The following is a 121,896-nucleotide window of genomic DNA, read 5'->3' on the forward strand; positions in this document are numbered from 1 at the left end:
GGCTGTTTCCATGGAGATGTGATCAATCAGCTGTGGGCGACATCTCTCACTGGATAATTTCCATGGAGGTGTGGCCCTGCCCATTCAGCATGGGCCTTGATTAGTCTACTGGAGTACTATATAAGCTCAGGCAGAAGGGAACAAGCTTGCTACAGCCAAGAGGGACACTTTAAAGAACACACAGGAGCTGAGAGAGGGGCTTCAGCTTACAGAGACATTTTGGAGACAGCCTTTGAAAGCAGACTTTTGCTCCAGAGAAGCTAAGAGAGGAAAAACGCCCCAAAGGCAACTAAGAGTGACATTTATGAGGAGCTGCAGCCTAGAGAGGAACGTCCCGGGAGAAAGCCATTTTGAAACCAGAACTCTGGAGCAGACGCCAGCCACGTGCCTTCCCAGCCAATGGAGGTCTTCCGTACACCATTGGCCATCCTCCAAGGAAGGTACCCGATTGTTGCTGACTTACCTTGAATACTTTATGGCCTTAAGACTGTAACTGTGTAACCAAATAAACCCCCTTTTATAAAAGCCAATCCATTTTTGGTGTTTTGCATTCTGGCAGCATTAGCAAACTAGAACACCACCTTTAGGAATGGGAGGGAGCCCCTTGAAGACCAGGCACTAGAACTAGCCTTGTTCATTCAGTGGGTGTTACAGTCCAAATGTCAGCCAGCCTCAATAACAAATGACAAGGAGAGGAAGGATAACAGCCAGCATTTATTGAGCACTTGCTACATGCCAAGCGCTTCATATAAATTTCTCTTTTAATCCCTCCAGTAACCTTATGAAGACGATACTATCTATTGTTATCCCCATTTTACACACAAGAAAACCGAGGCACAGAAAGGCTGAATAACTTGTCAAAATCATTCAGCTACTCAGTGATGGATCTGGAATCTGAACCCAGAAAGGCTGATTCCAGAGGTAGTGTGTGGACAAGCTCTGACTTAGCTCTTGCTTTAGACAATGGACTACTTGAGGGGAAGTATCAGGTCTTACTCATCTATGCATTCCCAGCACTTGGCACAGTTTCAGCCTTTGTAAGGCAGGGTAGTGTAGAGGTTCAGAGACTGGACTTTGAAGTTGATTTAAGAAATGACATCTTCACTTGGGTAAGTTATTTTATCTCCTCTGAATTTCAGATTCTTTTTTAGCAAAAAAGAAAAGGACATTAGAAAGGAATCTACCTCCAAGTTTTATTGTGGAGATGAATGAAATAACACATTTAAAGGGCTTATCCTAGCATCTGTATTTGATAAATAATAAATAAGACTACAACTGCGAATTATTTTGCTATCTGTTCTGGTTTGCCAGGTTCCTATAACAATTGCCTTAAACGATGAGAATTTATTGGCTCATGGTTTCGGAGGCTAAGAAGGGTTGCTTTGTCCTGGCAATCTCTGGGGTTCCTTGGCTTGTATCCCTGCCTCCTGTCACACGGTGATGTCCTCTCTTTCTGCTTCCAAGTTACATTGACTTTGCCTTCTGGCTCCTCCCTGTGGCTTTTTCTCTCCCCATGTCTAAATTTCTTCTGCTTATAAAGGACTCTAGTAATCTGGAATAAAGTCTACCCTCATTCAGTTGGGCCACACCTTAACTAAAATAACATCTTCAAAAGATCTTCTTTACAATGGATTCATACTCACAAGAATGCAGATTAAGATAAGAACATGTCTAAACTGGGGTACATAATTAAATCAACCCCACTTTCTCTGCTTTTCAAAATTATTTTTTAAATGTTTCCAAAACCTAAATGTCTCCTAATTCCCCTTCCAAATATAATGAAAAGTTGACTTAAAGAGAAACACACACACACACACACACACACACACACACACACATTTCTTATTACTTACCGGTTAAAGTAAACATCTTTCAAAAGAAGTTTGACTCCCTTAAAGCTCAAAAGAAAAGCCAGGCTATAATTTGATAAAACTGGCAGTGGAAAAGAAGTCACAAATTACAACACCCAATTGAATGTATAAAGGAACGGATTAAGGAAGGCAATCCACAGAAATCACTCAAATGGCTGAAGATAGAAATCTCTATCCCTCAGTAGATTTTCTTTTGCCTACATCACATCTTTTCCTTGGGTACTGTCCATATGACACTAGTTTCCAGAATCTGCCTTATCCTGGCCTTTTATCTAAAAATATTATTGATCAATACTTTGTTATTGTGAAATATAACATTTATACAGAAAAGTGATAAATTTCAAAGTACAGATTAACAAGTAGTTATAGAGCTAATTTCAAAGTATGGTAGGGGTTACCGTTTCCTTCTGGCTGTTCTAATACTCTAGATACTAACAAGAAATATCAATATAATGATTCAGTAGTCACAATCATTTGTTAAATCCTATATTCTCTGTTACAACTCCTCTCTCTCATTCGATCCTTCTCCCAATCTTCAGGGATATTTGGGCAATAACCATTCTAAATTTTTCATGTTGAAAAGGGGTGTCAACATTATGGGTTGGGGTGATGCAATTAGTTGATATTCTTGGAGAAGCTGGTGGCTCTGTGTTTCTGTGCTTATCTGGCATAGGAACAATCTGGAGATTGTGAGTTTCTGAAAAATAAACTTAGTCAGTGAAACTTTTATAGAGCCTCAGATAGAGCCCTGTGTATTCTTTAGGGTTTTCAGGAATATTGTTGGTTCGGGCTTGGCATATGTGGCAATTTGCAACATCTAGCTGAAGCTTGCATAAGAGTAACTTCCAGAATAGCCTCTCAACTCTATTTGAAATCTTTCATACCTTATTTTGTTACATTTCTCTCCCCGCTTTCGGCCATGAAGGCATTGTCAATCCCATACTACTAGGGCCAGGCCCATCCCTGGGAATTATACCCCACATTGCCAGGAAGACTTAGACCCCTGGAAGTCATGTCCCACATAGTGGGGAGGGTATGAGTTTACTCGTAGAATTGGGCTTAGAGAGAAAGGCCACATCTGAGCAAAAAAGAGGTTCTCTGGAAGTGACTCTTAGGCATAATTATAGGTAGGCTTAGCTTCCCTGTTACAGAAATAAGTTTCATAAGAGCAAGCCTCAAGATCAAGGGCTTGGCCCATTAACTTAGGAGTCCCTAATGCTTGAGAGAGTATCAGGAATTTCCAAAGCAGGGAAGTTTAATAGCTCTATATTTTTTCTCCAGTCCCTCAAGGGGCTTTGCCAATATGTTTTTATTATCTTCTCAACATACTCTGGAAAGTATAAGGGTATTCTGTAAATTAGGTTATACAGAATTACAAAATTTCATTCCCTATTCTAGGCTCCATGTGTTTAGGTTGTTTAAATGAACTGGCCAGACAGGTTAATTTAGATTCTGTGCTACAGAAAATTTAAGTTTGGAACAAAATAAACATCTCTTCCTTTGGTCTCACACAGATGGTGAAGTTTTCTAATCCAGACAATATCATTCTTTACCCTGTGTTCTGATTTACCTCAGTCCCATCTAGATCAGCTTTATTCCTTTCTCCAATTGAAGTCTGATCTCTTTTTTCAGCTTCTTTAGCAGTTGCTGTATGGAGTAATACTGACTTTCAAATCTGCAGGACTCTAACTCTGAGTCTTAGGTGTCACACAGGTACCCAAAGTTCTAGGGAAATACCAGATTATACATATTGAGCACAGCATCTCTGAATTTAGAAATAACACTTAAAACTCAGGAGTAAATGTGACTGCTGTAAGAAATTAAAATGTAGGCCCTAATTTTCTTATAAGTACTTTCTAAATGAGACCATACGATATTTGTCCTCTTGTTTCTGGCTTATTTTTCTCAAAGTGATGTCCTCAAAGCTCATTCACCTTGCACGCCTCACAACTTCATTCCTTTCTATAGCTGCACAATAGTCCATTGTATGCTTACACTGCAGTTTGCCCTTCTTCTCAATGTTCCCTTTGGCCACCTCCATCCATCGGCTGTTGTGAATAATGCCACCATAAACGTCAGTGTGCAAATACTTTTGGTTCTTCCAAATACATTTCTAGTAACATGATTGCCTAATTGTATGCTGACCTTACATTTAGCCTCCTGTGGATCTGCTACATTACCCTTTGGAGGGGCTGCACCATCCTGCTACCCTACCAACATTGAATAGGTATACATCTCTTATTTGTTTATTTATTTATTTTGAATCTTCAGATTTTTGTTGAGATATATTCAAATAGCATATATGCTATCCAAAATAAACAGTCTCACAGTATTCTCACTTAGTTGTACAATCATCATCCCTCTCAATTTTAGACAATTTTCACTGCTGCAAAGAGAAAAGTAACAGATAGACACACCAGAAAGAAAACCCAAAACACCCCATAACTCGATCCCGCCCCTGAATTATTTACCCCTAGCATTGTTGTTGTACTAGTGAGGTATTTCTGTTAAATATGGTCCATAGCATGCAACAGGTAGTTTCTCCCATATAACACTCTATTATTAACTTTTTGTACAAATGTCATGCCTTTGAAGTAGTTCATGCAAGAACTTATTTATATTTGTAGTGCTAATCAGTGAGATACGTGACTTTAAACATATTCAATCATATTCATCTACAATAAGGCACTATTATAATCTCACTAATGAACTACCATTACATCTATCTATTCTCATACATTTAAGTTCACCCTCGTTAACAAGTTTGTACATATTAGGTATCTGCCTCCCTTCTTTAGCTTCTGCCTATCTCTAGGTCCCCTATATTCTACATTTTAAGAATCTGAATTTACATTTCCGAGGGGATTTATGTTAATGAAGTAATACAATATCTAACCTTTTGTGTCTGGCTTATTTCACTCAGCATTATGTCCTCAAGTTTCATCCACATTGTCATATGCTAAATGATCTCTTCCTTCTTACTGCTGCATAATATTCCATTGTATGTATATACTACATTTTGTTTATCCACTTGTCTGTTGACGGACACTTGGATTTGAGCAATAGTTTTATGCAAAGTGTGATGCTAGGTCTTGTGAACACAAAAATACACAAGACATAGTCGCGGTCCTCAAGGAGTTTATAGTCTACTTGGGGAGACAAATAATTCAAATAATAAGAAGCACCGTAGGCTAAACACCAAGTAGACAGTCCAAATGGACTCCACTGTTAATTGCTTATACTGTTATGAATGTTGATAGTTTTTTTGGATATGAACAAACAGACATCTTTCAGGAGTTGATCAGTTCAGCAGAAGCATGAAAAATGGGCAAGTTTACCCAAGTCATCTTCTCAGAATTTGGCTGATACCTCATTCTGACAGTAAATATTTATTTGCAGATCTGTCTCTCCCGCTAGCCTGGGCATTAATTACTTAAGGGAAATGCCCATGTTTTGACCCATTTGCATATCACATAGAGGGACTCAATAAACAGTGGTTGAATGAAAGTGCCCCTACAGTGTATTAGACATAACTAATTGAGGTTGGAGTTGAATTGCCTGAAGTTGGAGTTTTATCATATTTAAACTTTCATGAGTTTTTCCCTTTAGTCTGATAAATCTAACCATAGATAGACTCAACTGTTTTCCAACAGCATATTTTCCCATGTGGCCTAAACATAACTTTGTGTAGTCAAGAAGCTTGCTCAATTGGGCCTAACATGTACAGGTAAGTTCCTGTCAACACCAGGAAAAAGACAGCACTGCCCATGATCACACTGCCAATCACCTGTCCGTCTTTCCTCATGGTACATGCTTGGAAAGCTCTTTCCCACTCCTATCATGTCCATCCACCAGCACACCTCCCAGTCATCCTTGGGATTCCTGCTCATACTTCACTCACCTCAGGGAAGGCTTCCCAGACAGCCTGTAATAGCACCAGCACCAATACCTCTCCTTAATAGAATTATTATAACTCACATTTTCCCTTAATTTTGTGATTATTTCATTAAAGTCTGTCTCATGTTTCAGATCATAATATTCACATGTGAGAGTAGGTAGGTATGCATTTTGTTCACCATTATGTTCGTATCATAGAGAAAAGTGTCTTCTGTGTGTCTGCATAATGAATGTATGGTTGGTGCTCAATAAATATTTTGAATGAATGAATTCAGCAAACATTTATCTATGGATACTGAAGAAAGATATGAGAGCACCACTGGACCATGCCGAAAATGACACCATTGGCACAAAAGCACAGAATTTCTTCAACTTAACACTCGCTCTGTTGTCTCACCACCCCAAGAGACTTGTAGTGTATTTCTGGAACAATGACACCCAAACAATGATTGTAAGGGCCCTATTCCCAGTCTACAACTGTAAGGAGCAAGTAATATATTCGCTAGTTCATCAAGAGGAAAAAGCAGAGGGATGTGGTAAGAATCCACCCACATCTTTGTTGTTCTTACTTATTTTTGGTCAGGATATTAATTCACGTGGAAGCACAATGTTCTTACTTCCGCCACTAAGCACTATCACTTTCTTATTAGCACAAGCAAGCCCAACACCCCACCCGATCTCTGTCTCCATGTCTCTGTGTTTTTTCTCTTTCTCTAGCTTTCTTTCTCCTTTCTCTGTCTCTCTGGATCTCCCTCTGTTTCTTTGTATCACCCTTGGTTTCTCCCCCTCCCTCTGTCTCTCTCTTTCTCTCTCTCTCTCTCTCTCTCACACACACACACACAAACACACACTCATACAAGTTCATATCAGGGCCTGAAGAAAAAATAAGGATAAGGGACTCTTGCCTTGGTTGCTAGCACTTTTATTCTTTTAGTACCTCTGATGTTCTATAACCTTGACCCATCATATGCCCCTAACATCAACCACCTGATGAAACACTGATCCCTAATGAGGCAAACATTGTGCTAATGTTTTTAGTTATTATAACTAATATTTATTACATTTGGACTTCTAAAGTCAGCCATACCTGGGTTCAAAGCCTGGCTCCCCATTAGCTGTGTGAGTTTAGACAAGCAAATAAAATATTCTCAGCTTTTTTCCTCATCTGTAAAAAAAAGTTTATGGTACCTCACTGGATCATTGTAGGATTAAATAAGGTCATGAATGCAAAGTGCCTTGGTCACAGTTGTTACTCAATAAATAATGGTCCCCTTCTTCTATCTCTCTCCATAATGTTCAGATCTCATTGGCAAAGGGTAGGAACAAAGAAAAAATACCAAGGATAGATACAGATATAAAAATTGCTTGAGAAGCTTCCATTTCTAGAAAGACAGAGTAGATATACTTTTCCCTATTCCTCTCACTAAGTAAAACTAAAAACCCCATACATTTTACATGAAATAAACATAAGAAGATTCTGAAAGGTGGAGTGAAGAAGTCAGACCAACTAGGGACTTTGGGACCTGAGATTTGACACAGTGAGTTCCCTGGGCTTACCTTTTACCTCATATATCCCAGACTGGGTGCAGGAGAAACTGCCCAACAGGAAACACCAACAGGCATAGACATAAAAAGACCCAACAAAATCCTGCTGCCCCAAACCAAAGGTGAGGAAAGGTTCAGCCTAGCAAGACAATAAAGGCTCTGTCACAGCCAAAACTACAGAAAAGGAAAGGAAAAAAAAAAAAAAAAACCATGGCCCCACCCACACCCACTCCAGCAAAATCCAAATGGGGAGCTTAGACGTCCATCTCCACCAGCCTGTAATGAGGCACCCAATCCTTCCACTGGGTGGTCTCAGAGAAAGCTGAGTCGGGACTTTCAGCCCCACTGGAAGACAACAGGGACCCTTTCCCCACAGTATCAGTAGTGACCACATGGGGAGCAGTTACAAGGCACTCCCACCCTCTTCCAGCAGTGAGGGGAGCCTCTCCCCATCTGGGGTGTCAACAGAGGCTGTGGGGAATCTGGACTTCTACTCCACCTGGCAGTAAGGAGGTGACACCCCTCCCCTCCCCCTGCCAAAGTGGTATCAAAGGAAGCCAGAAAAAACAGAAGTTTTCCCAGGTTTCATAATATTCAAAATGCCCAGATTTCAATCATAAATCACTTGTCATACAATAACCAGGAAAATCTCATCTTGAATGAAAAAAGACAACCAACAGATGCCAACACCATAATGACAGAGGTTAGAATTACCTGTCAACTATTTTAAAGCAGTTGTGATAAAAATACTTCAATGAGCAATTACAAACACTCTTGAAACAAATGGAAAAATAGAAGTTTCAGCAAGAAATAGAAAATCTCAGCAAAGATATTGAAGATAGAAGAAACAATTGGAAAATTTTAGAATTGAAAAATATAATAACCCAAATAAAAACTTAATGAATGGATTCAATTGCAGAATGGAAAAGACAGGTGAAAGAGTCAATGAACATGAAGACAGAAATTACCTAATATGGACAACACAGAGAAGAGAGACTGAAAAACATTGAACAGAGCCTCACAGCCTTGTGGGACTGTAACAATAGATCTGACATTCCTATCATTGGAGTCTTGAAAAGAGAGGAGAAAGATGACAAGGGCTGAAAAAGCACCTGAAGAAATAATGACTGAAAACGTCCCAAATTTGGCAAAAGTTATTTAACTTCACGGTAATTGAGAAACAACAATGGAACAATAATAAGATGACATTTTATTTTTGCTTACCAATTGGCACAAATGTTTAGAATTGATAGTATTAAGCATTGGTGAAGAGACAAGAAATGGGCACTCTCACAGTTAGTGGCAGTTTAAATTGGTGACATTTTTTTCTTGAAACCTTTCTGAAATGGCATTTGTCTATTGCTATCAAAATTCTAAATGTTCACATTCCTGACCCTGAAATTCCACTTCCAAAAATTTGTCCCATACAAATAGCCAAACATGTTCAGAAATAAGCATTTGACATATGTAAAGGATGTTTTTTGCAATATCATTTGTAGTAATTAAATATTAGAAATAACATATACAATTAAAAGGAAATAGTTAATGAATTGTGGTTTATTTGTACATAGATGTAATGCAGATGTTTAAAAAGAAAGTATGAAGTAGACTTATACACAGTGACATGAAAAGAACCCCAAGATGAAAAATGCTAGTAAAGGAACACTGTATATACTATGATCCCAAATAAGCCCACACACTCTGAGAAAAGTGTATATTTGTGAATACAATTCATAGAAAGGAAATGGAGACATTCAAAATTAACAGATGTACCACCAAGTTGTGCTTATTTGGAACCTTGCATAATTTGAAAAAACAGAAAATGACGCTATCTAAGAATGGTGTGGAACAACAGACAGAGTTTATGGAGGGGGACAAAATCTCCCTAAACCAAAGGTTGACAATTGCGTTTGCAGAGGGCAATGAAGGGATGTGGAACAAGGCGAAAGTTCAAATTTTGTTCTCCCCTCTTTTGTATTCTTGACTCTTTCCCAATACAAAATGTAATGATATATTAATTACATAATAAATGGTAAAAGTTTTAAAGATACAACATTATAGTTAAAAAAGAAAAATGAATAGAGTAATAATAGCTCACATTTATTGGGTGTTTGGTAATGCCATGTACCAGGCATTGAGCCAAATGCTTTTCATGTATCTTTCTATTCACAAGAACCCTGTGAGATAGGTGGCAGGTACTATATTAAGGGCTTTAAATACATGATTTCATTTATTGCTCACTGTGAGAGCAGCACTACTACTGGTCCCCATTTCACAGATAAAATAGAGTGATTAAGCCAAGTACCCTAGTTTGTAACAGAATTGGGGACTGAATCTAGGGAATCTGACCCAGGGCCTACACCGTTAACCATGACATCACAGAGAAAAGAATATCCACACATCTGCTAGGCCCAAGCAAATCCGTTTCCTCACCCACATGTGAAGAATCCTGACTGACTGCCTTACAAGCTTTAAACCTGATTCAGGAAGAAGAACCAAGGAAAACTAGCCTATAAAATAAAATAGAGACATTTAATTTTTTGTTTCTGTGCTTCTAAAATTTAGGGCAATATGATGTCGTGTTTAGACAAATCCACTATTACGTCCTCTGATTTCATTTTATGTATAGCAATTATACTAAAAATAATGGATATTAAACTAACCCTGACAAAACAAGCCAATTAATATTAGTGCACAGTTATCTAATTTTCCCTGTATTGAGACCGGTAATTCTAAATGATAAACTATGATTAGCTAGTTAAATATTTTAACTCATTAAAAAAATACTATGCAGCTTAAAAAAGAGAGGAGGAAGCAAAAATATCTTCAAAAATCGACTATGGTCATTCAAAGACAACATATTTCATTTAGGTAGAGGCTTTCACTCTGAAGTATTAGAGAAGCTAATGAGCCAACTTCTTTCTAACACTCTCTATGGACCACTTAGGCTTGAGCCTCTGTCCTTATTTTTCTGGATTATACAGCCCAAACCATCACAGCTTCAAGGTCACAGTAAACCAAGGGAAAAAAGTTTTTGAAAATTTGAAAGAGAATAAAGAAGCAAAACCAAATTTTCCCATAGTCCATACCAGAAACCTCTCCTATATGTGGCATCTGGCTGGTCAAACGGGATTGTAGCTGCTATGTCAGCCTGGCTTTTATAGTACCTTGTTAGAACTAGGCCACAGTAAAATCTACCTAGCTTTCAAAGGAAAGAAAAGTATCGCTCCCATAATGAGACAGGAACCCCATAGGAATACACAGTCCATGAGGACATGGAACTTGTCTGGCTCTGTTCATTAAGCCCAGTGCACAGGTGCTCAATCCATACTTTAAAGCAGTTGTGGATGCAGCTCTTTGAAGTCCATAGCTTCTCAGCCTTTAAAGCTCTTCTCCTTTGGCTTCTGGGATCACACATACCTGACCCTCCTACCTCTCAAAGCTTTTCCTCTGTTATCGCTGTCTCTCCAAGAGAAACTAAACTGTTGGAGCCTCTCCACACCCCTCACTCCCTGGGGGCCTTTCCAGCCTGCTTCTATGATGACGCTGGCTACAAAGTGGTTATGGAGCAGAATGACAAGAATGGAATGACCAAAGTGGTGTTTCCCACAAGTTTATGCTCATTTCACCTACCCCCAAATCTGGAACATTCAGATGAGAAGACAGTAAGTCTAAAAAGGGGTGATAAAAATGAGATGTAGGAGTAAAGGCCCACCCAAGCCTGACCACTTAGGATCAAAGGACGAGCTCCATTAGGCCTGGTGATCTGTAAAATGGGACTATAGTTGTAGTCTGGACTATGAAAACTCATTGAGTAGCTGCTTAGTCCATCTTCTCCCACAGACTCCTCACCCACAGAAAAAGTTCTCCACAGTCATATTTAAACCATCTTACACTTCCACTATGGCCAGTCAGTTGGACCAGGAATGGACATTTGACCCACACTAGATCAATCATTCTCTTGCACAGGAATTTGGAATTTGAATTCAGAGGCTGGGAGTCTGTCTGTGACTAAAACTGTAACACATAAAACTCAGGAGTTAAAAGAGTCACCATATTCCATATGCAGATGGATAAGTAGAAAGATCCCATCTGTGGAGGAAAGAGAAGAATAAAAGAGAATCACGGATAGTAGAGGAAACAGATGGGCAGAGGAGGCAGAGAAGAAAACAGAGAGAGAATTCTGAAGTCCTTCCAGTACCCAGGTCTATCTAATCTCTCAACGGCCCACCACTGCTCTTGGGTTCCGTGGGTCATAGTGAATAAAGCTCCCCTGTTGTTGCCAACATAATCCAAATTAAACAAATAAAACAAAAATTAAAATCAACAGAATAAATGTTTAGGAATGGAAAATAAAGCTCAGGGGCAGTCAATCTTTGATTATAATCCTTGCTGAGAAGAGAGTGGTCTCTCGCTAGTCATTTCTCCCCATGACTAATCTGGTGCCTGGTGTCAAGGCCACCCCAAGGGGAAGTGCTCAATGTCTAACCTGATGGTTAAGAAAGAGTTAGGGCTCCTTTCAAAGTGGTTTACTTTATAACGGAGATAAAAAGAAGGCAAGAATAAAGCTCAATGTGAAATTAAATCCAGCTAATGTTACCCTTCCTGTGTTGGAATATAGGAATATTAAAATAAAAAAGTGAATTCTCCTGAGAAGAGGACAGTGCAAAGGAAACAGATGTTGATTCTAAGGCAGGTAGAAGACACTCCATATTGCCTTTCCCTTGCTTCTTCCTTTAACAGGAAGGATTTAAGCTCTTATGATTATTCCTCACATGTATTTCAACTGTCCTGCTTAAGCAATGCAATAGATAGACAGATAATTGCAGTATTGCCCTACAAAACAAGCAGCTGAATGTGGAACAGGACTCAGAAATGGAAACCTTGTCAGTTAGTGTTAGTGAATCATCACATGAAACAAATTGTTCACTTTTTGTTCAGTCCATTAGCTGCACGGATGAAAGGAATTGCTCTCCCAACACATAATATTGCAATTTCCTATTTTTCACTTAGCACTTCCCTTTGCTACTCTGCAAATAAAATGCATTTGTATTTTGGACTTAATTTGTTCCCACTGACCGGGACTTTATTTTCAACAGAGACAAACCTAAGCAATTGCTCTCTGAAACAGAGCCTTGGGAACACAGTACTTTTGACATAGAAAGGGTTGGGCCTGCCTTTTAGAAGATGGACTGATGACTGGAACATAATACAAATCAATCACTCTGCCTTCTATTTTAGTTTTTCTGAGTTAGATAGTTGTGGAATGGCTCAGAGACAACTTACCATAACTCAACAAACCATGCATAGTATTTTGATTTGGTTAGTGTCTTTCTTCCCAAGAATTCCAACCTTTGTATTGTTTCACTACTTTCAATAGATTTTTATATTTTTATTCCCATTTCTCAAATATAAATTTTGATGTCCAGAGAGAACTGCAAAACTTCCCTGAGGTCACTGAATCTGTTAGTATCCATTGGTTTTAAGTTTCTAGGTAGCAACTTAAGACCATCATGCAATCACCAGCCTTCAGATTCACGTATGAATGAGATTCAGTCATTTCTACTAAAATCTGATCAAGTAAAACTATGAAAACTCACAGAAGTAAAAACTGTGACCCATAACATGGGTATAATATTTTGGGGGCCATTAAGGTGCAATGATTTTGTCAACCAGAAGTGTGGGAAAAACGGAGGAAGACATTGTCTCCAATGACAATATTTAAGGGCTGATAGATTCAGATACAAGAAGAGAAGGAAATTAACATTTGTTAAGTAAGTTTTATGGTAAAGCACATAGACGTAACATCTCACTTAATTCTTATGATATTTTTGTAAGTGAGGTATTCTCATTCCCATTTTACAGAAAATGAAACTGAGGCTCAGAAAGTGTCAGTAATTTTGTACAGCTCTCCCCACTTGTAAGCAGAAAAAAGCAGAATTTATACGTCTGTTTACCTGATGCCAAAGCTCATGTTCTTTCTAGTAAACCCTGGAATAGAATTTTTGTTTAAAGGTGGCCAATCTTGATGAAAACCAGATTCCCCTAATACCAAAAATGAGAAGTTGTTCCAGACAAATTCTTATCCAGTTATCTAAGCTGCCTCTCAGCTTAAGTTTAATTCACTTTTATACTCTTTTCCATGAAACAAACCAGTGGCCCACTGATTGCATCTCAAATTGTCATCTAGAAATCAATTAAACACTTTTGAGCAATTGTGCTGGCCACGTCCCACTGAAAGAAGTCACATGGTACCCAATATCAGAGGAGAATAAATAGGTCATATTTCTTTGGCACAGGCTAAACCAAAAGAACATAAATAGTACTTCTTCAGGAAGTTGTGATTCCAGAACGAAGAGGAAAATGTGAAGAAAGTAAATCTAAAATCTGGAATCTAAAATCTCCTGCCTCTCCTCTTGTGCTTTTATCCCCCTGTGCTTTTTTTATCCCGAGTATCAGCGCTTTAGTTGGCACTCTTTTGGTGCAACAGGAAAAAATGAGAGCTTAGGAGGAGGGGCCATTTATTAATTCACAGACCTGGAAAGTCCAAAGGTGCATGTAGTTTCAGGCACAGCTGAATCTGTGGGCTTGATAATGTCATTAAGACACTGTCTCTAGTTCTGCCTCTTGGCCTGCATTTCTCGGGGTAAGCTTCATTCTTGTACAGACTTTCTCTAAATGGTGGCTCCTGGAAGTTCCAGGCTGACATCCCAACACCCTGACAATCACAGACAAAGATACACACCTCATTCCCAAAGCTTCCAGAAAAAGTCTGGGGTTTGACCTTAATTGGCCCAACTCAGAGCATGTGCCCACCTGTGGACCAATCGTTGTGAGCAGGAAGATATAACGTCTCATTGACCAAGCCTTGGTTATAAGCCCAGTTCCAGTGATGGAGTCAGCACCAGCAACTTCCCTCTCCCCAACCTCCTTAAGGTATGGACTAAGAGAAGGAGCTGGGTGCACAAAAGGAAAAACGGGATTTGGCAACCGAAGAAGGTATGGATGGTGGGCAAACAACAGTTGGTCAGTATAAGCAGAGTGATAATGACCCTAAAAGGCATATTTCCAACACAGACAATCCTCCATCCAGGCTAGGTAGGAGTAATTGAGATTTCTCGCTCAGTTCCCAGACAGAAGCTCAAGAGGCAGATTCTGTCTGGCAATTAGCTGTCAGCTGATCACCAATTCAAATGTCCTGGAGTGGGCCGTGCTGATGATCTGTACTTGCAGTAATAATTCGGCTGGGTGAATCAAATTATACTTTCCAATGCCACTTCAAATCAGGACTGCTATGTCTGCACTCATTTTCAGCAGTATTCGCCTGCAAGTTATCTTCTTTGATATTGACTACACATGGGAAAGGGAGGAATTTAGGCTTCTTTTAAGTTCTGCTCAACAGGAAAGACCAAAAAGTTTTAGAGATTTGTGAGAAGACTAATTAGGATCTATTCCAATTTAATGGCTAGGCTTTCACACTGAAATGGATAGGGGAACATTTTCTGCCCTTGCAAGGCGGAAATTTTTCTTCCAAGTAGCTATCTGATTTGGGAACCTCATTCTTTCATAATGCTATGTACAGTAATCAATCAGATGTAACGATCAAAAGGAAGTTTGCCTCAATCAATCCTGATAAGCAAATAACTGGTATAGTGGCAAACCTAATGTGTTCTTCACTTCAAATTCAGTTGCCAATAATTGGCCTCATTAACGACTGTGAAGTTAGCTGTTCACTAAAATTGGGCAAGCTGTACATTAGATGTGTTCAGTGGTTTGCAAACCTTTGGGAAAAATAGACCTATTGAATCAGCATCTTGCTGATTCCATGGAAATGAACAGCTAAAAAGTAAGAAGACTGCAAGAGATCTGGAAGGAGTAAAGGAGGGATTGGGAAATCCCTACCACGGTCCTACAATTAATATTATCTTTCTCAACCTATGAAATGAGGGCTGGCTTTGCATCTATTTTAAAGATTTGATTTTGACAGAAAATGAACTTGATTTCTTTGTGCCATCTAGCTTTCAAATTATCCTACCCACATCTGTCAGATGTTTTTGTTGTTCAGCTATAAAAACTGTATCCAGACTGGATTATGAGATTGCAGTTGTAGACACCATAACCACAGATGCCCTTGGGTTGAACATCAGGCTCACTGTGATCTTCCCAGAGAAGGAAATATGCTTCCAGCTGCTGCACCAGACCTATCTTTCTTAGGGAGAAGAAATCACGGCAAGTGAAACTTTTTCTGGGATATCTGAAATAGGAGGCAGTGAGAAGAATGGAAACAGATAACCATGTGGCCTGATCCTACGAAATGGCTAGAGTGGACCGTGAGCACAACTAATTAGTTTGCCTAAAGATGGGGAGCTTTTTGTCCTGAATTACCCCTTATGTCACCACCACCAATATGTACTAGTAATGCCCCCATTCTCTACTTCATTTTTGCTTAGGTAGTCACAGTCTGAGTCACAAGGAAAAAAGAATTGCATTTACTTGCTAGTCCGTCTCTTTGTCCTTAAGAGCTGGCCAGGGAAAATTTAACAAGATGTTGTTTCATCAAAAGAAGATATATTTGTGAAAGACACAGGAAGTCATTGTATGAATGCTTTTCCAACCAAATAAGAATCAACCCAGGTACTGATTATTCCAACACCCGAAGTCTTTCAGCTGACAGCTCTCACCCCACCCACTTGACTTTGTAACTTATTGAATTACAACTATTTTTAATAATGTCCACCGTGATCCAGGGAGATATTGACTTTGCAGATCCTCAGTATTGCAATGGTCTCCTAACCGGTTTCACTTGCTCTACTCTTGTCTCCACTTCCACTCACCAAACAAAACTCCTGCAATCTATTTGCACACTGCAGCAAAAGTCAGTTGTTCAAAATGTGAATCAGATCTCGTCATTGCCTCTTACAGCCCTGGTGACTCTCTAAGCCCTCTCTCCTATTGCTCTTTTTCACATCACCCTGATTATTGCCTTAACTTTTCCACATTCTCAATCATCTGGTTTATTGCCTGTCTCCCCCCACTGGAATGGAAGTTCCAAGGGGGCAGGAGCTTCGTCTGTCTAATTCACCACTACATTCTCAGTGTCTAGAACAGTGCCTGATACTTACTAAGCACTTAAACATTTTTGAGAGTCCTGAGGCACATTACAAAGAATCACTATTTCATGTTCCAGAACTGGTTTATTTCGAACATATGTACATCTAATATTAGAAGAAGCCATGCCTCACTGTTAATTCCCTTGGCTCTTTTCAGAATATGACAATAATCTGCCTAAGATTCATTTCCCAAACTAAGAGACTGTCTTTGGAAATTGAAAAAAAACCCAACAAACTCAGACACACTGGAAAACTCGGGTCTGCTTTCCTTTTCATTATAAGTAAGACAAGGTTCATCAGAGTAAGCATCAGTGCTTGATTCTTTAGAAGTTGAAAATTAGATCAAATGAATTGGAGGACAACTACATCTTGTGTTAATGTTTTCCTCCTCGAATGAAGAAAATGAGATGATGTGAGCCATGACTCCATTTGAAAATGAAACTTTGTATTTCCATTTGCTTCCACGTAAAAGCACATTGTTTTTCATTTTAGACTTTTCATGTTGGTAAATGCACTACTTTACATTCATTAGTCTCAGGCCCATTTACCATGTGTGAGCAAGTCAAACACTGATACATCATCACCATAAAGCATCATTTCTAAATTACACAGTAAATAAATGAGATTAAGCCAGAAACTCAAATCTCACAATCCTTACCACTAATGTTAAAAAAAAAAAAAAAAAAAAAAAAAATAGTTTTGATCACCTTAGATCAAATTTCCTTACAAAAGATGAAATTTATGAACATTTGATTATTCTCTTATTACAGCAATTAAACTGATTATCCAAGAAGGCACTGGATGCCTGACCCTAATCAACAGCAGACAAAAAAAAAAAAGGACTAATCAAATTCTGGCTTTTTACAAAGTGTAATGTGTGAGAGACCTGGTCTTGTCTAGAAGCCTTGTGTTGATTTCTAATGAGCTGATTACAGAAGTCAGCAGCAAAACCAAAGTAAAGTATAGGCTCACAGTGAGATGACAGTGACAAGTGTCTTTAAATTTATAATTACCCTTGGATCTATTTAATTTAGCTTTAAGTCATGAGGCATAATTGAGACAAATGGTTATACTCTGCAGGTATCAGATATGACAAGAATCTGACTATGATTATTTTGTTGCACTATTTCCATTTGGGGACTTTTCCTGCCAACAGTTTTCCTATGACGGCTATTAAATTTTATAGGTTTTTCCCACCATTAGTTGTAATGGCATTTGCATGTTAAATGTTCACAACAAATGAAAACCATGATTCCACTGTTTCACACAGTGAAAACCATGGTTACAGCTATTCCAAATGGAGAACAAATATAAAAAGAATCAACTAATTCTTTCTCCTTGTATAATACCTATATAAGCTCTGTGGGAAAGCCTATTTGCTTTGCAACTCTTCTAATTTAGAAACAGAATAGATTTTGCACATGTAAAAAAAAAAAAACCTTAAGTTTCCACTATAAGCCATTCAGAAGACAGCTCAAATGTTATTTTTGTTGAGGGAATTTGTTTGCAATTAAATATAATTCTTCCTTAAGTAAATTTAACCAAGAAACTCCCTTTTATGCAGGTAAGAGGGAAAATTGTAATGGCTACTTATGGGTCTTCTTAATGAAAAAAATTATAGCACTCTAGGATTTGTGTCTAAAGCAACACCAAATTTTGGAAACAACATAGAAGGTAGACATTAGGAGTTTCTTGGTCAAGTTTCTCCTCAAAGATAATTCAGCAATTTGTTCTGGAAGTTTCTGGTTTATTTTAATTGATTATTCAGGGTCATCTTGATTTAGTTAGGCAAGATACAAGAAACTATGCATAATGGATCAATGAAACTTTTGAAATATACAACTACTTCCTCCTAGATCCTTTTAATTCGGTTCAGCATGTTCATCATTCCTCTACCACCAACAATTTTTCAAAGAACTATCCCTTTCATGTAGAACAGCATTTAAATTGGTTGACTTCCACATTTCATCCACCAAATCTTTTCTCAAAGCTTACCTGTTTTGAGAATCCTTCAGAAATGAACAATCTTTAATAGTTAAGATAACCAATATCCAATATCCTAAATTTTCATTTAAATTTGCCCTCTCCCTGGTATATATTTTAACTCCTTCCCATGTTTCCCTAGAATAAATATAATTCAAAAGCTTCTGACTCAAAATGAGCCCCCATACTGGAGTAAGAATTAGTTTGAAATTATATGTAATTTCATGCTAAAAGAGAATCCTTGGAAATTGCTCAAATAAATATTCTAGAATTGTTAACTTGAAAATTATTTCCTGATCTTTTTCCTCTCTATTTTTTCTCTTCCCCAACTCCTACCACCCAGTATTTTGTACTAGCAAAGCAGAATCAGAAGAACAATTTCTGTGTTTTTGAGTAACTGGACGAAGACAAATTCATTCACTCATTAAGCAGCTTTTTATTGGTTCATTTAATCACCTGATTACACCTCTTATGGCAAGGACCCCCAGAAATTAGTGGTATATCACTAATGTTCGTCCAAAGTTTTCCAAAAATTGGGAAGCAGACAATCTCCCGGAGACCTGGCCTCACTTGAGACTTAAAGGGGAAACATCTGAAATGTTAGCAACTCTTGTTCACAAAGAAAGTTCTATTTAGTGACAAACGTTAGTTTTGATAGACCTTTGTTTAGGGAAACTAACTACACATAAACACACATATACACCAAATTGAACTTTCCAGCAGTCCAAAAGCAAGATGCAATGGAATGTGAATGTTGGTGCACAACTACATGTGCTACTTTGGGTAAATCATTTAACCTCTCTGAGATTCAATTTCTACATCTTTGAAATCAAAGATGATCTTTACAATTCTATAATTTTATTGTCCTCTGAACTGAGACATGGACTAAATGCTTGAGCATGATGATTCACTTTATTCCAGGGCAAAATTCATGGTTCTAAGATAACTTCCCCACTGTTTAGTACTGCCTAATGTCCTTTTTGGGAGTGTTACCTTCCAAGACACTTTGGGAAGCAAGCCCCAACTCAGTTTCTATGAGGTCAATGCAACCTATATACTCCATTTCTAATATGCTCTCTTTTCTTGCATTGTATAAATATTCAACAGAAAAATCATTCCCACCACTGTTACCTTAACAACTTTTGAAACAGAATACTGAACCTTTTGTTATTGTGATAGGAAGTTTCATAAGATTTCTAAGTTTATCTCAAATAATGCTGTGAAAACATTGATACTATTGAAAATAGGAAACAGGTTCACTGCTATTTTCATTTTATCTAATGAATACAGAGAAGAGGCTTAGATCTGAGGAAGAAAGGTCATAAGCTAGAATTATAAGAGAGCTATTTGTTGCAAATTTTATAGAGATGCAGTTTGGTTAAGGACACTAAGCAAGAATGTCAAATCTATATAAGACATTTACACATATTTCAATCTCTCATACAATGGTTATCTGTCATTGGGTTCCTTGCAGTATTTTGCACAACACAGTAAGTTACAAGTAGGTGGAGATATACAGAATTGCATGCTTACTGGACAAGCCATGACACAGAAAGTTATTGGTGTTACATGACATTGACTGAATTGCTGCTAAGCTAAGCCCTCCCATCCCCTCCCCCCACCCCTCATCCCCCGCCCCCCCCCCACGAAGATTGTGCTGGCAACAACACTGGTCCCAGGCATCAAATCCCCAGATATTGGTTCATTTTGTTTAAGGCATCACACACTGTGTTCAAATCACTGCGGAGGTCCTGCACCACGTTTTCAATACTTCTGGTGTCTTTCAAAATTTCAATACTCTGTGTGTAAGGATTGAAGTACACAGAGAAGGGACGGGTAATTGACTTTGCAAAATCCCTGCAGAATAAACAGAAATAGAAGGATATGCAATCAATCCCATTGGTATAAGAGATAGATAGAAGGAAAGAGCAGAGCCAGAAAAAGAAAACATTATTTTCTCTGGATAGAAGGAAAGCAAGTTTACCTCATCTTTTCTTTGGCTTCCTCAAAACTTTCTGAAACAAAGTAGGCTTCCTGGAAAGTAGTGATAAGGCATTCTTGTAAGCAAGTTGTCTTTGGGTCAAAGGCTTTCACACACGCCTTGTCGGAAAGAGCATGCTGCAAAACATACCACAAAACCCGTTAAACTCCATAATGAGACTTCCAAAGTGCCGTGACATCACATTTCTACAACACATTCAATAGCTAGGTAAATCCTACAAAGCTGCTCTGTTGCTACCCTGTCATGAAATATGGAGCTCTCCCATGTGCAAAGTAAATTGGGCGTGGAGTTTTTTTAAGAGTCTTTAAGGTGTTGAGGGAAAAAATAAGGTTATGGTATAAATTCATACTGAAGGACAGTCCAGAGCTATAGCCCAACAGAAATGGAATTTTAAACCTATGCTATGAATAGAAGCAGGGAGAGCAAACATATGCTCATAAATTCATTGCTATAAGCAATGTACTAAAATTTCACTTAAATGGCAGAAGTAATAATTACCTGTGTGGAGAGGTAATTGGGTCTCCAACTGAACTATTTGTAGACTAATTGTGAGACATTTTGAGGCCAGTCCCTGTGTATCAACAGTCTGGAGTGGGCCTGGATATTTGAAGAGTCTTGCAAAGCAATCATTTACCTTCCACCAAGTATAGCAGAGCAATATACAGCAGATAAATATTGCCAGGTGGGAAAAAAGTGCTAATATTAATAGTTATAGTTATGCCCAGAGCAGGCATTAGGAAAGTGAGAAAGCTAGGGCAATTACTCTTTGAACCATCATTAGTTCCCTTTTGCTCACTACATGACTGGCACCAAGAGCAGCAAGGAATAAGGAATGACTGCATTCTCAAGATAAATTCAGTGATGATAAATGTTTGTGACCATTTTCTGCTATGTGCCACCTGCCTATTTATAGACCCTGGAGATGAATGGTCCTCAGACTTAATGTGCATGAGAATCACTGAGGAGCTTGTAAAAAATGCAGATACCCAGATCTCAAGTTTATTTAAGTCTGAGTAAAACGCAGAAATCTGCATTTTAAAGGCATCCAAGAAGTCTCTGACATTAATGTTGACAAACTATATTTTGAGAAGTATTCCCTTAGATTCTGTGTTTTCCTTAATTTAAGTGATAAATCAGTTGAGGAAAAGAGAGAAAAGGGATAGTGAAAATTGCATTGAACTGAGAATTAGAAAGCTTGGACTCCAGTTCAGGTTTTGCTGCTATCTAACTGGTTCACTTTGGCAAATTATTTAACTTCTCTGTGCCTACATTTCCTCAAATGTAAGTGAGAGATTTGGGCTGGGTGATTTCTGAAGTCATTCTTTATTCCAGCCTCTGGATTTTACCCAAATTACTTTTCTAAATTCTCAATATCTAGCAGCTAAGGTTTCCTGGAGAAAATCTGAAAAAACCTTTCCTGTTCAATATTCTTCGTGCATTCCCCCAACAATTTCAAACTGCATGGAATGATTTGCAGCCCTCCACAAAGAAAACTGTGATTCCCTAAGTTTGAAAACGCAATTGAGAACCAAAGAACTGACACACGCAAGAAAGAGCACACAGATCCTATCCCATGTGATTTGTTTTCCTACAGAATTCTGTTGTCCGGTTCAATGCATGTAGGAATTAGGCAATGCAGAGGGCCTCTCAGAATGAACACATATTTTTGACCCACAGAACAACTTCATTATGAGTAGAAGGTCACTACACCTGCAAATGCATTTGTGCTAGATTCAATGCAGTACTGTGAACATCAGGGAATTTTGGTTCTACATGTCTAATAATTCTGTACACATTTTAAAACAACTTCAGTTTCAAGAAACAAAATTTCTTTTTATGAGGCCTATTGCTCCTCTGAAAAAAATGGCTTCCTGCTGCCTTGCTATGATTTTCAAAATTAGAAGTTGCTTTCTTTGTAGTCATACACTCTGGTTGCAATTTATCTGTAGTATGTTGCTCTAATTGTCTATTCATCCAACAGAACATAAGGAAGGAAGTGCAGTGATTGACTCAGTGTCCTTAATCTTTCTACTCTCTCAAACCTGTACTCAGTGGCAAGGGCAGAATGTCATTGCTCCCCTGAGGAAACTCAAGCTTTCATTGGATCAAGGTCAAGAGCAAGAAGGAGGTGAAACACATATGCTTGGGTCTGCAACACTTCAATATGTCATTAGCAATTTTAGCAGTCACTATGTGTAGAGGTTGACTTCAGAATGTGTGTGTGCAGTAACAATGACTGAAATCAGTATGGTTTTAGTAAAATTCGTGATGTGACAATTCCACTGGACACTCACATGAGTTCAATAAGTCTGTTTTAACCAGCAAAGGGAATTAAAATGGATCAAGAGAAGTCCAGATAGGTCCTCTGAAATCTCAATAAAATTGAGAAACCTTTAGTTAGATTGATAAAGAAAAAAAGGAGAAGACACAAATAACTAAAATCAGAAATAGAAAGGAGGACATTACTACTGAACCCACAGAAATAAAAAGGATACTATGAACAACTGTATGTCAACAAATGAGATAACCTAGAGGAAATGCACTAATTTCTAGAAACACACAAACTACCTACAGTGATTCAGGAATGAACAGAAGATATCAACAAACCAATAACTAGTAAAGAGATTGAATCAAAAACCTCCCAAAAAAGAAAAGCCCAGGACCAGATAGCTTCACAGGGGAATTTGCCAAATATTCCAAAAAGAATTAACACCAACTCTGCTCAAACGCTTCCAAAAAATTGAAGAGGAGGGGACACTCCTAATTCATTCTATGAGGCCACCCTCATACCAAAGCCAGATAAAGATACCACAAGTAAAGAAAATTGCAGACCAATATCTTCTATGAATACTGATGCAAAAATACTAGAAAACTGAGTCCAACAGCACATAAAAAGAATAATACACAATGATCAACTGGAATTTTGTGTCTAGTGGAATTGTCACATAATGAATTTTATTAAAACCACACTGATTTCAGTCTTTGTTTTTGCACACACATTCTGAAGGTAACCTCTACACAAAGGTATGCAGGTGTGGTTCAATATAAGAATGAAAGAAGAAAAACCACACAATCGTAATCTATGCATTAAGGGCATTTGACAAAATCCAACACCCCTTCTTGATAAGAAACACTTAGAAAAATTAAAATAGAAGGAAAATTCCTCAATATGATAAAGGGTATATATGAAAAACCCACAGCTAGCATCATACTTAATAGTGAAAGACTGAAATCTTTCCCTCTGAGATCAGAAACAAGACAAGGATTTTCACTGTCACCACTGTTATTTAACATTGTACTGAAGTTTTAGCCAGAGCAATTAGGCAAAAAAAAGAAATAAAAGGTAAATTTTTTGGAGCTGTATGTACCCCAGAAAAACATGTTCTTAAACTTAATCCATTTCTGTGGGTATGAACCCATTGTAGCAGGACTTTTTGATGAGGTTATTTCAGTTAAGGTATGGCCCAACTCAAACAGGATGGCTCTTAATCCTACTACTGGAGTCCTTTATAAACCAAATGAAATTCAGAGAAAAAGAGAGAAAGACACAAGGAGAAAGAAACTAAAGTAAAAAAGAACCTGGGAGACAAGTGAGAAACCAGGAGATGCCACCATGTGCCATGTGACAAGCTAAGGACCAAGGATCATTGGCAGCCAGCCCAAGAATGCCACAGTCTTCAGGGAGAAAGCATCACCTCAATGATTCCTTGATTTGAGCCTTCTCCTATGCTCAAAACAGTGAGCTACTAAATTCTCATTGTTTAAGCCAACCATTGCATGGTATTTAGTTGAGCAGCCAAGGAAACTAAAACAAAAGGCATCCAGTTTGGAAAGGATGAAGTAAAAAATTCCCTATTTGCAGATGACATGAACCTACATATAGAAAATTCTGAAAAATCCACAACAAAGCTCCTAGAATTAATAAATGAATTCAACAAAGAGGCAGGGTACAAGATCAACACCCAAAAATCAGTACTGTTTCTATACACTTGTAATGAACTGTCAGGAGAAGAAATCAAGAAAAAAAATACATTTACAATAGCAACTAAAAGAATCAAATACCTAGGAATAAATCTTACCAAAGATGTAAGGGAATGGTACACAGAAAACTACAAAACATTGTTAAAATAAATCAAAGAAAACCTAAATAAATACTAAGGATATTCTGTGTTCATGGATTGAAAGACTAAATATTGTTAAGGTGTCAATTCTACCCAAAATGATTTACAGATTCAACATAATCTCAATCAAAATTCCAGTAGCTTTCTTTGCAGAAATCGAAAAGCCAATTTTCAAATTTCTGTGGAAAGGTAAAGAGCCTTGAGTAGCCAAAGCCATCTTGAAAAAGAAGAACAAAGTTGAAAGACTCACATTTCCAATCTGAAAACTTATTACAAAGCCAGAGTAATCAAAATTGCGTGGGATTGGCACAAGGACAGACAAATAGACCAATGGAATTGAACTGAGAGTACAGAGATCAACTCTCACATTTATCACCAACTGATTTTTGACAAAGAGGCAAAGACCACTCAACTGGGAAAGACTAGTGTTGTCAACAAATGATGTATCTCCATTTGGAAAAGAATGAAGGTGGACCGCTGCATCACACCATATACAAAAATCAACTCAAAAAAGATCAAAGACCTAAATAAAAGAGCCAGAACTATCCCTAAAAGTAGGGACGCATCTTCAGGACCTTGTGTTAGGCAATGGTTTCTTAGACTTTATATCCAAAGCACAAGCCACAAAAGAAAAAATGAATAAATTGGACCTCATTAAAATCCAAAAATTTTGTGCCTCAAAGGACTGTATCATGAAAGTAAACCAACAACCTACACAATGGGAGAAAGTATTTGGAAATCACATATCCAGGAAGGGTTTACCATCCAGAATATATAAAGAAATCCTACAACTCAACAACAAAAAGACAATCTAATTTAAAAATGGACAAAAGACTTGAATAGACATTTCTCCAAAGAACATATACAAATGGCAAAATCACATGAAAAAATGTTCAACATCATTAGCCATTAAGGAAACACAAATCAAAACCACAATGAGTATCATTTCACCCTCACTAGAAAGGCTACTATTTAAAAAAAAAAATAGAAAATTACATGTATTGGAGAGGATGTGGAGACTTAAGAACATTCATTAATCATTGATGGGAATGTACAATGGTGCAGCCACTGTGGAAGACAGTTTGGCGGGTCCTCAGAAAATTAAGTATAGGATTACCATATTACCTGGTAATTCCACTTCTTGGTACATACCCAAAATAAATGAAAGCAGGGACCCAAATAGATATTTGCACATGATGTTCATAGTGGTATTATTCACAATTGACAAAAGACAGAAGAAACCCAAGTGTCTATCAACTGAAGAATGGATAAACAAAATGTGGTATATACATACAATGGAATATTATTCAGTCATGAAAAGGAAAGAAGTTTTTACACATGCAACAACACGGATGAACCTTGAAGTCATCATATTGAGTGAAATAAGCCAGACACATGATCTCACTGATAGGAAATACTTAGAACAAGAAAACTCAGAGAGTCAGAAACTAGAATACAGGTTTCCAGGGGACGCAGTGGGTGTAGGGAACAGGGAGTTAGTGCTTAAATTGTACATTGTTGGAAATCTTTGTGTAATTGATGGTGGTGATGCCAGCCCAACATTATGAGTGTAATTAACAACACTGAATTATTACATATTTGACTGCTGTTAAAAGGGGAAATTTTAGGTAGCATATATGTTACTAGAATAAAATTTGAAAAAAATCCATGGGACCGTACAACACAGTGAACCTTAAGGTAAACCATAAACTATAGTGAATAGTACAGTTACAAAAATATGCTTTCATCAGTTTTAACAATTACCCTTCACTAATGCAAGGTGTGAAAATTAGGGTGATATAGGGGAACCCCGTATTTTATGCATGATTTTTCTGTAAACCCACTTCTCAAAAAAAAAACAAAACAAAATAACAACAACAAAAAAAAAAAAAGCCCAGATGATTGTTTTGATATCTGCGGGTGACTGAGCTTGTACCTCGACTTACCAGGCCTGGGCCAGGGGACCTGATATCACCCCCTGGGGAGGGTAGTAGGTACGGGCGTTAGTGCCCTCTGCAGCCCCCCCGAGCCTGAGGAGCGAGGTCAGGGCAGCTCCCTTTTCCTCACCCAAAATGTCACGGGCAGGGGAGGCTTGCCGGAGGGAACCGCCTTTCTCCCAACCGCCCTTTCCCCACTTCCTTATCTTACCCGCACACTCCCCTGTGCCAAGGCAACTCCTGCCACCGCCAGCGCGCATGCACCGTGGCCAGAACAACTCCCGCCCGCTGCAACGGCTCCTGCGTCCTCTCAGAACCAATCCTAGCCCCTATCCCTTCAGTATTGCCATTTAAGGCTGCTTCACCTCCTTTCCAGCCCTGCCCTTCTTACCAGCCTATATAACCTGTGAGCACCCCTGAATAAAGACTCTCTCTTTGGCGCATACTCCTACTGGATGAAGAGTGTCTTGTCCTTGTCGCCGCCCTCCACACCTTGCACGCCTCCCGCCGAGGACCCGGCCAAGTCCTCTGCCTCGCCCTCGCCTCCGGGAAAGAGCCCCCGCCGCCGGTACCCTTTAAGCAGCCCCGAGAGCTGAGGGCTCAGCTACCGGCCGCCACTCCCCCCAGAAGCAGTAACCGCGACCGCAACTTAAGAGAGCGTGGGGGAAGGGAGGAGCGGCTTCGGAGCAGTGAACCTCCCACGGCTCCGGAAGCAGCGAAGGAGAGGCGGCCCTTACCTTGCAGGCGAGGAAACGGGAAGCTGGAGAGGCGTCCGGGCGAGCGGGCGACCTGCCGAACCGTTGTGTGGAGACGCTTCCTCACACGGGGCACCAGTTGCGGTCGCGGTTACTGCTTCTGGGGGGAGTGGCGGCCGGTAGCTGAGCCCTCAGCTCTCGGGGCTGCTTAAAGGGTACCGGCGGCGGGGGCTCTTTCCCGGAGGCGAGGGCGAGGCGGAGGACTTGGCCGGGTCCTCAGCGGGAGGCGTGCAAGGTGTGGAGGGCGGCGACAAGGACAAGACACTCTTCATCCAGTAGGAGTATGCGCCAAAGAGAGAGTCTTTATTCAGGGGTGCTCACAGGTTATATAGGCTGGTAAGAAGGGCAGGGCTGGAAAGGAGGTGAAGCAGCCTTAAATGGCAATACTGAAGGGATAGGGGCTAGGATTGGTTCTGAGAGGACGCAGGAGCCGTTGCAGCGGGCGGGAGTTGTTCTGGCCACGGTGCATGCGCGCTGGCGGTGGCAGGAGTTGCCTTGGCACAGGGGAGTGTGCGGGTAAGATAAGGAAGTGGGGAAAGGGCGGTTGGGAGAAAGGCGGTTCCCTCCGGCAAGCCTCCCCTGCCCGTGACATTTTGGGTGAGGAAAAGGGAGCTGCCCTGACCTCGCTCCTCAGGCTCGGGGGGGCTGCAGAGGGCACTAACGCCCGTACCTACTACCCTCCCCAGGGGGTGATATCAGGTCCCCTGGCCCAGGCCTGGTAAGTCGAGGTACAAGCTCAGTCACCCGCAGATATCTTTTGGCCCTGATAGAATAAGTGCCTGTAAACTAGATTAGGGTGCTCTCCTTCAGACTTCAAAAAAAGTCAGTGGATTCAAACATTTGCCTAATATAATATTCAAAGGAAAACTGGAAGTTGAGTGTTGTAAGCACTCATAAATGTAATGTATCCTCCAGTGGCTTCTGTGCCTGATGTGCTGGATATCTGGTGGAGAACTCTCTAGCCTTGGAGAACAGGAGCACTGCTGCTTCTTGGCTTTTCTGCAAAAGGAGATACTAATAGTGTTCAAGGATTGGCCTGGAGAATGACAAGAAAGTCATACAATACCCTGGAGTTGGGGGAGAAGCCAGTAAATGAGGCCAACAAATGAAGTGGTGCTCACTCCTGTAAATCGTTTCATTTACCTGAGGTGAGCTCTCCTGTATGACAACTGCCAGGATCATCCATGCAGCCATGAGGACCCCTGTCTCTGAATACTAAAGAGTGGTCCAGGGGGTATAAAATAGCATCTGTGTCACCCTTGACTCCAAAGACCACTGCCCAGTGGAGTGAAGACAGACTGAATTTACTTCTCACCTCCTATTCATGTCTCATGCCTCAGTTTGGGGGATCAGCTATTTATGTCCACTTTCTGTGCCCAGAGTGGATTCTCTGTAAACATTGAACCTAATTACTTGATGCCCCCAGGGAATTCTGTGGTAAATCCTTCTTGAAGTCTTAAGAGCCTGATATCCAGAAGTCTGAAAGAATTAATCCAACTTCCTGTAGAGAGGCTTTATAACACAGAGAATCTGGCTGACAGTATTTTACTCTCAAACCATTTTAAAAGTACAGGTGTGATGGTTAGGGTCATGTGTCAACTTGGCCAGGTGATAGTACCCAGCTATCTGGTCAAGCAAACACTGGCCTAACAATTGCTGTGAGGACGTTTGTGGCTGGTTAATAAACCAACAGGCTGGTTTATTAAATCATCAGTCAATTGACTGCAGCTGTGACTGATGACTCACCAAAGGGCGTGCCTTCCACAATAAGAGAATGCAATTGGCTGGATTTAATCCAATTAATCAGTTGAAGACTTATAAGCCATTGACTTGGCTGTCCAGTGAAACGTTTCCTGAGGAGTTCGTCGAAATTGCCGGTTCGTTTCCTGAGGAGTTCGTGGAAAACGTTCGTTGAAGATTCCAGTTCATTTCCTGAGGAGATCGTCGAAACTGCCAGTTCGTTTCCTGAGGAATTCATCGGACATCTTCCTTGGAGTTGACAGTTTGCTGACTGCTCTACAGAATTTGGACTCATGCATACCCACAGTTGTGTGAGTCACTTTTACAATTTGATAGTCAGAGACACCTCTCATTGATTCCGTTTCCCTAGAGAACCCTAACTAATACAACAGGAATGCTAGAGGACCACCTTCTCTCATCTAAGCACTCTCTACAAGAACTATTTTGGATTTACCCATAGTGCTAAAGGCAAGGGTACAGGACTGGGAGCCAGGAGACCTGGATTCTAAACTTAGCTCTTTCAGAGGTTAGACATGAAATCAAATAAGTGAAACTTCCCCAGGCTGGGCCTCAGTTTTCTCTTCAATAAACTGAAAAGATTGACTGACATAAATTCTAAGGCTCTTGTTGAAATACAATTTTAGCTGGGCCTGCAAATACACAGCTTTCGCACCGCCATCCCCTCCCTCTACCCCACCCTGTATAAATCAATCACAGCAGCCTTTCTGACAGAGCCTGGATGTGGCCTTTCCACCTAGGTGACCATTACCAATGAACTCCCTTTAGCACATGAGTAAACTCCTATTTGCTATTCCAACCTTCTGAATATACACAAACCCCTTGTTGAAATAAAAAATTTCCCGTAACCCAATTGTTAGTAGATAACATAATAAGGTGGCTAGGAGTATAGGTCTTTAAGACAGGTAAGTTGAGGTTCAAATTTAGCTCCATTCCTTACTAACTACCTGATTTTGGGCAAGTTGCTTCACTTCTATAAGCCTCAGATCACTCATCTGGAAAATGGGAATACTATAGCATCTACAACCCACGGTTGTGGAAAGCATTAAACCAGATAATGCATGCAAAGTGCCTGGTACATGGGAAGCACCCCGTATATTTAGTTATCATTGCTAATTCAGTCTAGAGATGATGCTTGGTGCACAGGTGCATTCAACCACACCTTCCACCATTTGTGCATCCTCTTCCCCAGGGGTCTGGAACCCAGAGAGAAGGAATCATGGGCCTATTTGCCCATGAACTGCAGCAGTTCCTGCCCTTCATTAAGTTAGAATCTTCCTTCCTCCCAGCCTTTGCAATGACTCAGAAATTATTATTTCAACAATTCTAGATGTAAACCCTGTGATCCTCACTCTCTATATTAGGACTGGTTAAGTTTGGAAAAAAAAACTCAAGTGTGAAGTCAGGTTTATGGGTAGTTTGGGCCCTAGATTCCAAATAAGAATTTGCAAACACTCCTACACTCACACCACAATAATCTTTTCCCACATCAAACAACAACAAATATATATTTACATATGACAATTTTTGAACCTCCCCCAAATGTTTGTCCTGCTAACCAAGCACAATGTGGCTTCAACAACCCTATTGCCCAATTGGGCAACGATGGCATGGATCTTCATTTTTCTTTATCAGCGATGCTGAAGGTTTCATCAGTTTGCATGAACTGCAGGAGCGAGGGAACAATCTCCCTCTTCCGTCATAAAGGCTGAAGACAGCGTTTTTAGCTCCCCGGTGCTCCTGCATTTGCTGTGCCATTGACTAACAGTGCTAGCTTCGTGCAAGGAAAGGAGAGGAGGAAGGGGGCCATGAGCCATCCGGAAGGGAAAAGGTCTGGGAGCTCAGAAACTTACAAGTCCTAACTCTAGCCACGCCACTGACCTGCTGCATGACCTGAGAACCCTCAGTCCTTTCTGGCTTCTCCTCTACAGCACAGCAGTAATTCTAACTGCCTCACGAGTGGCTGCAAGTGGCCGTAAATACAAATGATCGTAATAAATAAAAAGCTGTTTTGTGAGTGCTGATTAATAGCTATAACAAAGGCAATGCAATAAATTCACTGTGCAAGGATATCCTAAAACTAAAGCCAACAAAAAAGAATAGTTAATTAAAAAACAAACAAACAAACATGAAAATCCATCAGCTTTGTCAAAACCTGAAAGCAGAACAGATGTATTTATATGTAATATTCCAGCAACTACTATGAGACCAGTCACTAAAAAATGCAATCTATGAACTTAAGGAGATAAAGAACTAGAATTTACCCATGAAAAAGAAGTAGAAATTGCCTTTTGATTTTAAGATGGATTAACTTTTTGACATCAGACTCAGCCAATCCATTGATTAGCAATCATTTCCTTACCATTTAATGTGACTAGACTTCACTGTTGCACCTCCAGGAATTAGGTCAACTAAGACCCATATCAATCACTTTCTTAGAAATTCCCTACTAGAGACTCCAAGTTCCTTGAAATCTGGACCATCCACTTTGTATTTGTTGAATAAAATGAACAAATGAATGAATGAATGAGTGGTAAAAGAATAACTGATAGCCCTTTACATCAAGGTCAATTATGGGATAGAGAGAAAAAGTGTGAAAGGAAAGACACATGCTAGACTGTGGGTGCACGCTAGTCTATTACCCTTTTTTCAACCTTCTCTTAAAGTCATATTTCCAGGTGATTCAGCTCATTATTAACTGTTCTCCACAGTGATGGGAGGTAGGGAAAAACTCCACCTAAACACAGTTTTGGAATTCCTGAAAGAACATCACAGAACACATACTTGGAACAAAAGAGAGCACAACCACTTCTGGAAGAAAAATAGTCTTTATGGTTATCAGATTTATGTTAGCTTTTACAAGCTTTTCCATATTTATTTGGTTTCTCTCTTCAAAGATAAAAGTAAGCATTGTCAAAAGAAAAAAAAGGACAGAAAAAATGAAAGTTATCCTCTAAATTATATATACCATGTGGAAGAACTTGGCCAGCTCTGAAGTGCAACAACCAGGCCTCAGGAAAATTGAGACTCTGAAAACACAAATTTTAAAATGCATTCTGCTCAAGGAGAGAAGGTAAATTGTGGATACTTACATACAAGTCATAAAGACTACACCATGCCTCCAAAACTTAGCTGGGGCCTACATTTGGGCTGCAATTGAATCATAAAATATTTTACTGAAAAGAAAACTGCATTCAAAATTGTAAGGGTAAGGGTGTTTACACAGGAATTTTTGTAATGCTTTTAATGAAGTTATCCCTGCCTGAATCCTGGGCCATATTTGTTCATTAAATAAAAGTTAGACAGACAAAAGTAGTCAGAAGTGCTACGAGAGGGTAATGGGCTCTTACACAGAGAACAGGGAAGGGGCTGTGGGAAGAGATGCTAAGGAAAGCATCTAATGCTATGTATTCTCTGTGAACAATCAGAAGATATTTCTCACGGAAAGGATTTTTGAATTGTAAAAATGGTCCAAAACAGCAATCATAGGGAGGTTGGAGTGTTGAAAATTGAGAGTGGAAGAATGCTAATGACTGGAGGTGATGGACCAGAGCAAGAAGATGTGCAGCGGACAGTCCCCTCCGGTGTACACATTTCTGGCTGATTTCCATTTCCAGCTGGTTCTGTCTGCACCAATAGGAACAAAAGCCACAGATTCATCCCAGTGCTTCCTCTGCACGCCTCATTAACCAGACCAGAACATCCTGGCGAAAGGTGGGGAATGAGAGAGATTGTTTCTTTTGTTTCTGGTGTAATTTGTAAACCTTCTGAGGAGAACGTAAACAGATGCAGCTCAGGAGCTACATCTTTTTCTAACTCTTTCTTCAGGGAAATCAAGAGTACTCTATATATGACCTGGTTTTACAGAGATATGACGAGATGCTATTTGCTGTGGGCTTTGGCCACTACATTGAAACTGACCCCAAATGGATCTTTGCATTGAGAATTTAGCAAAATGATTTTACCACGTTACATCAGGCTTTTGTATTGTTGAACATGACCCTGTCTCTATTCCAGCCAGGTGGAGCCCCAAGCAGTCCCCAGTACTGTCCAGGGTCTGACTTCATCCCTCAAGAACCAATTTGAGACCAGAGTCTTCATCAGGCACAGCTTAGTATGTGCCAGGCATATTTGTTACTCTTTTTGTATCCACTGATTGGTTGTTGAGCTCTTGCACTAGAATGCAAACTCCTTGAGGGCAGGAATTCCAGGCAGTAGAGCCCAACAATTAAGAGCACAGAGTCTGGAGCCTTGACTGCCTGGCTTTGGGCCCAGCTGCAACACTTACTAGCTATGTGACCTTGGACAAGTTCCTTAAGTCTTTATGCCTCAGTTCTCTCATCTGTGATAATAATGTCACATATCATTGAGTTATTGTGAGAATTAAGTGAGCTAATACATTGAAAGCCCCTAGAATACTAAGACCTATTTAAATGTTGATTGAGATTATTGTTTTCCTTTTCCTTTTCCTCTTCTTCTTCTTTTTCTTCTTCCTTCTTCCTTCTTTCTTCCTTCTTCTTTATCATCGTCATCATCCTCCTCATCATCATTTCTCTTTGTATTCCCAGTGTCTGGCACAGAATCACATAGTAGGTGAGCAACAAAAGTTTGAGGAATAAGGAACAAATGACATCATAAAGTCAGCAGACCCAATAAAACTACAGTTAAATTGCATCTTTCAAAAGTACAAACAACAAAAACGTTCCAATAAGCATGTATTTCCCAGTTATATTATACAAGGATAACCAATGCTCAAAATAAAAACCCTAGGAGAGCACATAATCCCGATCATGCTCTGAATAATCAAAGAGATATTAAATTATTTTCAGTACCATTTGCAGACTGTATATCACATTGCACTCTTAATTCAGCAAAAACTTGCTACCCACTGTGGTATAGATAGCAAATCTTAAGTAACCAGAATATTTAAATTACCCAAATTCTCCAGGCCCCCTACATTTCTGAATAAATGATCATTTTACTGTATTTTAATGCAAAAAAAAAAAAAAAAAAAAGCATTCCCCTAAGCATCACCACAAGTGTTGAATAGCTCTCTGACCACATGCTTAGGGTTTTGTTGGAGATTTTTTTCCTCCACATTAATTTTAAAGAGGCTTCATATTCCTCTTTGGGAGGTAGATGTTTGGGAATCCCTAGGAGACCATGAGGGTGACAGAAACCAGAGTAACCAAGCCACCCTCTGAAGTGAATTTCAATCAGTAGGATGACTGCTAGTTTATTGCCCACTTTTCAGCACTAAATTTAGGCCAGCCATTTGTTACCCAGCATTTGAACACACATTTGTCATTCCTGTTGATTTCAGCACATGGCTGCTCATCCATTTGAGTCATACCACAAACCCAGAAAGGCATGACCCATTTTCAGAAGTGCAAAAAGTTAGGTCAGCACCCGCATCTGAAGTGGCAAATCCTCTTTGTTAAATATTTACGGGGTATCTGCTGGTAGAAATGCTCAGACAAACAAATCAATATCTTCCATGACCTTGAACCAGTTTGCTTGGGAAGGATACTTTCATTCACAGCTTCATACCTTTAATTCTCCAATGGAGGAAAGTAGTCCAGCCCCATATGCCCGCAGCTGCCCTTCTTGTTTGCAGAGGCCAAACTCAATTGTGAAGAAATAGCACTGAAAAAAAGAAAAATACATGGACACACATCCAGTGAACTGGTCAACAAGTTCTTCAATAGAATAAAATGGCACTCACAATAAACTGGTGCACTGTGCACAATTTCTTCAACACTGTCTCTTAATTTAAATCAAGAACATTTATTGAAACTTATCCTCTTGCTTTAACTCTCCCTAAGTTAAAGGTATACGGAAAAGACATTAACTTCAGAGGTCCTAACACTTCCTGGAATCCCAAACCTGATGGGTCAAAATGTATCCCCTACAATAATTTCAAATATAAAAGGACACACATTTCAGAATGAATGAATAGGCCACATAGATAATGCCATAAGGATATGCTACTATATTTAACAAGTAGTGTTTCAGTGGCATAAATTAAGTCCATGCAAATGTGGAAAAATAGTTTACAATCCAGTAATCCTAAACTGATTATTTTCAGTTTGTTTATTCATTAAACAAACATTTACTGAGTACCTAGTAGGTGCCAATGCTTGATACTGGGGACACAGTAGTAGAGAGACAAGATAAAAACCACAAATGCAAGTATATGCCTACCAAATTACTGAAACCACAATTCCAGTATGATTTTTTAGTGAAATCTTAAAAGTATATCTATGTATGAATACATGTGTGTGTATGAATGTTTGTATGTGTGTGTGTGTGTGTGTGTGTGTATATATATATACACACACATACTTTTAATAGCTACTTAATTGGCCCAAGTTTTATCAGCATCAACTGCTACAGCTTCCCCATAATACTAAAAATTTACAGTTGGTTCTGCTGGATTTAACAAATCAACTTAGACAAAGAAATCTCCACACAGTGAAAAAACTCATGGTACTTGAGAGGGACTGAAATTACACTATTTTTTCTCTAAGAGAAAAGTGAGAAGCTGACACTGAGCAATAAAACTTGCATCAAATTAACACTGTCCTGCATTAGTGATGATAGAGCGCTGAAGGTGTTGAAAAAGAAGAGAATTTAAACACTCCTGAAAAGGGGCAGAAAATAATAATTATTTCTAGCCCTTGGTGGTTTTCTCTATTTTTATTTGGAGGTTAAGATGTCCCTTAGTTCAGGACAGTTTTATGTTTTGTTTTGTTTTGTTTTTTTTAAATGTAAGGATGATCTCTAAAGATGAATAGTCTAATGCTCTGCAGCCTGGGTTGAACCCAAAGGACTGGTCATTTCCAGGTCATGGAGCTTTATCTCCAGAGGCAATATTTGCTTATTTTTCATGACTCATCTGCTAAAGAGCTAAAATTACAACTCTTCTTAACTCATCACCACCCACAGTGGCCACCAGCACTTCCCCTTACTCTGTCCTACCTTTTTGTTCTTTTCCATCACACTTTACATTTTTTATATAATCTGTAATTTCTTTATGTCTCATCTGTACTGTTCATCATCTGTGCTCTCCACCACCCCCCCTGCCCCACTATACTATAAACTGCATGAAGGCAGGCATCTCTGTCCATTCATCTAGAATAGGGTTTCTTCACCTCAGCACATTTGGCTTTAGGGGCTGGGGAATTCTTTGCTGAGGAGAGCTGTTCTGTGCATTGTAGACTTTTTAGCATCATCCCTAGATGCCAGTAGCAATCCCCGACTCAACCCCACCCCCACCCCCCGCCCTCCAAAAATGCTTAGACATTGGCAAATATTCCCTGGGGGACAACATCACTTCTGGTTGAGAATCACTGACCTAGAAAAGTGTCTGAAACATAATGAAAGCTCAATAAATATTTGTTGAATAAATGAAAAAATAGTGAATGAATGAATTATCTTTAAGTTAGGTTTGTTGTATGGCAGCGTAATCTGGAATAAGAAACACATAGGGAGGCAGAAGTCCTAGGCCTGGTCCTGTTTCTATTTAATTATGGGGCTACCACCTCCCTAGGCTGCAATTTTCTTGCCTGTGACATTCATTCATTCATTCACTCATTCTACAAACTCTTCTTGAGCAGTGTTTATATGACAGACTCGACTCTAGATCCTAAGGATATGCAATGAACAAGCCAACAAAGTCCCTGCTCCCACGGAGCATTTATGCTAGAGGGATGAGACAGGCAACACCACCACCAAAATAATAAGAAATAGACAGGATAATTTCAGGTATACAGTGCTCTATAGATAATAAATCCAGGTAATGTGTCAGATATTGAGCAGGAGATATGACTATTTAGAGTGGTCAGGGAAGGTCTCTCTAAAGAGAGTGATATTTAAGCTGCAATCCACTCAAAAATCAGCTTTTCCTTCAGAAATGAAAAAGTCAGTTACGCAAATATGTAAGGGGAAAAGTGTTCCCAGCAGAGGGACTAGCAAGTGCAAAAGCCCTGAGGCAGGAATGGATTTGTATTTCCCAGGGCAATGAGAAATCATTAGAAGGTCTTAGGCAGGAGAGACATGTTCTAGTTTAATTTTCAAAAGACTCCGCTGATGCTGTGTAAAGAATAGATGGCAGGAGGCAAGAGTGGAGGCAGAGACCAGTTGGTGGTGGCCAAGAGAAAAGGGTAGTAAGTGGCTTGATAAATGACTTGGGCTGAGGATGACAAAGGATTGGGAGAAATCGGCATGGCCTCATGATAAGAACTAAGATAAGAAATGTGAACATGTGTTGAAAAGTTAAAACCCAACCCTCAAGTCTGTCCTTCAAAAAATTTGCACCATCCTGGACACAATGATGAGAACTGACCATACACTCAAAGAGCAAAAGGCCTGGAAAATTCCTGGAAACACAGCCCTCCTTTTTTGCAAAGGAAAACTCAAGTCTAGGGCAATGGAGTGATTTACCCAGGAACAGTTTAGTTAGTGACATTTAGGAGATCTAGAGCTCAGTATTTCAAAGAGGCCAACATCTGTCACATCTTAAAGCTTCTAGGTAAAAGATTAATAGATGCATGATTTGCCTTTGCAACAAAAACTCTAAAATGGAGGAAATGAGAATCTCACGGCATCTTCTGAATGTGCCTTTAAATGATTTCCCTAATTTTTACTGCATTGGTAGCACATGACATGAAATCCTTGAATTCTTATAGAATACAGAAAAGTTCATGAAAAATGCGCCATCAAGTTAGAAAGTCACCAAAATACACATATTGATCTGCTAGAGAACCATTTAGATCACCCTATTAAGTGCATTTTTAATTTTCCTTACACTTCTTCATCAGTGCATTTATAACGCATTGTCATGGTTCTTATGCAAATCAAAGCTGGCTAAGAGAGTCTGGGAAAAAATATTGTATGCCATATACACAGTCTTATAGATTTGGCATTCCATTCTAGTTTAGGGTAGGAATTAAAAGGTCTTCATCAGTTCAACTGAAGAGCCAAAGCTAAATCTCCCACACGTCCTTGGTTGGTGTGCTTCTAAAATCAGGGCAACCTCAGCATAAAGAGTGGACTCACGTCCTCTCTGCTGTAGCTCAGTGTCTGGCCTCATACCTCCTCTGCGAGTCATTCCAACAACTCTGACCTCACACAGCTCCATCTGCTCATTCAGGATCTGCCTTTCCCTTTGGTTTCCTGCTGTCCTTGACCAAGGAAGACCCTGAGATGCTGCCTCTGGAGCCCACTGTCCTGGAAGATTAGATTCTGAGACAGTTTGCCATTTGCAGCTACATGTGTGGCTAACAGATAGAGAGAAATGGTAAATTGTACCTGAATGTTGAGTGTTGGCAACATTTGAATTAAGTGCTTGCTCAGGAAAATGTTTCTCATTCCAAAGCAGGTGGGGACCACCCATGCAAAGTACCTGTGCATGATCACCAATGGGAGTGAGTGGGCGGGCTGCCCATTTCTACTGTCTGGTTTTAAACACAAAGCTTACTTAGAATTGAACCTGATGACCCTTTAAAGTCCCTTCAGAATTCAAGGATAAATAATTGCTCCTTGAAATTTTGAGAATGTATAATTTTATGTCCTCAGAGCACTCTCTAGATGTGGATCTATAATATATTCTCTAGAGATTTACGAAATTAATATCATACCTAGTCTCAAAAACAAAACAAAACAAAACAAAACAAAACCCTGAGCCTTATACAAATACCTGCAAATGAGAATTGCAGATTCTTGACCACTAATGTCTTTTAAGCAGAAAAAAATAATAATACAAACACCTCCCAAATTGAAGGGTGCCCTCCATCAAGGCTGATGTTCTTGAATTCCAAATTTTATATGCCACTAATTATATATAATCATTTATAAATATTTTGTTTGAATATAATTATACATAATCATTAACTGAAAACCAAAACAGGAATGATAGATTGGACCTCTTCAATAGAATAAAAGCAGAGTCATTTACATACATGCCGTCATTCAGGAGAAAAAGTCTGACTGACAATCTGAAATCAAAACACTGTTGTGCAACGTGAGGCATGTGCTCAGGGAAATGAGATAGGTCGCCCAATGCTGCCATCTTCAGGCCAATTCTGGTAGAACACCATCAACACAACCATTTTGGCACAGCCAATTGAGCAGTGAGAGCTTGAGGGAACGAAATCCACAGACACCCAACCACACCAACAAAATATTTAATGGCTCTACACAGTGATTTACAAAAGAACTCCATGCAACATCCTTCTTATGTACCTGAAGCTCTTGCTAAGGCCACATATTTCAATTATAAAGATGTACAACTTTTCCAAGGAACTCTTGATGGGGAGGGAACTTTAGATTTTCCTCTTGAAGGGTCCTTTTGCCTCTTGAATGAAAAACATAACCTCTTTCTGAAATTCATTCTATATTCTTGAATTGGATTAAGATGGTACTTACAAACCTCTAGGGAACAGCCCAACATGTCCCACTTCTTTCACTTTCTCCATGGATATAGCTTATACATATCGTTCACAAATGCCTGCATTATGAGTGATATATGTTCTCTATCGCTTTCACTAAAAAAAATTGATCTTTGCATGTTGGTAACATATATTTTTAAGTAATCACCTACATCATCTAGAATCCCATTATCCACATATACAGAACATAGGCAAGAAGTAGGAAATTAGCAAAGAGAGCTTGAAAAAGTCCTAAAAGATATGTGCTAAATTTGATGTACTTTACCTATAAGAGCCCTCACACCCTTACTCAGATCCTGTTTGTCCTTATCTTGTACACACTTCTAACAAAGTTTAGACCCAACAACTCAAAAAACAGAAATATAATATTTGGTGTTTGGGTAAATAATCCTAAACACTTCCATGCTTGAAGATATCACTAAACAAGAGAAGTCAACAATGGCCCTAAAACAACAAGATAATAGGAAACTTAACTAGGAAGAGGACATCCCAGTTGAGAAAGTGTTCTTTCACATATGTCATCTTACTACAAACCTGTGATGCAGACAGAACAGTTATTACTGTTTCCATTTTACAGATGGGAAAACTGAGACTCAAAGTTCAAGTGATTTGCCACATTCCACAACTAATGGGTAGGAGAATTAAGAATCAATTTTCCCAACTTCAAATCCAGTGTTCTTCCCTCATCAGCATCTACATTTATGGATGGATGCAGGGCCATGATCAGCTGATCACACTGGTACAGCAGTTCCTGCTGCTGAAACACTAAAATACTTTCAGAACATGTGTAAACAGCCATTACCCCACACCCCCCAAGGGCCACCCAAGCTTCCCCAGCCTCCTACCGTAATCTATCCCACATCCTCCCACCACTGCCACCACTTCTTCAAATAAATGTTCATGGCCTGTAGAGCTGGGATCTCCAGGCCACTGATCCTACACATGTCTAACAAGTGTCTGTTCTCCTGGGTGCCCAGGTCATAACAAAAGGATAAATCTCATAAAAGATGAATGCCACACAAAGATATTCTAACCTCAGGACTCTGCACCTCTGGAGAAAGCACATAAAACACATAAAAGGGCTCCATGTCTCACAGCCTTACTTTCACAGTTTTTTCTCTAACATCTTTCTTAGTTGGAATGACTAATGTGTCAAAGGATACATTTGGAAAGTTGTTGAAAAGGTAGAGGCTGTATTCAAGGGGAACAAAGTCTGCCCCTTTTCCCTTCCCACCCACCTCTCTGTCACCCATCCCCAGCTCCTGGAGTTTGAATTTTAGTTACATCTGAATTTTGGTTTACAAAGCAGCAGGTGTTTTTGAGCTTTGGCCAAGATTCCCTTAAATCTTGATTAAATTGCAAATGATAAAAGGATTGGAATAGGAGTGAAGCTCGATAGCAAAGCAAGGAGTCTTGGAATAGAAGTATCAAGGCAACAAAAACCAACACTGAGAAACAAGTAAAAATGGAGGCTGTGCTGCTTACGCCACGGAGGCCTCACTACTCCTGAACTGCACAGGGCAGGAAACTTCCCTCTGGATATCCATTTTGTAGCTCTTGTTTCTTCAGCCATTTAAAATGCAGATACTCCACAGAGTCACCCACAAAGCCAAATCACATTAGGTGTCAATGACTTCCCAGTGCCTTGTTTGCAGAGCAAGGTCCCTGAGTGGAAAGTTCTCTGGGACTGGGTTCCAAGAGGTAGCAGAAAGAGGCATTTTGCATGCTTCATTATTTTGTTCTCTTCATTATTTTCCTCTGAGCTAGTCCTATGTAAAATAAGAGCGAAAGAAATACCAAAACTTAGAGCTGGAAGACATGGAGGCCAGGCCAGTGTTCTAGAACCCACCAAAACAGCTGTCTACAGTCCTGAGGCTACTCAAGGCCAGTAATCACAAAGCCATGACTTGAAGTTCCCCCCCACCCCCTTAGCAAAAGGAAGCCACTACTCAAGTGTTCACAGATTTGGAGGTCAGTCACTGTACAGATTCCAAGTACCACTGGTCCAAACGCCTTGTGGAGTGGTAGCTACACCTAGATTTCTATACTCATTTTTTTACCATATTCTCTCCTTGAACATCTAAATAAAAGCCACCATATTCTGGCCAATCACAACTCAACCAAAACACATTTTTTAAGTTTATGGTTATTAAATTCTACTGTACTGAGCTCTAGTTGAGAATACAAAAGGGGTTTAAGATATAGTGTCTATGCTTAAAAAAGGTGCAACATGGATGGGAAGACAAGACTCATAAAAAACAATAATAGTAAAGCTCTGCTGTTTTCATCCTACCACAAACTTCTCACTGTCTTGAAACTGCAATTTGCTTATCTGTCTCAGAATGCGAAGAACATGAAGTTTGTGCTGGGCTTTGAGGGATGAACGGGATCTTAGACAGACTGTGGGAAGAGGGGAAGTTACAGGAAAGAGAGACATCATTTGCGTTTAGGACACTGGGGTTGGGGGGAGATGGGTGGTTTGAGGAGAACCAAGGATGTGCATCATGGAAAGAGAGGCCAGTCCAGTGATGCAATGTACAAGATCCCAGACTCCACTCGATCCAGGGGAAACTGCCTCTTTTGCCAGTGATTGTCTCCAAACCAAGACAGACAAAAACAAGTGGAGAAAAAGAGAAATGTTGGGACTTCAGTAATGTCTTGCTTTTCAGCTAGAAAACTTGACCCTGAATTGTGAAAACAGCATACATTGTCTTAGGTTAAGAACAGTCATTGAATGAATTAAAATGTAAAAACCTAAGCTCTGAGGAAACATTATGGCAAACCTTGTGGAAAATTGAACATCAAATATAAGAGGAACATCCATAGGGGAAAAAGAGCGTCAGCAGAAAACAGCTTTTTATTGAAGAATACTCTGACCTAGGCGATTTCCAGCAGCGCTGTCTTAGTCAGAATTTTTCTGTGTGTTTCTTAACTACTGTTTCCTATATCTTTGTGGTTGCTTTCAAGAATAAGTGGATGATTTTGTTTAAGTGCCCCCCGGCCATTTCAATTTAACTACCCCTTCTTCAGCTTATCTAAGAGCATTTTCAACTTCAAAAGAGACCACCTGACTTATTACCAGTTAACATTTGTGGATTCCTACACCAGGCCCTAATGGTGTTTTAAAAAGAAAATGGGAAGAAAAAGAAAAAAGAAACCTCCCCCCATCCTCTTCCTCTTCCTCATGGACTAAGGGGAATAAGCAGGTGGGGCCACCCCTGAAATGCTGACGAGATCCACTCTGAGACACTCCCATCTCCCAGGCCCAATGTCAGGCCCAGCGGTCACGTGGTGGCCCTATTTTAAAACCTTCACTGTCCCCACTGTCCTAGAATAAAGGTCCAGACAGCTTCATGTGGCAGAAAAGGCCCTCTGTGATCTAGCCCCTGCCTTCTTTGGCCTCATCTCTCAACCTCCTTCCTCCCCCTTTCCCACCGGGCCTTTGCCATGGGGTTCCCTCTGCCTGGAATACTTGTCCCATCACCCAGCCCTTTTACTAGTTCCTGCCCATCTGACAGGTTAGGAGACCCTCTTTTCTCCCTCGTGGAGCACTTATCAATCCACACAGAAATTGCCAGTTCTTTCAATTGTCCCCTCTACCAGACTCTGAGATCTCTGAGATCAGGGACAGGGTCTGACTTGTTTGTTTTAATGTTGATCTCTAGAACCCTGCCTGACTCATAGCAAGTGCTCAGTAAACACTGACAAAAGGAAGGGAAGGAGGAAGAAAGGGAGGAAGAAAGGGAGGAAGGAAGGAAGGGAAGGAAAGGAAGGAGGGAGGGGAGGAAGAAATGGTTCAGCAAGAGGAGTTTTCCACTAGGCCATGCCATCAGGGTCACTACCCACTTTCCAGATCAGTAACTACTACCCTCAGCAACTTTTCAAATATTATAGACTTTGAAAAGATGAAAATCCCTCTCCTGTAGCCATCAAATCAGGTTTTACTTATAGGTTCAGAAATAGATCTGCTCCTTGACCTCTCTCTATGCCCCCTTCAACAACAGCCAATGGCTCTCCAATCCAGGCAGGGAGGCAGGAGCCTGCTCTCCTGGCCACAGTCAAGCCCTGGAAAAGTGCAGGCCTTAAGGAGCTTAAATGGAGGCTGATAGGCAGGGATTTCCTGCGGAAGCGCAGCAGTCTTTGGTTAAGTGGCTTCTGGTCTCCTTTATTACAAGCAGCAACCCTGAAAGCCCATTGATTCCGACATCTGGATGCTCATCTGAAAATGTCAGGGAGGAAGCTTTTCACTTTGCAGTTCCTGAAGTTCATAGCCAAGTGGAGGCTAGCCAGGGAAAACGCTAACTGTGCTTGGGGCTGGTATGGAGGAGTTTGTCTGTGACAGGTCCAAGCACAACTCACAATTAACAGGGACGAGGAATTTATATCAACATCACTGCTCAGATAATGACACACGAGATCAGACAGATGCTATTTTCTCCTGGAGATCAATTCTGTGAGATGGCCATCCATCCAACTCATGTTTTCCACAAAATTTCATGGCTCTCTATAAAGGGTATTATGAATACAAATCGGCTTCTTTTTATGCCTTCTAGACCTGCTGGTATTTTGTGTTTCACAAATCAAAAGCTGGTTTTATATTCAGCAGTGCTACTCCTTGGACCCTGGACGAGTGCATCTCCATAACACAGGGATTCACATAGTTTGGCCCTTCTTTTCCCAAATGACCTGTGGCTGAACTTATTATATAACTAGCTTCCTTGAAATGGCTGAACGTCACTCTGAGGACACAGCCCCCTCCCCATCATTTTCATTCCAGGTGCATGCATCGACATTCCATTTATATATATATGCTCAGTCTACTTTGCACAGAAGGCCTACTCAAACGAATGCTATTGGTTTGGAAGTGCCTCAGTACTGACTTTTATAACCTTAGCAATTCCCCCTTGAAGGAGAAGAAAACTGATGATCATATTCTCAGTCATTCATCCTTGGGCATGCCCTAAAATGTTCTGCACCAAATTACACATTCTCTCCAGATGTGGTGATTTTAAAGGTCAGCTCTTGAATGCTAGCATGAATAATGAGGTTTTTACTGACTCCCAGGTAGTCACGACTGCCTTTAGAGAGTCGTTTTATTTTTATCCCTGCATTACTAAAAGCAACACCCTCCTGGACATTAGGGCTAAAGAGCTTGCACCTTTCTCACCTATTTCTTTCCAGGTGAGAACTGGGAGTCCTGGAAGATGATTATGTGTCTGAAAACTGTCGAGAAAGGTATGATTAGCAGGGAGAGGCATTCTCGCCGTGCCACTGCACCAAGTGGTCTTCTATTTTAAGTCCTTATTAATGGAGTCATGTTTCTTTTCTAGTCACCAGCCATCTAGATGTGTAAATGGGGCTGAAAAGATTTACCTGTGAAGTGGGGTCCCTGTCACAATGAGGGCCTATAGGTAATTGAACCTCTAGATGGCATTTCAGCTCAGTTGAGCTACCCTATCTCTAATAATAATCACAGTTGCTGAAGCCTACATTCTACCAGACACAGTGCTAAGCCCTTTACATCATACTCACAACCACCCTGAGAGGCAGGCACTGTGAAGGCAACATCATATGGCAGTTTGAGTGCCTTGGCTTTGGAGTGAGAGACCAAGGTTCAAGATAGACTCTGCCATTTACTTGACCTTAGGAAAGTTATTTAGCATTTTTGAGTCTTAGGCTACTGATTTGTAAAATGGAGAAAATAAAAAGAATAACTACCATTTACTGAATTCCTACTATGTGCCAGTGTCAAATCCCCCATTTTATAGGTGAGGAAACTGAGACATAGGTTGAGTAACTTTTGCAAGTTTAGATGCAATACAGCTGGATTGGAATCAGTTGTGCCTGACTCCAAAGTCCTTTGCACCATACCACCCGGTCCTCCTCCTCTTCCCTGAGCAACTGGAGGCTGTAGGACCTTAGAATTGATGCTTATGCCATGTTCTTGAGAGTAGAGTTTGGTGTGTGCCAGGAAAGGTGAGGACCTATCTAGCCTGCCTGTAACAATCCTTCCATGGCTGGCCTTGAGGTTGGTGCCTTCATTTCTTTTGTGACCACTGGATCAACTAAGTAACACAGCACAGGCCTATTGGGAGCCAGTGAGGACCAAGCATTATAAAGCAATCACAAAAGGAAGCTGAGTCTGCTGACTTACCAGTTGGAAACAACGCTACAGTTAGCTCAGGAGAGCTGAGATTACAATAAATGAAGGTAGGTTGGAAATAAAATGCATTGAGTTTAGATTAAAAAGTCATATTATTACCAAGCACAAAACTAAATACAATACAGTATTGCTTTAAACTACAGCAGTCCTCTTATACTTGATTTAGATGCATTATTTGATTGGGTAAGAAATAGTGAGGCTTCACCAGACAGTAAAAAATGGTATGATTGAAATATTTCTGGTGCTTCATGCCAAGCTTTTTGACCAAACTTACTCTCTTGAGCCAACTACCAAAAGAGCTAGTACACTTGCTGCCTCAAATACTAATCTCTGTCCTCCCTCCCGCCCCCAAATTCCTTCTCAGTAGAGGAGGGACAGGCAGATGAGTGAAAATGAGGTCACAGCTGAGAATCACATGCCCCATCTAGTAGGGACAACAGCAACTCAACTTTGGCCAATTATCGCCCTGTGAAAAGGCAGTCTGTCTCCCAGAGAGGCTGGCTTTTTTAAGAGAAGCTAAGAATCTGGATGTTAGTGTGATATCCTCTGATGTGTAAATGTAGGTGTATTCATTTCCTAGGGTTGCAAAGTACCAAAAACTGGTGGCTTCACACAACAGAAATTTATTCTCTCACAGTTCAGGGAGGCTGGAAGCCCAAAATCAAGGTGTCAGTCAGGCTATGGTCCCTCTTAAGGCTCCAGGGAGAATCCTTCCAGGCCTCGTGCTAGCATCTGGTGGGTCTCCATAAGCCTTGGCATCCCCTGGCTTTTAGCCACACCACTCCTGTCTCTACCTCCATCCTTACATGGTCCTCTTCCCACTGTGTCTCCTCTGTGTCTTTGTATAAATGCAATCTCATCAGCTTTAGGGCCCATCTTAACCCTGTGTGACCTCATCTTAACTTGATTACATCTGCAAGGTCCGATTTCCAAATAAATCACATTCACAGGTACCAGGGGGTTAGGACTTGAATATATATATACACACACGAGGGGAGACAATTCAACTCATACAGTAGGCAATTAATTTTTTAAAACTTACGCAAGGTGAAGGCTAGACTACACACACACACGTGCATATATATTCCACAGGCATTAGCCAGAGGACCTGCCCCTCTAACACTGAGCATCTGCCTCTGTTTGCTTCACCTGGTCATGCCTTCCCTGACATTCTAAACTCCAGAGAAGTGGTTTGGTGTACTAGACCAGGAATCATAAAATCTAATAGCTCAGCCTGTGCCATTATTTTGGCATGTGACCTTGGGTGAGCCATTTAACTTGCCTGAGCCTCCCTTTAGTCATCTATAAAATGGGGATTCCTTTTCTCACAAATTTTTATTGAGCACAAATGTATGCATGGCACCATGTGGATACTAAAGACTGTGCACATAGCAGATGCTTAGTAAATGTTTACTGAATGAATAAATGAATGGGCCATGATTGATTCTACCAGAGCTGTGGAAAAGATATTTGGCAGAAATCCAGCAAGGTCTTGCCTTTGCTAGAACACATTTGCAAAGGAGCATATTTGCCCCTTTCCTCTCCCACTACAGCCTTGATTTTTATCTTGGAAGTACTAGGCTTCTTAATTAGATTTTGGGGATGAAAAAGCAAACAGTCCCCCAAAAAATACTTGATGAGAGCTAAAAATTCAAATGTTTCTACGTTGTGTCCCTTTGTTTTATTACAGGGACCTTCTAAGCCTTGTTAGACACCAACATAGGATACCTGTTTACAAACATGGAGCCACATCCAAATGCATCAAAACTAGAGCGAACAACAACTTTTGGAACTTTTCCAGAATGCGGCCAAATTACAGCCAAACTGCAAACACCTGGCTTGAGTTCTCAGCTGCTTGAACTCATAAGGAGGAGCAGCCAAGATTTGAAACCCCAAATTTATTGCTTTATTTAGGTATTAAGGGAGTGCTGCATGTATCAATGAACAGCATCACTCCTAATCTGCTTGAAAAATTTAGTCAGGAATTCATATTTCATGTGCTCTCACTGCCACAAACAATATTTATTCACTTGTTTTCTCAAGCTGTTTCCTGTGACTTGCCTTCTCTACGTTCGCTCATGGAAGGTGTGCTATTAACTCAGAGGAGGCCTCCTCCAACTCCAGGCAGAAGCTTGACATCTTTCTGAGGAGGCCTTACCTTTATTATTTATGTTTGAGCACTATACAGTGCAAAGAAGCATGCTCTCTCCATCTAAAAACCTTTTGTTACATAAACAGCATAGTCTGCATTTCAGAAGGGAAAACCTGAGTCATTGAAAGTTAGAGAATTACCCAAGGTCACATGGGAGAGTAGAGATCCACTTCTGCACCCTCCTGCCCACTGATGTGGCCACCCAGATATCTGAGAGTACAATCAGGTCATGTATACCAGCCAGCATTTAGGGAACATTTAGCACTGTGCTAAGCAGTTTTATAGTGCATTTTCTCATTAATTCTCACAACTGCTCCCCTGGATTAGATACTAGTATTATTCTCATTTTAAGATGAAGAAACTAGGGCAAGGAGAGGCTCAGTAACTTGTCCAAGATCACCCCGCCAGTAAGAGACAGAGCCCAGATACAACCCCAGAGCCTGTTGTCTGGGGTAAATTGACTCCAGAGCCTGTTGTCTGACTCACCCACTACACTATACTGCCTCCCGAGCTTGTCCCTAAGGTGCATAGACTCGATGAAAACGTATAGTGTTGTATAGGGTAATAGTCACTTTATTTCATGGATTCTATCTTTCTTTTTTATTTCTTACCAGTATGATTATCTGGGGTTAAATGCTATGGGGAAACTTTAGAATTTATTTGTTACTGAAGCATATCATGATCTTATTCAAAAAAAAGAACTGGAGGGGTAAATGTGATTAGACCAGAGAAAAGCAGAACTCACTAATGGGAACAAGACTAATTCAAAATTTGAAAATTGAATAAATATTTACAGAAACAAGTTTTTTAATGAAAAGGTAGTACCTCCTTATTTTTCCTCAGAAAGAAAGAAAGAAAGAGAAAGACAGAAAGGGAAAGAAAGAAAGAAAGGAAGGAAGGAAGGAAGGAAGGAAGGAAGGAAGGAAGGAAGGAAGGAAGGAAGGAAAAGAAAGAAAGAAAGAAAGAAAGAAAGAAAGAAAGAAAGAAAGAAAGAAAGAAAGAAAGAAAGAAAGACAAAGAGAAAGGAAAAGCAAACAAAACTGATTAGCTACACATGATGTTCACTAAAACACTGCAACTTACCTGAGAAGTCATAAACCCCATATTTCTAGAGGACTTCCAATTTGTTCTTTCTTCTGTAGATGTAAAAGATAAAGTCTGTTCTGACAGTACAAGTGTTTGATAAATGAATGAACACCTCATTGCTCCTTTTCCCAAAGCCAGGACTCCCTTTTACTAAGTTCCTATTTGACATGGCAAAATGACTTCTCAGAAAAAACTGGAAGGCTATACGAAAATGTTAACAGTGGTTACCACTGCTGTATTACTACGAATGGTCTTTCTTTTCTTTTCTTTACTTATCCATTTTTCTCAATTTTTTATGAGTATGTATCACTTTTGTAATAAGAAAGAGAAACAAAGGTTTTTGTAAAGACTTTTCAGTAAAGGAAACTCTAAATCAGCTTGGCATCAGCCTCCCCTTCGTTGCTGAGGGAATGATTTTTTTATGGACACTATAAAGGACAGCTTTCAGACCCTGAAAAGAAGGATGAGGCCTCCCAAGTGATTTATTCCTCTCAACCCTAACAGCATTTCTTACTTACACCTCATCTGGATTTAAGCCCTCAAATGACAGCATTTCCATTTTCTGGGAGACCTCTCCCCAGGAGAAATATTCCATAAATGACCATCCTTACAGAGGCAAGTATAGAGAACTCTAAGAAAAATGCAATATTTCTAAAAAGAGAGCAAAGAGACTTTTAATCACTGTGTGTTCAATCTCGTGTCGTGTTTCTTATTGTGCTACCATTCATTGTGGTGGCTCATAATGTGCAGTAATACATTTTCCATCTACTAAATGTATGCTGGGTTTTTATATCACAGTTCAGAAGAATAGCTTTGGAAATCCTTTTGGCTCCTTTATTTGAAAACTACATTTGTAGAATAGGGTAATTAAATTCCTATAGTTTGATATAACATTACCTCTGCTATTCCAGCTCATAAAAAAATCCCAACCATCTTCTCTCTTCTTTTGCTAGAAATGGAATTACACTAAAGATATTCCTGTTAATACAAGCCTAAGATTTTGAGAGCCTACTACCCCATTGTAGTTAAGCCAGAAAATTTCTTCTTTTGTACATCTTTATAGAAATTAAAATGACTGCCTGAAGAATGCACTGGCTTACTTTGAGAAGAAAACAGTAAGGGCTCAACATCAGGATTTTTGAATCATAGGAAGAGGAAGTTAACTCTAGATGAAGAATTAGAGAATTGGGGGACTTGAAATGCCTTTAAAATTATTTAGAGGAAAACACAGCTTCTTTGGTATTGGGCAAATGGGGGTGACCTGGCACAGTCAAGATTTCTTGTGTAATGGTGAGGTCAAGTCTTACTGGACTTGGGTATGATGTAGATAATGGCATGGACTTCAGAGAAGTATTCATTTCATTTGTTCCTCACTTTAGCACTGGGCAGTAGGACAATGGCCCCATTTTAAAGAAGACATCTGAGGCACAAAGAGGTAATGTGCTTTGTCCCTGAACACAAGTCTCAGGAAGTAACAAAGCTGGCACTCAAACCCAGCTGTGCTAACTTCAAGTTCAGGCTCTTCCTACCACATCACACCACACCACATACTGCCTAACAATCACCCTGAAGAGCATCTTCATAGAGCTCTGACTGGTGCTGAGACCCCATCTGTTGACTTACGGTGCTAATGTTTGGATAAATGAAGTGGATACAGGGCACTGTGGGTTCAGCACTCACTCAACTCACAGACAGAATGAACAGTCACCAACACAGCTCTATTTTTATGAATTTCCAAATAGGTAAAATAGTTTTACTTTTTCATCTGGAGTTACATGATACCTCTCTGAGGGCCCAAGGATATAGTTATAAAGATGAAGAAAAATTCACATGCAAAAATGTACAACCATTCCAGATTGCAAATATATTTGTTTCTAAACATGGTGGGCAATATAGAGCTCATCTTTTAAATTCCAAATAACTGCAGTTCTCATCATAATATAAATCAATGGCAAGCACCTCATAATGGCAACAACAAATACCGTAAGTGAAACATACAAAACCAGATAGAACAAAATAGCCTACAACATCAAAGTCTCAGAGAGTTGTAGTCAGAGCGGGCAGACAGTAGAAAAGGAAGAAAAAAACACAGTGGTGAAAACAAAGGTAGTGGAAAAGGACAGAAGTTAAGCTCTATGGGGTTAGTTAAAGAACTGTAGTCTTCCTCACAAGATGCTACTACTTTTCTATATGCATAGAGGACATAAAAGTGAGAGTAATGAGTTGGAATAGATATTATTAACTTTTAATTAAGTTACTCTTAGAAATAATGCACACACTCATCATCCACCCAAACATCTCAATTAAGAATCATAGTGCGTTCCTTCCAGCCCCTTGTCAGCCTTGTATCAAATGATCCAAACAGCTGAACTAGTTCAAAGACTACATGGAATAAATAAGCCTGAGGCTTATTTCAAGCTTTCTGTAGAGATACTAAAATGGTCATTTTTAATGTCATCCGTGTTCAGAAAGAACTACAGCTAGGCATAAATCTTTCAGCATCCTAAGGTTCCCTGGCCCTAGCGAGGTAGGCAAAGACATGAGAGAGTAGAAAACAAGCTAATGTCCTCAGCAAGGAGAAAAATAATAATTAGCAATTCATAAACTAAGGTTACCTTTACAATTACACTTCTAATGTGAATTATAGTCAATTATTAGTTTAAGACTCCCTGTACATTTCATTACCACTCTTAGCATAAGAAAGTACTGGTCATACCTGGAAATCCAAGTATACTTGATTCATGGCCACCAGAAGCCCCAATCAGTGCAATTCTTTTATCTGGATCAAATAAATTATTTGTTTTGATAAAAGAAAGTACAAACAGGGCCCCATATTATTAATTTCCTCACAATTCTTTCCTTCAAAAATAAATTGAGATGGTGTTCAGGTCTCTGCTCACAATGAATTCTACCCTTTCAAAAAACATTCTAGACTTGGATTTCCTAAATTGTGCTCCTTGCAATATTAATGGCTTGTGATGCTAATACACAATCCATTAAAAGAAGGCTTCTGTGACCATATAAGGTATTTTCTTAATTCTCCAGTTCAATTTGTTCTCATTTTCACATCTCCAAAATGGAACTTCATCTTACAAACAGTGTCAAAAATTTTGCTGGCTGAATCCCTTTTCCTCTAAAAAACATGCTGTTATTAAATTAATGACATGTTTTACAACCATCTTAGAATGGATGAAATATGGTAAGTTTGGAAAAATAACATTTTTTATCATTTCTGAAGGTTCACTCTGCATGGTATCTTATGAAAGGCTCTGAAAAAGTCCTACACTTTAAAAACAAAGCTGTTTACTTTATTTAACCCAATGTTCCCCAAATGTATTTGCCCACGGATACCTTCTTTTACAGAACTCATAACATACCATGAGACTAGAGTCCCGGGAACACATTCCAGGAAAGACTGCTTATTATCTTCATTACCCCTGGCCAAGCCTCTTCCCTCATCATCATTACCAAGACCCAGTGACAAGAGTCCCTTCAATCAAAAGCGAAGGTAAACATGCTTCAGGGTCGACCCAACTGAATAGATGACCTAAAACTCTCCGTAGAAGGAAAATTCCAACTGGGCCAGAGGCCAATTTATTCTGCTTTGGAAACATCTGTGGTGTATTCATACTGATTGCTTTCTCCTACAGATGATGCACAGCTTTGTCTATTGCAAATGCCTTTATGATGTGAGAAATGAATAGAGTGAATTAAAGCCATCTGCATCACAGGACGGGATGCACCGTTTGGTGAAAGATGCCCCTTACATTTGCTAACATTTGGGAAAAGGGAAATCAATATATTTCTAAGACCTGTTCCTAAATTCACCTGATCAGCAAGTTGCTATTTGTGTATTCCTGTAAAAATGGATGCTATAGGTCATATAGCTAAATAGCAGATGACAAGGAGAGTATGAGGAGAGACACCCAAGTCAGAACCAATGACATGGCATTCAAAGATCCTGAGGTTCACTTTTGGGCCCTGAAAGAGTAAGCCATAAATAAACTCCTGTCACACTGCACAGTATTTCTCTGGCAATACTCTATTGATCCAGTTTTTAGAAAAAGTATCCGAAATTTGGAAAAAAGGCTAAAAGATTTCTGGGTGACTTTTGGAAGGCATACTCAAAGACGGTCTAACAAGTCCCGCTGTGTAACAGGTCACTGGACTCACTAGGGCCTTGCTACTCCAAGCATGGCCCTAGGACCAGCAGCTTGGGCATCACCTGGGGACATGGAGATGCAGAATCCCAGGCCCCACCCCAGATCTGATGGATCAGATCTCCAGGTTAGCCTTTGCACTTTACAGATTGAAAAGCACTGATCCAGAGTATATAACTTTTGTCTGACTTCCTATTTACTATTGATTAGGGTCTAGAAGCTATAAAGTTAGATGTTACCTTGTGAAGTTTGATAAATTGCAAATTATTTTTGTCTACTAGATATGCAGATGATTTTGGCCTGGTAGAAAAGATAAGCTCAAGGCTATGGTTTTATTGCCCTGTAGGACATAAACCATTTGGCATCTTATCCCAGGATTCCTTTCTTTCAGTAATCATATACATTCTCAGTCTCTCAAATTCTTCTTGGAACTAGATTTACCATCCTGATTTTCCTTCCTTAATGAGTTAAATAAATCTTTGACACATGCTCAGTACATATGTATGAGAGTCATGTTTTTAACTGTTTAAACATTATAATTCAAAACCAGTCACATCTCAACTGCAAAAAAATGCTTATCCCTGGTGAACACTGTAGAAACCATCTTTTCTTAGGAAAAATTTTCAGTTGTCTGGCAAACAATAATTGAGAACCCATGATGTGATAGAACATAAATACAGCATAGGCTTGTCCCTCAAAGATGGTCTAGTCTAATGTATGATCTGACTTTAGATACAAGGGCTGGCAAATGAGAGCCTATAGCTCTGTTTCAGCTTGCAGACGTGTAGCCACAGAAAATTTTATTTTGTTTTAATTTTTAAATTTTAAGGCCTTTAGGCATGATATGTATTATCTAGCTCTCCACAGGCTCCCATACTCCTTATTGTCTTATTTCAGGCTATTTGCTATTACCTGGCTATTCAGGCTGTTTGCTATTACCTGGCCCCTGAAGGCATTCAAGTTTATAACCCATAAGTAGACACTAATCCATTAAATCTACTTAAACCAGCACTACAGTGGGAAAAGGCTGGTCTCAAAATTATAGCACACTCTAGACAGCCCTTACTGGGGAGATGTTTGTGTATCTATCACACAGAGACCCTGGACAGCTATGAAGAGTATGAAGAGCGCAGCTGCCAAACAAGCAGCATTATTCATTATCCACCAAAGGGAAGATTATTTACATGTATAATAGTGCATTGGAAATACATTTACCAAGCACCACCATCAATTTCTTCAGACATAAGAGTTTCATTTAAATGGTTTTCAGGGCATAGAAACCACTGCCTACACAAAACAGCATAGTTAGCTTCATTCTCAAAACTGAGTACTGCTAAAATGTCAAAATAAATATTCAGCAACACAACAAGGAAATGCAGTAGCTACAGGCAATACCCTAGTCCCTCTGAAATCAGACCAGAATTTCAAAAGTGGCTTTGGACAATACAGTCTGGTAGTGCCAATTAGTCCTAGTTTTCTTCCTCAGACGGATTTGCTGATGGTACATCACAGAAAGATATTTGGTGTCTGCTTTCACTAGACATAACTCTCTTTTTCATATGTGCTTAAATTCACTAAACAAAGGAAAACAAGCACTATATAAAGACAGTCATTAATAATATAATTCTCACCTAGAGTAAAAGAATAATGTGGCCTATCTCCATGTTCTGCATAAATAGTGAATTCCATGGTTTTCCATTTGTCCTCTGTATGGATTTTTCTCCTTTGAACATCTCAACTCTAATTTTCCTCTACTACTTCTTCAGGAGACTTAATGCAAACAACTCTTGGGAAATCAGTTAATAATACCTTCCTTTCTCACCTGGACAGCTAAGAGGTCTAGCTAACTACCTCTATCTTCCCACAAAAGGAATTTCTACCCCTCCCAGTGGGTCCTTACCTCTCAATTTCTTAGTTGCAAATGGGTTATTAAATTGGGTTTCTAGCTTCAGCATATGGCTTGAGGGTAGTTAACGGGCATGTTATTCAACAGTTATTTGTTCCTGAATTTATTTTGAAATTGCCTGTCTGGGATCTAACTAACTGTGTTTTCATTCAAGTGCATCTCCAGGCAGTCTTCCATTCCCTTTTCCTTTTTTTTTTTTTTTTTTATTAATTATTCATTTTATTGAGATATATTCACATACCACGCAGTCATACAAAACAAATCGTACATTTGATTGTTCACAGTACCATTACGTAGTTGTACATTCATTACCAAAATCAATCCCTTTTCCTTTAACTGAGGGATCCGATGTAGATCTAGAAGTCAATAGCAGTTTTCATATCATTTCCAGAACAACCTCCTTAGCCTCCTCACACTGTGTGTCTGTCCCCCAGACTCTACACCACACAGACGAAGCTTTCCAAATTTCTCTTTGGTCTGCAGAACACTTTTCAAAGTAAGTGGGCAGTCCAAGAAAATAGGAAAGAATTGGAACTGCAAGGTTGTGGGAGGCAGAAAGTCGAAGGGAGTCGGGGTGGAGGTTCATGAAACATGGTGAAAAGAAAAAGGAGTAGGTAAGGCAAAACCATGGTAAGACTTCCACTCCCACCCTACACTGTCCACTGCACTTGGAAGAGACTCAAAATCTTTTCTTTAAAAGTATTTTGCAAGTTTGCCCTGCTTTATCTTCTTTATTAGAGAAGTTGTGGGTTTACAGAACAATCATGCATTAAAAAACAAGTGTTCCTAAAGGACACTTGTTCATTTTAAAAATTCACTGGCCCTGGAAAAATGAGTTTCGACATACAAGTATTAGTTTCTTTCCTGCAATTGTAAAAATAGTAACAAAGGTGTGGTGGGCAGATAAAGGCCCCCAGAAATGTCCACACCCTGATCTCCAGAGCCTGCGAATATGTTGACTTACAAGGCAAAAGCCTTTACAGATGTCACTGAGGGTACGGACCTTGACACAGGAGATTATCTGGAATTATCCAGGTGGGCCCAATCTAATCCCTTGGGTCCTTAAAAGTAGAGAAAACTTTCCCAGCTACAGCCCAGTGAGAGAGAGATGTGATGACAGAAGAAAGTGAGAGAGAAGCAATGTTCCTGGCTTTCAAGATGGCAGAATGAGCAAAGGAATGCAGGCAGCCTCTACAAGCTGGAAAAGGCAAGACAACAGGTTCTCCCCAAGACTCTCCAGAAGGAACACAGGCAACACGTTGACATTAACTGAGTGAGACCCATGTCAGACTTCCAACCTACAGAATACAGAACTGTACGGTTGCAAATTTGTTTTGTTTCAAGCCACTAAGTTTGTGGTAATATGTTAGAGCAGTGAGAGAAAACTAACACAGAATGCTATCCTTGGCTTCCCTGCTGACCAGCCCTTCCAAACCTGAGAGATTTCTTATTCTGACTGAAACTCTCCTTCTATGCACCCCTTCCCTCTTCTCCACCTGGTTGACTTTTTCTCATCTTTCAAAGTTCAGCACAGGTAATCCTGCCCGGACCCTATGATGGAACCATGTTATAGAAGGCCAAGTAACCAATGGTCGGCGGCCGGGCTGCGGAGGTGGTCGGGATCGCAGCGCCAGAGCTCGAGGATCCCGGGGCCGCTGGCGCTTGCTGCTGCCTGCCTCTTCCGGCTCCTCCCTGTTGTACGTGGGGCGCACAAGGCTGGGCGTTCGGAGCCATCGCGGTGAGGACCATGTTGCAGCCGAACATCTTACTCACCGGTACACCAGGGGTTGGAAAAACTACACTAGGCAAAGAACTTGCATCAAGATCAGGACTGAAATACATTAATGTGGGTGATTTAGCTAAAGAAGGGCAACTATATGATGGCTATGATGAAGAGTATGATTGTCCCATTTTAGATGAAGATAGAGTAGTTGATGAGTTAGAAAACCAGATGAAAGAAGGTGGAGTTATTGTTGATTACCATGGTTGTGATTTCTTCCCTGAATGCTGGTTTCATATAGCTTTTGTGCTGAGAACAGATAATGGTGTATTGTACAAAAGACTTGAAACAAGGGGTTATAGTGAGAAGAAACTACAAGATAATATTCAGTGTGAAATTTTTCAAGTTCTTTATGAAGAAGCCATGGCATCTTACAGAGAAGAAATAGTGCATCAGTTGCCAAGTAATAATCCAGAAGAGCTAGAGAATAATATAAATCAGATATTGAAATGGATTGAACAATGGATCAAAGATAATAACTCTTGACTTAGAAGACAGGCCACATGTCAATCACTATTGTTGATATTTCTCTGCCCACCTCATAGAAATTGTCCAAGTATCAGTAAAACCTCTGTATTAAAATTGTGTTGCAAGAATCACAGGTAGATAGTATAAAGGTTTATTCCTGGACTTTTTTTCCTCCATGAGAAAGCTAAACAATCTCATATATAATGACTACAACACTGTTAAGGATTGCAAGTAAAGACTATCATCATTTAATGCTTAAACTGCTAAAGAATAAATACATCTGACCAAATAGGTGAATACTTAAGTTTATTACAGAGAAAAATGAAGATGATCTCTTAAAATAAAACTTAAGGCTAAAGATAAAACATCAGAATATTCCTTATTCTTTTTTCCTTTGAAATAGTATTTGGAGCTGGTAATACAGGTACTTTGTGCTCAATTCAAAAAGTACAAAAAAATTGTATACTATGAAGTAGGTTTCCCTTTTGTAGGCCACTTCTATTCCCTAGGTGCCCAGGTCCCCCCTAGGAAATAATGTTACTGGTTTTCTATATGTCTTTTCAGAGATGTGTATGTGTGTACTTTTTTTAAAAAGCATTTTGTAGCATATCATAAAGGTTCTGTACCTTTGTTTTTTCATTTAAGGTATTCTGGAAATTATGCCATCACAGAACATACAGAGTTCCCTATTCATTTTGTTTTGTTAATTGAGATATAATTTACATACCATAAAATTCACCACTTCAAAGTGAAAAAAAAAAAAAAAAAAAGTTCAGCACAAACTTTCCCTCCCCTGGAAATCTTAGTTTTATATACAGACAATAAATTTCCAAAAGGTGACATCCATGTCATATTCTTTGTAAATGTCAGTTTGGATAATGGAATTAATTAATCATCATTTGATGGAATGTAAAAATAAAGGCAATAAAACTGCTTTCTTGTCACTGTCTTTTAAGCTTCTCTAGATAATAATTTTATTTAGATTATAGTTACATCACATTGTTTATTCAAAACAACCATGTTATTCACCAGACGTAGGCCCAAGACTTTTTTTTTTCACTGTTTTAAACAAATATCTACTCTAAAAGGGAAAATTTGCTGTTACTTTCTCACTGACATTTAAAATATTGTAAGCCTAGTAATATCACGGGAATAAGTGGATAGACTCCCACAATAATTATGTTGAAAGAGGAAACCACCACAGAATGTGAGACTTGAATGAGATTTTGACATTCGTTTAGATGAACTCACTAATTTACAAATGTGAAACCAAGAAGGGAAGCTGGGTGGCCTGTGAGAATCAAACCATTGGTCAGAACTTGTCCTTGGGCCATGCAAGTTCAGGCTCTCAGTACAGTCTTGTCACTGTTTTTAAGTGAGGAAAAAGAGCACCCACTAGGATTCCCCTGCATGCACATCCATAAACTCTTACCTTATTCCTTCTGCTCCTCTCTTTGGACACACATACACACACTCAATCACACACTAATGCACACACACACACAGAGCCAGTTTCACACAGAGTCTGGCAGAGTTGAACCCCAGTTTGTGGCTGTGCAGAGTCAGCCAAGTCAGCAAAACATTTATCCCTGGTCAAGAATATGAACTGTAGGAAGTCAAAGACTGAAACCAGGAAAATTCAAGGGATATCTGAAAGGCATGGAAACATTTCCAATACCTGAGGTTTAAAGCCAGGGCCAAGGTTTGAGACCTAGATAACAGAACACATGGTGTAATGGTTTTAAAATATGTCTGCAAATTCTTTGACACGCCTATCTCCAAAATGTGCAGCCTAATTCTCCTCCTTTTTAATGTGGGCTGGACTTAATGAATCACTTCCATCGAATAGGACATGGTCAAGTGAAAACAGTATATGAGTAGATCACAGAAAGCATCCCAGCTTCTCCTTGCTTTTTTTGTCATTACTTGCTCTGGAGGAAGCTAATGGCCATCTCATGAGGACACTCAAATTGTCCTATGGGGAGTACCACATGGCAAGGAACTGAGGCCCCCTGCCAATAGCCACATAAACGAGTCATCTTGGAAGCAATTCTCCAAGCTTTCAAACAACTGCAGGCACAGCCAACACCTCGACTACAACCACATGAGAGGCATTGGGCCAGAACCACTCAGCTAAGTTGCTCCCAAGTTTCCGAACCACAGAAAGTATGAGATAATAAATGTTTCTTGTTTTAAGCCACTAAGTTTTGGGATGATTTGTCATGCAGCAATGGATAACCAATACATGTGAGATGCAGCCCCTATGGCAGAAGTTATAAATTGACAGTCAAGATCCAGATTTGGTCTGTAAAGATATTTTCTTCAGCTCATACGGTGGCTGTTTTTTTTGTTTGTTTGTTTGTTTTGAATGAGCAAAAATGTTAAAATCATTAATTTACTTAAAAATCTAGATTACCATCATCTTTCAAAAATCTGGACGATCTGGCAGCACAGGCCCTGTGTTTGCACCTGGCAACCATCATCTGCTGTAAAAGAGGCACATTCCCTCTGGTTCACCGAAGTGCACATTAGCCCCAGTTGATCCCCATTCTGATACCAAGGACCACTTGCCATTATTGCACTGCTGTTTCTCTTTTGATAGAGAAGTATTTCTCAGTTTCCACATCTCTGTTAAAAGTAGGAAACAAAAGTTATACTGAAAGGGCTGTTTGTTTTAAGAAATCTAGGAGAAAATTTATTTCTTGGTTACAATGAAGACTATTCCTATGTGTCTGATATGCCAACAATGTGTATCTGTGTCAAATACATACAACTTAAGATGCATTTTTCTTCCCGCTGTAGCTTTGCTCATTTAGGCTAAATTGTCCCTGTTGGTATGTGAGTTTGCCTAGCCTGTTCCTATGCCCTTTGAAATGTGGCTAAAGCAAGGCATTTGAGCTTACTAGATCTGCCTCCTCAGCATCTTAAAAGTAGCAGTCAATATTAAGCCTTTCTTCTCACATTGGTTTGAGAAGAATCTTGCTGTGAACATAGCTCCATTATTGGCTTTTTACTCATTATACCTATTTAGTCTGAGTTTCTTAATGCTGGATCAGACTAGGTCTGACCACAACCATCCTGACTAATCAAACAGATAGTCCCAGGTACAGCATGTAAGTTACATAAATTTGTACCTATTTCTATTACTTACATTTCTAGGAAATAAACGTTGGACTAAGAATCGCCAAACTACAGCCCACAGGCCAAATACAGCCTACTACCAGTTTTGTAAATAAAGTTTTTTTGAAACACAGCCACACTCATTCATTTATGTATTGTCTACAGCCTTTCACACTACAATGGATAAGCTGAGTAGTTGCAACAGAGACCTTATGACTCACAAGCCTAAAACACTTACTATCTAAATACTGTCTATCTTACTATTTAGCTAACCCCTGAACCAGAAGGATAAAATATAAATATTTTGTTGGCCAAAAAGCCAAGCACACACGAACAGACATTTGTACACTGATGTTCATAGCAGCATTGTTCACAACCCAAGCGTCTTTCAACAGACGAGTGGATAAACAAAATGTGACATATATATATATACACATATATATATATATGATGGAATACTATGCAGCATTAAGCAGCAACAAGGTCTTGAAACATATGAAACATGGATGAAACTGCAGACATAATTCTGAGTGAAATAACTCAGACACAAAAGGAGAGATATTGTATGTTACCACTTTTTATTAGCTATCTGAACAAGGTAAAATCAATGTCTTGTAACATAAGAATATTGGGGACCTAGTGATAGACAGTAGCTAGTGATGGGAATGTTAGTCTAAAATGTTCAGATATGTAAGTGATGGTGAATTCAAAGGTGTGGTAATAGATGGGGGTGACGATCGTTTGTTAATGGGATTTTAAGTATCAGATCTGTATTGAAGGTGAATAGGAATGAAAGCGGTTGTGTAAAGGCAGGTTTCCCACAGATCAGCACCACAAATACAGACAGGTGCTTGCATGATAAACTTCTAAGGTATGGCACTGGCATAGAGAGTTGGCAACAGAAGGGTACATGGGAAAAATCTACACTTTGCGTACTAGGGACTGTAATTAATAGGAATACCATACTCCATAAAAGTTTCACTCACTAAGTTTATTCTTCAGGAACTTAAATTCTTCAGAGTGCCCCTATGCCAGCTAAGCCCCAATACCCAGAAGCAATAGCCTCTTCAAGAACTAGATGTCCCCTTTGCTCATAAAGTTGACACCCCTTTTCAACATGAACAGGTTAGGGTGGTCACTGCCTAAATATCCCTGAAGATTGGAACAGTGATTAAACTAGAGGAAGGGGTAGCAATAAACAAGATGGAATTTAACAAAGGATTATGAACACTGAATTTTATATAATTTTATTTTCCTTAGTTGCTAGGGTTTTAGAACAGTTAGAAGGAAAAAATTGAAATGGTGGAACTGTAACCCATAGCATCCTTTGAAATTTGTTATATAGCTACTTGTTTAATTGTAATTTGAAAGCTATACCTTTGTGTATGTATGTTAGATTTCACAATAAGGAATGACTGAAACTGTGGAATTGTAACTTATAATATTCTTTGAAATTTGCTAAGTACTTGTTAAATTGCACTTAGAAAGTTATCACTTCTATGTATATATGTTATATTCTACAATTAAAAAAAGACAAATAAAAAAATAAATAAAAGAAAAAAAAGCCAGGAACACTGTGCTTCAAAAGAGCATAACTAGGAAGCAATAAATCATCATACCCTCTCCAGATTGTTTGCATTATGATTCATAGTCAATAACTGAAGCTTTCTTCACCTTACAAATGGATTTAAATAAAACATTCTTTTACATTTAAAGTGTCAAGGACTCACTGTGGCTAGTTTCTGAACATCTTCATCAGATGCTCCCAGAGATGCCAGGCCTATTTCTTGTGAAAATTGAGCAAACTTAGGATCTGCAAGTAGTGGAACATGTCCCAGGAGTTCATGGCATGTGTCTCTGAGAAGAACATCACAAAGAAATGTTACGTAAGAATTTTTAAACTACCACTGGTAGAACAAGACATAAAATTCTAAATGTAACCTATAATTAACCTGTTACCACATTTCATCAACTCTAAGACTCTTTTATCACATTTTAACATTCTGTAATCCAGATGCATCTTGTGATCAATGCATCTTAAATTATATGATATATAGTATTTTTAATAAAATAAAAGCATCTACAATTTTAAAGTCCTTACTATATGTCAAGCACATGATAAGTATTTAGCTATATATATTATCTCTTTTAATCCTCAAAGCAACCTTAGAGAATTAGAACTTGTTTGGGTAAGAGTTTATAGATCAGGGATGGGCAAAACACAGTTGGCAAGCCAAATCCCACCCACTGCCTATTTTTTGTAAATAAAGTGATTAAAACACAGATATGCTCATTCATTTATGTATTGTCTATGGCGGCTTTCCAAGTATAAATACAGAGTTGAGTAGAAGTAATAAACTGTATGACCCTTAAAACCTAAAATATTTACTATCTGTCCCTTTATAGAAATTTTGCCAACTCTTGCTATAGATAGTGATGAAGCCAAAATTTGAATCTAGTTTGCCATGACTTCTAAACTCTTGCTCTAATCCTTACATTGCACTGCATCCCATGTTACACTTCATCAAGCACTGGCAACAGCAGAGGATTGTACTGTCATCATCAAAGAGGCTTTTGCTACAGACAATGTATCTGTCTTAACTCAAGCCTGTGCATTGGAAGATTCTTCATCCTCTGCTTTGGTCAGCCTGAACTAGCAGGTAATAATAGCAGCTTGCAATCTCTCTTATTCACCTGAGCTTCCCTTTGGAACCGGATGCCCAGGCAATGCGTTGGTTGTGTCACAACAAAACAAAGCAGAAGCCTCTGATTCACGGCCATGAATCACAAACTGTTCCCTGATACCAAGCTATATTGGAATGGATTCCCTTATGACTCTCTGAGGTGGATCAAGATGCAGCAACGTTTCATTTTCTAGACCAAAAAAAGCTAGTAAGGCAGGTAATAATTGAAAGATGTTTTCTGATTTCACCTGTGCTCCTCTGAAGTGCATCACTTCACAAAGGTGCTATAATATAAATGCTAGGTGCTAATGCCATTATTATGAGTATGAAGCAGATTGGATTGGTCACGTGGTTGAAGCGGGTGTAGTGGTGGTCAAGGGATTGACGCCCATATAAAACACACAGCATCACCCAAATAGGAAACCTCATTCCCACAATTTCAAACCACATCCCTGACCCTAGCCAACCATTTCATAGATACGTCAAGTTGAAAGGGGAGCCAAGTGAGAAGATGTGGACAAGATACTAAAAGAAACTCCCAACTTCCCTTTTACATATAAACTGAATTTGTAGGAAAGAACATGTGGTGGCTATTTGGCAGACCACATTGCATAAGACAGAGAATCTGACACACTGGTTTTAGGGGTTAAGAGGAATTTAAATGTTATCTAAGCTTCTCATTTACAATAAAATTAAACACAAAGCAAAAAATGAAAGCAAGAAGGAAAGCTAGAATATACTGAGCTCCTATTATTTACTGTACAAAATGTTTTCATATATTATTACTAATTTAATCTTCACTTACATTTGACAAATTGGGAAATGAAAATTCAGTATATTTAAGCATCTTTTCCAAGGTCACACAGTTAATAAAAGACAGATACAAGGTTTAAAATTGGATTTCTCTGACTCCAAATCTATGCTTTTTCTGTTCTGTTGTTTAAACCTGCAGATGTGAACTAAATGAGAATGGGGCCAGGGGGCAAGGGAGGCACGGCTTAGGCTGAAGGGAGAGAATTTAACCAAGCTGGTTAGCATAAGTGCAATTATAATCAGTAGGTTCTAAGTCACTTTTTCTGCCACCATGGAGCAATTCAGTGGTTGTCAACTCCCACCCCCACCCCCCACCCAAAATCAATTGAGGAACCTTTTTTAAAAAGTGTCTGGGCCCTAACTAAGACCAATTTAATCAGAATCTCTAGGGATCGACCCGGGTGTGTGTGACTGTGTGAGTGTGTGTGTGTGCATGTTTTAAACCTCTTCACATAATAATAAAACACAGCCAGGGTTGAGAATCACTGTTATAACTGATTATGCTCAGAGCTCTACTAGCAGGCTTCAAGCTACTAGAACTTAAACAAAAATTGAATGTAATTATGTAATTCTGAGCTGCGTAAGTTTAATTCCACTAAAATTATATCATGATGCTGGAGAATAATTTAAAATGGTGGCATAAGGTAAATAAGTAATTAATAAATCTCCATGCCCATTTGATTCAGTTACAAGTCTAATACTTTTATGCCAACAGTGTACTCCATATACTTACCACGGTGATGAAATTTTAAAAAGGTCATGCAGCCTATACCCATGTAGAATTAGAGTCATGTGGCCCACCATGCAAAAATTTGAAAAGCCCCATTGTACCCCATAATATAAATGCTAAAGTGCTTCTACTGATCCAGGCAAAAGATATGACAAAAAGAATCCCAAATGAAACGAGGCATCAAACTCCAGGGAAATACTGAGGCAATGAGCATAAGCTCATGGTATGAATAAGCAAGGTTATCAGAAACTAAAGTAATAATTATAGTGGCCAACATGTACTCAATGCTTACTATAGGCCGGGCATGTGCCAAGTGCTTTAGAACGTACAAAGAGAATAGGTGATAGGTGGTGGCTTCCCTACCATTTGGTAAGTGGTCATGGATTCTTGCAATGCAGGGTTTATTTCTGAACTCATTAAATAGTTGAAGAAGGCTGACGCAGAAGGCATTTTTCTATCTACCTAAGTACTAATGAAGTCCAACATCTTACAGGCAGAAGGTAAAGTGGCAGTTGGCAGTTAAAAAGGAAGGAGAAGGAAAATACTAGAGATCCCAAGACATTAAGGAGTCAGTATTCCATAATAAATATATATATATAATCACCTGCCATCTGGATTTAAAGTTAAGGCATCATTATGAGAAGCCTAAAACTCACTAGCCAACTTAAGAACCTTTAATAGCATTAGAATGATGAGGTAATCCAATTATACGTAGAGGATAAAGAAATTATAAATTTGAAAGAGAAAATCATATAGTACAGCAGAGTAAGTTATATTGTTCAGAAAGAATGAAATCCTGAAGGAAGGTGTTGAACACAATTATGAGAGTTGAGAATTTCTGCCCTGTTATAAGTAGAAATGATCAGTTGTATTGGCCAGTTTAAGTATGCCCTCCTCTCAGCTCCCTCTCCATGTAAAGACCCTGAGAAAGAACTGCCCCTCAGATTCCTGAACAAAGTGCATGTACAGTGTGACAATAACCTTACTTCTCTGGGGCCAAGGCTTTAAGCACCTCTATTTCAAGGCCAAGAACAAGCTTATTATCTTTTATGACTGTGGTGATATCAGAAGTAAATGCCAGATTGCTCTCTATCCCAGGGTCTTTGGCTAATGGAAGCGTATAGAAAAGAAGCTATACTATACTTTAGTTTCTATGGTGTATAGAAAAGAAACTATCCCTGGAAACTCTTCAACCACAGAGCAATAAAATATTTAATGTTGTTAATAAAAGCAATTAATTAACATTGAGACTTCATATTTTCCTTCATTTTCATGAGAATACAACTATTGCCTTATCTCATCAGGTCTCTCTTAAAAGTCAATTGTTTGAGTAAAATAGCACCTATCAGCACATGTTGCCTCCAATCTCACCAGGACTTAGAAGCTGAGTTGGTCACCATTCCTAGAGGCTGAGAGAGTTTCCAGGCATAGAAAATCAGAGAAGGAAAGTTGAGCCTTGCCAAGACCGCAGAACCTTCTCTCAATCCTTTCTACCAATTGGATTCTGTTGAGCAAAATCATGTAGTTTATCCTGTTTTACAAAGTAAAATGCCACTGCTACTATGTCTTGCATATAAAGTAAATTGTGATCCCAATATTGGTTGTAACATCTACAGGTGGACCCCTAAGCATCTAATTATGAACAGGTTTCCTCTGTGAGTCTACAACTCTCGCTTTATCTTACCAGATCTCTCTTACAAGATTCAATTATTTGGCTATAATTGCACCTGTCAGTACATGTTGCCCCAATCTCTACATCAGCAAACTCTTCTCTTTTTAACTCACATCGCTTTGATGCATTTTCACCTGAATAATGCTTTTCAGAGCTCTTTTCACAAAAGCTCTGTGTTCACTGGAAATGTGGGACCTTTCGAAATGGTTAACATTGTAAAATATCATGTCTCCTTTTGGGAAAAAAAAAAAGCTAGGGCTGATATCAAACACTAAAGTTTTGCTGTTCTAAATTGGAATCTTCTCTGATAAGCCCTGTTAGGGGAATTCTAAAGCCTGTGGAAATTCACCTACAAAAGGGCCTGTGCAAAACATCTCCAGGGAATTCTTAAATAAATCTGAGAAAGTTGTGATCATTTTGCTGTGGGGAAATAAGGACCCTGGTTGTTAAGTTCAAATTCAAAATGAGTCTGCCATTTTTCTCCTCTTATCAGTTTTCAAAGCTAACTCCTCACGCTGTATGAACAACTTTTTATTTTTGCTGTAAATTAAAGCCTTTAAGAGGCAGTGAGTGAGCATTCAACATTTGCTTCCCATCCCAAATCAGCACATCTGTCTTTTAAACCTTTTTTCTACAGGTTTTGTTTGTTCTAAATGACACAGAAGCCAATACTTTAGCAAAATCATGAAGAGAAGTAAAGGAAGATGAGTGGGAGGGGTGGGGAGCTTGCATTGATGAAAAGAAGCAGGAGGATGGAGCTGGGAGCCAAAATAGGGTATTTTTTTTTTTTCAGCTTTCACACAACATTTGGTGGGTAAGTGCAAGTACTCTGGGATAACACACCAGGATGCAGAATGTGATGCAGGGGATGAGTTGGCTTGTTTGCATGGCACTAAGGAAATGATAATGGGAATTAATTCAGGATTGAAATAAGTTTGGGGTTTTGTTTTTTTGTATTTTTTTTTCCTGTGCATGCTTTGGAGTCATATAGAGAGAGTTTCTTCAGTTTATATTTAAAATGGTATACTGTAAAATCTGGCCCAGATAAGATTTCAGGCAGCCCTTATGATCTCTCCCTCTTAGATTCCTATCACAGTGCATAGATAAATACATATATGGTCCTCTTTTTACTAAGCCAAGCACCTGAATGTTGGCCTGGAGGAAATCTTCTTTACTTTTTCCCCTAGGAATCGTAAGAAAGTCCACCAGTGTTACTCTTCCTCACTAGAATTCTTTGGAGGAAGGCAATTCTTATAGTTCTCTTTTTAAAAATTTAGTTTAAGAAGCATTTATTGTGTGCCTATTCTGTACCAAGTACTATGTTAGGAACTGAAGTGTAAAAATGTATACGGTGTAATCCTAAAATAGCCCTTAGCAAAATTCACCTTACGGTTCCATAAATGAGCAAACAGCAAACACTAACTTTCCTGCTCCAGCAAAGGAAAGAGGTTCCAGCCCTTACAAGGACCACAAAAGGGCTGCAAGGGAAATTGTTGGTATGGCTCTAGTTCCCCATCATTTCTGAGATATTTCTTATTTCTTGAAGAATTAAGAGATTTTTACCCTCCTCCTCCTCCCCAAATTCCACTACCAGTTAAAGAGGCAGTAGGACATAATGGTTAAAAGCACACACTCAGGAGTCAGACCTAAGTCCATTTCCCACATTCCCGTGTAAGCATATGACTTTGAGCAGCACTGTCCGATAGGACTTTCTTGGGTGATAGTCATGCCCTGTATCTGCACTGTCCATGCAGCACAGGTGGCTACGGAACACTTGGGATGCAGCTAGTGCTCCTGAGGAACTGGATATTTACTTTGATTTAATTTTAATTAATTTAAATTTAAATAGCCACATCTCTAACCTACTGGACAGCACAAAAAGAGTTTTCTCATCTGTAAAATGGAGATTACAAGGGTACATATCTCCTGGCATTCCTAAACTCTCTAGTGAGACAATGCATTGGGAATGTAAATTCCTAACAAGTTAGCTATTATTATTCACATTACATTAGATTATGTTTATACTTAAGTCCATTGCACTTGAGTGAGTTTTGCCCTTTTAGAAGATATTTTTTCACTTAAACAAGAAGCAGTGAGCTCCTCTAGGACAGAGGTCACCTCATGTTCATCTTTGGATTACCACTGCCCAGAAATGCCTGGCATTTAATAGAAACCCAATAACTGCTTTTTGAACTCAACTGAATAGTTATGTTGACCAAATAGAAGTGAATCCAAGTGAGACCCAAGGACAATTTTCTTAATTTCCAGTGTCAGCATCAGAGATCTTGATTTGCTACTTCGTAGCCATACTGATTTCTTTGAACCTTGGAATTCCTGTCTGTAAAACAGTGACAATACTGCCCACCTCATGGAGACAACTGGAATGAGCCAGACACAGAGAACATGGGAGGGACGTGTCAGATCAATTTTTTTCTCTCTCTTGTGATGTTTTCTGTCAATAGATGTAATTCTCTACAGAGTAGTGAAGAGGTCCAAACCCTGGTTATCTCTTCTTTCCCTAAAATTCAATCATTTTGGATTTATTCTTCTGCAAATTAAAAATGCAAATATTCCTGGAAATAAAAATCTCCCAGGTCATTTCAGTGTTCCACACCTGAAAATACATAAATGAACTTCCTAAATACAGCACACTGAGGGAATACAAATTTTGATCCAGGTGTGGGTGCTTAAAAGTACTAATTTGAGATATGGGCACCACAGAAGGGAGGCCAACCTGGGTGGTGGAAAAAAAACACTCTGCTTTGAATCGCAAAAAAAAAAAAAAAAAAAAAAAAGGTAGGGCAGCTGAAAACTTTATCCCCAGTTACTGCTGATAGCCTAAAACAAAACAAAACAAAACAAAAAAACAGGGCTACAGCAAGCACTTAGGCACAAATCTGATTTCAAAATACACAGGTTTTAAATAATATATAGGATGTTTTTTTCTTTTTTCTTTTATAGACCATCTATTGTTAGAGTACTTGGAGCTCTAGAGACAAAAGGCTCTGTAAAAAGTCTTAGGGGTTATTTTCTACTTTCGGTACTTCACACAAGTTAACACAATATTACGATTGAAAACTTGGGAGCCCAGGTCTAGGATTTGGCCTTGTAACTAAGGACGTGCTGGAATTTTATGAGGCACATCAGCCTCCTCTGAATTTAGGAGGTGACAAGTAAGAGTGGACATATTTGATATTTACATACAGCTTTTTTTCTCTCCAAAGATCAAAGCAGTATTTCATCATCCCTCACACAGGGAAGTTAAATGGCTTGCCCACAGTCACGCTGGGAACTGATAGTGGGGCCTAGATTTCTTGGTATTCAGTCCATTAGGTCCTTCTGCCTGAGGACATGAACACAGCAGCCTCCTGTCTGCATTATCAGACTGTAGTGAGGCTCTGTCCCCTTCTTTTCCCTAGTGTATTTTCCTGAAATAGGAGATGTCTACTCCAATAAATGAGTAAGCTTACAGTGGCCCTGTGAAGCTCAAAGGCAAGGGTGAGCTTCCACTGGCCTGGACAGCCCAATGTTAAACTACCCAATGAGCACCTACTTAGGGTTCCGGCAAAGCAGGGTCACCAAATAAAAGTAAGAAATGCTCACCTTCAACTATCTTATGCAAAATTTCTAATTAAAAAACCAAGACAGAAGCTATTAAATGTTAGCAGATAGTCTTTAGCATAGAATAGTAGTTAAGCACACAGATGCTGGCATTACTCCCTGAGTTCAAATCCAGGCTCCTCCACCTTCTGTCTATGTGACCCTGGATAGTTACTTAACCTCTCTGTGCCTCAGTTTCCTCATCTGTAAACTCAGAATAATAATAGTAACAAGTCATAGAGTTGTTGAGACTATTAAATGAGTTAATCCACATATAACATTTTAAATAGTGTCACTAAGAGTCAATATAAAGAGAGGATCTAAGATGGAGGCATAGAGAGGTGTGGAAGCTAAGTAGTCCCCCTGGAACAACTAAAAAAAAGCAGAAACATCTAGTAAATAATCCGGAATAACTGCAGGGGGACAGATGTGACCGTCCACTCATCATACATCAAACTGAATTGGGAGGAATGCCTGAGATCACAGCATAAAATCTGTAAGTAAAATCTGCAAATCCAAATCAGGAGGCCCCTCTCCCACAGCCCGAGCTATAAAGCCTCGTGGTGCTAGAGAGAAGCTTTCTCCCAGCAAGTGAATATAGCTCAGCTGAGCTCCAACTGGGGTTTTAATTAGCAAGTGGGAACTGCTCACTACAAAGTACAAATCCCCAACAAGTAGACAGAGGCTTTGGGTGACGACTGACCTTGGAGAGCCGGAGGGTCACCTCAGACTAGCTCTGTTCCTTTTTCAACTCAGTGGAGAAAGCCTCAGCCATTTTCAGTTCCCAGCTCTGTGACCCAGACAAGGGTATATAGCACAGGCAGAGACAGACCATTGAAATGCTAATGACCTCCCCTAGGGCGTCTATCTTCTCTAAGAGAAAAGGGGTGGGGCCCAGCTCTCCTACCTGCCTTTCATTCAGAACTTACAACAGTCAAGAATTATAGGCTAACAGGCGCCACCTGCTGGGCAGAAAAGCACAGCGACTGGAGGCATCAGAGGGTGTACCAATTTTCTAAGACACACCCTCAGGGAAACCAGATACTGAATATTTCTTCATTCTGGGACCTTAGCCCATTCTGGTCTGGGGAGGCCTTATCGGGGTAACCAAGGAAACCATGCCTAGACAACAGAAAACTACAACCTATACCAAGAAAAATGAGGTTATGGCCCGGTCAGGAAAACAAACTTGCACTTCAGCTGTGATGCAGGAATTGAAACAACTAATAATAACTGAATTCAAAAAGTTTAGGGACGATATGGCAAAAGAGATGAACCGTATAATGAAAACACAGGACGTACATAAGGTAGAAATTGAAAGTTCAAAAAACCAACTGGTGGAATCTATGGAAATGAAAGGCACAACACAAGAGATGAAAGACACACTGGAAACATACAACAGCAGATCTCAAGAGGCAGAAGAAAACACTCAGGAACTGGAGAACAAGGCACCTGAAAGCCTACACACAAAAGAACAGATAGAGAAAAGAATGGAAAAATACGAGCATCGTCTCCAGGAACTTAAAAACAAAATGAAAAGCAAGAATTTACATGTCATTGGTGTCCCAGAAGGAGAAGAGAAGGGAAAAGGGGCAGAAGCAATAATAGAAGAAATAATCAATCAAAATTTCCCATCCCTTACGAAAGACATAAAATTACGGATCCAAGAAGCACAGCGTACCCCAAACAGAATAGATCTGAACAGGCCTACATCAAGACACTTAATAATCAGATTATCAAACATCAAAGATAAAAAGAGAATCCTGAAAGCAGCAAGAGAGAAACAATTTATCACATACAAAGGAAGCTTGATAAGACTATGTGTGGATTTCTCAACAGAAACCATGGAGGCAAGAAGGAAGTGGGGTGATATATTTAAGATACTAAAAGAGAAAAACCACCAACCAAGAATCCTGGATCCAGCAAAACTATCCTTCAGATATGAGGGAAAGCTTAAAATATTCTCTGACAAACAGACAATGACTGAGTTTGTGAACAAGAAACCTGTTCTACAGGAAACACTAAAAGAAGCACTGCAGACAGAAAGGAAAAGACAGGAGTGAGAGGTTTGGAAAACAATTTTGGGAGATAGTAGCACAGCAGTGTAAGTACACTGAACAAAGATGATTGTGAATATGGTTGAAAGAGGAAGGCTGGGATCATGTGGGACACCAGAACAAAAGACAAATGATAAAGACTGGGACTCGGTAACTCAGGGAAACCTAGGATGCTCAACGATTGTAATATAAGGTACAAATATATTTTTACATGAGGTAGAACAAATGAATGTCAACATTGCAAGGTGTTAAAAATAGGTGGGACTGGGGGGAAAATACAATCAATGCAAACTAGAGGCTAGAATTAACAGAAACATTGTATTATGCTTCCTTTAATGTAACAAAAGCAATATACCAAAGCTAAATGCATATGGGGGTTGGGGAATAGGGGAAGGATATGGGACTCCAGGCATTGTTGATGTTGTCTGACTCTTTATTCTACTTTAGGTTAATGCTATCTTTCCTTTTGTCACCTTCTAGCTATCAAGTTTCTTTGTTTGTTTGTTTTTCTCTCTTTCTCTTGCCTTTTTCTTCTGCCTCTCTGCCTTCTTTGACTCTTCCTCCATCTTTATGGAAGAAATGTCCTTACATAGAGAGTGGCGATGGTGCTCAACACATAAATACATGACTATATGGGGGAGCCAACGATTGTTTACTTAGGACAGAATGTATAGTGTTTGAACAAAACCATCTTAAAAGAAATGGATTGATGAAGAAAACTTGAGGGCACTATATTGAGTGAAATAAGACAGACACATAAAGGCAAATATTGCAGAGTCTCACTGATATGAACTAATTATAATATGTAAACTCATAGACATGAAATATAAGTTACCAGGATATAGAATGAGGCTAAAGAATGGGGAGTGGTTGCTTATTATGAGCAGAATGTTCAACTAGTGTGAATTTAAATGTTTGGAAATGGACAGGGGTGATGGTAGTATGTAATGAGAATAACTAACAGTACTAAAAGGTGTGTGAAGGTGGTGGAAAGGGTAAGCTCAGAGTCATGCATGTTACCAGAAGGGAAATTGGAGGTTAAAAGATGGAAATGTACAAAACAGTGAATCTTGTGGTGGACAATGTCTGTGATTAACTATACAAATATTAGAAATCTCTCTCACGAACTAGAACAAATGTATGCCACTATAACTAGAGGTTAATAATAGAGAGGCATATAGGGAAAAAATATGTACCTATTGCAAACTATATACTACAGTTAGTAGTATTTTAACATTCTTCCATCAACAGTAACAAATGTACTATACCAAAACTATGAATCAATAATGGGGGGGGGGGTAGGGGTATGGGAGGATGTGAGTTTCCTTTTTTTGTCTATGTTTCTTTTCTGGAGTAGTGAAAATGTTCTAAAAATTTAAAAAAAAATAATTGTGTTGATGGATGCACAGCTGTATGGTGGTGCTGTGGGCAATTGATTATGCACTTTGGACTTTGGATAGTTGTATGGTATCTGAACAATCTCAATAAAAAAAAAGAGTCAATATATACATATTTACCATTAATAGTGAAAAATATTATTATTGCTGTTGTTGTTGAAATTACCCATATCTATATTGGGGGATGGAAGGGATGATAATATTTTCAGGTCTTGGGGTCTCTAAATTCTTAACTGACCCTGGGTATAGCTCGACCAAGAGATTCCTAAGGGAGAAGATGGCTGCTAAGATGAGAGTAAGAGCTGTCAGTTAAAAAGCAGGAAATGGAGGCCAGTCGGGATCAGCTTTCTGAGAACATGCCATTTTCTGGAAATCGCTGGTAGTAATGCCGCTCTGCCATCCTGAGCAGCAAAAATGGTAACAGTGCTGCAGAGGAAGCCAGTTGGCTGGGCAGGAAGCTTGGCTCCAAGCTCAGGTGTCCCCTTTGGGAAAGAACAAGTTTAAGCTAAACAGAGCTCATTGGAAAGAAGTTTAACCTCTATAAATCTCTGGTTTATCTTCTCTGCTCGGCAGTTATATTCTGCCCAGACTTGACTTTAGAAAGGCCTAATATTAAGAAAACACCCACGATGTCCAGGGCTTGAGTCAGACAAGTTCACAGACCCAGAATATCTCAGATGGAAGCCAAGAAGAAAAGGTTGGGAAAGAAAAGATCATGTTTTTTCCTCTCATTATAAACCTATAAGAGGCATCTGTTCAATCAAGAGAAGATCAGCCAACCTTTCTTATAAATTTGGAAGTCTATATCTTTACCTACTGATATTATCACTTAACAAATGAGAATTAATGCCTGAGCCCCAAGAAAAGGAAATAAATGGCATCTTCTGCCAGTTTTAGAGAGGGCTCTGTCCTAATAAGCAAGGACTAAGCATAAAATTCATTTACTTAGAAACTGATGAACAATATTGTCAGAAATATTTCACTTTTATTTTTCTTGTAAAGTTGAAACACAACAGCAATTACAAGAAAAATCACCTGACTGCAAAAGCTTTTTTAAACTTTAAAACAGTTATATTTAAAAATAACATTAATTGCCACTAAAATGCTCAACTGCAACAAAAAAGATTTTTCTTAATGCAAATGCGTTTAGCTGTGTAATAGCAATAAATATTGCAATATTAGCCAGTGACATCATGAATTATTTCCTAATGGTGAAAGTCTGCTCTTTGATTTGAAAAGTGACACCACCAGGAGACAGCATAAGAAGATATGCCTATATTAGTATGTGCTGAATGATAAATCATTCCAACACAACCCTGAATCTGGGGAACTACTTGACTGAATAAGCTTACACCACACTGTGCCAAATATATTTTTGTACTACTATGGAAGCACAACATCTGAAACATAAAATAGAATGAATATTTTTAAATATTTTCATTCAGATATTTTTAAAAAAGGAATTTCCAGTGCAAAATTGCTTTATTACTTTGGTAATAGCTTTTTTGAAACAACAGATATCTTACTGGCTTGACCTCAAAGAATGATGTTGATGGATATACATTTATATTTAAAATTTCCAATTGCTTCTCCTTTAACAATGGACAGGGGATGGAGGTGGGGGTGGGGCATACTAGAGATGAGAATTTCAACATTTCTCTTGGTAATGTTTCATGTTTCAAAGGATACCTGGTACAGAAGCATGAGGCAACTGGCTACTTCTGGTCTCCATCTAGAAATCTGGACTAGGATGATTTTGGCCTATATTGAAAAAGATAAGACCAGATTGTTCTACATATATAGAAGCAAACCCTTAGAAAATTCGGTCGTCTTCCCCTAGCCTCCTTCATTTGCAAGACCCCAGTGAGTCCCTGCAGCTTTCAAAGGAAAGCATGAAGTTTGGCCATGAGAGAATATGGTATTATCCAACTGTATTCCTTAATAGAGAGCTCTGTACATCTGAGGTACTACTGGCCACAGGGACCACAGAAAAACTTACAAACCGTATACACATGTGCATGTGCAAATTCAATTAGCATGCAACAAACATTCACCTTGCACAAAACACATTAAAAGAGTCTGTGGGAACTATGAAGATTAGAGACCACAGTCTCCTAAAAGGAAGTGCCCAGGGAAGAAAAGCCAAATGAGATAGAGCAGAGATATGGGGAGGGGGATGAAGACCACATCTGAAAATCCAAAGCATCCATCTGAGAACCAGAAGCCCAAGATCAGACACCAGGTGGGGCCAAGACAGACCGGAGAGTGAGGGAAAGATCCCTCCAAATTACATCTCTTACAGGAAGAACACTGACCCACATCAGACACCCACCAACACACCCACCCACCTAACAGCTTTTAAGGACCTCACCAATGCTTGGCAGAACTTGTCAATCTCAAGGCTTCCTCCTTAATGTAACATTTAAAATAGTTCAAAGGTAATTAGGAATATGTCACAGAGTGTCATTCTTTTTAAAGGTGGGGCCATGAGCTTTTTTTTTGGTTAATTATTTACCCAAAGTGAAATATAAATAAATAAACTACATTTCTTTTAGCACCGTGTGAAGTAGTTGGGTTTCTCTCTTTCTCTTACTCAACCCCTCCCTCCCTGCATCCCTCTCTCTCTCTCATTTTAATAAGTAGAGTAGGGGCAATCTTCACATTATTTTCCAGCTCTTATTCTTCAGCTTCACAGTGAATAATCTTTTTTTCTTATTATTCTGAGACTCTCTTTATCCCAAAAACAAAATAGATGAGCAGAAGAGGTTGCCCCTTACTGGGTGTGATTTGAAGAGAAGTCTATGCTGTTCAAATGACCTGTCCTTGTAATTTTGATTGGTTTCTAAAATTCCACCATTAAACAACATGATTTTGCCTGAAGACCCCTAACATGTAAAAATGCCCTATTCATGGAAGGGTGACCAGCATCAGCCCCTGAAATCCAAAGGAAGCTGTTAAGGGCAAGGGGAGGACACTCACCAATACAGGGCAATTAGCCCTTCATTAAGAGGCCCTCTACCACACAGAGTGCACCCAGACTTCATCCAGAATCACGCCATTCACTTCTTTATGCTCCCTCTCTCTGCAGACTGCAGACTAGGTCTAGGACTCAGTATATCTCAAACCTGGCACCTCCTGGTAACAGCACTGTTTGTGGCCTCAGCCCACCCTAGACTGAGTTTTCACTTTCTGTGCCAGGGTTTGGTCATCCACTCCAACCTCAGCCTGGATCTACTTGTTCCTGTACTTCTTTTGCCAACTGAAAAGAGTCAGAGCCCTCTCTTGTGGCATCTTGACTTCCTCAATCTCCAGGGCAGATGCCTGCAGCAATAGTCCTTAGGAAAATAGTCCTTAGGAAAACAGGACACACACATTTTAGTGTGGAGAATAAGGAATGGGCATCTGAAGAAAATAGCCACAATGTCAGCCAGGGGTCACTATGAAGTCCCAAAAAGGGAGATGGAGGCCACTGACAATCCACCACCCACTTCACAGTGATGCTTAAACCTGGTCTGGCGTTACATGTTCTGACCCTTTTTCTTATGTCTGATTCCCTGACCATCACTGCCAGGTCCTTTCAATCACTTATTTATTCAACCAAAATTCATGGAGCATCTACTACATACCAGGCTGTGTGCTAGAAACTAGAAAGACACAAGTCATTAAGACAGATACAGTCACTAACCCCACAGAACTTACATTTCATGCATTTGAAACACCTAACACCAACCCGCTGAGAAATAAAGCACACTTCCAAGATTGGTCCATACAGCCCTTCCCGCCTCCTTGCCTTCAAATACCTGCACCTATATCCAGAAACCATTCATCCCACCTAAAAAATCCTTCATTCTACTCTACCCATCCTCTCTGCTTCAATGGTAACATAAATTCTGGTATCTTCCACAAAGCCTTCCATGCCAAAAGTAATTAATGGCCCCCTCCCCACACCACTAACCAATCCCCAAGTAGAGATGCACATGTCATGGCCATATAACAATGCTCTGTAGAAAAAAAGGCAACTTTAAAAATAATTTTCTAAAAATCATTGAGCCCTTTGCATAAACTAAAGGCATCAACTACCTCCACCATAGCACCCAAGTCCCACCCAATAATGTCCTGACCACAAGCTATTCATCTTCCACTGTAAGGATTCACTAAGAGGCAGAAAGGTCACTGAGGGTGACAGGTTAAGGCTTCTCTAGGAAGGAAGGGAGGGAGGGAGATGCCAGCATGAAGGGGCTTTTCCAAGAGAAGGATGGGGATTAGTCTTTCATTTATTCATCCATTCAGTAAACATTAATTTAATACCTACTAAGCACCAGGAACCATACAAAATGCTGGGGATTCAAAAATGAAAAGAACATGGCCTTGAGTTGATTACAGTCTTATGAAAAAGACTGATGCATGAACAAAGAATTGCCATGCAGCGTTGTAAGTGGTAAAATAGAAGTTAAGCAAAGTGCTACAGGAATATCTAACTCTGTCTGGAAAAGTCTTTGCAGAGAAGATCACAAGTTAGCATAGTCCTAAAAAATTAAAAGGATTTCACCAGAGCAAGAGGGGCATCCCAGGCACAAGGAAATAGCTGTGCAAAGGGACACAGCTGCAGTGGAGTGTTTTGGCGAGGGCAAGACGAGAGGCAGAAGATGAAGTCTGATGAGATGAGATACCTTTTTCCTATATATAACAGGGAACTGATAGAAGTTAAACAAGGAATACTATACTCAGATTTGTGTTTTAGAAAGAAATCAAAGTCTACAGATTGTCTCTAAGGGAAAGGAGGACAATAATTGGTAGACAGAGCATCAATGTTAATATCATTTATCAGATTTCTTCTTCTAGAACATCGGTTGTCAACAGGGGGCAATGTTGCTCCCCAGGGGATATTTGGCAATGGCTGGAGACATTTTTGACAGTCACAAGTGACAGGGGTGGAAGAGTATTTCTGGCAGCTAATGGGTAGAGGCCTGGGATGCTGCTAAACATTTTGCAACATACAGGAGAGCTCCCCACAACAAGGAATTATCTGGCTCAAAATGTCAACAGTGCCAAGGTTGAGAAACCCTGTTCTAGAACAAGATGATGTGGCCAGACGGCACAACATGACATAGCCCACAATGAACTTCCCACAGAAACGAAGAGGAGAGCAGGGAGATTTTAGGACTTTGCAATTTTTGGTTCTATCACCATACACATGCCAGGTGATGCTCTGTACTCTTCATCTTTCCCTCTCATTCCAGTACATGAGTGAGAGGGAAGCTATTATTGGAATAACCTTGAATTTGACCTAACTGATATTTTTTAAAGGAAATCATTTGCAAACTTCAATATTTGATTACAGACAAAGTTGCTTGTGATCACAGCTGATCAAAGCATGCAGCAATGCAACACCAAGATGCAAAATCCTTGCCTCAGGCACTGTTCAAAGGGAGAAAGCACAACCAGATCTCCCTGCTTCTAGCAGAATAAGTGACCTCTCAATCCAAGAAAAACATGTGGAAAAGCAGCTCCTCCCACCAGGAAAATCAGGAGGCACTGAGTAGCCAGGACTTTCTCTACTGTCTTCCAAGTCAGAAAACTTTTCCCAAGGAACCAATCTAACCTGCCATCACTTCTTAAATTCAAGTTCCATAAACTGGCCAAGTTCAGAAAACTGAGTCATTAAAATGTAAAATGTCAAAACAAGCCAAAGGCATGCTCAAAACCCAACATATATTGAAAGCTGTGATACCAAAATGCATTCTACTGAGACTGAAAACAAAACTAAAATTCTTTTTCAGATAAAGTCTTTTTGTTGCTTCCACTCTGATTTCTCCCTGCATCTGCAGGGCTCACCTTTGTCTCCTTAGCACTGCCTCCACTACAACAAACAGTTCAGCAGTTGAAGGCAATTATTTGGAAGCAGAGTACAAGTACCAAGCACGGTAGCCAAGCTGAACTTCGCAAATTGGAGAATAGACCCTCTTTTTGGTTTTCAATTGAGGAAATGGGATTTCATGGCAAAGACAATGGCTGTGAAAGTGCTTGGGCAGGAAACAACTCATAGAACAGTGGCCAAAAGATTTGAAATATGTGGCTAGGAAGGATTTTGCAATACAGGATTGAAGGGAGCTTTAAAGAGAATTTTGTCTGCATAGAGTATTTCTGGAAGGATGCAATGGAAACTGGCAGCAGTGGTTGCCTTGGGGAGGGCTAACTGAGTGTCAAGGGGGCAGAGGAGGGAAAGGGACCCAGCTTTCTGAACCATTCACGTGTATAGCCAATTCATGAAATAATAATAAAAATTTTAAAAGCAAATGAATTATACAAAACTGACAAAAAGAGAAAGAACTTGTAAGTGGATGTTAGCAAACTCCAAGTTTTCATTCTTTTTCTTAGTCTCCTCTTGTCTGTGCAGTTGTAGAAGAAAATACTCAAATCTACAGTGAGAGCTTTAAATTCACTTCTGAACTCCTGACCCATATTTCCAGCTACCAGGAACATCTCTGTGCCAGTTTGAATGCATTATGTCCCCCAAACACCATTATCTTTGATGTAATCTTGTGTGGGCAGACCTATCAGTGTTAATTAGATTGAAATTCTTTGAGTGTTTCCATGGAGATGTGCCCCACCCAACTGTGGGTGATGACTCTGATTGGATAATTTCCATGGAGGTGTTGGCCCGCCCACTGGGTGGGTCTGAATTAAATTACTGGCACACTGTATAAGATCAGACAGAAGGAGCGAGCTTGCTACAGCCAAGAGGGACACTTTGAAGAAAGCACAGGAGCTGCAGATGAGAGACAGTTTGAAGATGGCCATTGAAAGCAGACTCTTGCTCCAGAGAAGCTAAGAGAGGACAAATACCCCAAGTTCAACTAAGAGTGACATTTTTGAGGAACTGCAGCCTAGAGAGGAACATCCTGGGAGAAAGCCATTTTGAAACCAGAACTTTGGAGCCGACACCAGCCACATGCCTTCCCAGCTAACAGAGGTTTTCTGGACACCATTGGCCATCCTCCAGTGAAGGTACCTGATTGCTGATGTGTTACCTTGGACACTTTATGGCCTTAAGACTGTAACTGTGTAACCAAATAAACCCCCTTTTATAAAAGCCAATCCATCTCTGGTGTTTTGCATTCCGGCAGCATTAGCAAACTATAACAATCTCCATCTGGAGGTCCCACAGGCACCTCAAAGACAATATGCCCAAAACCTAAAACCTCCTCTTCCCTCCACAGCCTGATCCTCCTCCAATATTCCCAAGCATGATTAGAAATAACTATCGGTTCAGTTTCCCAATCTAAAAACCTTACTGATACCCTGGGACTCTCCCCTGACCCCCATTATGGTCACCAAGTACCGTTAATTCCATCTCTATAATGTTTTGCAAATTAGGTGCCCTTTTGTCCTATCCTGACTTTTTCTAGTTCAACACCTTACAATTTTCCTGCATGAGAAAGTGCCCTCGCTGGCTGTTTTTCCTACTATTAGCGTCTCCTGCTTCCCAGCCCCTACCCTGAGTCATCTTCCTCAAATAAACTTGTCTGATCATGCTTAGGAACCTTAGATGGCTGCCTTTTGCCTGCACAATCAATCCCAAATGTCCTAGCCTGACAAGTGACCATTCACAGTGTAATCTAAAGATGCATTCCAGCACTAACACATACTGAATTCCAGCCACTCTGGACAAACGTCCCCTGCTCTTCAAAGCCTCTTGGCATGTTTCCACATCTTTACACATGCTGTTTCCTTGGCTTAGAAAGCCTTCCCTCCCCTCCTCACCCTGCTTTGTCCAAAAATGAAATTCCTATTCGCCATTTCAGACTCTGCTCAGTTTATATCATCTCTGAAGAAACTTCTGGGACTATTCCCTCTTCTGTGCTCTTCTGATACTTCACACACACCTGCTTATAGCCCTAACCACACTATTTCATAATTAGTTACATTTATACCTCCCCTACCAGAATGTGAGCTACTTTAAAAAGCAGCAACTGTATTTTATTCATCTTCGATTCCACTGCACCTCCCTCTTACCCTCACAGATAAATGTTTGCTGAATGAATTGGCTGAAAGTACTTTGGTAAAAATGTAACATATTATCCCCAAATTTTATTGAGTTTTGTGGCTAAAATCACATTTCTTTGCCCTCTCTCTCTGTCTGCATACCTATTGGCACGCTATCACAGGTCTCAGGAGGGCCAGTTATTCAAAGGGAACTAACAAAATGCCTGCTATTTGTAAACAGAGCCATTTGTAAATCCTCTGGGCTAGATTTAGAGATTGCTTTTCAAACTTTGACAGGGCTCCTTTGAGCACTGACTCCACTCTAGGAAGCATTTCTTTTCCAAATGTCTTAAGTCCTATAAGCAACCTTTCTGTACCCTGAAAACACTTTCAGGAAAGCTGAAAGGAGCCAGAGAACAATGCAATGACCCTGCAGAACCCACCTGATCAGCGGACTCCGTGCCCCGGGGCTTTGGAGATTGGCTAGAATCCCTGCCCATCATGGCTGCTGTCAGCTATTTAACTTCTTGAACCTTGAAGATTCTCTAACCCCAAGTGAAGACCATGGGAGCCTATTGATCACGAGATTATTCAAGTAAAGCAGCATCATAAGCAGAGTGATAAGCCAAGCAGCCTGAAGAACAGTAGGTAACAAATTGGTGTAAAATTAGGGCTAAGTCCTAATCTCAGAAGACCCAAGGACAGCTCACCTAGCGCTTCCAGCTCCAGGTGTTTGCACTGGCCCCTCTCTGTCTGGAACACTCCTTCCCCAGATGTTCACATTGAGTTCACTGCTCAAACCTCCTCAAAGGCTGTCCTAACAACCCAATCCAAAAAGGCAGCATCCATCACTCTCCATCTCCCCACTCAGCTTTATATATCTTCATGGCACTTATTGCCAACTGACAGTGTATTTCCAATCTCTCTATTTATATGCTAACTGTCATCTCCCCCATGTGTCCAGGAGGGCCGGGACATTTTGTCAGGTTCCAGGACAATCGAAGCACATAGTAGTTTCCCAATAAATAATTGTTAACTTTAAAAAAATTTTTTAATATATATATAAAATAAGGAGTACTGCTCTCAAGTAGTTTAAGATGTCAGAGAAGTTGTAAGACACAAGTTTAAAATGTTAACAGCTAGCCTAATTAAATACACAGAGCCAAAGGATGATAAGGGAAGTGAAAGATTTTCTGAGGAAGGAATGACTGTATCCAGGATGGTAAGAGAATGTTTGAGATGTAAACTGTGTCAGCCTTGAAGGCAGAGGAAGACTCAGTAGATACAAAGGGGCCAGGACATTTCACACAGGGAGACTGTACAATCCACATGTGATGGGGCCAAATTACCAACACTTCGGGCTCACAGCTTACCACCTTCTCCCCTCCCATGATCGAGCAGGACAGCATTGTTGCTGAGCTTCTCTCCCCACTCTTAGTCCACCCACCGCCCAGGAGAGAAAGAATAAAAGCCCCAATTCTGTCAAGGAAAGAGGACAAAGCCAAAGAGTCAGAAACCTTATATATATCTGGAAATGATGTGCAGGGCAGGAGATGAGTCCAAGAAACTAAGATGGCAGGAAGAGCACTGCACAGAGTTCTGACTTTGGGAGTGATTAAGGGCAAAAGGAGAGGAGATTAGTGGTAGAGCTGCTAAGGAGCGTGAAGGTGAACCTCTTCAATGAATGAGAAGCACGGAAGCCTCGCTGTGCCTTTCTTTCCTCATGAGAAATTTGAGCTAACAAAACCTACCACAAGGTTGTTGTGAGGATTAAATGAGTTGATCAGCAGCACCTGGCAAGTACTCATTGCTCAATGTGAGTTCACTATGGTTATCTTTATTATTGGAATTTCGGGTGAGCCCTGCTTCTGTTAATGCAACATTGTTCTAAACCTGGTCTATAAGGATCATGGCTTGATAAAAATTACACATGATTTAGGGCACAAAGACATCAAGAGCTTGGCCAAAGTTGAAGGGCTGTGTTGGAGATAAAGTTAGAGAGACAAGCTGGAGCTGGGATGTCAGAGGCCCTGAGGAACCTGGCTGAAGACTCTGATCATTGCACTGCAGTAGCTAAGAGTTGCTGGAGGTTTTCAATCAGCCCTTCATTCTTTGAAGTGAGTGCTGTGGCTCTCACTGGCTAAGCAGATGAATCTCAAATTGAAAGCAAAAGAAAGCCTTGAGTCATTTTCAGGCAATGTCAGCATTGACCACTTCACAGTGCAATGGTCTCTGTCCAGCCCAGGCTTGGAATGTGAGTACTCACGGTTCTGGGGTGTAGAGCGGGTCAGAGCCATGCCGGATGTACTGAGTGCAGTGGAACACTCTGTAAGCCAGTCCTGCCAGAAAGTCTCGTGGACTCAGGTATCCAGCCACTGGCCTCACTGTGAAGCCGGACCTTTCTAAAGAGGCAACAGAAAGAGCCAATTAAACATTAATCCATGGGAATGTAAAACAGCGCAGCCATGATGGGAAACAATCTGGTGGTTCCTCAGGAAGTTGGAAATAGAATTACCATATGACCTAGGAATTTCACTTCTAGGTATATACCCCAAAGAATTAACAATAGGGAATTGAACAGATATTTGTACGTCAATGTTCAAGCAGCATTGGTCATAACAGTCAAAAGGTGGAAGCAACCCAAGTGCCCATCAACAGCTGAATGGGTAAACCAAATGTACTATGTACAAATAATGGAATATTATTCAGCAGTGAAAAGGAATGAAGTTTTGATAATGTTACTACATGGATGGACTTTGAAGACATCAGGTTCAGTAAGTGAATAAGCCAGGCATGAAAGGACAAATATTGTATGATTTCATTTATAGGACATATCTAGAATAACCAAATTCATAGAGAGAAAGTAGATTTCAGATTTCCAGGCACCAGGATCAGTGGGTAAGAAGTGGTGGGAATGGGGAGTTAATGTTTATTGGGTACAGAGTTTTTGTTTGAGGTGATGAAAAAGTTTTGGTAATCGATGGTGGTGATGGTGGCACATATCGTGAATAAATCACCGCAGAATTGTACACTTGAAAGCGATTAAATGGGAAATTTTGAGTTGTACATGTTACCACAATAAAAATTTTTTAAAAAAATTAACCCATGGGAAATTTTATGATTTTAAGTTATATATATGTTACTTCAATTAAATTATATATATTAACCTGACAGCACTTGAGGGCCCAAGCAGGAATCCTATTATTTATAAGGAAGTTCTAGAAACAAAGTAATCAAGGTACTAAAATTCTTGACAATTGATTGACACATACTGCGAGCAGCTAGCATGTTTGGGGCTTCTGATTACTAAAATGCATTCATGAATGATGGTTTCCAAGGGAACAGGAAGTGGAAAGAAAAGTGAAAAAAAAAATATTTAAGTGCATAAATTCAGAAGCCGAATTAGGATAAGAAGCCTCAAATACCACAGGAGAAGATTTCAGTCAAAAATGATGCTTCCCACGCATTACCCAGCATCTTTCAAAAAGGCACACTTAAGAGTCCATTCTGTGTTTATGTCTTCAGTAACACAGAGCTATGCACCCCCTTCAGTAGCTTCTTGGAATCAGTTCACACTGCAGCTTTCTATTGTCAATACCACCTAACCCCTTCATCCTCTATTGTTGTTTTCTATGATATTTTGAAAACAATCTTATTAATTACTGCAATTCAGGGAGGGAGACCAAAGCTCTGCATGCTCTGTTGCTTTATAGTAGGAGGAAAGAAAACAGGATACAATAAAATCTATGAACTCACCCTACACCACTAATGCAAGGTGGGTAAGGGCCATCTAAGTCTTCCTTCTCATGCAGACTTGGAAAACTTACACCAGGAGGGCTATTCTTGTCCCCAAGGCCAGCATTGTAAAGCCTCCCAGTCCAAAAACCTCCACTCATTAGGAGAGCACCTCAGGATTGTTAGAAATAGTTTAAAAGGCAAGAACCAATTAAACTTATAAAACAAGTCCATCTCAAGCTCTCTGGTACCCACATGGAAATAACCCTGATCCCCTGACTTCACAGACCCAAATTGCAGCAGCATCATGCTCATCTCAAAAGCCTTCAAGTTGGATGGTTCCCCACTGAATTTTAAAAAGATAACAATATTTTCTTCTTTTTTATCCCACCAGGGCATGCAGGACATTTGCAGCAATAGACAAAGGAACATTTTTTACTTTAATGGCTACATATTTTATTTTTATGTGAATTAGAAAAAAAAATGTAAAAATCTGTTTTAGTTTGTTAAAGCTGCCAAAATGCAATATACCAGAAATGGGCTGGCTTTCAACAATGGGAATTTATTAGTTTACAAGCTTACAGTTCTGAAGCCAAAAAAAATGTCCAAATCAAGGCTTCATCAAGGCAATACCTTCTCCTGAAGAGACAGGCTGCCGGTGATCCTGGGCTCCTCTGTCACATGGCAAAGTACGTGAAGGCATCTGCTGGTCTCTCCCTTCTCTTCTGGGTTTCACTGCTTCCAGCTTCTGGCTTCAGTGGTTTCCTCTCTGTTTCTGTGGCTTTCTCTCTGAGCGTAGGTCTTTTTCTTGTGTCTTTCTCTGAGTTTCATACTCTTATAAAGGATTCCAGTAACAGGATTAAGACCCACCTGGGGCTTGCCCCAGCTGAGATAACCTAATCAGAAGGTCCCATCCACAAAAGGTTTACACTTACAGGAATGGATTAGCTTTAAGAATATGATCTTCTGGAGTCCATTCTGCTTCAAACTATCACACCATCACATCAAGAACTTTGAATGTATAGATACTATTGCTTAAAAAGTTTCCTTTTTAAATAAATTAAGTGTTTTAAAGTGAGTCAATTCAAAATATAATAGATTATTTACATTGTGCTTGCCGTACGCCAATAAGTGATGCAAACTGAGCTCCCAGCATCCAGTTTACCAAGGGTTGCAAAAAATAATAATAGCAAAGACTCAACTATGCTTCATGTATCAGACGATAACCTTAAGACTTTAAGGTCTACAAATTAGTTTCCTCTCACAACCACCCTGTGTAGTAGGATGATGATTATCTCCATTTATAGAAGAGGAAACTGAGGCAAAGAAAGGTTAAGGTAACTCATTTAAGGCCAGACAGTTAGTCGGAGGCAAAGGGGGGACTCAAACCCAAGCCTTCTGCACCCAGGATCCACGCTTCCAACCACTATACCATCTGCCTCTCATAAATATTAAGTAAATAATGTTAAAGTTGAGAGACACATATGGCAAAAATTATGAGATGGTACATTGTTTACTGAGGTTTGAGAAACAATACAGTAAAATGTAATTCTCATATATGAGCAAGCAAGCCATGGTAACTCAGCAGAGAATAAAAAAGGACATGACATGTCTGGGCCATGAAGGAAGATATAAGGTAGTTAAACAACAGAATAAGGCATTATGTAATCAGGTGCTAATTAAATGATTCCAATCAATGGTTCTCAATCTCTTTTTCTCAATAACAAATATAGTGGATGATGTTCACGCTTGGGATCTTCCACCATAGGAATACCCTTAGCGCTGCATGTATTCTCAGTGGACTAGCTGTAAAGGATATGTAAGGAAATCAGAGAGGGGAGATATCATGCTGGCTGGAATGATCAGGATTTGTAGAGAAAGCAGGGCTTGCTCTGAATCTTGCAATATAGGTAGAACTGAGTAGGTGGAGAAGAGATGACTTTCCTAGCAAGAGGCAGAGCCTAAGCAAAGGTATGGAGAACCCATAGCTAGAGCAGAGGCTTTGCAGGGGAATTTAGTAGGGGACAAATTTAAAAAGCTGGGTCAGGGCCTGGAGTTCACAATCAGCAGCTCAGACCTGATCTTATAAACCAAGGGTTAGCAAATTATGGCCTGCATGTCAAATCTGGCTCACTGCCTGTTTTTGTATGCTCCATGAGCTAAGTAAGTGTTTTAAATAGTCACATTTTAAATAGTTATATAAGTACCTATATAATAGTCTCAGTATTGCCTCTTGGCCTGCAAAACCTAACATATTTACTTTCTGGCCCTTTGCAGACGATGTTTGCTGACCCCTGTAAAAGTAATAGGGAGTCACTGATAGTTTCTGAGCAAAGACGCTAGAAAGAAAGTAATATTTTAGGAGGCTTTATCTGAAAGCAGTAGGCAAGAGAGGAAAGAAAAAACAAGAATCAAGGTTATAAAATGATAGGGACCTCAACTTGGGTGGTGTCAGTGGAAAGAAAAGAGCAGATTCACAATGGGTAATGATGCCAGAAGTGACAAGACTAATGACAGGCTAAATAATGCTCCCACATCCTAAGAGGTCCACACCCTAATCGCCAGAACCTGTGACTATGTTACCTTATATAGCAAAAGGGACTTTGCAGGTGTGATTGAATTAAGGATCTTGAGATGGGGAGATCATCCTGGATTATCCAAATGGGCCCAGTGTAATCACAAGGGTCCTTTTAAGTGGAAAGCAGAAGGGTCAACATCAGAGAAGGAGATGTGGCAACAGAAGCAGGAGATTGGGATGATGTCAGGAACAGGCCATAAAACAAGGAATGCAGGCAACCTGCGGAAGTTGAAAAGCAAGGAAACAGAAACTCCCCTGAAGCCTCCAGGAGGAACACAACCCTGCTGACACCTTGATTTTAGACTTCTGATGTCCAGAACTATAAGATAATAAAATTGTGTTGTTTTGAGCCACTACATTTGTGGTAATTTGTTAGAGCAGCAATAGAAAACAAATACAAAGACTGATCGGATATCAGGGTGTTGGGAAGGTGGGAATCCAAGAGAAAGGGTCTTAGAACCAAGTCTGATGAGTCTAGAAAATAACATATCACTGATAGAAACAGGGAAGGTAGGAGAGGAAGTGAGTTCCAGGAGAAGAGGCAGGCAATGATGATGTTTTTTCTTTTAGAACTGTTGTATTCTCAAGTGGGGAAGAGAAAGAACTGAGCAGAGAACTGAGGATTTGACCACAGTTAAGAACAGAGGAGGACACTTTGAATCTTTGGATAATTGTATGGTATGTGAACAATCTCAATAAAAATTAAAAAAAAAAAAAAAAAAAGAACAGAGGAGGAAGTGGGGTCACCATGAAACATTGCCTCCCAGTGCACCCTAAACCCCACACACCAAGAATCCTGTCTTCCTAGTTACTGTGCCAGGAGGGCCAGTGAGGAGGGGGACCACACAGAGAACATGAACTTGAGGTGTCTGTATGCTTGATCCTGTTCACTACTGTAACATCAGCAGTGAGTACAGCCCCCAGCATGCAATTTATGCTTTAAAATATTGATTGACTGATTGATTGATTGACTGACTTTCCCCAGAGCAAAGTCCCCAGTGTTCAACTTTAATTCATGATTTTTCTTCATCCAGTTTATATTTTTTTAACAAAGCAGCAACGAAAAGGACATGTTTAAGGTAATTCCATACCTAGGCAGCCCCAGCAGAGTAGTTCCTGGCTCAGAGAAAGCTCAAAGCAGAACAACTTGCAAGTATCTTTTAGGGAATTTACAACAGCCTACCACAAAGAGACCCCACCAAGTCACTGAGCCACATAAACAGCTGAGTCAACCTCCCCTGCCCAGAGTTCCTGCCTCTGCTCCCTGCGGGTAGTCACAGGTAATTGTTGGTTCAGTGCCCCTCTTTTTAAATCACTTTTGACTAGGAAAATAAGCCACTTTCATTTTTGGAAAAAGGCAAATGAGGATGCTGGTAGGAAAAGACAGCCTGTGCGAAGCCTTATGTGGGGAATCGAATCACGTCCCCCACAAAAGGCACATTCAGGTCCCAACCCTTGGTCCCATGGGGGTGAACCCATTTGTAAACAGGATCTTTGAAGATGTTATTAGTTAACACATGACCAAACTGAATGAGGGTGGGCCTTCATCCAATATTGCTGAAGTGCTTGTCAGAAAAAGGAAATTGGACATGGAAGGAGAAATCCATCGGGAGCAGTACCAGAAAAGCAAAGGAACCCCAAAGATTGCCAGCCAGCCAGAAGATACCAAGCCTGGGAGGAAGCAAGCCTTCTAGCCTCTGAAACCTTGAACCAATGAATTCCTATTGTTAAGCCAGCCCATTGTACGGTATTTGTTTTAGCAGACGTGAAACTAATACCTTACCTTTCAGAAACATGGAAACATCTTCGAGTTGAGGCACATTGTCCTCCCTGTAGCCGCAGTATTTTGTCAGCAGAGGGAAGTTTTTCAAATACTCCCGGCAAGCATGAGTGGGATAGAGTTTGGAGAGCTCCCGGAATACAACGCCCCAAGTTTTAGTCTCTTCCTCCGTGTACTGCACCCTGGGAATGGGCTGACCACTAGATGGGAGAGAAAACAAATGAATAAATCTAGCTTTGGCTTCACTGAGTTAAGTATATTCTCACTTTAATGCCTATCACAAGTGAGATTTTTCTAAATGAGGCCACCTGAGCATTTAACAGAAGCCAATTGGGTTTATTTTGCAAAGTAAAATACTAATCTTCTAATTTTGTGTGTGTCTATAGGACTTCCATATAAATGATTTGATTAAACTGTTATATCTTTAAAAATCCTTACAGAAATTTGCTAAGATTTATATTCTTAAACAAAGACCGGTGACAAGTAAGATTCTGAATTGGAAGAAACTGGTTTAGGTACAAAGCTGTGCTCTGAGAACCTTTTCCGCAATCACCTGACAACAGTAATAAATGGATGTTGTCTCTTGAAAATAAAATTGCGTTGTGGGTGCTCTTGGTCCCTTGCCCAGACTCACCCCAATCTCCAAGTGTAATTTTGAGATTATTTGTTCAGTGCCCAAAATGTCTGGGAAACACTAAAAAACTATGCTGAATTTAAAAGTAAGAGTTTTGCAAACAACAAAATAGGAGCATTTATTTATTGCACACTGAGAGGTGCACACAGTAAATCCTCTCTCCCAGTTTAGAACAGGGGTCCATGGGCTTTTTCTGTAAAGCACCAGATAGTAAACATTTTAGGCTTGTCAGATATACAGTGTCTATTGCAACTCCTCAACTCTGCTATCACAGCTCAAAAGCAACCACAGACAACATGAACTGAAAGAGCTATAGAAACAGGCCAAGGGCCAGATTTGGCCCATGAGCAGTAGTGAGTGTGCTGCCCCCTGGTTTAGAATATGGAGCGGTTATCCTGGACTGGAATGGTCAGGGAGAGCTTCCTGGAGGAGGCACAACTTGAACTGAGCCTTGTCACTCAGACAGAATCTGCAGATTCCCTGACAAAAAGAAAGGTGAGGAGGAAATGATGTTCTAACAGCAGCCAGCAGCTGTGGGCAGGGAACATAACTCCTGATGCAACCTGGGACTAGGAGAAGGAGGGAAAGATGGGCAGGTTATTTTGCAGACTACAGCGTGAGGGACTAGAATCTGAAGTTAGCCTTTGGTTAAGATACATATTCTGAAAGTGAAATAAAGGGTGAGAAAACCTCTGATGGCATGTGAAACCACTTCCAGCAGCATGTCCCCACTGCCCAACCTGCCTAGCCTTTCACCAGAATTCTGTCCCTGCAGTTAGCAAATATACATGCACAACACATGGAAATCCAAATATGGACACATAAATCTAGGAACTCTGTCCCTACAATCTGTGTAGTCCAGCCTATAACAGGTAGTCACCCCAGGACCCCAAGCACATGCAGCAAAATGCCACTCAGGGTTATTAGAGCTGCAAAACCCTTTAACAAGCTGGGATTGTTTAGGAGGACCTACTGAGTTAGGGAAAGGGGGAAGGAGGACAAAAACAAGAGCAGGTTCTCAAACCTCCCAACCACTCAACCCTTTACATTTATCAGAATGTTTTTCCAAAATATTCTTCAGTTTAAAGTTCAGGCTCAAATGTGGTTCCTACTACCCCAAATTACTTTTATTAAAAATAACAATAGTTCTAGGAGGATCCAGAGCCACCTAACAGACTAGCACACACCCCTAGGCATATCAGGCAGGGCCTGGGTGTTGAGGGGGTGTCAGGCAGCCATGGCAGAGGTCCTAGAAGGGCACAGCTTGGAAGAGACCCCCTTGGAAATCCCAGGGACCATATGCCAATACCAAAGACTTGTGGGTCAGCGCCAGAGACAATCTGTGGCGAGACTGAAATGAAGTTTTAGACTCTTGCAACAGCCTTAAATCTCCAGGAACACCTGGGAGGTTTGATTATTAAAGCTGCCCTCCCTCCCTAACCGCTCACACACATGCCTCACATTCAGGGTGGACAGCACCAAAAACACACCCAAACTTGGTGCACCAATTGGACCCCACAAGAATCAGACCCCAACACACCACAAAGACAAAGTTGGAGAGAACTGACTTGAGGGGAATAGGTGACTCGTGGATGCCATCTGCTGGTTAGTTAGAGAAAGTGTACTCCACCAAGCTGTAGATCTGACAAATTAGAGATTCGTCTTTGAATAATCCTACGTACCCTAAAAGAACCCTATCAAGTAAAGCAAATGCCAAGAGGCCAAAAATAACAGAAAATTTTAAAGCATATGATAAAACCAGGTGACACAGATAACCCAAACTCAAACACCCAAATCAAAAGATCAGAGAAGACACAGTACTTGGAGCAATTAATCAAAGAACTAAAGACAAACAATGAGAGCATGGCACAGGATATAAAGGACATGAAGAAGAGCATGGCACAGCATATAAAGGACATGAAGAAGACCCTAGAAGAGCACAAAGAAGAAATTGCAAGAGTAAATAAAAAAATAGATGATCTTATGGAAATAAAAGAAACTGTTGACCAAATTAAAAAGATTCTGGATACTCATAGTACAAGACTAGAGGAAGCTGAATAATGAATCAGTGATCTCAAGGACCACAGAATGGAAAATGAAAGAACAAAAGAAAGAATGGGGGAAAAAATCAAAAAAATCAAAATGGATCTCAGGGATATGATAGATAAAATAAAATGTCCAAATATAAGACTCATTGGTATCCCAGAAGGGGAAGAGAAGGGTAAAGGTCTAGAAAGAGTATTCAAAGAAATTGTTGGGGAAAACTTCCCAAACCTTCTACACAATATAAATACACAAAGCATAAATACCCAGCAAACTCCAAATAGAATAAATCCAAATAAACCCACTCCAAGACATATTCTGATAAGATTGTCAAATACTGAAAAGAAGGAGCAAGTTCTGAAAGCAGCAAGAGAAAAGCAATTCACCACATACAAAGGAAACAACATAAGACTAAGTAGTGACTACTCAGTGGCCACCATGGAGGCAAGAAGGCAGTGGCATGTCATATTTAAAATTCTGAGAGAGAAAAATTTCCAACCAAGAATACTTTATCTAGAAAAGCTCTCCTTCAAATTTGAGAGAGAGCTTAAATTTTTCACAGACAAACAAATGTTGAGACATTTTGCTAATAAAAGTCCTGCCCTACTTCAGATACTACAGGGAGCCCTACCAACAGAGAAACAAGGAAAGGAGAGAGAGATATGGAGAAAGGTTCAGTACTAAAGAGATTCAATATTGGTTCATTAAAGGACAATAAGAGAGAAAGGGAAAAAATATATCTGACAAACATAAGCCAAAGGATAGGATGGCTGATTCAAGAAATGCCTTCACAGTAATAGCATTGAATGTAAATGGATTAAACTCCCCAATTAAAAGATATAGATTGGCAGAACAGATCAAAAATATGAACCATCAATATCTTGCATACAAGAGACTCATCTTAGACACAGGGACAAAAAGAAATTGAAAGTGAAAGGATGGAAAAAATATTTCATGCAAGCTACAGCCAAAAGAAAGCAGGAGTAGCAATATTAATCTCAGATAAAATAGACTTTAAAAGCAAGGACGTTATGAGAGACAAAGAAGGCCACTACATACTAATAAAAGGGACAATTCAACAAGAAGAAATAACAATCATAAATGTTTCTGCACCCAATCATGGTGCCACAAAATACTTGAAACAAACACTGGCAAAACTAAAGGAAGCAATGGATGTTTCCACAATAATTCTGGGAGACTTCAACACATCACTCTCTCCTATAGATAGATCAACCAGACAGAAGACCAATAAGGAAACTGAAAACCTGAACAATCTGATAAATGAATTTGATTTAACAGACATATATAGAACATCACATCCCAAATCACCAGGATACACATTCTTTTCTAGTGATCATGGAACTTTCTCCGGAATAGACCATATTCTGGGACATAAAACAAGCCTCAATAAATTTAAAAAAATTGAAATTATTCAAAGCACATTCTCTGACCACAATGGTATACAATTAGAAGTCAATAACCATCAGAGACTTAGAAAATTCACAAACACCTGGAGGTTAAACAACACACTCCTAAAATAAATGGTTTTTAATGTAGAATGTAGGGGAACTAGCAATAGAGAGCAATTAATGAAGGGGGAATGATAACCCAATAAGAACAGTAAGTTATTGTGGGTAAATTTAACATTCTGGGAATGCCCAGGAATGACTATGGTTTGTTAATTTCTGATGGGTATGGTAGGAACAAGTTCACAGAAATGTTGCTATATTAGGTTATTTTCCTGGGGTAGAGTAGGAACATGTTAGAAGTAAAGTAGTTATTTTAGATTAGTTGTCTTTTTCTTACTCCCTTGTTATGGTTTGTTTCAAATGTTTTTTTATTGTATATCTTTTTTAAAAAAATTTTTATATAGTTAATTTAAAAAAAAGTTAATTAAGAGTTAATGATAATCAATGCAATATGTGATACTGGAGTAGATCTAAGAATGGAGGAGAAAAGCTCAAAGGGGGCATAAGGAAAAATTAGAATATAGAATTTAAGCTTTATGTCCATATTAATTTTCTTGAATTAACTGCAGTTAAGTTAATGACATAAGTGAATATCCTTGTTTGTAGGAAATGTACATGGAACTGACATGAGTTCAAGGAGTACAATATATGTAACTCGCTCTCAAATGTTCAGAAGATGATAAATGGGTAGATAGATAACTGATAGAAAGATAATAGATGTAGTTGAAAGAAGGGGGAGAGACGGAGGAAAGAAGGAAGGAAGGAGGAAGGAAGGAAGGAAAGAGAAAGAAAGGTACTGCAAAGGTAGCAAAATGTAAAATTGGTAGATACAGGTATCTGGGGGTAGGGAGGTCTTGGAGTTCTCTGTATGGGGTTTGTATTGTATTTGCAACATCCTATATGTTTGAAATTGTTCCAAAATAAAAATTAAAAAACAATAATAATAATGATGACTGCAGTTTATGAGGGATGAGGAAGAACATATACTGAAGAAACAACCAGAAATTAACATTTGCTGTCTCTAAGTACCAAGATAAGGGTTCATACAAACAAAATTAGAACAAGATTAGCCTTGTTTAAATTTGGCAGTTGATAACAAATAAAAATTACAACCTGGCAAATATTTGCTGGGAAGATCAAAACTGCTTAGACCTAGCATCTGTGATGAATTTAGAATGAATGCTTGAAATGGAAAGATAAAAAATAGAAGGGGCATAAGGAAATAAATACATAAACAGTCTGTCTCTGGCTCCAGAAATTTCAACTAAATCAATTTGAGAAGGGTAAAGCAATGAAGCTAATAAGGGTTGTGCACAGTCAGAAGGACGGAAAGTGACGAGGCTGAAACAATAAATGAAATATTGAGAAGCCATTCAAAAAGAATCGTTAGGTCAAACTTTTCCCTTGGATATCAATCTGTAAGCGGGCTGCATTTCAGAGGGGAGCTGAACATGGGCAATGGGACATGTGAAAGCAGCAGGAAGAGAACAAGCGTAAGTTGGGGTAAGAAAGAAGACATATGCAGGTCTCGGACTTAATAATGAATTTCCAGCATCACAAGCTTGGGAATATGGATGGGTCATGTATATTCTCATCTGTTTCCTCTTGTCTGCCCTGTCTGGGTAACTAACTAGCCTGCTCTTTTGAGTTAAAGACTGGTACAGCCCTGCTCTATCTTGAACCCAGGGAAGTCTGATTCTGAAATCAGGAGCTTTCACAACCCACCCCAACCCCTTCCTGCCAGGTAACTCTTGAAGGTAATGTTTAAAAATAGACTTCATCATAAAGTAAATGCTAGTTTTATCCATTTTAATTTCCAATGAAAATATCCAAAATACAGGAAAAAAATAAGAAACTCCCCTTTTTTCTATGTAGTTAATATGGGTTATAATAATAGCTAATATTACTATGTGCCAGACACTTTTTTAGGGTTAAGAGTTTTTATAGGAATTAATCCATATGATTCTCATAATGCCATGAAGTCAATACTATTATTAGTAGCATCTATTTCTACCACTACTACTATTATTATTAAAGGTTTGGCAAGTTTTAAGCTATTTGCCTAGGATCATGGAGTAAGTCTTCAAATCCAGTCAGTCTGTATATAAATGAACATTTATTCCAGACACCAGCTTATTTTCACACACCAAACTAAATAAGGTTTATCAATGTTATATTCATATATATTTATATATATAAAATGTCATATACAATCATAGGTACTCGTGATATTAGCATGCATTTGCATATCCCATGAAGTACTTTCATATTTATTCACCCACTTGACCTTCTCAGCAACACTATAAGGCGGAGCTTGGTTCCCTGACAGAATGAACTTGTTCTTGGAGCACCAGGAAAGCAGGAACACTGCATTTTTTTTTTCAAGTCTTTGAAATTTGACATTTGAAAAAATGAAGATAGTGATTATGGGAAAAATTTGAATGGGTGGCACTTTATACTTATTATGATTTAGTGTTTTTTCTGTACGTGTGAGGTACATATGAGAAGGGTGACAGAGGGGTGTCCTAATCTTCCTAGGGCCTAGGATATAGACCCGTGTATCATTATTATCTATCTATGGGGACATGTTATAACATGTATATAGCAGGCGTTGTATTTCAGTATCCTAATGTTGGGGCCAAAAACTGAAGTCACTTAAGAATCCACATTTTAGAGAAAGCTCCCCTGCCTTTGGAGCCAGCCATTTCCTTATAGGCCTGGTTAAAAGGCAGCAGAAATGGCCCTACCACCCACAGACTCGACCCCAAACCCCATCTCACCCCTAGTCTAATAGGGAATAAAGAGATGCTCAGGGTTGCGGGGAGGGCAGCATTTGAGGGAAGGGGCATGTTCTTGCCCCTTCCCCAGGTCAGGAGGGCAGTGTGCTCCATGAGAATCATATATAAGGACTGTAGAGGACTGCAGGAAGTGGGGATCTGGCATCTCGTTTCCCAAGTGAACCTTTTCTGCGCTGCAGGCAGCCGGGTACCCCAGTGATTCCCATCACTCCCCGTGAAAGAGGACTGAACGGCACGCAGCAAGGTCTGCCCAGGCCATAGTGCGCCCAAAGAAAGAGGCGCTGGGGGCCTGACCACTGACAAGGCCGACAGAAGGGTGGGCGCAGATCTGAGGGTAGGTGGAGAGAATGTTCCTGCCTCAGGAAAACCCGAAATAGCAGAGACCACCATTTCAGCAGAGAACACACCCTCTGGAAGAATCCATCTAAACCAAGGTGAGCGCAGCCCAAGGCCTGCCCACCACTGACATTCCAGCCTCCTGTACAAAAGGCCCTGGCTTCCTCCCTCCCTCCTCTCAGCCCCCGACTCCTGAGGAACTTGGAAGAGGGAAGGGGAGAAGGTGTCTCAGAACCAGAGCATCCCACAGACACACACTCCCAACAAGTGCAGGGGTTTGGGGGGTATATTTTGAATCAAATTGGAGATTAATCTTTTTTAAATGAACAGGACTAGATCTTAAATACCCAAATGAAGCCATGCTAATAATTGAAAATGACAGGAAATTATATGTTGCTAAGGAACTTGCTTCCCAGCAGGAAAGTGAGATTCAACACAATACAGTCTAAAGCAATGAACAGGGAAAATAAGCCATTTCACGTTGGTCTAAACCCCAAGATGAGACTCTCAACAAGCGAATCACATATAAATATTATAATTCTGTATCTAGGGAGTCTCCTTCATTTACACCAAATTAGTTGGGATTCTGGAATTCTCAACAACTACCAAAATTAATATTCAACAATTCCTGATTCTCAGTAGTTTCCATTCGCTGCAGATTCTGCCCTCTTGCCAAAGAATAGCAAAGCAAGGCTTTATAAACACAACAGGAAAACCGTGTTCACTGCGGACAATACTAGGAAAAAGGCTAAAATGGTCGCCGTGGAGACTCAGGCTTGACAATAGGTAAAACTCCCTGATAGAATATGTTACTCAGAGATGACTAACAACTTTCTTTGGAAACAGGGAAGGCTGTGGGAGGCACCTTTCCACCTGTATAGTTAAATCACAGTCTTTCTAGAAACAGAAAGATGATTCTGAAAAACCTGCCCTGTCCCTGCTGAGAAGAGAGAGCGTGGAGAGTCCACAGACAAACCTAATTGGAAGCAAGTAGAGACATAGATACTCTGTGTAAGTCCTGAGCTTGTTAGAGCAAAGTTGTTGTTTAAAAAATACATTTTTGACACTGAAATTCAGGGACATGTACCCCATCGAGACTGAACTTGTGGGAGTTCTTTCCATAACAGAATAAGCAATAATGCTCTCGTTTTAGTTAACTATTTGTTTGATCTTCTCCTCCAGCAGGTCCAACAGCAAGCTATTTTTCTTATACTCATTGTTTTTTAATTTGGGGAACTGGAGAACATTTGATTACGGTGGTGTGTCTTGGCTGCCTCCTGGAGTACTTGCTGCTAGAATTCCTAATGTGAGAGGCAGTTTCTCTGCTTGTGTTATCTTTAGAGGAACTCCAGTGCGGGGAAGCAATTCACTTATTCAGTGGAGGAAGATGTAGACAGGCAGCAATTGATAGTATTTATATCAAGATGGTAAGACTGACTGAAACACAACACTGATTGTGTTCTTTGAAAACAGTTGGATTTCCTCAGAGGCAAGGACCAAACAGAGCAGAAGGTAAACAGAGAATTGGTTAAGGGGTTCGGTTTCTAGTTTATTTCACTTATTCAAGAACTTTTATCTGCTTGGAATAGACTATCCCTCTCTTCTCTTGTCCCTCCTTCCCCACTTTAGGCAGTACTCTCTTGATTGACACTTCCATCTGTGGGTTGCAGAAGGGAAATGAGAAGAGGGGAAACATAAAATCCTTCAACTTTGCAACTCATTAGCAATTAGCAGCTCCTCTAAGGGTTTGAACAAGGCCTTTTGAGAAGGATTGTAGGAATATCAAGGCAGGAGGTCTCAGCCTTTTTTTTCCTTCTTATTTAACTCATGTACTGCACTCCTCAATGAGCAAACCCTGAATTCTGCATAATTTCCAGGGAGCTAGTTGAAGCTCATCCCCTTTTCCTTTCCACCCACATAAGAATACAGAATAATGCAACTGGCATTATTCTAACATTATGAAAAGAATCACCTTGATTTTGATCAAATGAAATTTAAAAAAAGAAACAATCATCATTCACAAATTTACTTTTGTTTTCAAGCATGTGATTCACTTCTCACAACTATGACACACTTGTGTATAGAAATTTCAAGCACTATTTGATGACTTTCTGATTCTTATAACCTGTAACGCCACCCAGCACTGTGCTGGTTGGTACAGCCTTCATGCAATAGTATTACCTGCAGTCAGTGTTTCTAGAATAAAGCCAAATATGCAATGAGCGTTCAATAAGAAGGTCACATATACCCAAGAGACTGGAAAAAAAAATGTTGCCACAAGCCAGGAAAAAATATATATATATTCTAAATGGAGTGGAATTCCAGACAAGTTTGCTGGAAAGCAAATGCCGTTTTTTTCCTACTGATTTCTGAAGGTCTATGAGAAAAGTCTGGGGCTCCTGCATTTGATAAAACTACACTTCAGAAAACAGATCATAAAGAATACTCAATTTTATGATAAAATATTATCAATAATGCCTAAGGAAAAAAACGAATAAAGTATTCAAAATATCCCTCCTCTAAATCTATCCATGCTTTGGAATGCATGCTCCTTGTGGGCAGAGTTTTTTGTTTGTTTTCATCATTTCTGTATTCAGGCACCCAGAACAGAGCCTGGAACATACAGATGCTCAATAAATAATATTAGTCGAATGAATAAATAAAGCTAAACAAGTCACAAATTAAAATGTTGAGAAAAATTAAAGTTGCACATCAGGAAGTCTGGGAGGTATGTAATTATCTTATTTCATCTCTGCCTAATATATTTGAATTGCTATAGAGAAAGCAACACCAAAGACATTGAAATTTTAATAAGTTTTTTGGTAGCTTCCAGTTATCTCTATGTACTGCTTTACATGCAAGGATTTCTCTTTTCTAGTTTTCCCAATTCAGGTTTGCTCGTCCCTGTCTAGATATTTTCATCCAGTCATACTTGTAGCCAACATTTTCACCAGAAAAACAAAATCACCTTTGTTAACCTGAAGGGACACAGAAGGCCAAACTTGACTAACCCCAGAGATGTTTCTTTGACTGGACATCCTAATGATGTCCAAATTTTCAGAAACATTTTTAAGACCACAGATCACTTTAATTCTGTTTATCACAAAAGGGAACTCCTAAATCAGTACAGCTACTTAACAACCATCTGAGTTATTCCAAGATTTCAAAACATTCAAGCCATCTGACATAACATGGCTGGACGGGGACTCGTTGGGTGAGGAGACTGGGAGGCCCCAAGACAGCTAAGCCATGCCATAGAGTAAATGTAAAGGCACAAACACATTCCCAGCTAGTCCCCTAGGCCAGTCAGGTAAGGTACATTTGTGATCACATATTTTATTTGCTTTTGCAAATGAGTTTTGTGCACATGAATTTCTGTAAATGAGTCTATAGGCCCTAAGGAGCTTTCAGATGGTAGCAAACAAAAATGTTAGTTTGTTTTGTAAGCATTGTTAATATTGGTGCTGCCTTTACATGAGATATGATGAAAATAAACTACTGCACCTAGGGATCCTCAGGGGGAGTGAGGATTTAACTCCTGGAAATTATTTGCTTTTATTTGTCCTGTGCGCCACAGGATAGTGCTTCCCACCATTTTCTCACCTTACAGAAAGCTCTCTTCACATTCTAGAGGAGCAATTTTCATCTTCAAAAGCTACCATGAAATTAAATATCAACAGCAACAACAACGGGTCTAACATCCTCCAATGTGTGCATGTTCAACATACACAATGAGGTTGAAATCAAAGAATTCGATACTGAAAAGCGCTAAAATGCCCAGTCAGGCCACCCGGCTGAAGAGACCCAGAGCTAGGAACTCAATAATGAGCTCCATGGGCTCCATATTCAATCTAAGATGTCTTGCATCTTATCCAATGGATGCTGAATGTTGCTAATTAGTAGGCCCCCACCTTTTTCAATGGTGGATGAGAAAACTCCATTACGCTACAGTTCATGAGGCTGAGAAAGTTGATAATAACATCCATTCATTCATTTATTCATTCATCCATCCACTTAACTGTAACGACAGCAACAATGTCATGCTACATGGAGTACATTGTACAATGTTCACTTATAGGGTGATTAAATGACTGCCAGTATTCCCATTTTATGGTTGAAGAAACTGAAGCTTACAGACATAGTAATTTGTCCAAAATCAAAAAGCTAGTAAGTGGCAAGCAGGGATTCAGATTCAAATAGGCTAGCTCTGGAGACCCTACTCGTAACCCCTATTCCTCAGTACAAGATATTGGGTATCCACTGTGCACCCAGCATTGGGCTTGACCTCAGTATTCTCATTTGAAACTAAGGGAAATAATACTACAGTACGACATCATGAGGATTAAATGAGATGTCATTTGGAAGGTACCTGGGCCAGTGCCTGGTACCTAACAGATACTCACTATAGTGGCCGTAGTCATACAAAATTGAGTAATATTTCATCACTTCCCTGGAGGGTTGGGAATAGGTTTGAAGATTGCAAAACAGCACTATTCCATATAAATTCATTCACCTCTCAAGATAGGACTTGCAGAAGTAATTTTAATCCTTCATGTTTGCGGAAAACATTTTAAAGCAAAAATACCAATACCTTGTTCCTTGTGAATCACATTGGAATTTGGTGCAATTTCTGTCCTTGTCAGTAAGTGATACCAGGCCATACTGTGTTAATGTTTCCCACAGCTGTGGGAGGCTTGCTATAATCAGACAACATCCTACAGAGGCATTCACACACATCTAAAGAAAACCACCAAGCCCCAAAAATGAAAAGGAGAAACATTTTCCAAATCAATTTTCCCTTTTGTCTTTCTTTACAACTCTCAGGCTCCCTTCCTTTCAGCCATTGAGCTGAGCTTCAGGTAGAGAGAAGCGTCTGGCATGAAAATTATTCTTCCATAAAGCCTAACGTCTTTTAAATACTTATAAGAACTGCATTTCAAATATGTTGAGAATTCTGTAACGAGCAGAATAATTTTTTTAAAACACCAAGCCATTTAATTCTGTTGCTGTTGTTTTCAACTTGCATATTATACCACCTATGTCAAGTGGAAGTTGCTATAGCCACTTCAGAATGAAAAAACTAAAGTTTTGCCCTCTTGAGCACAGAAAGACATTTTGATTCTACAAGAGAGGCACTCTTGAAACTCCTGAATGTGACCTTCTTCAGAAACCTCACTAGTCATCTGGGAAATGACCTCAGTACTACAAATATTTGGTTTTGTTCTGCTTTTCAATTTACCGCTCCATTTCAGAGAAATTAAAGCATCAACAACTAGTGTTCATGTAGGAGTCACAAAGTAACCAAACAGCCACATATATCTCAGTTTCATTCAAAACCTGGAAAAGCAAATCAATGGAGGATAATGGAAAGAGATAAAATTAGCTCAGTCCGGGGGAAAACATATTTGCCTTCTAAGGTGTCTCTTCTCAAAAAGGCAAAGAAAGGGGAAAAAAAAAGAAAGCTTGGTCCCACACAACACTAGAGCCCAAAATTCATCAAAGTGACCATCTGTCAATGAAACTGATGAGGAAAACATCATTAAGGATAAAAACTTGCAAACCCCACTCTCCAGTTACGTTCTTCCTTTGTTAAGAAAGCATAACTTTCCCTTCCTTTTTTCCTCCACCTTCTATTTGTTATGTTTCCAATTAAGATTCGCCTATCTAAAAATAGGCAATGTGGCACTCATGATTCCTGTTAGTAATGTATTTCTTTAAGCTACATTTTGAAACCAAGCAGAATCCATAAATCATGCCTCTTCTCGCATGAAATGAGAAATGCTAAGGTCAACTGAAATTTCTGGAAAGGTGGAGAGTTGGAGCCACCCAGTTATTTTTCTGCAAGTTGCAATAATTGCAAATGCCTCATGGGAAAAACTCAACATCCATAATCTTCCAACTCAAACACAAAGCTAACTGGTCGTAGTCACCCATGGGTAGAGGAAGCCCCCAAAATGAGCAGAACTGGGCACAAGGAGACGAGAGGCAGCGTAGCAAAACACAGCTCTACTCAATGTCTGCAGCCAATTCATAGTTAACTCTGATTATTCTTCTCCTTCATTCTTTACAGACCTGTGACTGACTCCTGCTGAGTTATCTAGCAAAAGAACAAACTGAAAAGACCTCCTGAGAAGTGAGATGCTAACTTGGAAGCCCAAGTGTTCATTACAAGGCACATCCATTACATCTTTATTCATCTATTCAAACATATCAAAATGCATGCATATTACCAAATCTCAGTCATAGCAGCCTCCCTATTGACATCAAATGTTATTTAGGGTTGTGGGTGGAGAAGAAGGAGAACAAAGATGCCCTTCTTTACTTTGATGGGGAGGGATGATTAGAATCACCACCACCCTATGTGGAATGAAAGAATTCTCTCTCCCTCTGATGGAGCTGAGTAAATATTCACAAACTCACCCAAATTGACTGTGCCTGCTGGGCTGGTGATTGCACTTTTCAAATATGCCAGTCCTCTCCTGGGGATATTTTGTTTTAGAGTCCCTGTTTAGCTGGGTACTTATACTCAGAGCAAATGAATCACAAAGGGTGCAATTTTATAAATCAAAAAATCAAGAAATAAATAGGCTAGCAACTAGTAAAAGCCACAGAGCAACAAATCCCTGGCAATTGTTTTTCAGCCTCAGCCCAGCTGTGGTTTTTTCTCATTCTCTTTATGTCCCGCATGGGTCAAGCTTCGAATGGGAGGAAAAGATCCTGGGGCCTGGGATAGCAAAGCAAAATGGCCACACAGGACTGGGGTGTGGTTCTGCTATGTGGCCAGAGTGAAGTAGATGTCCCGAGCAGCCTGCAGGAGACAGCCTAGCCTTGAGGTCAGACAGGCTGGTTAGAGTCCCAGCTCTGTAATGCATAAGTATATTAAATATTTACAGAACTGTGCCTTTCGAATGTGCTAAGAATTCTGTAAACAACAGAATAACTTTTAAAAATGCCAAGCCTTTTCATCCTCTTGCTGTCGTTTTCAACGTGCATATGATTCCACTTATGTCAGGTCAAAGTTGCTATGGCTACTTCTGAACGAAGAAAGGAAAGGTGTGGCTTTTTGGGCAAAGAAAGATACTTCGATTCTACTAAAGAAGGATTCTTGAAATTCGCAAAAGTGACCTTTCTCAAAAACTATTCTAATCCTCTGGAAAATGACCCTAGTACTCCAAATACTGTTTGGTTTTTTTTTCTACTTTTCAAGCTACTACTCTATTTCAGAGAAATTAAAGTATCAAAAAATGGTGTTTATGTGGGTGACACTCTCAGCTGTGTCACCTTTAGTAACTTACATAAGGTCTCTGAACCTTGGCTTCCTTCTCTTCAAAATAAGTACAATAATGGCATGACCTCAAAGGCTTGTCGTGAGGTGAGATGAGAGAACCTAAGTGTCATGTTTAACTCAGTGCCTGGCACATGGCAAGAATTCAACAAAAAGAAACTGAAACTACCTGAATATGTGCGCTGAGAGGCCCATGTGTGATGAACATTTCTACCACCATCAGCCACTCAGGGATGAGTCCAATAAAGCCCAGTCCCAACATGAACCCTCCAGCCTTTGCCTATCTGAGACTCACTGGCCTGGGAAGGCCTCGGTCAATTTTTCAGATGGAAGAAGCAAGCTATGTTCCTGATTTACATGCAAATGAAAGGCATCGCTTCACACTTGAGTATTTTTTAAAAAGTTTCTCTAGTCCCACACACCATAGGGCCTGAAATTCCTTAATTGATTTACTCTTTAAGACCATTTTTTAGTTTTAAATGAGTTTAACAATTACTGATATGGAATCAAGGAACTATCAGCTACTTAATGCTTAACAGTAATAATCATAGCCATCATATATTCAACACCTCGTTGTGCCAGTCAGCATTCTGGGGCCTGTATTCATTGCTAATCCTCCCAGCCAGGAAAGGTAAGTATTGTCTCCATTTTAAGGTGACGGCACTGAGATTCAGAGAGAGTAGGTCATGCATCACAGCCATGGAGATTATAAGTGGTAGAGCAGGAGTTCAAAGCCAGTTCTGTCTACCGCCAAAGCCTATACATTCTTCCATATGTTTTGCTACATTGTTACCCCGGCTTTCGTCGGTTAGTTCAGCAGATACTGCCTTAGCACCCACTGCGGTAGAGCAGATAAAGAGGGTCTTGAAGAAATAAAATGGAAAACAAGTTAAGTGTATGTGGTAGCCAGTATCCAAGATGGCAGCCAAGAACCCCACCTCCTGGTATTCATGCCCTGCATAGTCCCCTCCCAACTGTATCAGGGTTGGCCTGTGAGACTGAGAGAATACAGCAGGAGTGGTGGCGTGTTACTTCTGAGGGTAAGTATAAAAGGCATTGTGGCTTCTGCCTTGTTCTTGCTCTTCACTTGATCTGAGGTAAGCCAGCCACCATGTCTTGAAGACACTCGGGCAGTCCAGAGGAGAGGCCCATGTGGAGAGGAACTGAGGCCTCCCGCCCACAGCTATGTGAGTGAGCCTAATGGAAGAAGATCCCCTAGCCCCAGTCAAGTCTTCAGATCATTATTTCTCTGGCCAACACTTTGACCCTGACCCAGAGTCACCTGGCTAAGCTGTTCCATAATTCCTGACCCTCAAAAACTGTGTGAGATAAGAAATGTTTGTTGTTTTAATTTGCTAAACTTTGAGGTAATTTGTTATTCAGCAATAGGTAACTAACACGGTATAAAAATCAGAAGGAAGTCAGGAATTAAAGAAGGCCTTGGCCAAGGGGAATGGAGGAGGGTGGCAACCAAAGGGTAATAAAAAGGTTTGGACCCAAATACCCAACAGATAAATGAATTAACAGTTTGGGGTACATACATACTATGGGATATTTCTCAGCCATAAAAAGGAAAGAAGTACTGATACCTGTTACAAATTGGATGAACCTTGAAAACATTATGCCAAGTGAAAGAAGCCAGATACAAAACGTCACATATTGTAGGATTCCATTTATATAAAATATCCAAATAGCTAAATCCATAGAGTCAGAAAGCAGATTGGTAGCTGCCAAGGGCTAGGAGGAGGAGAGAATGAGGAGTAATTGCTTAATGGGTACAGGGGTGATGAAAATGCTTTGGAACTAGATAGAGGAGCTGGTTGCACAACATTGTGAATTTTCTAAATGCCACTGAATTGTTCTTTAAAATGGTTAATTTTATGTTATATGAATTTCACCTAAATTTTAAAAAAGGGATTGGAACATGATGATGGTATACAAAACGATATCAATGGAAGTGGGAAAAATAATAATAATAGCAAACACCTACAGAGTACTTCCTTTCTAGTGCTATTAATGTATTAGCTCATTTAATCCTCAGAGCAACCCTATAAAGTATTACTAGAGCTATCCTCATTTTACAGATAAAGAAACTGAGGCATAGATGACTTAAATAATTTGTCCAGAGTTAGTTACCCAACTGATTGGTGGTAAAGCCGAGATTCACCCCAGACAGTACAGCTCCAACTTCTGTATTCCTACCACGCCACAAACCGCCTCTGACACCTAAAAATGAATGGAGCAAAATAACCCCCTTCAGTCAGGGTCTGGGTAGACCCCAAGTCTTTGGTCTAGATTCTTTGATCATTATTATTGATTAAAATAATAAGAAAGTATTTTTATAACAATGCTCCATTTATTCCATTTAATCCTGAAAATACTCCCGGGAAAGAGGCAGAGGACATATTATTATCTCCATTTTTACTGAGGTTAAGAGATGTTAAGGAACCACTTTGGTTCCTGAGTTTGAAATCAAATGAGCTTTCTTTGCAAATTAGGGAATTTTCCAACTTGAATTTAGATAGCAACTTCTGACATGCTGGACTTGGAGTCTGACATGTTTAAATTCTCTTGTTTACCTTACCCATTAACATTTCCACTTACCTATTTACATTTAAGATTCCATGGAATTAGAAAAAAAAAAAAATTCAAAGAGAAAATTGACCTATGAGAAGAAACCTAGGTCCATGTGCCACCTTAATTTCAACAAGGAGAAAGTGCATTCATAACAGAACACAATTATAGTAATAATCAAAATTGATTTAAGCAAACACGAGTGGCATAATTAAAATCGGGGATCCGGGCCTCTTTCCAAGAGAGTAAGATGAATTGAAATAACCGCCACTGCCCGCACCAAAAATGTAATTAAATTAAATATGCATGCATATTGTTGAAGAACAATCATTATAATAGCCCCAAAGAAAAATTTGTTTATTTCTAGTCAATTGAAAAAAAAATACGTATTACTGATTCCCACCCCCCACCAATATAGCAATTGTGAGAGCCACAGAAATACAGCAAAGCTAATGCCAAGGTTAAAATATAAAGATGCCAATAATAGAAAACTGGATAGTTTCAGACAAATCCAACAGCTACAACATCACAGCCATAATTTTCTCTTCCTCCACATGCCATCTGTCCCCTTCCCCCGCCCCCCTCACTTCCATTTCCGCTGAGCTGCAAGTCTGTAGGCGCATGCCATTATCAAACCGCAGGCAACTTTGTGAACGTTGTGCGAGCTAGAATTTCATTCACTGGGGTGGGGGGTGATCGGTGCGTTAGAAGTTCTCTCAAAACAGTGCCCTCTCAGTCCACAGCATTTCTTCTCAAGTCTTCTATGAAGAATGATATTTGCACTAATGAGTGTTTCCTCTGCCGTTATTGGTGAGGCAATTAGCCCTTCCCGACACTCACCGCCACACAGCGCAGGCATGTTTGCGGGCGGCCGCGAGCCTCTGGGTAATCAATCAGGTTTCTGGGCTGTGCTGTCAATCAGAATTCGCCTGAGTAGCATCTATCGACAGTTCCCGGTGTGCTGACACTTTGCCACTCCCTCTCCTCTTTCCAGTTCATGGTAATACAGACTTTGAGCCTGCTGTTTTTTCATCATAGAGCAAAGTTTTTCCATTTTTCTCTGCTTGTGTTGATTCTTTCCCCCTGCTTTATCCTTTCAAGACTATCATAGAAAATATAGTATTCAACAGGAATCTCCCACAGGACTTCTTGGCTGTGGTTTCAATATATGTTATTCTATATTTCATTTCTTTCCCCACTCCTTACCGTTAGACACCTCAGTCTGCATCCTGCCAATCCCTACCACAACCCAGAGAAATCCGTAGTCCACCTTCTTTGTTTCTGACCAGCCAATGGACTCCTCCTCAGTGCCCAGAAAGCTTTAACTGATTATCAACAGGGAATTGAATTGTTCTCCCAATGTCATCAAACTATATTTACAGGGACTTCACATGCCAGATTTTTCAGGACCAGGCTGGTTTCAAATAATGTGCTCCTCAGACCAGTGGCTCTAAGCTTTGGTTGGGAAAATGAAGTTATAGCAGATTTTTAAATTGGCTGCCAGCAGCCACTCAAATGAGTTGAGTTTAAGTTATTTGATTGACATCTTTCTCCTTTGCTCACTCAGAAGGTCATCAGCACTAGAAAAGATACCTATTTCAATTAAAAATCACATCTTTATTTTCTGTAATCTAAAAGGAAATCTTGCGGCATGGCATGGCAGATTGGAGACAGTGGCCAAGGCCAACTTTGGATTTGGTAGCATCTGTGCTCCACCCCACCCCCACCACCAACTCCATAGCAGGCACAGGAGCCCTCAAGTGTGCCTGCACACACACAGACACAAAGACACACACTGCTGGCTATCCCATATCCATCCACAGACTCACACTCAGAGAAGCCTGAGTAGTGACAGCATGAGGCACACTAAGAAATGATCCTTTGCTCTCTATCTTCCACAAGTCCTGGGTTCACCTGTTCTCCTGTTTTAACCACACCTGCTAGGCACCTTCCTCGTTCCATCTACCTACAAGGAACGTCTGTAAGGCAACACACAATCTGTAATAAATATTTTGGCAGCTTCCCTCATACAAAAAAATGGGAATAGGGTTGCATTCTATGAACTCTCTCCATGCAGATGGATGTTGGTCAGCACAAAAAGCATAGGGATATACAACAATCTTTAAATGGGAAGGTGAAGGAGTTTCCTCCAAGCAATACTTCCAGGAAAATTCTAGTTGTTTTACATGTTTAGACTGCAACATAAACAATGGAGTTAGCAACTTAGAGAGAAAAACAGTAAGTCATTTGGAAACAGTGAAGACAGCCTATGAAAAGTGGAGGAGAGTGTAATAATAATAGCCAACACTGATCAGTGATTGTGTGCAAGGCACTGCACTAAGCATGTACCTGTATTCTCCTTTTTAGTCCTCACAATGCAAAAAATTATAATATTGTTAGCCACATTTCACAGATGTGAGGCACAATGAGGGTGAGAAGCTTCCCAGGATCATCCAGCTGGGAAGCAGTGAAGACTGGATGTGAACCCAGAGTGTCTGACTCCAATGCCTCTGTTTTTAATCACTGTTATTCTACCTGGTCACTATAGACTCAGCACTGCCCAGTGGAGAGGGTTATAATTAGCCCCTGGATTTCAAGTAATTCCCCTCCGTCTAACAAGGTGTGCCAATAGCCCCCTCAAACTCTACTAAACACCCTTTGATTTGACTCTGTTGCCGCCAAATAACCTTCAGGTTCTAATTTGGCCTCCTCTGGTTTTGTGACAACAGAGAGGGTTTTGCAAGTCATATGGTTGTTCCTCACTGTAAGCTGATGAATTGGCAGTTTCCTGCCTACCTCAGCCTCTCGAACATTCAGCCACCCTGAGTCAGGTCTGAGAACTCTTCAACCATATGCACCCCAGCCCAGGTCCTGGAAAGCCAAGCTCCACCCAGCCCTCCTTTATATAAAACCTCCACCTTTTTCACACTCCAATTTCGACTTTTTTTTCCATAGACCCCACACCTCAATTTCACCTTTTGCTATTGGAAAAGAGGGAAAATGAAAACTCTCATTAATGCATTGAAAGCCTCACTCTCCATCATCTTGACCATAGGCTCTTTCCTTCTGCACTCTATATAAATATTTTCTTTAAAATCAAATGACTTCCCCTTCTCAATGCTCCTTTAAGAAGGTTGACTCATATCTAACAATTCTATTAGTGTCACCAAAACATAAGCTTGACTTTGTCTAGTTTCTGGGCTCTATCAAGAAGAAACAAGTAACATTTGAGCTAGTCCCTTAATCACTATGCTAACAAAATTATTCTTACGTGTGTGTGTGTGTGTGTGTGTGTGTGTACACACATGTACATGAAGATATATATGTATATATGTAGTTTATACATATGCATAAAGTATATTATATACAGCATCTATATATAAAGTACATATATACATACATATATATAGTTTGTATATATGAAAAATGCATTATATATAGCATCTATATGCTATATATATATATATATATATATAGCATATATATATTTATATATTTATAAAATATTCAGGACTATTTTATCTGAGGGAAAATGCTCTGCCAGGCACTGAGCTTTTGCCATGCCCTGCTTCATTCATGCCCTAAAGGCTTGCCCCGCTCTCACCCTTTCTAAGGACCCATCTATGCAGGCATGACCAATTCCATGAGGAAGGCCTGTGAACCAGCGGGGACCAATCTTAAAGTTCACAAGGACTTCTCAGGGCCTGAGTGAAAAAGTGAGCTTAGCCCATCAGAGTCCTCTTGTGACAATCTGATTAGAAAACACTGGGACACTGAGCTTGTGAGCAGGGTTGCTGAGGTGGTATAAAGTTGCACTTGGCCCAGGACAAGCCATATGCATGGTAATCTTGTAAGGGGGTAGGAAGTCAGAGTAGAGAGGGTGGAGAAGCTGCTTGGAACAGGGGAAACAAGAATGGATTAGACACATGTGGAAAAGCATATGCGAAGGAGTACTGGTTTTCATGATTATAAACATGGTGGAGAGAGGAAGAAGGCTGTCTGAGGCTTAGGAGGACAAGGGAATTGCACCTAAGTAGAAGGAAAATTATTGGCCCAATGAGAGGTGCAATGAGGAATCTTCTCATTTTGCTTTAAGCATCTGTGTGGCAAAATAAACAGAAGCCTAATATCCACTCCATTCTCCTAGGCATGGCCTAGCAGTCAACACATTACCTTATGGCTGGACACAAGCACGTCTTGTCACTGTTACTTACCACGAGACACTATGTACAGTCTTCGCCCCAATCCCAACGTTTGCCATTTTCATCCCAACCCTATTCTGGGATTGATTATAACACTTTTCTACAAACACATTTCTTTTCTATTATGGCTGCTCAGGTGGGCCCTCTCACCTTTCTTGCTGAATTCTCTACTTTCACTGGAGAAGGTAGAGACACCAAACAGGGTTATAAAAATGTCAAGTCAAATGTAAAATAAGAACACATTTTCCAGGCCCTGCAGAGTGTACAAAAATGGCTCTGTGCCTTAATAGAGCTGTGAACGAAATGATGAAAATGTAGCACTTGGCAGGGGGCCCACAGATCTCATTACAATTATACCAGGATGTCAAACATCAATGTTGGCATTTAAAGTCTACAGAGTTGGCGAGTGTTTAAAATGGTTCACTTCTGCCTTCTGCAAAAGTTAAAGTGAAGAGAAGACAGGTCTGTTTAACACAGCATGTGTTTTTGCTAACTAGCCAGTGACAAGTCGCAGGAAAGAGTTTTACAGGTACTTACTATTTATAACTCATGGCCACATCCACAAAATACTTTCGTCTCTGTCGATAGACATTGTCCTTAAATCCCTTAAACAGAAAAGATATCAGTGATTTAACAAAGTGCAGAAAAATGAGTTACAGAAGGTCTAAAAGAAAATCATTCTGGTGTTTATTGAGTATTCAATTCAAATGTAAATCTTATCTTTGGATGGCCATCTTGATGACACAAGCAGAAGCAAATTGCGCTTACAGTAAGACCTCGTTAAATTTTTGGCTGTACTAATTTGGGGTACATGGGAATTCAGGTTAAAGTTTAACTTCCCACTAACTAAGCAGAACAGCTTAGTTAAGCAAGCTGGTATTGTAAACAATATCTTTTGGTTTTCAAGTATCATTTACATGTAACTGATCTTAATCACAAGTTAGTCTTATCCATTAAAACAGATCCTTTAATATGGTACTCAGTAAGTAAACCTAATTTTAATTGCTTTGTGTAAATGACTATTCTTTCATTCAGCATAATCATCAAATCCCCAAGTTAGTATGAATTAAAGAGGTTTACTGTATTTTATGAGTACAGTCACACAATGCAAAATTGATTGTAAAGGGATTCGTGCACAGGGTAGAAGGTTAGCTCCACTCCATTCTGAGTTCCTATGACTCTTATTAGACTTAGCCAGCTTTAAGACTTTCATCCATCATCATGCACTCTGGAAATTAAATTATCATGTCGGTCCTTCTTCAGTCGAGTGGAATCCTTCTGAGAGGACTACCTGGTTTACTCAAGACTCTCTCCTTTCTTCAACAGATCTTCCAGTTTCCTTTCCTTTGCGTCATTTCAGACAATCAATTCTTTCTGGGGTTGTTGCTTCAAGCTGCTGGAAGCCCAGAAGGAATTGTTTCTATTTACCTTCTTAGCTCTGCAACCCCCTGAATCCCAAAAGGATAACCCGGAAGCAGTTATCACTCTGCGAATGGAGGCCAGGCAGGAAGACAAGTAGGTAGGATATTGGGATCTGAGAGCAGGAGAATGGAGCCAGGCCTACAAAGGCCTACATTACCTCTACTGCAACTAAGACATTGCTGCAAGGTTCAGGTGGACTATTCAAGAACCCATTCCCTCATCTGGCTAAAGGAGAACTGACCTTGAGGCCAGAAGTCACTGTCTCAGTGGACACAAGTGAAGAACTTCCATTATCAGTGACCTTCTTTTGGGGAATTACAAGAGATCTACTAATGGGAGACAGAGAAAGACAGAGACAGAAAGTGCCCTGAGAGCACCCTAACTTCCTGCACAAATGAAGTAACACTGCCCCAAAGGCAGCACTTCCTTTCCTCTGCTATGAATTGAGAGTTTTTGAACTGGGGCTCATGGGCAGGCTTGTGAAGTCCTTAAATGTGTGTGCACAAAATCTTGTGACTATATTATTACATTTGTGACTGAGTCTGTGACCTAAAACAGGGTAAACTCTCCTGCTGTATAGGGTAGATGCTTGAAAGTATTTCAGTGCTCACTGGTAAAACCAGGCTACCTGGGATGGTATAGCTGAAGAATTTCAAGGACCTTTATTATTCAAAAAGAAATCAGGCCATGCTAAAAGGAAAAGAATTATGGGAAAGGCATAGCATCTGTTCCCCAGTTCTGCCAGACTGGACACCATGGTAACAGCATCGTAAACTGCTGGGCTTCCCAAAGAATCTTGACTCTCTCTCCTCAGCAAACACCTGCACCTTTTCCAGAAATGCAAGAGAGCGATTTATACATCATGCCTCATTAGCCTAAAGTGGCGGTGATTACGCAAATGTTGTGGGCAATCCAAGGCTTCCTGGATTGAACCATGGACTGGCAAAGTAAAACAGGGGTGCCAGCTACACTAGTAATTACAGAAACACAGTGTTCCTTAATCATCCATCTGGACTAAAGCCAGGGAGAAGGCTGCCAGATAAAATACAGGACACAGTTAAATTTGAATTTCAGATAAACAGTGACAAATTTTTTAGTATAAGAACGTCCCAACTATTGCACAAGAAATGATCTGAAATTCAAATAGACTGGGCAACTTATATATTGGTTTTCTAAATCTAGTAACCCTAGTGCCCACAGAGTACCTAGTGTACAAAGTAGGAGAACTGAAATCAAGGAGAACTGAAGACCAAACAAGCCTGCACCCTAAAGTGCTCAATTAAATTTATGTTGGCTCTCCAGTAGCTTTTCCAAATAGCTCAACCCTGGCAGCATAACTGAATCAGCTGGAGAGCTTTAAATAATACTCCAAATCCTGCCACATTCCCAGAGAATCTGATTTAAGTGCCCTGGCATCAGTATTTTTTGTAATTCCACTCAGATGATTTAAATGGAAGGCTAGGACTGAGAATCACTGAGCTAAGATATAATTCTCAAACTTTAGAACTCAACAGAATCCCCCACAGATGCTATAAATGCAGATTCTAGGGCCCATCTCTGAAAGTTCTAACTCAGTAGGCTTCAGGTGAGCCTCAAAATACTGCATTCTTAACAAGCACCTTACTGATGGACTTGAACCACACTTTGATAGACCCTCCCAGTCCAGATCCTTGCTACTCAAAAGTGTGGTTCCCACACCTCCAATGTAAGCCTCAATCAGAAGCTTGCTGAAAATGCAGAATCTGAGGCCCCACCTTAGGCCTTACTGAATCAGCATCTGTATTTTTAATAGATCTACCAGATGACGTTTGCAATTTAGAATTTGCAAGGCACTGATCTGCATACATAACCTTTCCTAGGGAGCTTCAGCAATGTGACTCTAAGCTCCTTATGAGCTATCCTATCCCAAGAACCCGTGTGTCTGACTCAAAACTGGGATTATTCTATTCTCATCAAATGATATCGTATAAAAACAGCAACTTACCAATATCAAATTTTGCATAATGAACATTTGGAGTGCTTATTAAAAAAAAAAAAAAGCATGTGTGTGGCATAACACACACACACACACACACACACAGACCCTAAAGAGGGGATTGCTAAGTACTTGCAATTATTTCAAGTGGCTGCACAGAAAATAAGAGAAGGTATCATAAGATGGGTATAATTAGGAGTCAAGGAATAAAACTAAGCACAGGAAAATTTATGCTGGGTATCAGAATAAATTTTTTCACAGCAATGTCAATGGTTCCTGTGGTTATTCCATTAAAATGGCTGAACTCTTTTCTCCATGTTGGGTAATTTTCAAACTACATTAAGGGAACATTTGGAAACAGGAGGTTATAGAGAAATCCTTTGCTGTCCAGGCACTGATCTGGATGATTTAATACAACCCTGCCATTCCTGGAATTAAAGTATTTACTCTTGCCAAAATACTTTCCAGTTGTTTTATTAATCAGGCTTTTCAAATACCACTTTGGAGTCCATAGGAATTTTATTTCCACTTTTTACATAAAGAGGTGCAGTAGTAGAGCAACTTGCCCAAGGTCATCCTGCAAGTTAACAGCTGGTATCTGTGCAGCCATATCACTGCCAAGCTCTTAAATCAGGCTTCTGTACTAATACTGACTCCTCTAGGAGTGGGGGAAAGGGGAACATAACCAGTGGATGATCACTAAAGGCACTTTTGAATGCTTCTCTAAGTTCAGGAGACTTACATGCAAATTACCATGAAATACTCTGAAATTTTAAGCTATGAAGGCAAATGTACAACATTGTGTCTTTGAGTGAATGCACCTCTTTGAAAGTAATGCAATTGAATCAAATCTGTTGACGAGTTGTTTGAAGGTATATTATACCAAATGACTGGTTTGAGTGAAAATTTCCCTCCTATTGAATCTCTCATAGTTTCCTTTAAAGCAGTGTTTCTCAAACTTAAGTGTGGGCTGCTTAAAACAAGTCCCCAGGTGGTGCCGCTGCTGCTGCTACCTTTGAGAACCATGGCAGATGGTATAGGTAAACTGTCAGATTCCCAGATTTCCTCCTTTTAAATAGAACGAATATCTGTAAATTATTACCCTCTTTTAGCCTGAAACATCTGTTTGGGTTTCCAGTCTTTTGTCTGCCTGTTTTTAGATAAGGGGTACTGGGGTGGGGGGTGGGGGGGATGCTTGTAAGGAATGAGTGCATTTCTTACTTCCCCCAGACCTTAACTGCACTTCATTCTGACTATAAAGAAATTCCAGGTCTCTTGCATTAAAAACTGATGTAAAGGGGAGAAAGAAATAATGGTAAATGCTTACCCAAGTATCATATTTCTCTAAAGGTGGTCATTTTTATTGGAATAGAGGAGAGATGGTGGTAGATAGATTCAAGGTAGTCATGGGAAGAGATGAGTCTTCCATCATGCCTTTATTCTAAAACTCTTTGCGTTTCCATTGAAGCTGAAGTCAACCACATTACTCTACTCCTAATGACCTCCAGTCAAGAAAACAGCAAGGAGAATTTTATTCTCTCACTCAGCCCCCATATGCCTAGTCCTCTCTAGTTTCCCAAAGGTGTGCCCACTTTCAGTTCATCATTTTTTCAAGGGTCACCATCTTTCAATATATTTCAGGCTCTCTAATACTAAAAAAATAGTTTCCAAAGTTTAGAATTTCCTTCTCTATACAAACCTTTTAAAAATAAAGGCAATGTGGAAAAAGCATTTCCATTTCTAAACTGTTTCCGGCCAAAGCATGTCTACAGGAAAGCTTTATAATTTGAAAATTGGCTGTCAGTTATGGAGAATAAATAACAAATTGCTCTACAATGAAGCATTACAGCACAGAACATGGTACACACTGCCTGGCACAAGGGCAGAGCCCGAAGAGCATGTGTGGAATGGATTTTACTGGACACTTACTGGATGATCGGCATCAAGCTCAGAACCATACATGAGAACTCTGTGAGAGCATCTGTCTAACTCAGAGATCTTCCGGGGAAACCAAGGCACATCCTCTAACTCTGTTGAAAACACAATGCAGTTTCAAAAATATTAGCTCACATATTGCATTTTCCCCTTTACAAAATTTGTCGGATTGCAAAAATCACCCAACAAGCAAAAACAAGCCTTGCCTTCTTCCTCGGTCCAAATATTCTCTGGTGGATTCAGCGTCACAATTGTGGTTTGAAATTTCAACAACTGAATGAGCTCACTGAATTCTGTTTTACCACACTCACAGTCCACAAAGATTTCAACCTCAGAACTTCTTCGCCGGGATTTCCTGGATTCGATATGAACCATGTTGACATGTTTTTCCTGTGGACACATAAGCAACATTTTTAAAGCACTTTTAGGGCACAATAATGGGGGTACAGTGAGGTGTTCTTGTTCAACTGATGAACAACAAGGTGCCAAGTGGCCATGAAAGAGGAGAAAACAATATCCTCATTCTCTGATTGACTGAAACCTGGAAATGTTTCCAACCATTTTCTCTATTGCTAAGAAAACTGTATATTTATGTCTCTGCATGTGAGTTTTGTTGTCTCATTTAAAAAGTGGGGTGGAGAGAGGATATTTAAGATATATAAAGGGCCCTGTAAATACTATTAGAAATCATATTATAATTATGAACATCATTTCCCAGAGTGGCCCACATCCCACTGATGATATGCATGATTATTGGGAGGGAAAATATAATATTTTCCCTTTATTTATATTTTAATTTTTATGTATTTCCAAAACGACATAACTAAAACTCAAGCCCCTGATTTATAGTGATATAAAGTATCCTTTTGAAATAAACTCAAGTGTAAAAAGAGTTTTTGAAAATAAGTACAGTGTATAAATGGCAGGCTAATATGGCAGAAATTGGAAAGTGGTATGAAAAATGACTGAAGTTTGGGAACATCACCTGAACTGTAGCCCACATTGTGGGAAAAAAGAAAAAGGAGCAAGAACAGCAGCTAAGAGAAGATCTCTGAAGGCAAAAACAAAACAAAACAAAAAGATCAAACAAATGACTTATGGTACAGTGAGGAGGCTAAAGAAAGGTAAAAATAAGAAACCCTAAATGGGACCACTTAGTAATCATTTCCCTTCAGCAACCATCAAGAGTGTGCTGCTACAACTATCAACCTACGGCAGATTTTAGGGGTAAAGTCTCCTTACGATACAGTACACGAGGGAGGGCAGGAATTGAATTTTACACCTTAAAAATCAGGTGTAAATTTCCCCAGTGATGTACCCTTCCTATCCCCTTAATTCAAAACTAAAGCTCTCTTCTCTGTCTCAACCCATCCCCATATAAGCAGACACCTCCCCATCGGTCCAGGTAGTATACTCTGATTATCAGCACAATTCCTAATACAACCCTTGATCCTCTCAGAATTTTCAGCACAGTAGCAGGGTAAGTAGTTTCCAGTGCCAGAATGAGATCAAATCAAACAGCACCCTTTTCTATGTCAAGAGACAAGTCCTGTGACCAGGAAACTAAATACTCTTTTTGCCATATTTTTATTAACTTTTGCAAAAATACCTTATTTTCTAAATTGGCTGATTATAAAAGAAAGACTAATATTAAGGTCAAGGTTCAAGAGATGTCCCAAACGTTGTGTCACTTTGGGATTTTAATGTCCTTTGGATGAGGCAGAGTAGATATTTTTAGACAAGGAAACTGAAGTTCAGATGGGTTAACTGGTTTAGCTGAGAGCTAAGTCCCCATGATGGCAGTGTGAAAACTCTAGTCTATGGCTGCTAACTCCATCCCCAGGGATTTTTCCACTGTACCCAGCTGTCTAATTGAATTGGCCTGCTTTGGGGCACTGTGTGGAGACAGCCCTAGATGATACAATTATGTGTAAAACATTTCCCCAGATTTCCATTACCACTGTTATGGTGTCTGATCCTTGCATTCAAGGTCAAAAGAGAACAAGGAAATATTTACCACATCATGCTGCTACTGCCTCTTCTTCGGTCATCAGAAGCGTCATAATAATGTTTCATGTTTGTACACTTTACATAGCACTTATACTCATTATTTTATTATTTTATCACAACAACCCTGTTATGTAGGAATTATTACTGCTATTTTACAAATGAAGAAATTGAACTTAGGAAGCAACTAATGATTGGTCAAGCCAGGAGAACACAGGTTTGAATCTTCTGACTGTAATTCCAACCTGTCTCTGCCCTGTACCAGCAGCCAGGGGCACCGTGCAGAGCTAGGCTCCTGATTTTACCACTCTAATCAGCACCGGTATCTCCAAAAGAAACGTGTTTGTAAGGGAGTATACTTGCTGAAGGACAGGGGAGATATCAGTGCCCAAGCCATAGGGCAATAGCTTTTCGGAGCTTTTCTAGCCCCACCCCAACCAGGCTTTAAACCACAGATCTAAGCCTGGAAAAAGGCTACTGCATTCTATAAGATAGGGGGAGAACTGGCCCTACCACTTATATATAAGGAGTGTGACTCATCGTTACAAAAAGACACTGAAGTTCACAAAACAATGAGGCTTAGGAGGTACCAATACTCATGTATCTCACTTCATGCAATAAATGTGCTCTTAGGAACATGTGCATGACTCAGATTTTAACTAATCAAATCAGGCTGTAGGCTCTTGATATTTAAAGACACCCTGCTTGATACCATTTGTACTTGCGTTTTCAGGTGTGAGGCTCACATTTTTTAATTACTGACTTTCTCACCTGGGAACAGTCTGCAAAGTTCCTACTAGGCTAACCCTGAAGTAATAAGTCAAAGTTCACATAACTCTGCTTACTTCCTTGTTTTGCAGATAACTCTCCTTGTAAAGCCTCGTGAAGTCTGGTTTCTTTGAATTTTTCAACACATTATCCAGAAACTGATTCAGTAGTGTTTCACAACAGATGACAGGTTGTAACCAGGCACACCGGCCCTTTTAAAGTTATATAATGAGATTTTCATTCACCTGAAAGAGTCTCAGCGCTTTTACCAATCCACCAACTTCATTTTTCAAAGAGAATACGACTGCCGTCTTGCCACTTTCAGTAGCTGTTTCACTTTTGTGGCTTCCCTTGTTGCCTTTCTTGTCGTCACTTTTGCCAGAGCTAGCTTTATTTAGCTTTAAGAAGGTAGAGGCACAAAAAATATCAGTTAGGATTCCAGAGTCCTCCATAATTAGATTTCTTTTCAGATATTCCATTCATATGCCAGACGCCCCAACCACCATATAAATTCAAGGTGAAGTTGCCATGTCACTCATAACTTTCAATTATAAATACTGGTCTAATTTATTCTTCGACATTATTTTCCAGTGCCCTAAGATATCATTTAGTGGTTGAAATCAAAGGAAGATCAGATTTGTTTCACTTTAATAGCAAGAAAAAATACCGACCATCACCAAGTACCATACATGAATAATTTTACAGTATAAAATTTGGTCTTTTAGCCTATTTGTATCATATAAAACTATACTAATTACTAAACATAAAAATATGACTAAGGATATATTTTCCAAATAATACTTCTAGTTTCAGTTAAATCTTAAAAACAAAATATCCGTTTCATTCTGAAATCTGTCAGGACATGCACTGAAATTGATAGCACCACTTTCTGCAATTAGATCCACACTGTCAAGATGAATCTACCTGCAGAAGTTCAGCAGAGAGGAGGGTATTCAACTAAGGCTATGCATGTCAGCATACAATGTCAGAAAAGTGGCTCTTAAAATTCAGCAACCATAAAGGAAAAGAAGGAAAAAAGAAAGGAAGGATGCAAGCCAGCCAGCTAATCATTAGGCACAAACAGTAAAATCTGAAGAACTGAAAAGGATTAACATTTCATTAGCCACTCAAGACACTGTAATACATAATTAAGTAATGATTATTAGTCCTGTTGGCTAAAGATTAAAATGACAGATTACAGCAATTCAGAGCACATTATTAAAAATGCACAGGGCAAAAGCTGGAAACTTTCATTCGACAGACAATGCAAAATCATGATGTATTTTTTGTATTCTTCATATGCAGATGCAGCATTAGGCAAAACAGAGAGTGTTCTCCTTGGCAAATGGTAACATAACATAATCACACTGATCTATTATATCTTCATGAAACTGAGAAATATATGTTTGACATGTAACGCTGAGAACAGCAATGTGCCTCACTCACCAGATTTATACATAATAGAAGAGACAGAAAGATATTTTATTATTTACAACTCGAGGGAAAGAAGTTTATGCAGACATTGACATTTGACTGTATGTTTAGTCATTAAAAGTCAAATGTCTTAGTATTCTCAACATCTGCCTCCCCCTCACCACATAACATACAGATTTTATATACTTAAATAGCATTTTTTTGCATGAAACCGTAATACATTAACCATCACTGCAAGTTTTCTGGTTTTCTTTCTAGCAGGCCTTTATCACTTAGAAATTCTTTAATGTACTATCTCATTCCAAATATTCATGATATTTAAATGTTAGAAAATTGATTTACATTTTAGTCTCATTTTCACAAATTGATTTAAACAGATCCACAAAACTTGCCATGATTACTTTTCAACATTTTTAGCAATAATAATATGTCAGTACAATGCAACCCTCTGGCACATATTTGAAGCTGCAATATTAAAACAGATTTTTCCATGGTACAGACTGAATTGGAATTGGTTGATAAACTCCAAGAGCATAGTAACGAAATACCATTTAATATTTTTAATGACTAGAAACTTGAATACATTTTTCTTTCATTGTTTTTTATTAAATCTAGAGACTGTTTACCTCAAATCAGTATCTAAAACCTGCAAAAAAATTTTTTTTATTCTGCTATTATTTAAACATAAAAATTCCTTTAAATAGTGAAACAAGTGGTATATTGTTTTAATTACTTCATCCATTAATCTGGAAAATGGAGTAATGAGGAACACAGGAAAACTTTTGAAAGGGGCTCAATCTTTCTTTCATACCAATAGCCTGCATCTACAGACAAGAAAAGAAAATATTACTTCTGTGTTTAAAGACCAGGCTTTGCAAATGGAAGGGAGAGTAGGAGACACAATAATCTTGTGGAAGCCAGAGAAATCTATTTGATTTCTTCTCCCTGATCGTCCTCATAAGAAATGTTCTTTCAAAATTTGGTTGTGAATATAAGACATTATTTCACACAAACTCTTTTTCTTAATTTTCAGGAACTTCTTAGCTTTCTACTTACAAACTTTGAGGAAAGGAAGTTTAGCACATGACGATCAGTACACCCATTTTATGGAGGCAGGAGGGAGACATGGGCACGGTAGGATAGAGGAGGAGGGTGAGTGTGTTCACTCTACACCAGTTGTCCATATGGTGAGGACAACACAACTGCTATCAGAAAACATTCTCTCCTCTGGACAGAGCTAGGCACTCAGTACTCACTGTTAAGCTGTCAAGTAACTGATGTTCTTCCGGCAATGCTGAATCCAGGGAAAAACCTCTCCTTGCCCAGTATTTGCTGGAAAACATCATCATTGCCGGCTGCATGAGTCCCAATGTAATTTTCTTTCTCTGCCCCAGGGGGGACCAGAGGGGCAGTAGCAGCGCTGGTGGTGATTTAAGATAGGAAGGGGCGTAGGATCAGCTGCTTGCTTGGGGCGCTGTCCAGAATCCTGGAGCTGAAGAAGGAGCAATGTAAATCCACCCCTCCATGGGCTCCTTTATATGAGTGACTGGGGACTGATGAAAGGCTGATTAGAAAGAAACTCATTTCTGGCTGGCGATGGCCATGGTCAGATTACAGACCTACAGCCTGAGGTTATCTGTGCTAGTGGTGTGATTTGTTTCATAGGTCCAGTAGCTGTTTGGGTGAGGGTGGCAGAGAACAATACATAAGGGGGTGC

General features: G+C 39.7%; 2 protein-coding genes across 2 annotated transcripts; one reads left to right on the forward strand and one right to left on the reverse strand.

The window, feature by feature from the left end:
• Positions 1 to 20,069: 20,069 nt before the first annotated feature.
• TPH2 (tryptophan hydroxylase 2) lies at positions 20,070 to 121,598 on the reverse strand. Its single transcript, XM_037846766.1, has 11 exons — positions 121,436 to 121,598; positions 118,991 to 119,143; positions 116,177 to 116,360; positions 115,965 to 116,065; positions 111,176 to 111,243; positions 89,301 to 89,497; positions 83,471 to 83,606; positions 61,996 to 62,122; positions 34,530 to 34,625; positions 20,391 to 20,524; positions 20,070 to 20,263 (listed from the first exon to the last, which is right to left on the reverse strand). Exons 1-11 carry the CDS (start codon positions 121,538 to 121,540, stop codon positions 20,089 to 20,091), a joined length of 1,476 nt encoding a protein of 491 aa, XP_037702694.1. The 5' UTR covers positions 121,541 to 121,598; the 3' UTR covers positions 20,070 to 20,088.
• On the forward strand, positions 56,537 to 57,672 carry LOC119542197 (adenylate kinase isoenzyme 6). The gene has a single exon (XM_037846768.1). The coding sequence runs from the start codon at positions 56,645 to 56,647 to the stop codon at positions 57,161 to 57,163; it is 519 nt and encodes a 172-aa protein (XP_037702696.1). The 5' UTR covers positions 56,537 to 56,644; the 3' UTR covers positions 57,164 to 57,672.
• Positions 121,599 to 121,896: the final 298 nt, after the last annotated feature.

This window comes from Choloepus didactylus, chromosome 8 (genome assembly GCF_015220235.1).
Source record: "Choloepus didactylus isolate mChoDid1 chromosome 8, mChoDid1.pri, whole genome shotgun sequence".
Taxonomy (NCBI): domain Eukaryota; kingdom Metazoa; phylum Chordata; class Mammalia; order Pilosa; family Megalonychidae; genus Choloepus; species Choloepus didactylus.

What these genes read in the sequence shown, in the direction of transcription:
- LOC119542197 (XM_037846768.1), top strand. Translation starts at nt 56,645, where the DNA reads ATGTTGCAGCCGAACATCTTACTCACCGGTACACCAGGGGTTGGAAAA.
- TPH2 (XM_037846766.1), bottom strand. Translation starts at nt 121,540, where the DNA reads ATGCAGCCGGCAATGATGATGTTTTCCAGCAAATACTGGGCAAGGAGA. An exon ending in TATTTGGACCGAGGAAGAAG is followed by an intron (nt 116,066 to 116,176) that starts GCAAGGCTTGTT and finishes TGTTTTCAACAG; the next exon opens with AGTTAGAGGATGTGCCTTGG. An exon ending in CCTCCATTGGAGAATTAAAG is followed by an intron (nt 20,525 to 34,529) that starts GTATGAAGCTGT and finishes TATGTTTTGCAG; the next exon opens with CATGCTCTTTCCGACAAGGC.